The sequence below is a fragment of the Heterodontus francisci genome, chromosome 16 (genome assembly GCF_036365525.1).
Source record: "Heterodontus francisci isolate sHetFra1 chromosome 16, sHetFra1.hap1, whole genome shotgun sequence".
Classification (NCBI taxonomy): Eukaryota; Metazoa; Chordata; class Chondrichthyes; order Heterodontiformes; family Heterodontidae; genus Heterodontus; species Heterodontus francisci.
In genome coordinates, this window is record NC_090386.1 from 95,518,772 (window position 1) to 95,662,950 (window position 144,179).

At 44.8% G+C, this 144,179-nt stretch overlaps 1 protein-coding gene across 1 annotated transcript; it reads right to left on the bottom strand.

Moving 5' to 3' along the window:
* Nucleotides 1-8,393: 8,393 nt before the first annotated feature.
* On the bottom strand, nucleotides 8,394-107,046 carry col9a3 (collagen, type IX, alpha 3). The gene is made up of 17 exons (XM_068048592.1): nucleotides 107,029-107,046; nucleotides 106,859-106,912; nucleotides 99,195-99,248; nucleotides 98,980-99,033; nucleotides 95,765-95,809; nucleotides 78,496-78,549; nucleotides 77,096-77,149; nucleotides 68,548-68,601; nucleotides 66,071-66,142; nucleotides 59,296-59,331; nucleotides 53,519-53,563; nucleotides 50,585-50,617; nucleotides 49,927-50,073; nucleotides 45,630-45,684; nucleotides 31,579-31,761; nucleotides 29,213-29,290; nucleotides 8,394-9,368 (listed from the first exon to the last, which is right to left on the bottom strand). The coding sequence occupies exons 1-17, from the start codon at nucleotides 107,044-107,046 to the stop codon at nucleotides 9,184-9,186; spliced, it is 1,221 nt and encodes a 406-aa protein (XP_067904693.1). The 3' UTR covers nucleotides 8,394-9,183.
* Between the last annotated feature and the right edge of the window lie 37,133 nt (nucleotides 107,047-144,179).

Below are 144,179 nucleotides of genomic sequence, written 5' to 3' on the forward strand. Positions count from 1 at the left end.
CCGGACCTACGGTCCCCCTAGTCATCCTCATATTTCTGACATACGCGTAAAAGGCCTTGGGGTTTTCTTTTATCCTACCCGCCAAGCATTTTTCATGCCCTCTCTTAGCTCTCCTAATCCCTTTCTTCAGATCCTTCCTGGCCATCTTGTATCCCTCCAGAGCTATGCCTGTGCCCTTTTTCCTCAACCTTATATACGCATCCTTCTTCTTCCTAACAAGACTCTCAACCTCTCTTGTCAACCACGGTTCCCTCACATGACCATCCCTTCCCTGTCTGACAGGGACATGCTTATCAATGGCCCCTACTATCTGCTCCTTGAAAAAGTTCCACATTTCGACCGTGCCCTTCCCTGCCAGCATATGCTCCCAACTTATGCTCCTCAGTTCCTGCCTGACAGCATCATATCTACCCTTCCCCCAATTGTAAACCTTGCCCTGTTGCACATACCTATCCCTCTCCATTACCACAGTGAATGCTACAGAATTGTGATCACTATCTCCAAAGTGCTCGCCCACCAACAGCTCTATCACTTGCCCTGGTTCATTACCTAGTACCAAATCCAATATTGCCTCCCCTCTGGTCGGGCAGTCTACATACTGAGTCAGAAAAGCTTCCTGGACATACTGCACAAACACTACCCCATCCAAATTATTCGATCTAAAGAGTTGCCAATCAATATTTGGGAAGTTGAAATCCCCCATAATTACTACCCTGTGACTTCTGCTCCTTTCCAAAATCTGTTTCCCAATCTGCTCTTCCACCTCCCTGCTGCTATTGGGGGGCCGATAGAAAACTCCCATCAAGGTGACTGCTCCTTTCCTGTTCCTGACCTCAACCCACAGTGCCTCAGTCGGCAGATCCTCCTCGAAAATTCTTTCAGCAGTTGTTACACTATTTCTAACTAACAATGCCACCCCCCCCACCTCTTTTACCACCATTCCTAATCTTATGAAAACATCTATAACCAGGTACCTCCAAGAACCATTCCTCCCCCTCACCTATCCACGTTTCAGTGATGGCCACAACATCGTAGTCCCAAGTGCCCATCCACGCCTTCAATTCACTCACCTTATTCCTGATGCTTCTTGCGTTGAAGTATACGCACTTTAACCCTTCTCCGTGCCCATCTGTCCTCTGCGACAGTGCTACCTTCCCCAATACCTCACTACACTCTTTGTCTTTCTGAGTGGACCCACTGGTCCCTGGACTACAAGTCCGGTTCCCATCCCCCTCCCAAACTAGTTTAAACCCTCCCGAACAGTACTAGCAAACCTCCCTCCCAGGATATTGGTGCCCCTCTGGTTCAGATGCAGCCCGTCCTGTTTGAACAGGTCCCATCTTCCCCAGAATACAGTCCAATTATCCAAGAACTGGAAGCCCTCCCTCCTACACCATTCCTGCAGCCACGTGTTCAGCTGTGCTCTCTCCCTATTCCTAGCCTCACTATCACGTGGCGCCGGCAACAAACCAGAGATAACAACTCTGTCCGTCCGAGCTTTCAGCTTCCAGCCTAACTCCCTAAACTCACTTCTAACATCTGTGCCACCCTTCCTTCCTACGTCGTTGGTGCCAATGTGCACCACGACCTCTGGCTGCTCCCCCTCCCCTTTAAGGATCCTGAAGACGCGATCACAAACATCACGGACCCTGGCACCAGGGAGGCAACAAACCATCCGTGCGTCTCGCTTGCTCCCACAGAACCGCCTGTCGGTACTCCTCACCATCGAGTCCCCGATGACTAGTGCTCTCCCGTTCTCCCTCCTTCCCTTCTGAGCCACAGTGCAGGACCCCGTGCCAGAGGCCCGTTCACTGCAGCCTGCCCCCGATAGGCCGCCCCCCCCAACAGTATCTAAAACTGTATACTTGTTGTTGAGGGGAACGACCACAGGAGATCCCTGCACTGACCTCTTCCCACCTCTAACTGTTACCCAGCTGCCTTTGTTTTGTGGAGTAACGACATCCCTGTAGCTTCTATCTATCACCCCCTCAGCTTCCCGAATGATCCTCAGTTCATCCAGCTCCAGCTCCAGTTCCCTAACACGGTCTGATAGGAGCTGGAGACGGATGCACTTCCAGCAGGTAAAGTCGGCAGGGTCCCCGGAGGTTCCCCTCACCTCGAACATACTGCAGGAGGAGCACTGCACTCCCCTGGCTGCCATTTCTTTTACTCAATTACCCCTTAATTAAGTACAAATATAGATATTAACAAAAACAGTGAAATAGCTTACCTGTTCAGTCCTTTTTGGTTAGAGGAGGAGGGTAAAAAGGGTCTTATTATTAGGTTAGAGGAGGAGGATGGGTGGGAGACACTACATGTGTAGTGTCTCGGGTTAACTCTGCTCCGCACCTTTAAAGAAAATACCTACCCAGGAGTCCTTGCTGCCGTCCAGCTTCCGGTTCCTCCCGCGCCAAAAGTAACTTGAACACAAGGAAAACAGTAAGTACAACTTTTAAAACACAGCTCCTGGTGCCTTCACTTACCCACCGAAGAGTCGCTACCTTCTCCTGCTGCTCCGCCGGGAAAGGTCCCACATGGCAGACAGGTTAAAAAAAAAGCCCATGGGATCCAGGAAAATGTAGCCCTTGAGGAATATAAAGAAAGTAGGAAGGAACTTAAGCAGGAGGGCTAAAATAGGTCATGAAAAGTCATTGGCAAACAGGATTAAGGAGAATCCCAAGGCTTTTTATACGTATATAAAGAGCAAGAGGGTAACCAGGGAAAAGGTTGGACCACCCAAGGACAGAGGAGGGAATCTATGTGTGGAGCCAGAGGAAATGGGCGAGGTACTAAATGAGTACTTTGCATCAGTATTCACCAAAGAGAAGGACTTGGTGGATGATGAGTCTAGTGAAGGGAGTGTAGATAGTCTGGGTCATGTCATTATCAAAAAGGAGGAGGTGTTGGGCGCCTTGCAAAGCATTAAGGTAGATAAGTCCCCAGGGCCTGATGGGATCTACCCCAGAATACTGAGGGAGGCAAGGGAAGAAATTGCTGGGGCCTTGACAGAAATCTTTGTATCTTCATTGCCAAAGGTGAGGTCCCAGAGGACTGGAGAATAGCCAATGTTGTTACTTTGTTTAAGAAGGGTAGCAAGGATAATCCAGGAAATTATAGGCCGGTGAGCCTTACGTCAGTGGCAGGGAAATTATTAGAGAGGATTCTTTGGGACAGGATTTACTCCCATTTGGAAACAAACGAACTTATTAGCGAGACGCAGCATGCTTTTGTGAAGGGGAGGTCGTGTCTCACTAACTTGATCGAGTTTTTGAGGAAGTGACGAAGATGATTGATGAAGGAAGGGCAGTGGGTGTTGTCTATATGGGCTTCAGTAAAGCCTTTGACAAGGTCCCTCATGGCAGACTGGTACAAAAGGTGAAGTCACACGGGATCAGAGGTGAGCTGGCAAGATGGATACAGAACTGGCTCAGTCATAGAAGACAGAGGGTAGCAGTGGAAGGGTGCTTTTCTGAATGGAGGGCTGTGACTAGTGGTGTTCCGCAGGGATCAGTGCTGGGACCTTTGCCGTTTGTATTATATATAAATGATTTGGAGGAAAATGTAGCTGGTCTGATTAGTAAGTTTGCGGACGAAACAAAGGTTGGTGGAGTTGCGGATAGTAATGAGGATTGTCAGAGGATACAGCAGGATATAGATCGGTTGGAGACTTGGGCGGAGAAATGGCAGATGGAGTTTAATCCAGACAAATGTGAGGTAATACATTTTGGAAGATCTAATACAGGTGGGAAGTATACAGTAAATGGCAGAACCCTTAGGAGTATTGACAGGCAGAGAGATCTGGGCGTACAGATCCACAGGTCATTGAAAGTGGCAATGCAGGTGGATAAGGTAGTCAAGAAGGCATACGGCATGCTTGCCTTCATTGGTCGGGGCATAGAGTATAAAAATTGGCAAGTCATGCTGCTGCTGTACAGAACCTTAGTTAGGCCACACTTAGAATATTGCATGCACTTCTGGTTGCCACACTACCAGAAGGACGTGGAGGCTTTGGAGAGGGTACAGAAGAGGTTTACCAGGATGTTGCCTGGTCTGGAGGGCATTAGCTATGAGGAGAGGTTGGAAAAACTTGGATTGTTTTCACTGGAACGACGGAGGTGGAGGGGCGACATGATAGAGGTTTACAAAGTTATGAGTGGCGTGGACAGAGTGGATAGTCAGAAGCTTTTTCCCAGGGTGGAAGAGTCAGTTACTAGGGGACATAGGTTTAAGATGTGAGGGGCAAAGTTTAGAGGGGATGTGCGAGGCAAGTTTTTTACACAGAGGGTGGTGAGTGCCTGGAATTTGCTGCCGGGGGAGGTGGTGGAAGCAGGTACGATAGCGACGTTTAAGAGGCATCTTGACAAATACATGAATAGGATGGGAATAGAGGGATATGGTCCCCAGAAGTGCAGAAGGTTTTAGTTTAGACAGGCATGAAGATCAGCGCAGGCTTGGTGGGCCGAATGGCCTGTTCCTGTGCTGTACTGTTCTTTGTTCTTTGTAGCAAGCTGGATACAAAATTGGCTCAGTGGCAGAAAACAAAGGGTAATTGTTGGTGGGTGTTTTGTGACTGGAAAGCTGTTTCCAGTAGCGTTCTGCAGGGCTCAGTACTAGGTCCCCTGCTTTTTGTGGTATATATTAATGATTTGGACATAAATGTAGGAGGCATAATCAAGAAGTTTGCAGATGACATAAAAATTGGCCGTGTGGTTGATAGCGGGGATAGCTGTAGACTGCAGGAAGGTATCAATGGACTGGTCAGGTGGGCAGAACAGTGGCAAATGGAATTCAACTTGGAGAAGTGTGAGGTGATGCATTTGGGGAGGTCAAAAAAGGCAAAGGAATATGCAATTAATAGGAGAATACTGAGAGGTGCAGAGGAAGTGAAGGACCTTGGAGCAAATGTCCACAGATCTCTGAAGGTAGCAGGACAGGTCAATAAGGTGGTTAAGAAGGCATATGGAATCCTTTCCTTTATTAGCTGAGATATAGAATATAGGGGCAGGGAGGTTATGCTGGAACTGTATAAGTCATTGAGTACTATATGCAGTTCTGGTCACCTCATTACAGAAAGGATGTAATTGCACTAGAGAGAGTATAGAGGAGATTTATGAGGATGTTGCCAGGATTGGAAAAATGCAGCTAAGAGGAAAGATTGGATAGGCTGAGGTTGTTCTCCTTGGAACAGAGGAGGCTGAGGGGAGATTTGATTGAGATGTACAAATTGTGAGGGGTCTGGATAGAGTGGATAAGAAGGGCCTATTTACCTTAGCAGAGAGGTCAGTGACTTGGGGGCATAGATTTAAAGTGATTGGTAGAAAGATTAGTGGGGAGATGAGGAAAAATGTTTTCACCCAGAGGGTAGTGGGGGTCTGGAACTCACAGTCTGAAAGGGTAGTCGAGGCAGAAACCCTCAACTCATTGAAAAGGTATCTGGATGTGCACCTCAAGTGCCGTAAGCTGCAGGGCTACGGACCAAATGCTGGAAAGTGGGATTAGGCTGGGTGGCTCGTTTTTTGGCCAGGACAGACATGATGGACCAAGTGGCCTCTTTCTGTGTCGTAAACGTTCTATGATTCTATGAAATTGTGGCAGATCCAAGACCGAATATCAGACAAGCAGTCTGATTGGGTAGAGGCAGTTGGAGGGATTGGGAGTGATGGTGGAGAGGGAGAGCTGGGTGTCATCAGCTTACGTATGCAAGGTGTCCCAATATTTGTAGAGCTTGTTGCCAAGGGATGGCATGAAGATGAGGGGCCAAGAGGAACTCTAGAGCTAACTGCCGGGGCAGGAAGAGAAGCCATTTCTGAAGATGCTTTGACTGTAATTGGATAGTTAAAAGTGGAATTGAGCAGGCGTAGTGCCACTGAGCAAAACTATTGGTGGAGCCAAGACATTAGCATGCAGGGTTATTTGGAGAAGGGTGAGAAGAATTCCAATCCTTTATGACAAGTTTAACCCTCCCAGTCTGCTAATAAGCCAGGCTACCTGCTCAGCCATTAATAGCATCTTGTAGTACTGTGGATCTCCCTGGCTTTGGTCATTGTTGAGTCTGCCTCAACACGGAAAAATGAAATATTGGGGAGCTTGTATCCTGGAATAATCTGTTAAATTTGTGGACTGTTGCAGTTATAGTATGGTTAGTGTAATCTACTCTTTATTCAGTATTGTTGTATTCAATGATCTGATAATTTTTTTAAAATCACAAAATTCTTATTTTCTACAATATTTTCATCACTAACATATTATTGGCTAATTTGTATTTTTAGTAGAAAAAACAACTTTGATAAATGAGTAGACTGTCTTTGTATACGTGCCACATCTGTCTCCAATGTACGTCATTACAGCCTGCTTATGTATGTAGCATTATCCCTATTCTAATCTGGTTTATATCTACTGTATTATTGTAATCTGATTTTTTAGGCATTACTTTTTTTAAAATTCATTCTCCAAATGTGGACATTGTTGACTAGGCAGGCATTTATTACCCTGAGAAGATGCTGATCCAACTGAGTGGTTTGCTAGTCCACGTCAGAGGTTAGTTAAAAGTCATCCACGTCGCTGTGAGACAGGAGTCACCTACATAGGCCCAAACCGGGTAAAGTCAGCAGGTTTCCTTCCCTGAAGTAAACTACTTGGGTTTCATGACAATCTGACAGCTTCTGGATCATTCTTATAGATACCTTAATTCAAATACTCAAATTGCCTTGGTGGGATTTGAATTTACATTCTCTGAATTACTAGTCCAGTAATATAAGCACTTTACTACCATATCCAGTGCCATTTCTGCCTCAGTTGTCTAAATCATGTGGCACATTGGCATTAAAATCCTTTGATGGCAAATTTAACCAAACCTGCCTGGCAGAAATTGGGTTGGTGGGCAGTCAAAATCACCCAAATTACTTAGCTGCCCTCGAGCTGCTTGGATCTCACAGACCACGATTTTTAGTTAGGCTTCTGAATGGACCGCCAAGCTGACCGCCCAAATCCAGCAGGGTCCTTCATTAAATATGCAGATCTGGTGATGATGGTTCATCTGCTGATGTCATCGGACCCCGATTTCAATTTTAACTCTGCTCTGAGTGGGGAAGCCACTGCAACTTTTCAGGCAAGCTGAACCAGGTCCGAACTAGGATTGGGATGTGAGGAGATCCTGAAAGGTAAGTTTTTCATCTTACTTTCGAGGGGCAGGAAAGCTTCTCTGGTTCCCAGAAGGCAAATTTAGACATCCTCTGCCCCCAGACCTCCTCACACAACCATCTCCTCCCCCACCCCACCTCCAGCCAATGGTATGTGAATGAGTCCCAGAAATTAAAATAGCCCAGGCTTAATTTCTGCAATAGTTGGTTGGTTTCTAACAAAAGGTCATCATCATGTTCTGATAAAATGTCATAGACCTAAAATGTTAACTCTGTTTCTGTCTCCACAGATGCTGCCAGACTTGCTGAGTATTTCCAACATTTTCTGTTTTTATTTCAGATTTCCAGCATCTGCAGTATTTTACTTTTGTATTAGTTTCCAACTCACCTTACCACCCAAAGTTAAAATCGGGACCCAAGAATGAGTCTTGAACCTATAACCATCTAAATCAGGAAGAGTTTTTACTAACTCCGCTAAGCCAAGTAATCTGGTTCATGACAAGCACAGAAACTCAAGCTTGGTTTAGACATCACATAGGAGGTTACCATTTTTTCAGCAGACAGATTCCATTTAATTCCATTCCCCAATATGAAATGGCAGAAATATATCCTCCATCGCATGTCACCTTGCTGTCAAAGGTCAGTCCCACGGATGTATATGCAACATGACCACCTTCCTCAAAGTGTGCAGGAGCTGACAAGACCTATACTAACTGCCATACACACTACTGGAGGTCAGTGACCGTTTTTAGCCAGCTCACGGTCTCAGTGTATCTTTTGAACTGTGTTATGCTGGTATTCCTTCAATAATTCACAGAGATTTTCCAGTTATAAATTCACAGCACAGAAGGAAACCATTTGGCCCATCATTCCTGTGCTGGCTCTTTGAAAAAGTTAGCCAATTAGTCCCACTCCCCTGCCCTTTTCCTATAGCCCTGTAAATTTTCCCCTTCAAGCATTTATCCAATTCCCTTTTGAAAGTTACTATTGAATCTGCTTCCACCGTCCTTTCAGGCAGCGCATTCTAGATCATAACTCACTGCGTTTGAAAAAAAATGTTCTCCTCATCTCATCTCTATACATATTACACAAGTTGATATTCTTATTTACATAGCACTGCCTTCTTGTCTGAGCTGGAACTTAGTTCAGATTGGCAATTGCTGGGACTGAGTTAAGTGTTCCTTTTTTCTGAAAAGTGGCTTTATTCATTATCTTACAACAGATGGTGGCAACAGCTTTATTTTACAGACAACAGGCACCCACAAATAATAAATACTATTTTAAGTCAAGGATACTGACTGGTTACAGCACCGTTTATAGTGGATGCAGGAGTTTGACAGGGATTTATTAATTTATGTAAAATGTTACAAAATGGGATGGAATATAGTAACAACAAGGCATAAATTGTTACTTAGAATTCACAAAAACTTGCAATTTCCACACAAAACTTGTTAAACTAGGATAAGCGCACATTCAGGGGGAAAAAAAACACGTGGGCAAAATAGTGTGACTCTCCTTTGCCCATAACTATTAGTTACATAAAAGGTCTGAAATTGGGAGTTGTTATTGGTTCTGAATTTAGGGTACTTTACAAAACATTATGACCGTTAAATTTATATCATATGTACAGTGTAGCCCCTCACAGTTCAGATACTGCAACATCAATAATTACAATAGGGTGTTTCTTATTGAGGTAAGCATTTATAATTGATAGTATTCTTTAAGAGCCAATGAGAAGAAATGGAGTAGCCAAACTAAGGAAATAAGTGTTTAAAAAGTGGAACATTCAAACCAGCCAAGACTAAGTGCAGGTAATCTTTACAGATCTCAAACAGAATTGAAAAATTATGAAGAAACACATGATTTAAAGCGAAGTGTCATTCTTTAGCACCTTCTCATGAACATATTTATAAGACACTTTGGTATCAAGAGCCAAAACATTGATCAATTGTCCTTTTTTGTTGTCTCTTTCTAGTCACTCAATCTCAGGAGGAACTGGGCTGTGCTTCAAGTTATCTTCTATTTGCTTCCATGATCACACCCTTCACGATTTTTTAGGATGTCCTGATTTTACTGCCGCGACAGCTCCCTGGCAAGCAGAGGTGTCACAGATTCCCGGGGTTCCCATAGCGCCATTTCTTCCAGGTCGTCCTGGCTCTCCTGGAGGGCCTGGGTCTCCTTGTGCTCCGTCTCGCCCATTCTTACTAAGTCCCATAGCTCCTGGGGACCCTACAGATAGGAAACAGATAGAAAGTGACAGAGAAAGAGACTGTGGCAATTAAAACCATAAGCTAGGTAATAGAGTAGAGGGACCTTGGTGTTCAGATTTACAAGTCAAGAAGGCAGCAACACAAATAGGTAATAACAACAACATAAAGCACTTTCCAAATAGAAAAACATCCCAAGGCACTTCACATGGACATAAATAAAAATGGACACATATGATAAAAATTTTAGGAGGGGTGACCAAAGGTTTAGTGGCAAAGATTGGTTTCAAGGACTATTTTAAAAGGAGGAAAGGGGGGTAGAGATTTGTGGAAGCTATCCAGAGTGTGGGACCTAGGCAATTCAAAGCTGAGTCATCGTTGATGCATGAGACAAAGGAACAAAGAGTTCTGGCAATAAGGGGAGGTTTATAACGCTGGAGACGAATAAAAAGATGGGGAGGGCTGAGGGCATTAAGGGATTTAAACACAAGGATGTGAATTTTAATTATGAGGTGTTGGGGGACAGGGAGGCAATGTAAGTCACTAACGATTGGGGTGGGGGGCCGCTGTTGGAAAGCTGAGTAGGACTTTGGGATAGGATATGAGCAGCAGAGTTTATGCTGAAGTTTACAGAGGATTGAAGAAGCAAGCCAGGAGAGCATTGGAATAACCACTTTCAGAGGTGGCACTAACATAAGAGTTTCAGCAGCGGATAGACTGAAGCAGGCGATGTGAGAAGTGAAAATGAGCAGTCTATGTCATGAAGCGATTATAGGGTTGCAAACTTAGTCTGGTTCACCCAAGGAGGGGGAATGGAAATGGTGTCAAGGAAATAGAGTTTGTGGCAGGGGCCAAAGAAAATGTTTTCAATCTAACCAACATTTAGCTGGAGGTAATTGTGGCTTACTCAAGACTGCATATTGGTCAAATAGTCTGACGACACACTGTAAAGCCATAAAAAAGGCAAGCAGAGTTCTTTGTTTTTGTAGTTTGGGCTATAGAATATGAAAGCAAGAAATGATGTTCACTTTGTATCTTAATTAGCTTGGAGCTGGAGTAATTTTGGGTACCACATTATAGGAAATTTATAAAATGCAATAGTAAAAAGTGCAGCATAGATTTACTAGGATGTCACTGGGATTGTGAAGTTCGAGCTTTTTCACTAGAGCTGGCCTGATTGAGAAGCTTAATTTTGCAAAGGGCTCTGCCAGGTTATGAGAGACAGTTTCCATTGACGGCAATGAGAAGTCACATAGAAAAATAGGAGCAGGAGTAGGCCATTCAGCCCTTTGAGGCTGCACTGCCATTCAATGTGATCATGGCTGATCATCCAAACTCAGTACCCTGTTCCTGCTTTCTCCCCGTATCCTTTGATCCCTTTAGCCATAAGAACTATATCTAACTCTTTCTTGAATATATTTAATGATTTGGCCTCAACTGCTTTCTGTGGTAGAGAATTCCACAGGTTCACCACTCTCTGGGTGAAGAAATCGCTCATCTCAGTCCTAAATGGGTTACCCCTTATCCTTAGACTGTGACTCCTGGTCCTGAACTCCCCTGCCATTGGGAACATCCTTCCTGCATCTAGTCTGTCCAGTCCTGTTAGAATTTTGTAGGTTTCTATGAGATCCCTTCTCATTCTTCTAAACTCTAGCGAATGCAAGCCTAATCAACCCAATCTCTTCATATGTCAGTCCTGCCATCCCAGGAATCCGTCTGGTGAACCTTCGCTGCACTCCCTCTATAGCAAGAACATCCTTCCTCAGATAAGGAGACCAAACTGCACACAATACTCCAGATGTGGTCTCACCAAGGCCTTGTATAATTCAAGCAAGACATCCTTGCTCCTGTACTCGAATCCTCTCACTATGAAGGCCAACATACCATTTGTCTTCTTAACTGCCTGCTGCACCTGCACGCATACTTTCAGTGACTGGTGCACAAGAACACCCAGTTCCTGCTGCACCTCCCCTTTCCCAATCTATCGGCGTTCAGATAATAATCTGACTTTCTGTTTTTGCCAACAAAGTGGATAACCTCACATTTATCCATATTATACTGCATCTGCCATGTATTTGCCCACTCACTCAACCTGTCCAAATTACACTGGAGCTTCTCTGCATCCTCCTCACAGCTCACACTCCCACCCAGCTTTGTGTCATCTGCAAACTTGGATATATTACATTTAATTCCCTTGTCTATATCATTAATATATATTGTGAATAGCTGGTGTCCTAGCATTGATCCCTGTGGTACCCCACTAGTCAGTGCCTGCCACTCAGAAAAAGACCCGTTTATTCCTACTCTTTGTTTCCATGTCAGTACCTTACCCCCAATCCCATGTGCTTTAATTTTGAATGCTAATCTCTGATGTGGGACCTTATTGAAAGCCTTCTGAAAGTCCAAATACACCACATCCACTGGTTCTCCCTTATCTACTAGTTACGTCCTCAAATAATTCCAGTATATTTGTCAAGCATGATTTCCCTTTCATAAATCCATGTTGACTTTGTCCGATCCTGCCATTGTTTTCCAAGTGCTCTACTATTACATCTTTTATAATGGACTTTAGTATTTTCCCCACAACTGATGTCAGGCTAACCGGTCTATAATTCCCTGTTTTCTCTCCTTTTTTTTAAAATAGTGGGGTTACATTAGCTACCCTCCAATCCTTTGGAGCTATTCCAGAGTCTATAGAATTTTGAAAAATGACCAACAATGCATCTACTATTTCAAGGGCCACTTCCTTAAGTACTCTGGGATGTAGATTATCAAGCCCGGGGAATTTATCACCCTTCAATCCCATCAATTTCCCTAACACCATTTCGCTACTAATACTGATTTCATATAGTTCCTCCTTCTCACTAGACCCGATGTTCCCCAACATTTCTGGGAGGGAATTTGTGTCCTCCTTTGTTAACGCAGAACCAAAGTATGTATTTAATTGGTCTGCCATTTCTTTGTTCCCCATTATAAATTCCCCCATTTCTGACTGTAAGGGACCCACATTTGTCTTCACTAATCTTTTTCTCATCACATATCTATAGAAGCTTTTACAGTCAGTTTTTATGTTCTCTGCAAGCTTACTCTCATACTCTATTTTCCCCTTCTTAATCAATACCTTTGTCCTCCTTTGCTGAATTCTAAACTGCTTCCAATCCTCAGGTTTGCTGCTTGTTCTGGCCATTTTATATTTCTCCTCCTTGGATCTAATACTATCCCTAATTTCTTTTGTAAGCCACTGTTGAACCACCCTTCCTGTTTTATTTTTGTGTCAGACAGCAATGAACAGTTGTAATGCATCCATGCGCTCTTTAAATGCTAGCCATTGCCTATCCAACCCTTTAATTAATGTTCCCCAATCTATCATAGCCAACTCGCGCCTCATACCTTCAGAGTTTCCTTTAGTTTCAGACCTCCGAGCAATAAAGGCCAATATTCCATTTGCCTTCCTAATTACTTGCTGCACCTGCATGCTAACTTTGTGTTTCATGTACAAGAACACCCAGATCCCTCTGTACTGCAGTATTTTGTAGTCTTTCTCCATCTAAATAATAACCTGCCTTTTTATTCTTCTTCCCAAAGTGGATGACCTCACACTTTCCCACATTGAACACCATCTGCCAAGTTTTTGCCCACTCACTTAACCTATCTATATCCCTTTGCAGACTCTTTGTGTCCTCATCACAACATGCCTTCCCACCTATTTTTGTATCGTCAGCAAATTTGGATACACTAAACTCTCTCCCTTCCTCCAAGTCGTTAATACAGATAGTAAATAGTTGAGGGTCGAGGACCGATCCTTGTGGCACCCTACTAGTTACGGCTTTCCAACCTGAAAAAGACCCATTAATCCCGACTCTCTGCCTTCTGTATGTTAGCCAATCCTCAATCCATGCCAACACATTACCCCCAATACCCTGAGCTCTTATTTTGTGCAATAACCTTTTATGTGGCACCTTGTCGAAAGCCTTCTGAAAATCCAAATACACTACATCTACCGGTTCCCCTTTATCCACTCTGCTTGTTATATCCTCAAAGAACTCTTAACAAATTTGTCAAACATGATTTCCCTTTCATAAAACCATGTTGACTCTGTTTGATTGCATTATGTTTTTCTAAATGTCCTGCTATTTCTTCCTTAATAATGGACTCTAGCATTTTCCCAATGACTGATGTTAAGTTAACTGCTCTATAGTTTCCTGCTTTCTGTCTCCTTCCTTTCTTGAATAGGGGTGTCACATTAGTGGTTTTCCAATCCGCTGGTACCCTACCGGAATCCAGTGAGTTTTGGTATATTATGACCAAGGCCTCCACTATCTCTGCAGCCGCTTATTTTAAAACTCTTGGCTGCAAGCCATCAGGTCCTGGCGACTTGTCTGCCTTTAGTTCCATCAGTTTGTCAAGCACCTTTTCCCTCGTGATAGAGATTGTTACAAGTTCCTCCCTCCCATTTACACCTTGCTCATCTATTATTGTTGGGATGTTTATAGTGTCCTCCACTGTGAAGACGATGCAAAATATTGGTTTAAATTATCTGCCATTTCCCTGTTCCCTGTTATTGATTCCCCAGTCTCATCCTCTAAAGGTCCCACATTTACTTCAGCTACTCTCTTCCTTTTTACATACCCGTAGAGGCTCTTACTGTTTGTACATTTCTTGCCAATTTACTCTCAATCAATTTTCTCCCTCTTTATTAGTTTTTTAGTCATCCGCTGCTGGTTTCTAAACAATTCCCAATCGTCTGGCCTACCACTAGCTTTCGCCGCTTTGTACGCCTTTGTTTTTGATTTGATACTCTCCTTAACTTCCTTTGTTATCCACGGGTGGTTCATCGTTCTCATCGAGTCCTTCCTTCTGACCGGAATAAATGTTTGCTGAGTGTTATGAAATATCTGCTTAAAAGTCTGCCACTGCTCATCTACTGACTTTCCCTGTAGTCTATTTTCCCAGCCCACTTTAGACAACTCTTTCTTCATACCTCTGTAATTGCCCTTGTTTAAGTTGAAGACACTGATTTGAGACCCGAGTTGCTAACCCTCAAACTGAATGTGAAATTCTACCATGTTATGATCACTTCACCCTAGAGGATCCTTAACTACGACATCTCTTATTAATCCTACCTCATTACACATTACCAAATCTAAAATAGCCTGTTCCCGGGTAGATTCTGAAACGTATTGTTCCAAGAAACAATCCCTGATACACTCTACAAATTGGTCTTCCATGTTACCCTTGCCAATTCAGCCGCTGAAGCCTGTTTCCTATTCAATTATATCCTGCCACCATCCTGCTAAAATTTAGTCCAGGGCGAGAAGGCCTGTGAATGGTCTTCCCGCCTCATCACCAATTGAGACCCTTAACTGGGTAATTAACCCCCAATTAAGGGCCTCTTCCCACTGCAGCCACAATTAGCCATGTGGTGGGCAGCCCTGTTGCCACACGGGAAGCACGGCACGAAAAACCATGCGGGCTGCTTCCCTGTTCCCGGGGGGTCCCTAGTAGTGCCTAAATGAGGGACCCGCAATGGGAAGGGGGGGGGGGCACTGAGGGCCACCACCTGCCCATGCTGCCAACACCCTTTCCCCCTCCTCCGCAACCCCCACCTCACAAGACCCCTCCCGCCCTGACCTACCGTAGGCCTAGTTCCAGCTCTGCTCCTCGGTGTCTGCTCACTACAACTACAGCAGCAGCCACTGTCTCCGCCGTGGTGCTGCAGCTGCCGAGCTCTGACACAGCTGTCCAAGGGCGAGACTTCTGGCAACTGGGTCCGAAATCCTATGGAAGGCCTGCTGCTGTCCAGTTAAGTAGCTGATTGGTACTAAATCCGGCAGGCCTTCCGGAAAAGAGGACCTGCGGGGATCTCGGTGTCGGTTTCCCCCGACGTCAAGAACCCCGCCAACATAAAATTCCCCCGGTGGTGTCCATAACTGAATGCCTCCAGATGGGGGTCTAACCAGAGCTCTGTATACTTATAACATAACTTCCAAACCTTTGTGTTCCAGCCCGCTTAAGATAAACATTCCATTAGCCTTAATTATTTTCTTTACATGTCCACTAACGTTTGGTGATTTCTGCACCTGTACCCCTACATCTTTGTACTTAACACAAATAAACATATACCATGAACACACACAAAAAACCGTGCTAATACATGTACAAGTACACACACGCACATACACACCAGACAGACACCTGCCACTGAGCTCAACATCCACTCCCTACACCACTGGTTTGCTGTGGCTGCAGCAAGTACAATCAAAAAGAAATTTACCAAGCTTACTTCAACAACAGTCCTAGTCCTGCGTCCTCTTTATCACCAATAAGGACGAGAAACACAATGTCATTGGAATACTATCACCACCAACTTCTCCTCCAGACCTCGCACTCTCCAGATTTGGGTTTGTATTAACAAAATGCGGGAAATCCCTGTCTAACAGCATCAAGGAATCACCATCAATACAAGGTCTACAGTGGTTCAAGTAGACATCCAACCACCACTTTTTCAGGGCAACTAGGGATCACAGAATCACAAAATTGTTATACTGCAGAAGGAGGCCATTTGGCCCATTGTGTCTGCACCCAGCTCCCTGAATGAGCAATTCACTTTTTGTCTACTTTTTTAACCCTCCAGTATTTGGTTCTTGCTTCGGTGCAGTGGAAAGAGCTGGTTGGTGAGTAACTGGTAATAATAAAGTCTATAAAGTTAAGGTATGGCAGGGCAGCTCTGCCGAGTGGAATGTACAGCCTGTGGCATGTGGGAAGTCGTGGATGCACCATGTGTCCTAGACAAACACATCTGCAGGAAGTGTCACCAGCTGCAGGTTTCGGAACTTGAACGGCGGCTGGAGTCACTGTTGTGCATCCGCGAGGCGAAAGACTGCGTGGATAGCATGTTTAGGGAAGTGGTCACACCACAAGTTAGCAGCATGCAGGCAGATAGGGAATGGGTAACCGCCAGGCAGTCTAAGATAACCAGGCAGGAAGTACAGGAGTTCCCTGATATGATCTCACTCGCTAATCGGTTTTCCATTTTGGATACTAGTGAGGGTGATGGTTCCTCAGAAGAGTGCAGTCAGAGCCAAGTTTGTGGCACCACAGGTGGCTCAGCTGCACAGGAGGGGAGGAAGAAGAATGAAAGAACAATAGTGATAGGGGATTCAATAGACAGGGGGTCAGACAGGCGTTTCTGCGACAGTAAACGTGACACCAGGATGATGTGTTGACTCCCTGGTGCCAGGGTCAAGGATGTCACGGAGCGGCTGCAGGACATTCTTCTGGAGGAGAGTGAACAGCCAGAGGTCGTGGTCCATATTGGTACCAATGACATAGGTAAGAAGGGGGATGAGGTCCTGAAAGCAGATTTTAGGGCACTAGGAACAAGATTAAAAAGCAGGACCCCAAAAGCAGTAATCTGAGGATTACTCCCAGTTCCACGTGCAAGGAAGCATAGGAATAGGAGAACTGAGTGATTGAGCACGAGGCTGGAGAACTGGTGTGGGAGGGAGGGCATCAGATTTCTGAGATATTGGGACCGGTTCTGGGGAGGCCGTTCCCCTGCCTTCTCCCCGTAACCCTGCACATTCTTCCTTTTCAGATAACAGTCTAATTCCCTTTTGAATGCTTCAATTGAACCTGCCTCCACCAAACTCTCAGGCAGTGCATTCCAGACCATAACCACTCGCTGCATGAAACATTTTTTCCTCATGTCGCTTTTGCTTCTTTTACAATTACTTTAAATCTGTGCCCTAATTCTCGATGCTTTCATTAATGGGAACAGTTTCTCCCTATATACTCTGTCCAGATCCCTCATGATTTTGAATACCTTTATCAAATCTCCTCTCAGCCTTCTTTTCTCCAAGGAAAACAGTCCTAACTTCTCCAACTGCAGTTGCTCATCCCTGGAACCATTCTCGTGAGTCTTTTCTACACTCTTCTCTAATGCCTTCACATCTTTCCTAAAGTGTGGCACCCAGAACTGGACGCAATACTCCAGCTGAGGCTGAACTAGTGTCTTATACAAGTTCAACATAACCTCTTTTCTCTTGTACTCTATGCCCCTATTAATAAAGCCCAGGATACTGTATGCTTTATTAACCGTGCTCAACTTGTCCTACCATCTTCAATCACTTATGCACATATACACCCAGGTCCCTCTGCTCCTGCACCCCCGTTTAGAATTTTGCCCTAAATTTTATATTGTTTCTCCATGTTCATCCTACCAAAATGAATCACCTCACATTTCTCCACATTGAACTTCATCAGTCACCTGTCAGACCATTCCACCAACTTGTCTTTGTCCTTTTGGAGTTCTACACTATCCTCCTCACAGTTCAAAATGCTTCCAAGTTTTGTATCATCCGCAAACTTTGAAATTGTGCCCTGTACACCAAGGTCGAGGTAAATATATATCAGGAAAAGCAAGGGTCCCAACACTCTCCCCTGGGAAACTCCACTACAAACCTTCCTCCAGCTCAAAAAACATCCATTAAGCACTATTCTCGATTTCCTGTCACTCAGCCAATTTCATATTTATTAACCACTACTCTTTGTTTCTGATCAGAAAGCTAATTCCATATCCATGTTGCTACTGTCCCTTTCATTCCATGAGCTATAACTTTTCTCACAAGTCTGTATTGTGGCACTGTATCAAACGACTTTTGGAAGTCCATGTACAACACATCAACTGCATTGCCCTCATCAATCCTCTCTGTTACCTCTTCAAAAAACTCCAGCAAGTTAGTTAAACATGATTTTCCCTTAAGAAATCCATGCTGGCTTTCTTTAATTAACCCACAGTGTCCATGTGACTATTAATTTTGTCCTGAAATATTCTTTCCCCACCACCAAAGTTAAACAGACTGGCCTGTAGTTGCTGGGCTTATCTTTACAGCCTTTCTTTTAAACAAGAGTGTAACGTTTGCAATTCTCCAGTCCTCTGGCACCACCTCCGAGTCTCAGGAAGACTGAAAAATTATGGTCAGTGCCTCTGCAATTTCCACTCTCACTTCCCTCAGTATCCTTGGATGCATCTCATCTGGTCCTGGTGCCTTATCCATATTAAGTACAGATGGTGTAACGTGTAGAAGAAGTGTGACAATGAAAAAAAATTATGGAAAAAAACAAAGAGTTATAAAAACTGAGTTTGTCTTTTTATAAAATGGACAATGTGCTCCAAATGGCACTGAAGGAAAAGAACTTGGCCTTTGTATATACAAACTGACAGGGACAAAGGAAAGTCTTCAAAGCTTAGCGGTGTCAATTGCACCCATCCTACACACCCATCCTAAAACATTACAAAATTGAATGAGTTCTTCTGAAACAAAGAAGGTGTGAAGTAGCCACGCCCAGGGCCATTGTATGATCACTATGGGGGAGAGACCAAAGCGTCTCCTATCCGGAGGTGAGATGCAACACATCTTTGCCTTAAAAGGCAGCCTAGCGAGAAAGAAAAACAGACAGACACCCAGAAAGCAGCAGCCAAGAAGCATATTTCCAGCAAAACAGAAGGGGCATGCTCTGCTGTAGAATTCTACATGTACATTTTGTACAGCAGTGAACTAGAAGTAATGCACCATCTTCAACTGAACTTTCAACCAAGAGAGAAATTTACAAACAGCTCAGGTCTGCAACCAATGAGAACTTGACTTCCAAGAGAATTCAACAGATTTACCGTGACTATCCCCACCCCCACCTCCCTGAAACCTACCCCCCCCCCCCCCCCCCCCATTTTAGAGTCATAGAGTTATACAGCACAGAAACAGACCCTTCGGTCCACCGTGTCCGTGCTGGCCATCAAGCACCTAACTATTCTAATCCCATTTTCCAGCACTTGGCCCGTAGCCTTGTATGCTATAGTGTTTCAAGTGCTCATCTAAATACTTCTTAAATGTTGTGAGGGTTCCTGCCTCTACCACCTCTTCAGGCAGTGCATTCCAGATTTTCACCCTCTGGCTGAAAAAACGTTTCCTCAAATCCCTTCTAAACCTCCTGCCCCTTACCTTAAATCTATGCCCCCTGGTTATTGACCCCTCTGCTAAGGGAACAAGTTTCTTCCTAGCTAACCTATCAATGCCCCTCAATTTTATAATCGCTTACCCCTTTTTTCCTGCCTATCTGTCTCTTCTTACGTGCATGTGTGCGAGCAAATGTATGAGTGGATGCCAGTACCTCAGCAATTCACATTCTCACTTCTCTCAGTATCCTTGGATGCATCTCATCTGGTCCTGGTGCTTTATCCACTTTAAGTACAAACAGCTGATCTAATACCTCATCCTTATCAATTTTAAACCCCTCTAGTTTCTGAATTATCTCCTCTTTCACCATTGCCTGGGTTGAATCTTCTTCCTTAGTAAAGACAGATGCAAAGTATTCATTTAAAACCTCAACTATGCCCTCTGCCTCCGTGCGCAAATCCTCTTTTTGATCTATAATCAGCCCCACTCCTCCTTTTACCATTTATATGTCCATAGAAAACTTTGGGATTCCCTTTTATGTTAACTGCCAGTCTCTTTTCATACTCTCTCTTTGCTTCTCTTATTTAGTTTTCCACTTCCCCTCTGAACCTTCTATAATTCAGCCTGGTTCTCAATAGCACTTTCTACCTGACATCTGTCATAAGCACAACTTTTCTTCTTTATCTTAATTTCTATCTCTTTTGTCATCCAGGGAGTTCTGGATTTGTTTATCCTTTCCCTTTTGAGGGAATATACCTTGACTGTGCCCAAAATACCTCTTCTTTGAAGGTAGCCCATTGTTCAGCTACCATTTTTCCTGCCAACCTTTGGCTCCAATTTATTCATCCAGATCCAAGATGGGCAATAAGTGAGACCTTAATGACATCACTCACATCGAAAGAACAAATAAAGAATCTGGGCTGGCATGAGGATTGTTGTATCAGGCTATCCTTTGCTAATTATCATCCTCAAGGATTTAATAGCTTCATTTATTGCAGTATTTTGATCATTCCATCCTCAGATAAGTATTTCAATGTATTGATGGTTTCTATCTCTTTCCTGCTTCCCAAAGTTTTTTGATTAACATGACTTTCTCACTTTCAACCTTCCTGGTCCTTATGCCTACAAATCCCCTGCTACTACATCCAAGCGTTTTAAAGGAGATGGCTGCAGATATAGTGGATGCATTGGTTTTGAGCTTCCAGAATTTCCTAGATTTCAGAATAGCCCCTGCAGATTGGAATGTAGCAAATGCAACCCCATTATTCAAGAAAAGAGGGAGAGAGAAAGCAGAGAACCATAGGCCAGTTAGCCTGATATCAGTAATAGGGAAAATCTATTATTAGGGGCTTATGACCATACAAACTAGGAGTCGAAATAGGCCATTCGGCCCCTCCAGCCTGCTCCGCCATTCAATAAGATCATGGCTGATCTGTTTGTGTCTCGAATTCCACACTCCCATCTACCCCTGATAATCTTTGATTCCCTTGCCTAACAAGAATCTATCTATCTCCACCTTAAAAATATTCAATGACTCCGCCTCCACCACCTTCTGAGGCAGAGAGTTCCAAAGTCGCACAACCCTCAGAAAAACTTTCTACTCTGTCCTAAAAGGGCAACCCCTAATTTTAAAACAGTGCCTCCTAGTTCTTGACTCACCCACAAGAGGAAACATCCTTTCCACATCCACCTTGTCAAGACTGTTCAGGATCTTATATACTTCAATCAAGTCTCCCCTCACTCTTCTAAACTCCAGTGAAAACAAGCCCAGTCTGTCCAATCTTTCCTCATAAGACAATCTGCTCATTCCAGGTATCAATCTAGTAAACTTCCTCTGAACCGCCTCCTTCCTTAAATAAGGAGATCAAAACTGCATACAGTATTCGAGATGTGGTCTCACCAATGCCCTGTATAACTGAATCATAACATCCTTACTTTTATTTTCAATTCCTTTTGTAATAAAGGATAGCATTCCATTTGCCTTCTTTATTACTTGCTGTACCTGCATACTCATGCACCAGAACACCTAGATCCCTCTGCACCTTGGAATTCTGCAGTTGTTCTCCGTGTAATTAATATTCTGCTTTTTTATTCTTTCTGCCAAAGTGAACAACATTTTCCCACATTATACTCCATCTGCCAGATTTTTGCCCATTCACTTGTCTATATCGGTCTGGAACCTCCTCATGTCCTCTCCACAACTTACTTTCCTACCTATCTTTATGTCATCTGCAAATTTAGCTACCATGCCATCGCTCCCCTCATCTAAGTCATTGATACAAATTGTAAAAAGTTGAGGCCCCAGCACAGACCCCTGCAGGACTCCACTCGTCACATCCTACCAATCAGAAAAGGATTCATTTATGCATACTCTCTGTTTTCTGCCAGCCAGCCAATCTTCTATCCATGCTAATATGTTACCCCCTACACCATGAGTTCTTACTTTGCGCAATAACCTTTTATGTGGCACCTTATCAAATGCCTTCTGGAAATCCAAGTACAGTATGTCAACTGTCTCCCCTTTATCCACAGCGCATGTTGCTCCTTCAAAGAACTCCAATAAATTGGTTAAACATGATTTCCCTTTCACAAAACCATGCTGACTATTCCTGAATACTTTGAGTTTTTCTAAGTGCCCAGCTATAGCCTCCTTAATGATCGATTCTAGCACCTTCCCCAAGAAAGACATTAAGCTAGCTGGCCTATAGTTACCTGTTTTCTGCCTCCACCACCCCCCCCACCCCACTTCTTGAATAAAGGGGTTATATTTGCTTCTTTCCAGGATCTGGCAAATTTTGAAAAATTAACACCAACACATCTACTACCTCATTAGCCACCTCTTTTAAGACCCTAGGATGGAGTCCATCAGGACCCGGGAACTTGTCAGCCCGCAGCTCCATCAGTTTGCTCAGTACCGCTTCCCTGGTGATTGTAATTTCACCAAGTTCCTCCCTTCCACCTCCTGATTAACAGATATTACTGGAATGTTTTTTGTATCCTTTATAGTGAAGACAGAAGCAAAATATTTGTTCATTTCATCTGCCATTTCTTTATTATCTACTATTAACTCCCCATTCTCACTCTCTAGGAGGACCAACACTCACCTTATTTACTCTTTTCCTTTTTAAATACCTGTAGAAACTCTTGCTATCCGTTTTTACATTTCTATCTAGCTTCTCATACATTAATTTTTTTTCTCCTGATTAACATTTTAGTCATTGTCTGCTCTTGTTTATATTCTGACCAATCTGACCTGCCACTCACCTTTGCACAATTATAAACTTTTTCCTTAAGTTTGATGCTTTCCTTAACTTCTTTAGTTAACCACGGATGGTGGGTCCGCCGCTTAGAATTTTTCTTTATAGTAGGAATATACTTATTCTGAGTATTCTAAAATAGCTCCTTAAATGTCTGCCACTGCTTCTCTATTGATCTATCTCGTAGCCTAGTAACCCAGTTCACTTCAGCTAGCTCAGCTTTCATGCCAACATAATTGCCCTTATTCAAGTTTAAAATACTAGCCTTAGACGCACTCCTCTCTCTTTCAAACTGGATGCAAAATTCAATCATATTGGGGTCGCTGCTACCTAGAAGTGCCTTTATTCTGAGGTCATGAATTAATCCTGTCACATTACAAAATATCAAGTCTAATCTAACTTGCTCTCTGGCTGGTTCCAGAACGTGCTGCTCCAAGAAACTATCTCGAAAGCATTCTGTGAACTCCTCATCCATCTACTATTGCCAATCTGATTTTTCCAGTTTATATGTAGATTAAATTAACCATGATTATTGCTGTCCCTTTATCACAAGCACCCAATATTTCTTCTTGTATACTTCATCCTACATTGTGATTACTGTTCGGGGGCCTGTAGACCACTCCCACTTGTGACTTCTTTCCCCTACTATTCCTCATTTCCACCCAAACCAATTCTACATCCTGATCTCCTGAACCATGTCATCTCTAACTACTGCGCCAATGCCATCCTTGATTAATAGTGCTACCCCTCCATCTTTACCTAGCTTCCTAGTCTTCTTGAATATTATATACCCCTCAATATTGAGGACTCAATCCTTGTCATCTTGCAGCCACGTCTCCGGAATGACTATTAGATCATAATTGTTTACTTCAATATGCGCTATCAGTTTGTCTACTTTGTTATGAATGCTACGTGCATTCAGATACAGAGCCTTTAGTTTTGTCTTTTTGTTATCTTTGTAACATCTAGTCTTGACTGCTGGTGTGTTCTTAGGTTTTTTTCTCTCTGTCCCTTCCTGCCATTCTCTAGCCTTCATTTCCCATATTACTATTCTACTTTCCTGCCTTGACTCTACCCCTTGATTTGCAACATCTACCCAAGCTTGATCTCTCTCCTCCCTTGTTTAGTTTAAGGCCCTATCTACTCCCCTAGTTATATTGTTTGCTAGAACACTGTTCCCAGCATGGTTCGGGTGCAGGCCGTCCCAACGGTACAGCCCCCACTTTCCCCAGTACTGGTGCAAGTGCCCCACGAACCGAAACCCACTTCTCCCACACCAGTCTTTGAGCCACGTATTCATTTCACTAACCTTATATGCCCTCTGCCAATTGGCATGTGGCTCAGGTAATAATACAGAGATTATTACCCATGAGGTCCTGCTCTTCAATTTGGTGCCTAGCTCCTCATACTGTCTAAGCAGAACCTCTTTCCTAGTCCTACCTATGTCATTGGACCACATGGACCACAACAACTGGATCCTCCCCATCCGACTCCAAGTTCCAGTCCAGCCCTGAGCAGATGTCCCGAACCCTGGCACCAGGGAGGCAACACAGCTTTCTGGACTCACACTCTCAGCTGCACAGAATAGTGTCAATCCCCCTCACTATAATATCCCCTACTACCACTGCATTCCTTTTTGCTCCCCCCACTTGAATGGCTTCCTGAACCACAGTGTCATGGCCAGTCTACTCATCTACCTTGCAGACCTCGCTTTCGTCCACACAGGTTCCGAGCACCTCAAACCTGTTTGACAATTGCAAAGTCTGAGGCTCCTCCACTGCTGTCTGCTCGGTCCTTTTACCTGCCTCACTCATGGTCACATCCTCCTGTCCCTCACTGCTGACCAAAACAGATGACCCTGTTCTAAGAGGTGTGACTGTCATGTGGAACAAACTGTCCAGGTATTTCTCCCCCTCTCTTACATTGCGCAATGTTTGCAGTTCAGCTGCCAGATCAATAATCCTGATCCGGAATTCCTCTAGCTGCTTACACTTTCTGCAGACGTGTTTGTCCTGGATCGCCTTGGCATCCAAAAGCTCCCACATACCACAGCTACAACATAACACCTGTCCTGCCATTGTTACTCATGCTATTAGTTAATTTACTTTAATTATTTTCTTAATTAACTTGGTAACAGGGCAATTAGAAAATCATAATAATAGGATTAAGCAGGGTCAACAGCGTTTTATGAAAGAGAAATTGTGTTTGACAATTTTTAAAAATTTGTTTTTGGGATGTGGGTGTCACTGGCTATGCCAGCATTTATTGCCCATCCCTAATTGCCCTTGAGAAGGTGGTGGTGAGCTGCCTTCTTGAACCGCTGCAGTCCATGTGATGTAGGTACACCCACAGTGCTGTTAGGAAGGGAGTTCCAGGATTTTGACCCAGCGAAAGTGATATAGTTCCAAGTCAGGGTGTGTGGCTTGGAGGGGAACTTGCAGGTGGTGGTGTTCCCACATGTGTGCTGCCCTTGTTCTTCTAGGTGGTAGAGTTTGCAGGTTTGGAAGGTGTTGCCGAAGGAGACTTGGTGAGTTGCTGCTGTGCATCTTGTAGATGGTGGTGGAGGGACTGAATGTTTAAGGTGATGAATGGGGTGCCAATCAAGCGGGCTGCTTTGTCCTGGATGGTGGGAGCTGCACTCAACCCGGCAAGTGGATGGTATTTCATCACACCCCTCTCCTGTGCCTTGTAGATGGTGGACAGGCTTTGGGGGAGGGGGGTGGTTAGGAGGTGGGTTACATGCCACAGAATTCCCAGCCTCTGACCTGCTGTTGTAGCCACAGTATTTATATAGTTGGTCCAGGTAAATATCTGGTTAATGGTAACCCCAGGATGTTGATGGTGGGGGATTCAGTGTTGGTAATGTCGTTGAATGTCAATGGGAGAGGGTTAGATTGTCTTGTTGGAGATGGTCATTGCATGGCACTTGTGTGTGTCACGTGAATGACACTTGCCACTTATCAGCCCAAGCCTGAATGTTGTCCAGGTCTTGCTGCATGCAGGCACGGACTGCTTCAGTATCTGAGGAGTTGTGAATGGGCTGAGATGATGGACCTCAGACAACCACAACTGTCTTCCTTTGTGTTAAGTATGACTCCACCAAGTGTAGCGTTTTACCCTGATTCCCATTGACTTCAGTTTTACTAGGACTCCTTGATGCCACACTCGGCCAAATGCTGCCTTGATGGCAAGAACAGTCATTGTCATTTCACCTCTGGAAAATGAGGTGGATATGCTCTGTTCAGCAGGCCAGCAAAAAACATCTCCTGTTTCTCTTGTAGACAGCATTAAATCTGTAATTTTGAAGATGTAATGTCATTCACTAGAACCTTCTGGGTGCACTATAATTAGAGTCTCCTTCAAAATGACTTCGTGATTTGTGATCACTTTCCACTGTAAATTTCTTCAGACTAAAAACAATTACTAAGATTTATTTTCCAATATGAGCAGGCTCTGGGGGTAAAATAGTCTTGTGACAGTAAGTAGAGCAACATGGGTGACAGCAAATTGCAAGCCAGCTTTTACACCCTGCCCAATTTTCTTTCCTACTAATATCCATTCAAAAAACAATGAGGTGGGGTGTAAAATGGGCTGTCGATTTCGCTATCTCCCATTTTCTGCGACTGTCCAATTTCATCCCTTTTACCGTGTTTTCTGTAAAGGATATTGAGGCATTTGGCAGGCTGACCTTTTTTCTTGACGTAATCTCCCAGTCCACCCTCAGGGGCAACACATCTTTACTGATGTCAAAATTTAGTATGATTCAGGAATGTTCGTTTGACTTCAAGACTCTTGTCATGCTGATAGTCCCAAGTAAAGTCTTCTTTCCTTATTAGGTCACAAAAAAGAGCAGTTTTGTCTAATACCATTGGAGCAAACTGATGCAGATTGTCAGTCCAGGAATACTCTGGATGCTTTGTTTATTGGGTGAAGAAATAATCTTAAAACACCACTTTAATTCAAGCAGGATCTGCTTCCATTCCTCCTTCAGTGTCTTTCATGTATCTCATGAGGTCTCTTTAAATTACTCAGGGACTGAAGAGATTCCAAGAGACATGTGCAACAATCTGCATCTTGCAAATGATGTTAAAAAGATAAGACAGCGGACTCCATACTCCATGTGGTACATCTGTACCCTGATTAATAAAACCCCGAGCCCTAAATTTGGCTTTCTTTTGTAAACAACCACAATAATTTCAGCTGATATCTGTCCAATCCACAATCCTGCTAAATTTGTCCTAAAGTTACTTAATTATGCACCCTATTTCTGGATTGTTTGCAAATTTTGATATTATATTCCATACACAAGTGTAATATAGATCTAATGAGAACAGCAATAGTCCTAACATTTACCCCTGGGGGAGGCACCACCGTTTACATATCTCTAGTACAAAGTAGATGCATTAATCACTGCTTTATTTTCTGATACTGTTTAACATAATTAATAATCCATGCTGCCACATTCCCTTTAATACTGTGACCTTAATTTTATCAACAAGCCTCCTTTGAGGCATGTTATCAGGTGCCTTTTGAAAATATTTATACACAAAATCCACTGCATTTCTATTTTCAATACATACCATTATTTCCTCAAAGGTTTGTATTACATTTAACAGATATGACTTTTCAGTGGATGAGGGACTTCAGTTACGTGGATAGTTTGGAGAAGCTAGGGTTGTTCTCCTTAGAGAAACGAAGGTTGAGAGGAAATTTGATAGAGGTGTTCAAAATCATGAGAGGTTTATACAGAGTCGATAAAGAGAATCTTTTCCTACTGGTGGAATGGTTAAGAACCAGAGGACACCGATATACAGTGATTGGCAAAAGAACCAGAGGCAACATGAGGAAAAACTTCTTTACACAGCGAGTGGTTAGGGTCTGGAATGGACTGCCTGACAATGTGGTGGAGGCAGATTCAATTGTGGCTTTCAAAAGGGAATTGGATAATTACCTGAAGAGAAGCTTTGCAGGGTACAGGGAAAGGCAGGGAAGTGGGACAAGCTGAGTTGCTCTCACAGAGAGATGGCACAGACCTGATGGGCCAAATGGTTACAGCACAAAAGGAGGCTGTTCTATGATTTTATGACTTGCCTAGTACATGTCCATGCTGACTCTCCAAAATTTACACGCGTCCTTCCAATGAGTAATTTTATCCCCTATTATGACCTTTGGAAGCTTGCCCATCTCTTCAATTGCTTTGCTTCTGTTTTGTTGAACATAAGCATTAAAGGTTTAGAATTCTGAAGCTCTCTGGTTGAGTCATCAACCGGTCTAAGCTAGGACTTTGACAGTAGCTTTACAGCAGAGCTGAGGTTTGACTTATTTGCTGTTTTTGGGCAGTTTGACATATCATTTGTTGACATATTGGTCTTCTACAGGTCCAGTAAATTCAAGCAAGAGAATGTGACTGTTCTCTGAGCTGCAATTAGCTTCATCGATAGTATGTGGCCATTGTTTGCCTCTCTTACAATTTCTGGACTTGGGCACTAGGTTGTGAAATGCTTTTGTCTTTGGCACACATAACCGTCCAACCCCAAGCAGGACAATTTATTTTTCTTTTCAACACTATGTTTTCCACAGTGTTTACAGTCTGAGGAGCATTTAAACATTTCTTGGACTTCACATCTGGAGCCTCTTCCTCCTTCTATCTCGCTGAACATTGCACTTCATTCTAGGTACTTATTTCCTTCAGCTTCTTTGTCGCCAGAAAGCTTTCAATATCAGTTTAGATTCTGATAAAAGTCTTTGTTTTGTACACCAATAACTATTTAGTTTCAGATTAGATTATTTTAGAGATCTATCATTACACATTCTCACTAAGCACTGCACACCCATTAATTTGACTGTATTGTATTATCACAACCTTAGTCACAATTGTTTAAAAATATAGCATTCATCGAATTAATTAGACATTCCAACACAAAAGTGTTCCATGTAACTTTCAGATGTTTCATTGGTCTATCCAGCATAAAATTGTTCCATCTTGCTAAGGAGGTCACTATCCGTCTAGTCTTAATCTGTCTCAAACCAAAGATTAGCAAGCATTTTCTCTGTCCAAGTAGTGTAGCAGTTCTGACACTTTTCTGTTGCTTTATGAGAAATGATGTAATCTGATTTCCTTAAAGCTTTTCAAGTAGCTGATAAATGATTTTTTTTTTGACAGCTGGTCATTAATGTTTAACAAGTGTTAGAGGATCATTTTTACAGGTGCTTCAACACTGGTTGTTTTATTCTCATTCCTGGCAAAGTGGTTTAGGGAAGTAATTCCAGAGCAAAAGGCACAGCCGCCAATGGTGCAGAGAAGGAAATTAGGGATGCACAAGAGGCCAGTATTGGAGGATCCCAGAGATCTCTGAGGGTTGTAGGGCTGGAGAGGTTAGAGAGATAAGCAGTAGCATTGATCTAAAATTCAGATATAATAAATTGCACATTGCACATCACAGTAAGCACTTGTTTTTTTCAAACTTTTCTAGAGCAGAATGATTTATGTATAAGCATGTTCTTTAATGCAAAATTTAATACAGTTAATGAACAACAAAAATAAATCACAGAGGCTTCACACATAAACTCCAAGTTTGTGTTCCGGGAGGGCAAATCTCCTCAGTGGGAGTACAAATTTGTAAAATTAGAATTCCTAATATTTAGCAGCTTACCTGGAGGCCCTTGAGGTCCGACTAAACCATCGATCGCTTTGCCAATAACACCCTTGTCTCCCTTTACACCACTGTCACCTGGAGTTGAAGCAAGGGAAAGAATTAAGAGTGGGCGCAGCGTTATTCAACTGAGCTGTCATGTGCTGAGTACAATTACTACAGCTTTCAGCAATATGTTCTTCATTTTAATATTAATCTAGAGACACACTACCTTCAATTTATTGTCTTAAGTAATTTAGGTTTATTCAATCTCTCTGCCACCTTTATTTTTAATACACAATGTGGATATCTGAACTAAGCAATGATTTTCAGCCCTGGAATAATCAGCAATTTACTACAAGGCTGTTTTATGCCTACCTGATTTTAAAATAATTATATTTTGCTCATTTCCTACTGCAGTGCAAGAGGCTAAAGTGCTGCTGATTGCAGAATTCTAACTCTGCTCTCAAAACTCATCCAAAGTCAATGACCAGAAGGTGCAATTCCAACCTGGATGTCCCAACCTGTATATATGTTTTCTACTAGACTAAACAGATAGGGCTCTTTTCTCTAGCAAAGAGAAGGCTGAGGGGTGATCTGATAGAGGTCTTTAAAATTATCAAAGGGTTTGATAGGGTAAACATAGAGAAGTTGTTTCCAAAACTAGAGCCCATAACTGTAAGAGTCACCAATAAATCCACTAAAGAATTCAGGAGAAAACATTACTCTGTACTACATGGAGTAGCTGAGGAGAATAGCATAGATGCCTTTAATGGGAAGCTAGGTAAGTACATGAGGCAGAAAGGAATAGAAGAAGGATATGATGATAGGGGGAGATGAAGTAGGGTGGGAGAAGGCCCAGGAGCATAAACACTGGCACAGACCAGTTGGGCCGAATGTTTGCTACCACTGAGCCAAGGCTGACACCTACTATGCTCTGAATAGGTTGTATACAGATCCTTTTTGGGATCAAGAAGGCCTCAAGGCGAGATGCCTGATCAGAAAAGCAATTAAATCAACTCTCTACGGTATTTCAAGTAGTTGATACCCGAGTGAGGTGGTACACAAAGGCATTGTTGACGGGTCATGGCCAACCTGGCTCACTGATGAAACCTGGAATGGTAGACCTGTCACTGGAGGGCTTCTAACTTGGCTCCAGATAACCTTTTAATGTGCAACCCAGTGCTCTTGCTATCCTCTCAAATAGTGAAGAGCTTTTTTGCTCCTGTTTATAAATTCCACAAAAAAAGTGAAAGCAGCAGCTACCGTACTTTGAACAAAAACACCAAAAGCCACCAGAAAACACGAAGCTCAAGGAAAGGGAGAGAAAATAAAACAAGAGAGTTGTTATGATCTGAAAGGGTGGTGGAAGCAGATTCAATAGTAACTTTCAAAATCGATTTGGATAAATACTTGAAGGGAAAAAAATTACAGGCCTATGGGCAAAGGACATAGGAATAGGATTAATTGGATAACTCTACCAAACAGCTAGCACAGGCATGATGGGCCGAATGGCCTCCTTCTGTGCCGTATATGAAAACCTTCATCAGCATTAGCTCAAACAACCAAACTTGGAGGCAGGCTTCATGATGCTTAAAGTTGGATCCAGCAACAGTGCGCCTCTCTTTGAGACACCCGATACGGCCGAACCCTTCTTGATCCCTTTGACTTTTCCTTACCCCTTCACTGACATGAAGTGTGGACACTAAATGCTGGTACATATTATATCATCTCTGATCCAATTGGCCATCAACGCAACCAGTCACGTGGTAGTTGGTTGCTTCTCTAACTTTCAAACTCAATGGGCTTCAATTCTTCACCTCAGAATTTAAACTCTGGGCCTCTGACTGCTGCAAAGCAGCTACCTTGATTGGACTCGATATCCACCTGCGGCAGCAGGTACACTGTAGTAACTCACCCCCATCCTCTGCAACCTTTCTCACCAAGAAAGCCAAAAGCAGCAATGTCATGGGATCACCAGCACCAAGTTCCTCTCTAAGTCACACACCCTCCTGAATTGGACATCTACCATTGTTCCTTTAAATCCCAGAAATTAATATCCTAGAATTCCTAATCCAACACCATTCTGATAGCACCAGCACCACAAGGACTGCCCCAGTTCAAGGAGAAGGTCCACTACTAACCCTCTCAGGGCGACTAGAGATGGGCAATAAACATCAGCCTTGCCAGCGATGCCCACATCCCGCAAACAAATTTAAATTATAACACTGCAACTACAGCACCATAGACTTCTCAACATTAAAAGGAAGTGTTTTAATTTTTTTTAACACATAAAGGTTCAGAGTACTCTCATGAACCCAAGTGGTTGAGTATCAGCTTATGGGTTATCTCCTCTGTCAATTTAAACCCTTCCAACTGGCTCTTACCTCGAGGGCCTGTATCACCAAGGTCTCCCGATGGTCCAACCAATCCTGGTGGGCCTCGTCTGCCCGGGTGGCCAACTCCACCCTTCGGCCCTGATGGGCCTGGAGAACCAGTGGGGCCGCGCCTTCCTATCATTCCAGGGGCCATTGGCCTCCTCAGATTATTTGCTAACAATGCAATTTGATCTGGAAGAAGAAATAAAAAAACAAGAAAATTCAACTTTGTCATTAAGTTTTTTAATGTTTTAAGCAAAATTTCTATTATCATATGATTTCAGCAGTTGGTTCACTTCAGACTCTTCACCTCTGTTACAAGGCAAGAGGAAAGAACTTGGCTGGGGCTGGATTTTATGCAGGTGGCGGGGAACCCCGCCTTGGTTGTTCTGGAGGACACCCAGCCACATTTTACAGTGCTCAGACAAATAACTGCCTGGCACCAGGGTCCCCGGCCCTTTAAGGACAGGGATCCCGCCGCCAAGACCTGCTGGCCAATCAGAGGTCTGACAGCTCAACAATCTCAGCAGTGCAACCAGGAGCGGTGACCACTGCTGGTACTGCAGAAGACCCAGGATCAGCGCTCGAGCCTGACAGCAGACCCCAGCAAGGGGAGGTGGGGGGGGGGGGGTGGTATTGGCACAGGGGCGGCCTTTGCTGTCAGGGCCCCTCCGTGGGCCACAGATTGCCCAAGCAGGAAGGGATTCCCCCCGCCCCCTCATCCCGCAGGGAGGCTGCCCGGGTTAATTTGCCACTTAAGGGCCTCATTTAGCCTCTGGGTGGGAAGGCCGCCATACCACCCTGCCTGTCCCTAGAGGACTGATAAAATTCAATCCATAGAATGCCTTTTACATCTTCAGAATGTCTCAAATGCGTCACAGCCAATGAGTTACTTTGCAGTCTGGTCACTGTTGTGTTATTTTTTCCAAGCAAGCACAGTAATACACAATGTCCCACAAAACAGGAATGAGATGAATGACCATGAATAATCTGTTGTTGATGGTGTTCACTGAGAAATAAATATTGGCCAAGACATCAGGAGAACTGGCATGCTCTTACATAAATAGCATCCACCTGAGAGGAAAGATGGGGCGTCAATTTAACATCACATCAAACAGATGGTTCCTCTGACAATGCAGCACTCCTTCAATACTGCACTGTGATGTGTCAGCCTAAATGATGCGCTTAATTCTTGGAGTGGAGCTTGAACACACAACTTCTTGACTCAGAGGTGAGGGTCTACCCTAAGCCAAGGCTGACACTCAAAATTTATTACCTCACTACTCCAACCTGGGACTTGTCCTGCTGAACAACTCATTACATTCCTGAGTCCACACTAATCTGGTGCTCTGTTTAAATTGGGAATACTGGGTGAAAGATCCAGGCTGGACACCACCAAGGTAGAAAAGAGTAGGAAAGAAGATGAGATCAACCAAGAAACAGAGATTAAATGGCACCAAGCTTAGTGTTTATAGATTGTAGGAAGAATAAGGACCGAGAGAGGCATGGAACCCAGGTTTGAAGTCCTGACAATTGATGCTTTATACTAGGAGATGATGAGTTAATCCTTGATCTCAGCAGGTTGTGTATTCAATGAATAGAATATGTAATGTAGAGAAACAAGAGAGGAAATTTCAGAAGAGGACAGCAGTTTTCAATGACTGAGAGCAACATGAAAGTTTGTGGAGGAGTGAGGCTGGAGGCTAGATGCCCTTTTTCTTAAATCCTATCTCGGAATGTGGGAGAGGTGTTGAAGAGCCATCCCAGATATGGGAGCAGTTTTTAAGTCTTGACTGGACTTGGATTTTTAAAAGTTAAGATGTACTGTGAAGAAGGAAGGATCGGCAAAGCAGATTCCTCTTGGAAGTTTGAGCGATGGGATGTGTCATTTCACTATCGCATGTCAGAGGCCCGATATAACAATGCAACACAAGAATTTAATTTGCTGGTAAGGCTCAGAATTATGTAAATCGGTCATTTAAATTGTATGTTTCTGTAAAATAAGTCCAGCAGAAAATTAAAGATGCATTTTCTTTTTGTTCTAACTTGGAACAAAACTATATACTTTGGGTTTCTCATTGACTTAATTTTGAAGTTTCCCAAGTACTGGGGACTGGTTTTTCAAATTCCTAACGGAAATTTTGGACTATTTCTCAGGAAGAGACATACTCCCATTTTGAAATCTGTCTAAGCAATGTTATATCACTTCTCAAAATAGCAACATCAAGATTTTGAATTTTAAATAATATTTTCTTCACATTTCAACCATAAGTGTGTCCTGGAGACAAACTGGCCATGGGAAATAACAGATTTTCATTTCAATGCTGCCCTATATTCCATGTACAAAATTAAAACTTGCACAGGGTGCACAAAAACGTTATCCACATACTTAACTTCTTTTTGTCCTGATTTTAGTCACACTCAATGTTTCAACATTTACCATTGTAAATTGCTAACATTTTCAATGCAATTTTGCCAAGTTAACACACACAGTGGAGTTGCAAGTGAAGTTACTTTGGCCACTAGGCAACTCTGCGCAGTCAGAATCTGAAGTTCTTACATAGAACTTACGGCACAGAAACAAACCATTTGGCCCAACAGGTTGGGAGTTGGGAGTCTTTATAATCCCAACTCTGTCACCGAATTATATAAAAACCAAAAACATATTAAACAACTGACCAGGGGCAATGTTATAAGAACATAAGAAATAGGAGAGTAGGTCATACGGTCCCTCGAGCCTGCTCCGCCATTCAATAAGATCATGGTTGATCTTCTGCCTCAACTCTACTTTCCTGCCCTATCCTCATATCCCTAGATTTCCTTAGCATCCAAAAATCTATCAGTCTCAGTCTTAAGTATATCCGATAACTAAGCATCCACAGCCCTCTGTAGTAGAGAATTACAAAGATTCTGGATTCTTGGAATCCCTTTAAAACATGTGCCACTCTTCCATGACTCAGTCAATAAAATAGATCTCACTACCATTTCTACTCACAGGTGAAGAGCCAGGAACTGAGTACATAGGAACATAGGAAATAGGAGCAGGAGTAGGCCATCCGGCCCTTCGAGCCTGCTCTACCATTCAACTAGATCATGGCTGATCTTCTACCTCAACGCCATTTCCCGCGCTATCCCCATATCCATGTCTTTAATATCCAGAAATCTATCGATCTCTGTCTTGAACATACTCAATGACTGAGTCTCCACAGCCCTCTGGGGTAGAGAATTCCAAAGATTCACCACCCTCTGTGTAAAGAAATTCCTCCTTATCTCAGTCCTAAACGGTCTGCCCCTTATTCTGAGACTGTGCCCCCTGCATCTAGGCCCCTCAGGCAGGGGAAATATCCTTCCTGCATCAACCCTGTGGAGCCCTGTAAGAATTTTGTATGCTTCAATGAGATCACCTCTTCTAAACTCTGGAGAATACAGGCCAAATCTCCTCAATCTCTTCTCATATGACAATCCCACCATCCCAGGAATCAGTCTGATGAACCTTCGCTGCACTCCCTCAATGGCAAGTATATCCTTCCTTCGGTAAGGAGACCAAAACTGTACACAATACTCCAGGTGCGATCTCACCAAGGCTCTATACAATTGCAGCAAGACTTCTTTACTCCTGTCCTCAAATCCTCTTGAAATAAAGGCCAACATACCATATGCCTTCCTAATTGCTTGCTGTACCTGCATGTTAGCTTTCAGCGACCCATGAACAAGGGCCCCAAGTCCCTTTGGGCATCAACACTTCCCAATCTCTCATCATTTAAGAAATACTCTGCATTTCTGATTTTCCTACCAAAGTGGATAACTTCACATTTTTCCACATTATATTCTGCCATGTTCTTGCCCACTTACTTAGCCTGTCTAAATCCCCTTGAAGCCTCTTTGTATCCTCCTCACAACTCACATTCCCACCTAGTTTTATCTCATCAGCAATCTTAGAAATATTATGATTGGTCCCCACATCCAAATCATTGATATAGATTGTGAATACCTCACTAGTCACAGCCTACCAACCTGAGAATGACCCGTTTATTACTACTCTCTATTTTCTATCCGTTAACCAATTCCCATTGCATGCCAGTATATTACCCCCAATCCCATGTGCTCTAATTTTGGTTACTAACCTCCTGTAAGGGACCTTATTGAAAGCCTTCTGAAAATCCAAATACACCACATCCACTGGTTCTCCTTTATCTATTCTATTAGTTACATCCTCAAAAACACTAACAGGTTTGTCAAACATTGTTTCCCTTTCATAAATCCATGTTGATACTGCTCAATCCTACCATTATTTTCTAAATGTCCAGTTATCAGATACTTTATAATAGATTCTAGTATTTTCCCTTATTACTGATGTAAGGCTAACAGGTCTGCAGTTCCCTGTTTTCTCTCTCCCTCCTTTCTTAAATAGTGGGGTTACATTTGCTACCTTCCAATCTACAGGAACTGGTCCAGAATCTATAGAATTTTGGAAGATGATCACCAATGCATCCACTATCTCTGCAGTCACCTCTTTCAACACTCTGGGATGTAGATCATCAGGCCCAGGGGATTTACCATTTTTCAGTCCCATTAATCTCTCCAGTGCTACTTTTTTAATAATATTATTTTCTTTCAGTTCCTCATTTTCGCTAATCCCTTGTTTTTTTTAGTATTTCTGGGAGTATCCACCACTAATAGCTCACCCATTACTAAAATAGAGAACACCTAAGAAATTAAAAAGTAAGAAATTGCTATATTTCTGCACATCTGTATTCTTTTGGGCCTCCTTATCTCGAGAGACAATGGATACGCGCCTGGAGGTGGTCAGTGGTTTGTGAAGCAGCGCCTGGAGTGGCTATAAAGGCCAATTCTGGAGTAACAGGCTCTTCCACAGGTGCTGCAGAGAAATTTGTTTGTTGGGGCTGTTGCACAGTTGGCTCTCCCCTTGCGCCTCTGTCTTTTTTCCTGCCAACTACTAAGTCTCTTCGACTCGCCACAATTTAGCCCTGTCTTTATGGCTGCCCGCCAGCTCTGGCGAATGCTGGCAACTGACTCCCACGACTTGTGATCAATGTCACACGATTTCATGTCGCGTTTGCAGACGTCTTTATAACGGAGACATGGACGGCCGGTGGGTCTGATACCAGTGGCGAGCTCGCTGTACAATGTGTCTTTGGGGATCCTGCCATCTTCCATGCGGCTCACATGGCCAAGCCATCTCAAGCGCCGCTGACTCAGTAGTGTGTATAAGCTGGGGATGTTGGCCGCTTCAAGGACTTCTGTGTTGGAGATATAGTCCTGCCACCTGATGCCAAGTATTCTCCGAAGGCAGCGAAGATGGAATGAATTGAGACGTCGCTCTTGGCTGGCATACGTTGTCCAGGCCTCGCTGCCGTAGAGCAAGGTACTGAGGACACAGGCCTGATACACTCGGACTTTTGTGTTCCGTGTCAGTGCGCCATTTTCCCACACTCTCTTGGCCAGTCTGAACATAGCAGTGGAAGCCTTACCCATGCGCTTGTTGATTTCTGCATCTAGAGACAGGTTACTGGTGATAGTTGAGCCTAGGTAGGTGAACTCTTGAACCACTTCCAGAGCGTGGTCGCCAATATTGATGGATGGAGCATTTCTGACATCCTGCCCCATGATGTTCGTTTTCTTGAGGCTGATGGTTAGGCCAAATTCATTGCAGGCAGACGCAAACCTGTCGATGAGACTCTGCAGGCATTCTTCAGTGTGAGATGTTAAAGCAGCATCGTCAGCAAAGAGGAGTTCTCTGATGAGGACTTTCCGTACTTTGGACTTCGCTCTTAGACGGGCAAGGTTGAACAACCTGCCCCCTGATCTTGTGTGGAGGAAAATTCCTTCTTCAGAGGATTTGAACGCATGTGAAAGCAGCAGGGAGAAGAAAATCCCAAAAAGTGTGGGTGCGAGAACACAGCCCTGTTTCACACCACTCAGGATAGGAAAGGGCTCTGATGAGGAGCCACCATGTTGAATTGTGCCTTTCATATTGTCATGGAATGAGGTGATGATACTTAGTAGCTTTGGTGGACATCCGATCTTTTCTAGTAGTCTGAAGAGACCACGTCTGCTGACGAGGTCAAAGGCTTTGGTGAGATCAATGAAAGCAATGTAGAGGGGCATCTGCTGTTCACGGCATTTCTCCTGTATCTGACGAAGGGAGAACAGCATGTCAATAGTCGATCTCTCTGCACGAAAGCCACACTGTGCCTCAGGGTAGACGCGCTCGGCCAGCTTCTGGAGCCTGTTCAGAGCGACTCGAGCAAAGACTTTCCCCACTATGCTGAGCAGGGAGATTCCACGGTAGTTGTTGCAGTCACCGCGGTCACCTTTGTTTTTATAGAGGGTGATGATGTTGGCATCGCGCATGTCCTGGGGTACTGCTCCCTCGTCCCAGCACAGGCATAGCAGTTCATGTAGTGCTGAGAGTATAGCAGGCTTGGCACTCTTGATTATTTCAGGGGTAATGCTGTCCTTCCCAGGGGCTTTTCCGCTGGCTAGGGAATCAATGGCATCACTGAGTTCCGATTTGGTTGGCTGTATGTCCAGCTCATCCATGACTGGTAGAGGCTGGGCTGCATTGAGGGCAGTCTCAGTGACAGCATTCTCCCTGGAGTACAGTTCTAGGTAGTGCTCAACCCAGCGGTCCATCTGTTTGCGTTGGTCAGTGATTATGTCCCCCGATTTAGATTTGAGGGGGGTGATCTTCTTGATGGTTGGCCCAAGAGCTCTCTTCATGCCATCATACATTCCTCTGATGTTTCCGGTGTCTGAGGCCAGCTGAATATGACTGCATAGGTGTTGCCAGTAGTCGTTTGCGCAACGCCTAGCTGTTCTTTGTGCAGTACTTCTGGCTGCTTTAAGTGCTGCGGATGTTAAATCGCTGGGGGCTTTCTTGTAGTTCAAAAGTGCAATGCGCTTAGCGGCTATGACAGGTTCCAGCTCTTCATTATGAGATTGAAACCAGTCTGCATTTCTCTTCGCACTTTTGCCGTAGGTGGTCAAAGCTGACTCATAGATGGCGTCTCTGATGTGGGCCCACTTGGTCTCAGCATCCCCTGTGGGAGTGTTTTGAAGGGCTGTTACAAGTGAATTTAGAAATTTTTGTAACAGCTGTGGGTGAGAAATTCTGCTCGTGTTGATGCGCGGGTGGCCCTTCTGCTTGGAATGATGCAACTTCTTTGGTCTGAGTCTAACCTTGCTGCACACCAGGGAGTGGTCGGTGTCGCAGTCCGCACTGTGGAAGCTGCGTGTGATTTGAACACTGTTTAAGGCGGCTCGCCTTGTGACAATGAGGTCTAGCTGGTGCCAACGACGTGATCTTGGGTGCCTCCATGAAACCTGGTGACAGGGTTTAGTGTGAAAGAACGAGTTGGTGATGCAGAGGTTATGATAGGTACACAACTCAAGCAGTCTCTGCCCGTTCTCATTCATCCTTCCAACGCCATAGCGCCCAAGGCAGGAGGGCCATGAGTCATGGTCGGCCCCAACCCTGGCATTAAAGTCCCCCAGCAGGAATAGGTGTTCGGTGTTGGGGATGCTGCTAATGATGTTATGGAGTTGTTCATAGAACTGTATTAAAGCTCTGAAATCTATATGCACTTCCTGTCAACTTTTTCCATAATGAATTCCTATGAGAATGTTTAGAATGGCTTTGTAACTGATCACACTGTCATGACATTCTACTGCAAACGGAGGCATTGCAGTGTCACCACTGGCAGGAAGATGTCATTACAGCATGCTGCGTGAACATAGACAGTTTTCATTAAAAGTGTGGAAATAGGAATTTATGACAAGAATATGCCCTCTAGCCCTGTTTCACCTGACGTCCGCACTATGGCAGCAGAGATAGTGGACGCACTGGTTGCAATCTTCCAAAATTCCCTAGCTTCCAGAACAGTCCCAGTGGATTGGAAGGTAGCAAATGGAATACTGCTACTCAAGAAAGAAAGGAGAGAGAGAAAACAGGAAACTATAGGCCATTCGGTCAGTCGTTAGGAAAATGCTGGAATCCATAATTAAGGAAATGGTAACAGTGCACCTAGAAAATCATAATATGATCAGGCAAGTAACAGTGATGAAGTAACAGTGAGGGTTGATGAGGGTAGTGCGGCTGATGTTGTGTATATAGGCTTTCAAAACCTGTTAGATAAAGCACCACATAACAGACTCATTAGCAAGATTTTGATAGCACTAATAAGGAGAAACTGTTTCCAGTGGGAGAAGGGTTGGTAACAGGAGAACACATTTTAAGATAATTAACAAAAAAACCAGAGACAACATGGGGATAAAGTGTTTCATGTGGGATGTGTTATGATGTGGGATGCACTGCCTGAAAGGCTGGTAGAAAGAGATTCAATAATAACTTTCAAAGGGAATTGGATACATACTTGAAAGGGAAACATTTGCAGGGCCACAGGGAAAGAGCAGAGGAGTGGAATTAATTGGATAGTTCTTTCAAAGAGTCGGCACAGGCATGATGGGCCGAATGGCCTCCTTCTGTGTGGTATCATTTCCTTGAACATGGAAAGGGAAATTGTGTTTGATAAATTTATTAGAGTTCTGTGAGGATGTAACTAGCAGGGTAGATAAAAAGGGAACCAGGGAATGTAATGTATTTGGATTTTCAAAAAGCATTCGATAAAGGTGCCACATAAGAAGCTGTTACACAAAATTAGAACTCGTCGGGGTAGCACAATATATTAGCATGAATAGAGGGTTGGTTAATAGACAGAAAGCAGAGAGTAGGAATAAACAGGTCAATTTCAGGCTGGCAGGTTGTAATTAGTGGAGGGGTGCAAGGATCAGTGCTAGGCCCTCAGCTATTTTCACTCTATATTAATGACAGATGAAGGGACTTAGTGTAATGCATCTAAGTTTGCTTACAAAACTAAGTGGGACTGTAAGCTGTAAGGAGGACAGAAAGAGGCTATGAGGGATATCAACAGGTTAAGTGAGTGGGCAAGAAGGTGGCAGATGGTGTATAATGTGGGGAAATGCAAGGTTTATCACTTTGGTAGAAAGAATAAAAAAAACACAAAAAAATTTTATCTGGTGAGAAACTATTATGTGCTGGTGTTTGGAGGGATTTGGATGTCCTTGTACAAGAAACACAGGAAGTTAATATTCAAGTACAGCAAGCAATTAGGAAGGCAAATTGTATGTTGGCTTTTATTGCAAGCGGTTTGGGTGCAAGAGTAAGGAAATCTTGCTGAAATGGTATAAGACTTTGGTGAGACCACACCTGGAGTACTATGTACAGTTCTGGTCTCCGTAAGGAAGGTGTTGCATCTCTGCCCCTGATCGTACTAAATAACACCCCACTGGGAGTGGTTAGCAAATTCTGCTACCCTGGGTTCACAGTTACAGACAATCTGTCCCTTGATGCAGAGCTTGATAAACACATAGGGAAAGCAGCTACCACCTTTGGCCGACTTGCGAAATGCGTAAGGGATAACACCAGATAAGATGTAACCCATTTGCTATATGAGGCAAGGGAGGAGATAACAGGGGCTCTGGCACAAATTTTCAAATCCTCTGGCCACAGGAGAAGTGTCAGAGGACTGGAGGACAGCAAATGTGGTACCAATATTCAAGAGGGGCAGCAGGGATAAACCAGGTAATTACAGGCCGGTGAGTCCAACATCAGTGGTAGGGAAACTACTGGAAAAAATTCTGAGGGACAGGATTAATCTCCACTTGGAGAGGCAGGGATTAATCAAGGATAGTCAGCATGGCTTTCTCAGGGGGAGATCATGTCTAGCAAACTTGATTGAATTTTGCGAGGAGGTGACTAGATGTGTAGATGAGGGTAAAGCAGTTGGTGTAGTCGACATGGACTTCAGTAAGGCTTTTGATAAGGTCCTGCATGGGAAATTGGTCAAGAAGGTAAGAGCCCATGGGATCCAGGGCAATTTGGCAAATTGGATCCAAAATTGGCTTAGTGGCAGGAGGCAGAGCATGATAGTCGAGGGTTGTTTTTGTGATTGCAAGCCTGTGACCAGTGGTGTACCGCAGGGATCAGTGCTGGGACCCTTGCTAATGTAGTGTACATTAATGATTTAGACGTGAATATAGGAAGTACGATCAGTAAGTTTGCAGATGACACGAAAATTGGTGATGTCGTAAATAGTGAGGAGGAAAGCCTTAGATTACAGGACGATATAGATGGGCTGGTAAAATGGGCAGAGCAGTGGCAAATGGAATTTAATCCTGAGAAGTGTGAGGTGATGCATTTTGGGAGGACTAACAAGGCAAGGGAATATACAATGGATGGTAGGACCCTAGGAAGTACAGAGGGTCAGAGGGACCTTGGTGTACTTATCCATAGATCACTGCCATAGGCAGCAGCACAGGTCGATAAGGTGGTTAGGAAGGCATATGGGATACTTGCCTTTATTAGGCGATGCATAGAATATAAGAGCAGGGAGGTTATGATGGAGCTATATAAAACGCTAGTTAGGCCACAGCTGGAGTACTGTGCACAGTTCTGGTCGCCACACTATAGGACAGATGTGATTGCACTGGAGAGGGTGCAGAGAAGATTCACTGGGCTGGAGCATTTCAGCTCTGAAGAGAGACTGGATAGGCTAGGGTTGTTTTCCTTAGAGCAGAGAAGACGGAGGGGGGACCTGATTGAGGTATACAAAATTATGAGGGGCATAGATAGGGTTGATAGGAAGAAACTTTTTACCTTAGCGAAGGTGTCAATAACCAGGGGGTATAGATTTAAGGTAAGGGACAGAAGGTTTAGAGGGGATTTGAGGAATTTTTTTTTCACTCAGAGGGTGGTTGGAATCTGGAACACACTGCCTGAAAGGGTGGTAGAGGCAGGAACCCTCACAACATTTAAGAAGTATCTAGATGAGCTTTTGAAACACCATAGCATACAAGGCTATGGGCCAAGTGCTGGACAATGGGATTAGAATAGATAGGCGCTTGATGGCCGGCATGGACAGGATGGGCCGAAGGGACCTTTTCTCTGTTGTATAACTCTATGACTCTATGGCCAAGCTGACTGTTAGGACCAAGCTGATGGTTTATACGGCCTGTGTTCTCAGCACCTTGCTGTATGGCTGTGAAACATAGGTGACTTACAGCTACCAGGAAAAGAAGCTGAATAATTTCCATCTTCGCTGTCAGCAGCACATTATAGGTATATCCTGGCAGGACAAAATCACAAATGTGGCAGTCCTCTCAAACAGAGGCAGCTTTGGTGGATCGGAAATGTCCGCAGGATGGAAGACGGTCACATACCCATAGACCTTCTGTATGGTGAGGTCGCCAGGGTCAGATGACAAGTGGAGCGCCCAAAGCTCCGCTTCAAGGATGCTTGCAAGTGTGACATGAAGGCCCTAAATGTCAACTATCACAGCTAGGAGTCACTGGCTGGCAAAAGAGGGAAATGGCGACACATCCTGTGGACTGGTGTGCACTACCACGATGACCAGTTGCTACAGCAACTTGGCAACAGGCACCAACATCGGAAACGACAACACACAGTGTCACTTGGCAGCTTCACTTGCAGCACTTGTGGCAGAACCTGCCTCTCAAGGATTGGCTTTCACAGCCATCAACAAAGGTGCACCAAGAGAAGACACCGACCTAAATGGATTGTTTGCTGTGTATCCATCATCTTTCATAGATGGAAGGATGCCAACCAAGGGAAGGATATACTTGCCTTAAAGAGGATGCAGCAAGAGTTCACTAGATTGATTCCTGGGATGTGAGGGTTGTCCTGTGAGCGGAGAGTGAGTAGAATAACTTATACTCGCTGGAGTTTAGAAGAATGAGAGGTGACAGTGGTGTAGTGGCAATTTCACTGGACTAGTAATAGATGCCCATGCTAATGCATTGGGTACAGGGGTTCAAATCCCATCATGTCAGCTGGGGAAATTTAATTAATTAATAACAATTAATTAATAGAAGTCTGGAATCGAAAGCTACTCTCAGTAATGGTGCCATGAAACTATCATTGATTGTTGGAAAATCCCATCTGGTTCACTAATGTCCTTCAGGGAAGGAAATCTGCTGTCCTTACTTGGTCTGGCCTACATGTGACTTCAGACCCACAGCAATGTGGTTGACACTTAACTGCCCTCTGAAATGGCCAAGCAAGCCACTCAGTTCAAGAGCAATTGGGGATGGGAAACAAATTATGGTCTTGCCAGTGACACCCACATCCCAATAAAGAATTTTTAAAAAACTGAAACATAAGATTCTGAGAGGGCTTGACAAGGTAAATGCTGAGAGGTTGTTTTCTCTGGTTGGAGAGTTTAGAACTAGGGGCATAGTCTCAGGAGAAGAGAATGGCTATTTAGGACTGAGATGAAGAGAATTTTTTGGAATTCTTTACCCCAGAGATCTGTGGATGCTCAGTTATTAAATATATTCAAGAGTGAGATTGATAGATTTTCGGATTCTAAGGGAATCGACGGATATGGGGATTGGGCAGGAAGGTGGAGTTGAGGTTGAAGTTCAGCCGTGCTCTTATTCAATGGTGGAACAAGCTCAAAGGGCTGAATGGCCTAATTCAACTCCTATTTCTTATACATACTCGATATCTGAGCCTTCGCACCCTCTGGGGCAGAGAATTCCAAAGATTCACCACCCTCTGAGAGAAGAAATTCCTCCTCATCTCAGTCGTAAATGGCCTGCCCCATATTCTGAGACTGTGTCCCCTGGTTCAAGACACCCCCAGCCAGGGAAAACATTCTTCCTGCATCTACCCTGTCAGGCTCTGTAAGAATTTTGTATGTTTGAATGAGATCACCTCTCATTCTTCTAAATTCCAGAGAATAAAGGCCCAGTCTATTTAATCTTTCCTCATAGGACAATCCCGCCATTCCAGCAATCAGTTTGGTGAACCTTTGTGTTCAGAATAAGGGGCAGGCCATTTAAGACTGAGATGACGAGGAATTTCATTACTCAGATGGTGGTGAATCTTTGGAATTCTCTACCCCAGAGGGCAGCGGAAGCTCAATGAGCGTGTTCAAGACAGAAATCGATAGATTTCTGGATACTAATGATATCAAGGGATATGGGGATAGTGGGGAAAAATGGCATAGAGGTAGATGATCAGCCGTGATCTGTTTGAATGATGGAACAGACTCGACAGGCCAAATGGCCTACTCCTGCTCCTATTTCCTATGTTCCTATGTTGTTCCCTCTAAGGCAAGTATATCTTTCCTTAGGTAAGGAGACCAGAACTGCACACAATACTCCAGATGTGGGCTCACCAATGCTCTATATAATTGCAGTAAGATATCTTTACTCCTATACTCAAATCATCTTGTAATAAAGGCCAACATACCATTTGCCTTCTTAATTGCTTGCTGTACCTGCACGTTAGCTTTCAGTGACTCATGAACAAGGACACCCAAGTCCCTTTGAAATTCAACACTTCCCAGCCTCTCACCATTTACGAAATACTCTGTATTCCTGTTTTTCCGACCAAAGTGGATAAACTCACATTGCTCCACATTGAATTCCATCTCGACACCCAACCTGTAACACCATGGGAAAGTGACTAGTCATAAAGACAATTCTGAGTGAAATTGATCTCTGGACTACTAGCGGAGATCAATTTCACCCCAGTTATATTATATTAAGTGTGCCTATGCAATTATCCATCAAAGGATTAAGATGATTGCTAAACAGCTTATAACGATAACTACTTTATATGTTACATATGACAATGAATGCACAGTACAGAAACAGGCCATTCAATTGGTTCGTGACGGCATTTATTCCCTTTTCGAACCCCCTTCCAGCTTATTACATCTCATCCTATCAGCAGAACATCTATTCCTTTCTCCCACACATGTTTATCTATGCTATTCACCTCAACCACTCCCTGTGGTAGAGAGTTTCACATTCCAGCCAGTCTCTAGGGAAAGAGGTTTCTCCCACCTGAGGTAACAGATTACCCCTCTGTATGTGAATTTATATCCTTTTTGCAGTCTTCAGTTGACACAGCTGTCAGTGAAACATTAATTAATGCATAGTAACTGAATAAAGGATGATGAATATACACTGTGCTAGCTTAAACTTACCATTGATCAGGTTGTGACAGAGTTCCCGGATTCGCTGCTCACTTGCTAGTTTACCCTGTCAGTGAGTGAGAAAAAAGTGTAGCATTTAATCAGTTAACATAAAAATGGGTATCTGGAATAGATATCGCACGGGGCTACAGTAAAGGAGGAAGCGTATAAACAACCAATGTAGAGTGGGATATATAGAGATATGAACATCTGGTAAGAAATAATGAAAAAGTCGTTCAACAATACCGACATCCATATTAATCTCCTTGCATATGAAAAATTTATTCTGTGTGATACACAGGGTTTAGATCAGGCCATTAGAATTCTGCACGCCCAAGCTAAACATGCAGGATGTATTGTCAGGTTAATACAATTTTAAAAAGAGTAAGACTTGCATTTATATAGTGCCTTTCACAACACGAGGACATCCCAAGTGCTTAACAGTCAATGACATACTTTTGAAGTGCAGTCCCTGTTGTAAGGTAGGAAATGCAGCAGCTAATTTGTAGACAACAAGATCCCACAAACAGCAACATGATAATGACCAGATAATCTGTTTTTGTGATACTGGTTGAGGGATAAATATTGGGCAGGACACTAGGGAGAACTTCCCTGTTCTTCTTTGAAATAGTGTCATGGGATCTTTTACATTCACCTTAAAGGGCAGACGGGGCCTCGGTTCAACGTCTCATCTGAAAGACGGCATCTCCAACAGTGCAGCACTCCCTCAGAACTGCTTCGGAGTGTCAGCCTTGATTTTTGTGCTTAAGAAGCATCGAAGGATCTGTGTAAAGAATTATGGCCTAGTTTGGAGGCAATGCGTCTGAGTTAGCTTGCTATTAACCTGGAAAGAGTGTGAATATTTCAGACCATGCTAAATCATCTTAGTTTAATGAGACTGTCTATATTCAGCTGGAATGCAGAATCCATGGTGCACCATTGGCATCTCTTGAGGTAGAAGCATTTGAAGCTGTAATTATGGGTGACGTTAATCTACATACAGATTGGGCAAACCAAATTAGCAATACTACTGTAGAGGAGGAATTCCAGGAGTGTGTACGTGATTTTTTTTGGACCAAAACGTTGAAGAACCAACAAGAGAACAGGCCATCCTAGACTGGGTATTGTGTAATGAGAAAGGATTAATTAACAATCTTGTTGTGTGGGGTCCCTTGGGGAAGAACGACCATAACATGATAGAATTCTTCATTAAGATGGAGTGTGAGAGAGTTGATTCCGAGACTAGAGTCCTGAATCTAAATAAAGGAAATTATGAAGGTATGAGGCGCGAGTTGGCTATGATAAAGGGTTGACAGTGGATAGGCAATGGCTAGCATTTAAAGAGCGCATGGATGAATTACAACAATTGTTCATTCCTGTCTGGCACAAAAATAAAACAGGAAGAGTGGCTCAACCATGGCTTATTAGATCCAACGAGAAGTATAAAATGGCCAGAACAAGCAGAAAACCGGAGGATTGGGAGCAGTTTAGAATTCAGCAAAGGAGGACAAAGGAATTGATTAATAAGGAGAAAATAGAGTATGAGAGTAAGCTTGCAGAGAACATAAAAACTGACTTCAAAAGCTTCTATAGATATGTGAAGGGAAAAAGATTAGTGAAGACAAATGTGGGTCCCTTGCAGTCAGAAACTGGGGAATTTATAATGGGAAACAAAGAAATGGCAGACCAATTAAATACGTACTTTGGTTCTGTCTTCACAAAGGAGGACCACAAATTACCTCCCAGAAATGTTAGGGAACATAGGGTCTAGTGAGAAGGAGGAACTGAAGGAAATCAGTATTAGTAGGGAAATGGTGTTAGGGAAATTGATGGGATTGAAGGGCGATAAATTCCCCGGGCCTGATAATCTACATCCCAGAGTACTTAAGGAAGTGGCCCTAGAAATAGTAGATGCATTGCTGGTCATTTTTCAAAATTCTATAGACTCTGGAATAGCTCCAATGGATTGGAGGGCAGCTAATGTAACCCCACTATTTAAAAAAGGAGGTAGAGAGAAAAGAGGGAATTATAGACCGGTTAGCCTGACATCAGTAGTGGGGAAAATGCTGGAGTCCATTATAAAACATGTAATGGCACAGCACTTGGAAAACAATGACAGGATCGGACAAAGTCAACATGGATTTATGAAAGGGAAATCATGCTTGACAAATCTACTGGAATCTTTTGAGGATGTAACTAGTAGAATAGATAAGGGAGAACCAGTGGATGTGGTCTATTTGGACTTTCAGAAGGCTTTCGATAAGATCCCACATAAGAGATTAGTGTGCAAAATTAAAGCACATGAGATTGGGGGTAAGGTACTGACGTGGATAGAGAACTGGTTGGCAGACAGGAAACAAAGAGTAGGAATAAACGGGTCTTTATCCGAGTGGCAGGCACTGACTAGTGGGGTACTGCAGGGATCAGTGCTAGGACACCAGCTATTCACAATATAAATGATATAGATGAGGGAATTACATGTAATATATCCAAGTTTGCAGATGACACAAAGCTGGGTGGGAGTGTGAGCTGTGAGGAGCATGCAGAGAAGCTCCAGTGTGATTTGGACAGGTTGAGTGAGTGGGCAAATACATGGCAGATGCAGTATAATATGGATAAATGTGAGGTTATCCACTTTGGTGGCAAAAACAGAAAGTCAGATTATTATCTGAACGGCGATAGATTGGGAAAGGGGAGGTGCAGCAGGAACTGGGTGTTCTTGTGCACCAGTCACTGAAAGTATGCGTGCAGGTGCAGCAGGCAGTTAAGAAGACAAATGGTATGTTGGCCTTCATAGTGAGAGGATTCGAGTACAGGAGCAAGGATGTCTTGCTTGAATTATACAAGGCATTGGTGAGACCACATCTGGAGTATTGTGTGCAGTTTTGGTCTCCTTATCTGAGGAAGGATATTCTTGCTATGGAGGGAGTGCAGTGAAGTTTCACCAGACTGATTCCTGGGATGGCAGAACTGACGTATGGAGAGAGATTGGGTCGATTAGGCTTGTATTCGCTAGAGTTTAGAAGAATGAGAAGGGATCTCATAGAAACCTACAAAATTCTAACAGGACTAGACGGACTAGATGCAGGAAGGATGTTCCCGATGGCGGGAGAGTCCAGGACCAGGGGTCACAATCTAAGGATAAGGGGCAAGCCATTTAGGATTGATATGAGGAGAGATTTATTCACCCAGAGAGTGGTGAACCTGTGGAATTCTCTACCACAGAAAGCAGTTCAGGCCAAATCATTAAATATATTCAAGAAAGAGTTAGATATAGTTCTTAGGGCTAAAGGGATCAAGGGATACGGGGAGAAAGCGGGAACTGGGTACTGAGTTTGGATGATCAGCCATGATCGTATTGAATGGCGGTGCAGGCTCGAAGGGGCGAATGGCCTACTCCTGTTCCTATTTTTCTATGTTTCTAAACACAAGAATCACAAGGCAATAATATCAGAATTGATGGGTTTAGAACAACTCATCTGATGTTGCTTACAAACTGTTCCTCGAGATATTCCTCCAAGATAACTGGCAAATAAACCAGCGGCGGCGGAAATGAAGAAAAAGATTTTTACATAAGGAGTTATTGTGATCTGGAATGCGATGCCTGAAAGGGCAGTGGAAGCTGATTCAATAGTAACTTTTAAAAGGGAATTGGATAAATACTCGAAAACGCCTTTAATGTAGAAAATGTCCCAAGTCACATCATAGGAGCGTTATCAAAAACAACTGGCACTGAGCCACATAAGGAGATATTAGAAAAGGTGAAAAGAGATAGGTTTTAAAGAGCAAATTGAAGGAGGAGAGGCAGAGAATCAAAGAGGCGAAGAGGATCTAAGAAGCTGATGGCAGAGCCGTCAATGGTGGAGCGATTAAAATCGGGGATGCGCAAGAGGCCAGAACTGGAGAAGCGCAGAGATCCCAGGCAGTTATAAAGCAAGAAGAGAATTTGAAAACAAGGATGACAATTTTAGAATAAAGGCAAAAAGGAGGAATTTGCAAGGCTACAAGAAAAGAGAAGGAAGAGTGAGACTAATTGAATAGCTCTTTCAAAGGACTGGTACAATCACGATGGGCTGAATGGCCTCCTTCCATACTGTATGATTTTATGGAATTAGCAGCTTCCATGCATAAGGGCTCTGCACTCATAAGATCTGTCTCATGCCAGACAAGTGTGAGTGCTGGAAATTATTGGGAAACCTACTGTATGAAATGGCTCAGCTTCATTATCCACTACATTAAGAGCGCAACAAAATATTCAAGTAAAACACTCCCTCCCCTGTCCCACAGTATTTTTGAACAAGTTACTCACAGGAGGACCTGTTTTTCCAGTGATTCCAGGGACTCCGCTCTCTCCTGCCAAACCCATCGGCCCAAGAGGACCAGGAACACCATCTGTTCCAGGAACGCCAGCTGGACCAGGGTTACCTTTGGGTCCCACCTCACCGCGAGGTCCCGACTGCAAAAATCAGAAAGGCAAAACAGAATTAATGAAAGATCATCCAGCACTCCGCCACATTTGGTTAAAGGTCACAAATTGAGGTAGTTTGAATAGCTTCAGCCACAAACAGAATTATTTTATAGGATATATAATAAAGACTTCAACAAATGCAAAGGTAACAGATTTATTCTTTCCTACTCCTGTCTCTCTCGCTCTCTCTTCTTCCCTGAATGCACCGGCTTTTCACAGAGTCTGCCACTAGGCCACTGACTGCCATGGATTTTACAACTGCCAGCTGCCTGATCCTTGCCCATCCATTGCAACTCAAGATCAGTTCAATGCAACTTTCAGGTGAGCCTGTAAATGTACGAGGTGGATCTCATTTGGAAAATAACATTCTTTGGGATACCATACCTGAGTCATTTGAGACATATGTGTTGAGTGTAGCAATGACTGACAGGAGAAAGGTGACTTTGGACCTATGGTTCCCCAAGCTCCCAATCAATGGTATTTCTGCAATGACACTTACCTCTCCCTTCTGCCCCTGTGGACCTGGCTGACCCTAAAGGGGAGAAAACAAAGGTGGTTAAAGATTCATGCAAGGCAAGTCTTACAACAGTGTAGCCTCAGACTCATAGTGCCCACCCCTGCAATCTTCTTTGAGTTCAGTAATGCAGGCAGCTCTGACTGTCCGAGGATGAAGAGGTAGCAGGTACCGTGTTTCCACACCAGCTGAATGTTGAGGCCACTGTATCTCTAATGCTACATGTAGGCATGAGGCTGGTACCCAAAAGAACCTCACATTCCATCCATGAACTAAAGAGAATCTCACCACACAATAGAACCTCACAGTACTTTCATTCTCCTACCAATTGCTAACTTACCCCAGAGGGAGTACAACGAAGGTTCACTAGACTGGTTCCTGGGTTGAGGGGATTGTCCCATGAGGAGAGACTGAGAGACGAGGCCTATGTGCCCTGCAGTTTAGAAGAATGAGAGGTGACCTCATTGAAACATATAACATTCTTAAGGGGCTTGACAGGGTAGATGCTGAGAAAATGCTTCCCCTGACTGGGGAATCCAGAACATGGAGTCAGAATAAGGGATCAGCCATTTATGACTGAGAAATGTCTTCATTCAAAGGGTTGGTAATCTTTGGAACTCTCTATCCCAAAGAGATGTGGATGCATAGTTGTTCAGTATATTCATGACAGAGGTTGACAAACCTATGGGTACTAAGGGAATTAAGAGATATGGGAATAGTGAGAGAAGGTGGAGTTGAGGTAGAAGATCAGCCATGATCTTGTTGAATGGCAGAACAGGTTCGAAGGGCCAAATGGCCTCCTCCAGCTCCTATTTCTTATGTTCTTATGTCCCTAATTGTCTATGGGTAGCGGGGAGGGGGGTGGGGGGCGGTGAGGGAATTGTATGGCTGGCAAGTTCCCTGTGTATGCTGCTGATAATTATGTCCACATAATAATGAAGTACAAGCACAAGAGATGCCCAGAAATATATCGGTAATTGCTGATCATGCAGGTAAGAGCGCTGACTCTCTCCGGCCACCCCTTTACTGATTGTGCAAGGCATACCAAGTCCTCACCGATGTGGTAGAGTCTATAGCCGGGCTATCTGAAGACTTATTTCTTTTGGTGTTGGATGTCTGCATATGACACAAATCTACCTTTCCCCATCTCCTCAAGCACAGCCTCCCAATGCACTGTTTGTCAGACCCTCTGACCTGGAGGTGGTAGTAGGTTTAGTAAAGGAGCCAGCAGCACAACCTGACCTCCCAACCTTCACTCATTCTCCAGGGAAGAGGGAGATTTCCATGATGGCACAATCCAGTTCTCACTAAGGTTCCTGAAAAGCCAACAGATGAAAACCATACTGCCCAAAAACCCTTCCTAAATTAGGCTGTTCTGGCCCATTCAGTGCAGCTTTAAGGCAAGACTGCACTTTCTTCATACTGTCCATTTTGACCAGGGTCTGTCTGGTGTTGTTTGCACTGATGTCCATGATACTGCCCGCAGGACCTCATTATCATATTACAACCATAAACACATCATATTATAACAGCTCATCATATCATATTACATATTACAACAGCTCATTATCTTATCACAATCAGCACCTCATTATATTACAACAGCTTTTTTTATTATTTCCAAAATATACTTTATTCATAAAAATCTGCAAAAATTACATTGCCAAACAGTTTCCTTCTATACTATCATGAGTTTCTTCACAACCCTTCCATTTCACTATTGTCATGCCAATTACAGTTTTACATTTACAGCAAATGAAAATATCAACGATACAGTTCGAGGGGTTTCCCATGGATCCAGCCCCTCAGTTCAGCTTGGTGGGGGTCCTTACACTGTGGTCTTTCCCCATTGAGCCTTTGCTGCGGCTGCCCCAAGCTTTAGTGCGTCCCTCAGCACGTAGTCCTGGACCTTGGAATGTGCCAGTCTGCAACATTCGGTGGTGGACAACTGTTTGCGCTGGAAGACCAGCAAGTTTCGGGCAGACCAAAGGGCGTCTGTCACCGAATTGATAGTCCTCCAGCAGCAGTTGATGTTTGTCTCGGTGTGCGTCCCTGGGAACAGCCCATAGAGCACAGACTCCAGTGTTACAGAGCTGCTTGGGATGAACCTCCACAAAAACCACTGCATCTCTTTCCACACCTGCTTTGCAAAGACACATTCCAGGAGGAGGTGAGCGACCATCTCTTCCCCACCACAGCCAACGCGGGGGCACTGTGCGGAGGGGGCGAGACTTCGGGTGTGCATGAAGGATCTGACGGGAAGGGCCCTTCTCACCACCAGCCAAGCTACGTCTTGGTGCTTGTTTAAAAGTTCTGGTGATGAGGCATTCCACCAAATGACTTTGACGGTCTGCTCGGGGAACCATCCGACAGCATCCACCGTCCATTACAACAGCTCATCATATCACAACCAGTACCTCATTATCACATTACAACAGCTCATCATATCAACCCAGCTTATATTATAGTGAGCACCTCATTATCATATTATGACCAGCATCTCATTAACATAATATAAGCAGTAGCTCATTATCATATCACAATCAGCATCTTATCATAATACAACCAGCATATCATAATATTACAGCCAACAGCTCATTATCATAGTACAAGTATTTCATTGTCATATTACAACCAGCAGCTCATTATCATATTGCAATCAACATCTCGTTATATTGAAAGCAGCAGTTTATATAACAGCCAACAGCTCATTATCATATTATAATCTGCATTTCATTAAGACTGGACAGGCAGATGAATATACAAGACTTCTGGGTGATTGATATGACTGGCGATTGTTATTGTTGCTTTATTGATGAATATGTCACGTGCCGTCGGTTGTGATCAATAGCTGTGAGTAACAGTAATTGCCAGATCAGTGTTTGGGTAATACTAAGCTCTTGGTAATCTTTGACTCACCATATCTCCTTTGTCTCCTGGTAGCCCATCAGCCCCTGCCAGCCCCTATAAAAGAGTAAATATATTAGGAGTTAACATGGAACTTAGCATAAAGTCTGTTCCATTCTCAGTGTGCAAGAAGAGGCAGATAAGGGATTGTTAAAAACAAAAATAAACTCTGATTTCTGGAAATCTAATAGAAAGTGATGAAAATGTGCAATAGGTCAGACAACTTATATAAAAGGGGGGTGAAGACAGGTCAACATTTTGGGTCCTGATTGACGTGCAGGGCATTTTCCTCGTTTGATTCCGAAAGGGCTGTAAATGTTAGCCTTTACCACTGATGGAACAGATTCCCTTCCCTTCCTGTCCTGTTGAAATGGGCAGGATCTGCTCCTCTAGCAGACTATCAATGCCATGGTGAAAACCATCCCCATTTAGAGAGGAGGGCATGGCATTGCCACAGGTCACTCACTAACTGACTAAACATCACGGATTGCAAACATTCAGTAATTACAGGGTCCGTGTGAATCTTTTCCCAGAATCTCATAGCAGGACTTTCAGAAAGGGATATTGCCCCAAAAACGTTTGTGAATATGACACTCATGCAGGTTTAAGAAGCAACCCCGGTATTTGCCACTCGGCACAATGGGAACGGGAGAGGCCATTCAGCCCCTCAAGGCTGCTATGCCATTCAATTAGGTCATGGCTGACCTATAGCTTATTTTAACGATAGACATGAAGATTAACAAAAATTATTATATGAACTTTCCTGACTGATTCTCTAATTTGGTTGTAATCCCATTGTTAATCTTAGTGGGAATTTAACTCTAACCTGAGAATCAAACTTTAAATTTAGTCCAGGTCATTGTTACATAAATATGTGCTAAGTTAGTGAAGTCTTGGGCTTACAAACATAGGTACAGGAGGTTATTCAGCCCCTCAAACCTGTTCTGCCATTCAATTAAATCGTAGCTGACCGATATCTTGACTGCACCTTGGTTCCGTACCCTTACCGAACAAAAATCTACTAATTTAAGTTTTGAAATTTTTCAAATGACCCCAAGTCTCAACAGCTTTTTGGGGGAAGAGAGTTCAGATTTCCACTCCCCTTTGTGTGAAGAAGTGCTTCCTGACATCACCCTGAAAAGGCCTAGCTCTAATTTTATGGTTATGCCCCCAAAGACTATCCCTCAGGACGGGGACAGTCTGGATGTTATCTTGGTTTTTCCCTCACTCATTTCTTGATTTTCCCACAAGATGGATATTGGATTTTCCGACATTAGAAGAAGAATTTTTATGCACCATCTGCATTTCTCATTTTTCTTCTAGTTCTTACTGTCACTTACTCCCAGACCAGTGATGTTTCATTAATTTGAGCAAGCAAGTTGGTCTCTTTAACCTTTTACCAGGTTTTTGCCTGGCCCATCAACATCACCGCCAATCCCTAACACTCCCTCCCCACTAGCCTTGCTGACTATCTGGCCAGCCTTTGACCCCATCCCCACTGGCTTTGCTGCCAGTCTTGGTACTGCCAGTGTTGCCAAATTTATTGAGGGTAACTTTCACCTTTTCCCCTGGGCATTGATCTGATGAGTGGATCACCCACATGTTGCAGAAAACGTAAGGTTTTCAACCCATTGATGCCAATGGGAATTGTGCAGTTTCTATAATGAATGGCCAATCTGTAATGCCAGATTCAGAACCTACCTGTGAGTTGAAAATCTACCTCAATAAATCTGGGAATTCACGGGTCGACACCAGAAAAAAAAAACACAAATGCTGCCAGATTGTCGAAAATGAAACATCTAAATCAGGGAAGGGAAGCTGCCATAATAAAAACAGAAAGTGCTGGAAATACTCGATGACCTTTTATCATCTGTTCTGATGAAAGATCAGACCTGAAACATTAACTCTGTTTCTCTCTCCACAGATGCTGCCAGACCTGCTGACTATTTCCAGCACTTTCTGTTTTTATTTCAGATTTCCAGCATCTGCAGTATTTTGCTTTTATTTAAGGGAAGCTGTTGCCCTCACCCTGTCTGGGCCAATGCATGACTCCAGCCCCAACACAAAATTGTTGACTCTTAATGTTGTGCAGCGGCCTAGCAAGCCACTCAGTTATTACAAACAATCAAAATTGTTCAGGGCACCTAGGGCTGGGTGACAACAGGCTTCAACAGTTCAAGAAAAAGGCTTACCATAGCCCAAATGTCTTAAGGGGCATTAGGAAACAGGCAATAAATGCTGGACTTGCCAGCAATGCCCAAATAAATAATAAAAATGACCATGCAGAATGTAACACATATGTAACATCCCTGTTCAAGAAAGGAGATAAATAGAAAACAGGAAACTATCGGCCAGGTTAGCTCAACATCGGTCATTGGGAAAATGCTGGAATCCATCATTAAGGAAGTAGTAGCAGAACATTTAGAAAATTATAATAAAACCTTGTTGACTTTGCTTGATTGTATGAAAGGGAAATCGTGTTTGACAAAAGTATTAGAGTTCTTTGAGGATGCAACGAGCAGGGTGGATAAAGGAGAACCGGTAAATGTAGTGTATTTGGATTTCTAAAAGGCATTCGATAAGGATTTTTAAAAATTCATTCATGGGATGTGGGCATCGCTGGCTAGGCCAGCATTTATTGCCTATCCCTAATTGCCCTTGAGAAGGTGGTGGTGAGCTGCCTTCTTGAACTGCTGCAGTCCATGTGGGGTAGGTACACCCACAGTGCTGTTAGGAAGGGAGTTCCAGGATTTTGACCTAGCAACTGTGAAGGAACGGCGATATAATTCCAAGTCAGGATGGTGTGTGGCTTGCAGGGGAAGTTGCAGGTGGTGGTGTTCCCATGCATTTGCTGCCCTTGTCCTTCTAGGTGGTAGAGGTTGCGGGTTTGGAAAGTGCTGTCTAAGGAGCCTTGGTGGGTTGCTGCAATGCATCTTGTGGATGGTACACACTGCTGCTACTATGCGTCGGTGGTGGAGGGAGTGAATGTTTGTAGATGGGGTGCCAATCAAGCGGGCTGCTTTGTCTTGGATGGTGTCGAGCTTCTTGAGTTTTGTTGGAGCTGCACCCATCCAAGCAAGTGTGGATATTCCATCACACTCCTGACTTGTGCCTTGTAGATGGTAGACAGGCTTTGGGGAGTCAGGAGGTTAGTTACTCGCCGCAGGATTTCTAGCCTCTGACCTGCTCTTGTAGACACAGTATTTATATGGCTACTCCAGTTCAGTTTCAGTGCCACTTAAAAGGTTACTGCACAAGTTAAGAGCTCATGGTGTTGGTGGTAATATAGGAGCATGGATAAAGGATTGGCTAACTAACCAAAAACAGTGTGTCAGGATAAATGGGTCATTTTCAGGATGGCAAACTGTAACTAGTGGAGTGCCACAGGGATCAGTGCTGTGACCTCAACTATTTACTATTTATATTAATGACTTGGGTGAAGGGATCGAGTGTATTGTAGCCAATTTGCTGATGATAAAAAGATAGGTGGGAAAGCAAGTTGCGAGGAGGATACAAGAGAGCCTGCAAAGGAATATAGATAGATTGAGTGGGCGAAAATTTGGCAGATGGGGTACAATGTGGGAAAATGTGAGGTTATCCACTTTGCTAGTAAGAATTGAAAAGCAAAATATTATTTAAATGGACAGAGACTGCAGAATGCTGCAGTACAGAGGGATCTGGGTGTCTTCGTACATGAATCACAAAACTTTAGCATGCATGTACAGAAAGCAAATAAGAACACAAATGGAATTTTGGCCTATATTGCAAGGGGAATAGAGTTTTAAAGTAGGGAAGTCTTGCTACAACTATACAGGCATTGGTGAGACTGCACCTACAGTACTGTGTACAGATTTTGTCTCCATATTTAAGGAGGGATATACTTGCATTGGGAGCATTTCAGAGAAGGTTCACTCGATTGATTCCTGGGATGAAGGGGTTGTCTTATGAAGAAAGGTTGAGCAGGTTGGGCCTATAGTCATTGGAGTTTAGAAGAATGAGGGGTGATCTTATTAAAACATATAAGATTCTGAGGCGGCTTAACAGGGGAATTGCTGAGAGGATGTTTCCCGTCGTGGTGGAGTCTAGAACTAGGGGGCACAGTTTCAAAATAAGGGGCCTCCCATTTAAGACGGAGATGCAGAGTTTCTTCTCTCAGGGAATCATTAATCTTTGGAATTCTCTTCCCCAGTGAGCAGCAGAGGCTGGGTCATTGAATATATTCAAGGCTGAGTTAGACAGATTTTTGATCTACAAGGGAGTCAAAGTTTATGGCGCACAGGCAGGAAAGTGGAGTTAAGGCCATGATCAGATCAGCCATGATCTTATTGAATGGTGAAGCAGGCTCGAGGGGCTGAATGGCCTCCTCCTGTTCCTATATCTTACATTCTGGAATGGCGCATTCCACTTGCTGCTTCAATCTGCACAGCCAAAACCAAACAAAAAATATTGTTTGGCCCCAGATGCAAGTTAAGACCTTGGGACCCAGAAAAGAGTAAATCAAAAACTTATTTCTATTTACAGTTGTGAGGTCAGTTAGAGAGTATTACAATTGGATAAGTACTAGCAGAGATCACAAGAGATTTGTCTAACAGGGGAATTGGAAACAGCTACTAAATTCATTACCTCCAACTGGAAAGTTAAACAAACAAAAAACAAATTGGGGACTCCTCTCTGGTTAAATAGAAAAGATGTGAAATGGAGCTTGCATATCAGTTCACAGTGGAACATAAAAAACAGGAGGAGGCCATTTAGCCGCTCGAACCTGTTCTGCCATTCAATGAGATCATGGCTGATCTGTGACCTAACTCCATATGCACACCTTTGCTCCATATCGCTCAATGTCTTTGGTTTACAAAAATCTATCAATCTCGGATTTAAACCTAATAATTGGCACAGCATCATTGCTGTTTGTGCAAGAGTCTCCCAGGCTCCTAGCACCCTTTGCATGTAGAAGTGTTTCCTAATCTCACTCCCGTAAGGTCTGACTCTAACTTTTAGTCTATGTCCCCTAGTCCTAGACTCCCCAACCAGTGGAAATAGTTACTCTCTATCTACCCTATCAGTTTCCCTCAATATCTTGAAAACTTCGATCCAATCACTCCATAACCTTCTAAGTTGCAGGAAATACAACCTGCAAGTTTGTGTGATCTGTCCTCGCAATTTAACCCTTGGAGTCCAGGTATCATTCTGGTAAATCTACTGGAATTGTACAAATAAAGTCACATTAGCTCAGTCTAACAGGGAACGGAGATACATGTTCGAAAAACCTTAGCATATCACCAAGACACTCTTAGATAACGTTTGGAAGGTTGGTCCAAATGCAGAGAGTATGTTCTCACAGCGAGTCCAAACATCAAAGACTTCCCTTACATAGAGCATTCTGAGATTGAGGCCCTGCTCCTAGAGTTGCCAACCGTCCAGGATTGTCCTGGAGTCTCCAGGAATGGAAGATTTATCTCCAGGGTACTGCCAGGAGCAACCCAGCAGAAAAAAAATCACATAAAAAAAATTCTTTCAACACTGGCTTATTAGTTTTATAACTGAAAAGGCTGTTTGACAGACAGTCAAGAATGATCCAATTGGCTGTGGGAAGGCGGGGCACTACGAGGATGGACATGTTGGGTGACCAATGGCAGGAGTGTGGGGTGGGGCAGTTGGGGTGAGAACATAATATGTTAAATCCTCCAGAAATGTATCCAGTCAGACTTGGCAACAATACTTGCAACCAGGGGCTCAATAGTTGAAAAGAATCTCAGCAGGAACTTCAGTGGAAGGAATAATTTTCTTACCTGGTTACCTTTGGGACCAGATGCTCCAACAGGACCCTGAGGAAGGCAAAAAAAACACCAAATAATTAGCTGGCTGTGAAGAAAAAATTCTTCAACTCTGAGGAAACAGAGAGAAGGCATCACTCACCCAATCCTACAATCACCACTGAAGGTTAGAAAACTGAGTCAGCATGCGACAGATGTTGACCAACACACTCAGAACAACATTTTTCTGCTGGGCTGCTCCCAGTAGTATTGTGGAGATAAATTTTCCCAGTTATTCACCTGTCCCTATACCCTCAGGCCCAGTGTTCAGAAAGAACCTTCTTTTATACAACCCGGCAGTACAGTAGGAGGATATTCACCTCACTTGATTTGCACTGGCTCTTTGAAAAAGCTATCCAATTAGTCCCACTCCCCCTACAAGAAATTCTCCTCATCATTTCTCTGATACTTTTGACAATTATCTTAAATTCGTGTCCTCTGGTTAACCGACCCTCCTGCCAGTAGAAACAGTTTCTCCTTATTTACTCTATCAAAACTCTTCATAATTTTGAACACCCTGATTAAATCTTCTCTTAACTTTCTCTGGAGAGCAATCGCAGCTTCTCCACTCTCCATATAACTGAAGTCCTTCAATCCAGTAAATCTCCTCTGCACCCTCTCCAAGGCTTCAACATCCTGATGTCACATTTGCCTTCAAATGTATCTCTGTACCACAAAACAATATTTGTAGAGACACACACATCTTGCTTCAATTGTTATACTTCAAGAAGTCTCACACACACAGCCGTGCACATACACACAAAAAGAATGTATTACACATGCACCTCATTAGTTCAAAAGCCATGTTAATGAAACAGCAACAAATCATGATTGATCTACCTTTTCAAAACAAAAAACCTACGAAACATAAGGGCTGAATTTTCACCATGGAGGCGGGAATCAGGAGCTGGATTTGTTTTTGGGTCAGAAACCCCCTTCAGTGGGAAACTGATTAAAGTTCAGATTTTCACTGGGTTGAGCCCTTAATTGATATGGAGACGGGTTTCCCGTCCACTTAGAGTCAATGGGGGAGGGAGCGGAGGTGGGTCAGATGAAATGTGGGACTGATTTAGCCTCCCCACGGCAGCCATCACTGAGGCTGCTGGTTGTCCTGATGGAGAGATCTGCAGTTTGTGTCAAAGCCATCCACTGCCCAGAGGGAAGTGAGATGCCACAGGGGAGCTGGAGGCCTGGAACCCGGGGCAGGGCGGCCCCTCGTTTCATCGATGCAAACCTGGATCTAATGCGTGAGGGAGAGGAGAGAGGTCCTCTTTCCAGAGGGTGGCAGGAGGAGGCCAACTCCTCATGCAGCAGGGGCACCTTTCTGTTCAGCGTCATCTCCCTCTAACTCCTCCTCTCCCACCTGCTGCCCCAATGAGCTGTCTCCTTCCTGGTTCTTACTGTCCTCAAAGTCCACACCTCTCTGGAAGGCCATGTTATGGAGAGCGCAGCAGACCACCACAATGAGAGAGACCATTGCAGGAAGGTATTGGAGGAAACTGCCCAACTGATCCAGGCACCAGAATTGTACCTTGATGGCCTGCTCAATGGTTGTCCTAGTCAGCAGGTGGCTTTAGTTGTGCCTCTATCTGGGGCTCCTGTAGAGGAGAGATTATCCATGTCTTCAAGGGATATCCCTTGTCCCTAGGATCCAACCACTCACTTTGGGGGTTGGAGTGAAGATCTGCGGCTGACTGGACTGCTGGAGGATGAAGGAGTTATAGCAGTTGCCAGGAAAGTGAGTGCACACATGGAGGAAACTCTTGTTGTGGTCACAGACCAGCTGAACTTTGAGGGAGTGGAAACCCTGTCTGTTGATGAATCTGACTGGTCGGTCACTGGGTGCCTTGAAGCCCACATCGATGATGCCCTGCACCTGGGGGAATCCAGCAATGGCAAGGAAACCCACTCCCCTCTGTCCCCACGAGGCCGCTTCTGTTGTGAAATGAATGTGCTGTCCAGCTCCGGCAAATATCAGTGAGCTGTGAGATGCAGTGGGGTGCAGCAACTTGCAATATGTTACCAAGATCTGCAAAAGATCCTTAGAAGGAGCCAGAAGCGAATAAATTCAAGGCCACAGTGACTTGATGACTACTGGCAGGGTATGACGACCAGTGCTGCGAGGTGTGCGGTCCTCGGCGACGAGGTCACAGATGTTTGTGACCATCTACCTGGAGAGTCACAATCTCCTGCAGCACTGGGTCTTGGTCATCTCCAGGTAGCTCCAACTTCAGTGGTAGATCCTGTGTTGAGGGTATGGCCTCCGTTACCTTCCTGCCCCTCTTTCCTCTCCCATATCCCCCTGTTGCCTGGAGCTCCACCTTTTCTGTGGAGGATGTTGTCGCTTTCTGTCACTGGGCCCAAAATCTGACAGTCTTACCCCTATTGCCAATTGCAGCCATCCTTCTGGGCAGGTGGCCGCCCAATTATCATTGGCAGCCTTGCCCCCTGCTCTTCTGCCCCCACGATGCCAGGGAGTGATGATTCCGTTCAATGCCCAAGTGCTGAGTGCCCGCTCTCCCCACCAATGTGCTGCATCAGGAACACCTCCTTATCAAAGGACAAGTCCTCCCCTGCCTTGCTGACACTCTTATTGGGCCATGACTGGCTCCCCACTCTGTACCTGTCTCCTTCCAGCAGATCTGTAACAGACAGCATGTGTAACCTGTGTGTCCCCTACAAAATTCCACCCTTCAACGTAAACAAGTTCTCATGAGCATAAAAACTACTTTCATTGGCCTCAATAAAGGAGGGGAGTGGGATTTCTGTCCCACCTTCCCACCACCCTGCTGAACGTTGCTGGTGCCATGAACAGCATCCCGAAACTGACTCACCAGCCAGTGCTGGTATTTTTGGGGCTCTCCCACCTCCGTTTCTGCCCTCGGTGGGCGGGTGGGTGGGTGCACGAAAATTCAGCCCCTTGTCTTTCCCCGCTACCCTCAGCAACATCAATTATCCTCTAACTTAGCCCAGTTCCCCTGCACAGGGGGCAGGTGAGCCGCAGCCTTAAAGGGACAGGCAAGCAATGCAGTTCCACCTTGGTCACAACATTCTCCAACTGCCAGACTAACCATGAGCAGCAACAGGGGACATCAGCTCATCCTCATAGAATGAGTATGGTGGATGCAATCGTCTTCTGACAAAGATGCAGGTAACTTTGAGGCAGCAAAAAAAAAAAGGACATCTAACCAGAGTCTGTGAAAAGAATTGGGGTTGAAAATTTCCTACAGTGTTCCAGTAAAACAACATTGAGTTCAATTATTTCAGGTAATAAGCTCTGCCCCCATTTTTTTCCCGTTCTCATATGTTTCTGCTTGTTCCCCCCCCCCACCCCCCACCCCATTTCTTTCTTAATTTCTTTACTTTGTGTTCGGACGGCTATCCTGCCACTTACACCTCATCCAGACCCATCTTTGTTTCTTTACTTGGCTTTGTACCATGAAACTTTTTGTCATTTAATCTCTCCTGTCTTCCATCCGATCACAGACCTTCCCTTTTGTTCTTCTTCCCACCCTCCCCCTTTCACTTGCTCAAAACCTATTACATTTCTAACCTTTCCCAGTTCTGATGAAGGCCATCGACCTGAAACGTTAACTCTGTTTCTCTCTCCACTGACGCTGTCTGACCTGCTGAGTATTTCTAGCATTTTCTCTTTTTGTTTCAGATTTCCAGCATCTGTACTATTTTGCTTTTGAAAATTAGGTACTTAACCAAAAGTGCAAGAATGAAAAAAACCATACTGTCCATCCAGTCAGTCTTCTGTTGTCTTCGCAGATGCAACTGTTAATATGTTTCTCTTCAAGGGGACAGATGTAGTTTAATTTCTGACCTTATTGAGATACTGTGTTGGCTTTTACAGTGGGCGGGGGGACTGGTCCACTGGCCGAAAGCTCGGTGGCGATCACCCCTCTGCCGGGCCTGGGGATCCAGACCAGATTTTACAGTCCCCAGGCTGTTAACTGGTCTTGGGCGGGACTTCCACCTCCTTGAGGCAGGAAGACCCGCCTAATGGAGCTGTTGGCCAGTGGGCCAGCAGCTCTTAGTCCCAGCAGCACCACCAGAAGCAGTGGCCACTGCTGGGACTACACCCAGCTTCAGGATGAAGGTGACACACGGTAAAGGCCTGTTACCTGACCCGGATCCGACGGGTCCCGAGGACATGTGTCGGGTTCGGGCTCAGGTCGGGTCAGGCTGGACACACACGGTAAGTGCTCTGCCGGTTAAGTACTGAAATTATAAAAACTTACCTGAGCTGGGAGTCCGGGACGAAACTGAGTCTGCGCAGCGGGCGAGTGACGTCACTATGATGTCATCACGCATGCGCTGCAGCTTCGTGGAGCCACCCAAGATTAAGGTAAGTAAAGGGATGGCTAGCTCGGGTCAGGTCGGGTTGGGGTCGGGTCGAAATTGGAGGGACTCGGGCTGGGTCGGGCTTGAGTCCACTGTGGATCAGTCGGGTTTGGATCGGTTTCTTTTTCCTGACCTGGGCGGGTCTTTAACGGACGGCACCAGAAAAGGGGTAAGTTTTTGGGGTCTCCGGGGGCAATCCGTTGAGCCCTGGTGAGGCAAGAGGGGTTGACTGGGGGGGGGGGGGGGGATGGCGGGTGGCGGGGGCTGTTGGGCGTTGGAGGCGGTTGGGCTTCGGGGGCAGCCTTTGTGGGGCACAAGGTGCCCGATCAGGAGGGTCCACCCCTCCCAGCCCGCTAGAAGGCCATCTAGTTTTATCAGGCGGGTTTTCTGAGGCCTCAGCTGCCCACCAGCCAAATGTAAAATCCCGGTGGCGGCGGGAAGAGGCTCTTAAATGAGAGCTAATTGGCCACTTAAGGGCCTCGATTGTCCTGGGACAGGCGGGCCGTTTCTCGCCATCGCCGTCACACATAAATTGGCACTGGAGGCGAGAGCAGGTCAGGAAGAGCCCTCCCAGCCTTCCACTCCATTTTACGCCCCCTCCCCACCCCCACCACCAGCCCGCTCTTTTTGGGGGGGCGGGGGGGGCGTAAAATTCCGGCCACTATGTTAAATTGAACACAACGGATCCATGCTTATTGCTGCTCAGTTCCTTACAGTTTTATTCTGAGAGAGGCCAGGCACAAGCCTACTATCAACGAGGTGCTTCCAAGAATAAGAACAGGAAATAAAAGCTGGGAGACACACAGCTGCAGCCCAGAACTTCCCTTATATCTGGGAACCTTGTAACAGCCAAACAAACTGTTTGCAATGTTTGGACAGAGGGTTTGCAATGGTTGGAACAGGAGCTTATGCAGTGAAGAGCTGAGCCGTATAAATCAGCTTCAGTCTGTACTGTTATGTAACCTTAGGTGTTGCCGATTCCCCTGCGCTAGGATTGCAGGAGCATGGATAGCTGAACGACAGGAAGGCATTGGCTCTGATGCCCTCCGCAGTACAATAGCCCATTGACATTCACTTTAAGGTTCAGAGATGAATGGCCATTTGGATGAGGCACACTGAACACATGCACCTATGGACTCATACCTTGAGCAACAGTCATTGTGTTTAGGAAAGAAGGGGAGAGAGAGAGCAAAAACTGGCAGAGGAAAGCAAACTGTAAAAACATTAATAAAAGTTTTCTTTTCCAGTTGCAGTACTGGGGAAACAAAGGTGTGTCTATGCTCAGAGGCTGAACACGGTTACCCAGAAACAGCACACAGCCAGACTTCAAACCTCCCTTTGAGGACCAGATCAGGAAACGGAAAGGCTGCCTGAACACAGAGGGTAATCGTAGAAATTCATAACCCAGAGCCGTAAACCAAACAGAGTCTGACCAGGAGACAGGGAGCTGCAGAAACATATTTGGAAGCCAGTTATAAAGGACCAGAGGGTAACTTGGCCAAGCTAAGGACAAGCAGAATAGAGCTGGATAAAACTTGAGAGGTTATCAGAAACTGCTTCTGAACATAACTATGTGAGGCAGAGAACAAGGGGCAGGAGCTATAATAAAAACAAGAAATGCTGGAACCACTCAGCGGGTCTGGCAGCATCTGTGGAAAGAGAAGCAGAGTTAATGTTTCGGAACTGTTCCGAAGTTCCGATGAAGGGTCACTGACCCGAAACGTTAACTCTGCTTCTCTTACCACAGATGCTGCCAGACCTGCTGAGTGGTTCCAGCATTTCTTGTTTTTATTTCAGATTTCCAGCATCCGCAGTATTTTGCTTTTATTTAAGGGGCAGGAGCTATATCGGTTTAGCGTTTAAATGTCCAGTAGCAATTTTGAACTTAGTGAAAGTACAGGCTGTAGTAGAGGTTGCTAACCCTCCAGGATTGCCCTGGCGTCTCCAGGAATTAAAGGTTAATCTCCAGGTCACTGCTGCGAACAATCCCAAAACATCCCATTGGGTAATGGTGTGGGAAGGCGGGGTGTCGTGAGGTTGGACATGTCAGCTGACCAATGGCAGGAGTGTGAGGGTGGGGCAGTTGGCAGGAGGGTATCATGGTGAAACCTCCAGGATTATGTCCAATCAGATTTGGAAACCCTAGGCTGTAGTGATTGTATTGAAGGCTCAGCTAATTGGATAGTTCTTTCAAAGTGACAGCACAGGCATGATGGGTCAAATGGCCTCCTTCTGTACTGCAAGAGTATATGAATGGTCAAGGCTGAAGTTGAACAAAATCTAGGAGTCTTAGTTCACTCAACGTGGCCAATCACTGTATAGGGTCACTGCAGAGCTCAATGGTTCAGTAATAGGCAGCAATCTAATGATTTCTCCACTGAATAATAACAAGAACACTCACCCTCTCCCCAAAATCCCCACGGATTCCCGTAGGTCCTGGGACACCTGGCTCACCGCTCTCACCTTTCCGACCCTGTAGAAAAAAAATCACTTCCATTAACAAGGTGATTTATCTGTGTGTGGAGAGGGGAGGATAGTCAAGAGGGAAGTGGGACGGGGAGAAGACAAGAATGGGAGGAAGGTGAGAGAAGGTGAGGAGGGAGAGAGAGTTGAGGAGAATGAGAAGAGGTGAAGGAAGGGGGAAGTAGAAGGAGAATTAGGAGGAGAGGGAGAAAAAGGGGAGCCAGGATGAAGGGGAGAAGAGGAGGAAGGAAAAGGAGAGGGTAAGAGGTGGAGTGAAAAGTAAAGGACGACTGAGGGTAATGGGTGAAGTGTAATGGGAAGAAAGGGAGGGGGGGGAAGAGGAGAAAGGGGGACAGAAGACAAGGAAGAGGGTGTGGAAAGGGTGGCAATAAAGCAGGAGAAAGGCCAGAGAATAAGGGAAAGGAAAAGAGTAAGAGATGTAGAAGGAAAAGCTGATGGAGGAGAAAGATGAGGGTGAGAGGAGAGTGAAAGAAGCAGGGAAAAGGTGTAGGATGGGAAAGAGAGATGATTAGGAAGACAGAGCTGGAGATGGAAGGAGGGAGGGGGAGTGAAAGGAAGTTGGTGGACGGCAGAGATGGATGTGGGGAAGGGGAGAGGAGGTAAAGAAGTTGAGATGGAGAGGTGGAGTGAGGAGAATTGAAATGGAGGGGGAAGGGTAGGAAAGAAGAAAGAAAGATGGGGAAAGGAGCGTGATACAGAGGATAAGAGGTGGGGAAGAGGAGGGGGAAAAGAATGAGGAATGAATGAGGGATGAAATTTCAAGGCACTTGGAAAGACAATTTTCAACAACTTCAAAAATTGTTTTAAAGAGAATATTTTCCTTTAATCTCAATAAATGAGTTACAATTACACTTAAATAAGGACAGACATGTTATCATTGTGAGGATTCATACATTTTGTCAAATCTCTCAAATTTCTTATGGGATAGCAATTAAGGAAACAGGCATTTTCAAAAATAATAAACCATAAAAATAAAAGATGATAAACCACTGGAAAAGCAATAAGCTGTGAGCTCTTTGGGACAAGGAGCTCTGATAGGAGGGATTAATGGAAAAGAAGCCATCACCATAGGAACAGGCGCCATTTTCCTGGCAAGGAGCGCCCCCTGTCGGTACACCACGGCAATGCAGCTTCCTGGGGAGGAGCGCCCCCTGTCTGTACACCACCGCAATGCCGATACCTGGGGAGGAGCGCCCCCTGTCTGTACACCACGGCAATGCCCCTTCCTGGGGAGGAGCGTCCCCCTGTCTGTACACCATGGCAATGCAGCTTCCTAGGGAGGAGCGCCCCCTGTCTGTACACCACGGCAATGCAGCTTCCTAGGGAGGAGCGCCCCCTGTCTACACCACGGCAATGCAGCTTCCTGGGGAGGAGCGCCCCCTGTCTGTACACCACGGCAATGCAGCTTCCTAGGGAGGAGCGCTCCCTGTCTACACCACGGCAATGCAGCTTCCTGGGGAGGAGCACCCCCTGTCTGTACACCACGGCAATGCAGCTTCTTAGGGAGGAGCGCCCCCTGTCTGTACACCACGGCAATGCAGCTTCCTGGGGAGGAGCGCCCCCTGTCCGTACACCACGGCAATGCAGCTTCCTGGGGAGGAGCTCCCCCTGTCTTTACACCACTGCAATGCAGCTTCCTGGGGAGGAGCGCCCCCTGTCTGTACACCACTGCAATGCAGCTTCCTAGGGAGGAGCGCGCCCTGTCTGTACACCACTGCAATGCAGCTTCCTAGGGAGGAGCGCCCCCTGTCTGTACACCACTGCAATGCAGCTTCCTAGGGAGGAGCGCCCCCCCCCTCCCGTCTGTACACCACGGCAATGCCCCTTCCTGGGGAGGAGCTCCCCCTGTCTTTACACCACTGCAATGCAGCTTCCTGGGGAGGAGCGCCCGCTGTCTGTACACCACGGCAATGCAGCTTCCTGGGGAGGAGCTCCCCCTGTCTTTACACCACGGCAATGCAGCTTCCTGGGGAGCAGCGTCCCCTGTCTGTACATCATGGCAATGCAGCTTCCTGGCACTGCCCTGTTGGAGCGGAAGTACTGAAGGAGTGCTGTACAGGGGGGCAGTACTGAAGGAGTGCTGTACTGTTGGAGATGCTGGTTTTCCAATGAGACGTTAAACATGAGGATGTAAAAGATCCCACAGGCACTATTTCAAAGTAAAGCAGGAGCATACTCCCTGATGTCCTGAGCAATATTTACCTTCAACATCACGAATAATTGGTCATTTATCACATGGCTGTTTGTGGGAGCTTACTGTGCGCAGATTGGCTGCCACGTTTCCTACATTACAATAGCGACGACACTCAAAAATAATTCATTGGCAGTGCAGGGATTTGGTTTTTGTCCTGAATATAAATGCAAATTTATGCATTTGAGAAGATTGCTCCTTACCTGGAAACCTCTGCGACCCTGAATTCCACGTTCCCCAACTGGTCCCATTTCCCCCTGCACAAATCAGGAAAGAAAAGAAACATAAATCTGACAGCAGCATTGGTAGGCAAAGAACAGAGGATACAGAAATAAGGGCGGCACAGTGGCGCAGTGGTTAGCACCGCAGCCTCACAGCTCCAGGGACCCGGGTTCGTATTCGGGTACTGCCTGTGTGGAGTTTGCAAGTTCTCCCTGTGTCTGCGTGGGTTTTCTCCGGGTGCTCCGGTTTCCTCCCACAAGCCAAAAGACTTGCAGGTTGATAGGTAAATTGGCCATTATAAATTGTCACTAGTATAGGTAGGTGGTAGGGAAATATAGGGACAGGTGGGGATGTGTGGTAGGAACATGGGATTAGTGTAGGATTAGTATAAATGGGTGGTTGATGTTCGGCACAGACTCGGTGGGCCGAAGGGCCTGTTTCAGTGCTGTAACTCTAATCTAATCTAAATACAGGTACATACACAGGTAAACACTCAGATACACACACACGTATATGCACATGACCACTCACAGTTACCAGCTGAGAAACGCTGACAGGTAGATAGACTCGAAAGCTGTCCGCTGTGGCTCAGTTGGTTCCCACTTTCACCTCAGTCACAAAATTCTGCGTTCACGTCCAACTCCAGGGCATAGCACAACAATCTAGGCCAACACTCTTAAGCAGTACTGAGGGAGTGCTGCACTGTCGGAGGGTCAGTACTGAGGGAGTGCTGCACTGTCGGAGGTGCTGTCTTTCTGATGAGACGTTAAACTAAAGCCCCATCTGCTCTCTCAGATAGATGTGAAAGATCCTGTGGCTTGATTTTGAATAAGGGTGCCCTGACAAATATTTATCCTTCAATCAACATCACAAAAACACGGCGTTATCATATTGCCGTTTGTGGGAGCTTGCCGTGCGCAAATTGGCTTCTATGTTTCCTACATAACAACAGTGACTACACTTCAAACGTACTTCATTGGCTGTAAAACGCTTTGGGATGACAGGTGAAAGGCTCTATATAAAGGCAAGTCTTTTTATTTTCAGGTAAACTCACATGTACATGCACAGGTATACTCAGAAACCTGTACAATCATCCTGTGGGGGAGGAGATTTGCCGTCAAATACAGAAGTCCTTTATGCTCACATGTACGCAGCTAATATACCAACAAACATACTGCCTTCTTTGAATATGTCGACTCATTGGGGCGATCACATTCAATGTCTGCCATCACTCTCGGTGCAAATGCCCAGAGCTATTGGGGAGAAATTGAGCAATGGCTCTCTGACTGGTTTTACATATCTGGCCGGCTAAAGTATCACAATTCAAATCAGAAAATACCAAAATATCACCTCCTCATGGTAAACAGTCACATTATCATCGCCAGTGTTGCTGTGCAGCATGGTAAGAATATGATACAATTTTTCATCTCATTATAAACAGAAACTGCCTGAGGACACAATATGAAGGTAAAACAAGAAACAAGTCATTAGGTGATTGTTTCCACCTTAATTCTGTTAATATCCTTGTTTGGAGGAGGGGCTTCATCTGGGAAACTCCCTCCTGTTAAGCAGTGTAACCAAACCACGGGAGCTATCGTGGAGTTGTGTCTGAGGAATCACGGATGTTCTGTAACAGAAACATAGAAAATAGGAGGAGTAGGCCATTCGGCCCTTTGAGCCTGCTCTGCCATTCATTATGATCATGGCTGACCATCCAACTCAGTAACCTGTTCCTGTATATGTGTGTGGACATCCTCCAGCGTTACAATTCTCCGAGATCGCAGCTTTCTGCCAATTCTGGCCTATTGAGCATCTCCAACTTCCATCAGTCCATCATTGACAGCCCTGCCTTCAGCTGCCAAGACCCTGAGCTCTGGAATTCCCTCCCTAAATCACTCCACCTCCCAGTCCTCCTTTAAGATACCCCTTAAAACCTACATGGAGTCGTAGAGAGATACAGCACTGAAACAGGTCCTTCGGCCCATCAAGTCTATGCCAACCAACAACCACCCATTTATACTAATCCTACATTAATCCCATATTCCCTACCACATCCCCACCTTCCCCTACCACCTACCTACACTAGGGGCAATTTACAATGGCCAATTTATCTATCAAACTGCAAGTCTTTGGCTGTGGGAGGAAACCGGAGCACCCGGCGAAAACCCACGCAGTCACAGGGAGAACTTGCAAACTCCGCACAGGCAGTACCCAGAATTGAACCCGGGTCACTGGAGCTGTGAGGCTGCGGTGCTAACCACTGCGCCACTGTGCCGCTCAATCTTTGGCCAAGATTTTGGTCACCTGACCGAATATCTCCTTATGTGGCTCGGTGTCAAATTTTGTTTGATAACACTCCTATGGAACGACTTGAGACAGCTAACGACTTGCTATACTAAAGGTGCTGTATAAATGTAACTGGTTTTTGTTCTTCAGAATCAGCCTGCCATAAAGATCAGCACTGTAGTTTGCATGAAGTCCAACTGAGTTTCTGGGATTTGCCCTAGCACTGCTCATTCTGTAAGGAACTTTCATCTGCTCCACCTCTCAAGATGGTTTCCATTCCATTCCGGCAGGATCCCAAGCACTGAATGGAGTCAGTGTCATTCACTGCTCACTGCCACCCTTGTACTCTGGCAAGAAACCAACCCCCACATTGGAACTGTTCAAGTATAGTCCCTGTATATTCCAGGGAACCACTGAGTCTTCTGTACACAAGACAAACAATGAGCCTTTGAGAGAGCGAGTGAGCGAATCAGACAGAAGGGTCAGCCTTCTAAGAGCTTGGATTAACCAAAAACCCTTCCTGCAAAGTGCAGTAAAATTTATTTGAGACGTGACTGCTGGTTTCTATGTGGAGTCCATTCACTACAATAAGCTGGGATAGCAGTCTGAGCTCATTCCCACGAAAGAGAATATGGAGAGAGAGTGAGAGAAAAATGATTATAGGAAAGATGGAAAGGGAAAATATTGCAATCTGGAATGCACTGCCTGAAAGGTTGATGAAAGCAGATTCAATGTTGACCATTAAAGGAGAATTGGATACAATATTTTTTATTCATTCTTGGGATGTGGGTGTCACTGGTTAGGGCAGCATTTATTGCTCATCCCTAATTGTCCTTGAGAAGGTGGTGGTGAGCTGCCTTCTTAAACCGCTGCAGTCCATGTGAGGTAGGTACACCCACAGTGCTGTTAGGAAGGGAGTTCCAGGATTTTGACCCAGCGACAGTGAAGGAACGGCGATATAGTTCCAAGTCAGGATGGTGTGTGACTTGGACGGGAACTTGCAGGTGGTGGTGTTCCCATGCATTTGCTGCCCTTGTCCTTCTAGTTGGTAGAGGTCGCGGATTTGGAAGGTGCTGTCTAAGGAGCCTTGGTGAGTTGCTGCAGTGCATCTTGTAGATGGTACACACTGCTGCCACTGTGCGTCGGTGGTGGAGGGAGTGAATGTTTGTGGATGGGGTGCCAATGAAGTAGGCTGCTTTGTCCTGGATGATGTCAAGCTTCTTGAGTGTTGTTGGAGCTGCACCCATCCAGGCAAGTGGAGAGTATTCCATCACACTCCTGACATGTGCCTTGTAGATGGTGGACAGGCTTTGGGGAGTCAGGTGGTGAGTTACTCACCGCAGGATTCCTAGCTTCTGACCTGCTCTTGTGGCCATGTTATTTATATGGCTACTCCAGTTCAGTTTCAGGTCAATGGTAACCCCCAGGATGTTGATAGTGGGGGATTCAGCGATTGTACTGTCAAGGGGAGATGGTTAGATTCTCTCTTTTCAGTTAGACATACAGCACTGAAACAGGCTTTTTGGCCCACCGAGTCTGTGCCGACCAACAACCACCCATTTATACTAATCCTACATTAATCCCATAGTCCCTACCACATCCCCACCATTCTCCTACCACCTATTTACCTATCAACCTGTAAGTCTTTGGCTGTGGGAGGAAACCGGAGCACCCGGCGAAAACCCACGCGGTCACAGGGACAACTTGCAAACTCCGCACAGGCAGTACCCAGAATTGATCCCGGGTCCCTGGAGCTGTGAGGCTGCGGTGCTAACCACTGCGCCACTGTGCCACCCGCCACTGTGCCGCCCACTGTGCTCTTGTTGGAGATGGTCATTGCCTGGCACTTGTATGGCGCGAATGTTACTTGCCACTTATCAGCCCAAGCCTGGATATTGTCCAGGTCTTGCTGCATTTCTACACGGACTGCTTCAGTGGCTGAGGGGTCGCGAATGGTGCTGAACATTGTGCAATCATCAGTGAACATCCCCACTTCTGACCTTATGATTGAAGGAAGGTCATTGATGTAACAGCTAACGATGGTTGGGCTTAGGACACTACCCTGAGGGACTGCTGCTGTGATGTCCTGGAGCTGAGATGATTGACCTCCAACAACCACAACCATCTTCCTTTGTGCTAGGCACGACTCCAACCAGCAGAGCGTTTTCCCCCATTTACCATTGACCTCAGTTTTGCTAGGGCTCCTTGATGCCATACTCGGTCAAATGCTGCCTTGATGTCAAGGGCAGTCACTCTCACCTCACCTCTTGTGTTCAGCTCTTTTGTCCATGCTTGAACCAAGGCTGTAATGAGGTCAGGAGCTGAGTGGCCCTGGCAAAACCCAAACTGAGCATCACTAAGCAGGTTATTGCTAAGCAAGTGCTGCTTGATGGCACTGTCGAAGACACCTTCCATCACTTTACTGAAGATAGAGAGTAGACTGATGGGTGATAATTGGCCGGGTTGGACCTGTCCTGCTTTTTGTGTACAGGACAAAGCTGGGCTATTTTCCACATTGCCGGGTAGATGCCAGTGTTGTAGCTGTACTGGAACAGCTTGGCTAGGGGTGCGGCAAGTTCTGCAGCACAGGTCTTCAGTACTATTGCCGGAAAATTGTCAGGACCCATAGCCTTTGCAGTATCCAGTGCCTTCAGTTGTTTATTGATATCGTGCAAAGTGAATCGAATTGGCTGAAGACTGGCATCTGTGATGCTGGGGACTTCAAGAGGAGGCCGAGATGGATCATCCACTCGGCACTTCTGACTGAAGATTGTTGCAAATGCTTCAGCCTTAACTTTCGCACTGATGTGCTGGGCTCCCCCATCATTGAGGATGGGGATATTTGTGGAGTCACCTCCTCTCGGTTAGTTGTTTAATTGTCCACCACCATTCACGACTGGATGTGGCAGGACTGATCTGATCTCTTTGTTATGGGATCGCTTAGCTCTGTCTATCGCATGCTGCTTACGCAGTTTGGCATGCAAATAGTCCTGTGTTGTAGCTTCACCAGGTTGACACCTCATTTTGAGGTATGCCTGGTGCTGTTCCTGGCATGCCCTCCTGCACTCTTCATTGAACCAGGGTTGGTCCCCTGGCTTGATAGTAATGTAGAGTGAGGGATAGGCCGGGCCATGAGGTTACAGATTGTGGTTGCCCAGTTTTGCATTGCTAGATCTGTTCGAAATCTATCCCATTTAGCACGGTGGTAATGCCACACAACATGATGGAGGGTATCCTCAATGTGAAGACGGGACTTTGTCTCCACAAGGACTGTGCGGTGGTCACTCTTACCAATACTGTCATGGACAGATGCATCTGCGGCAGGCAGATTGGCGAGGACGAGGTCAAGTATATTTTTGCCTCTTGTTGATTCCCTCACACCTGCCGCAGACCCAATCTAGCAGCTATGTCCTTTAGGACTTGGCCAGCTCGGTCAGTAGTGGCGCTACCGAGCCACTCTTGGTGATGGATATTGAAGTCCCCCACCCAGCGTACATTCTGCACCCTTGCCACCCTCAGTGCTTCCTCCATGGGTATTCAACATGGAGGAGTACTGATTCATCAGCTGAGAGAGGGCGATAGGTGGTAATCAGCAAGAGGTTTCCATGCCCATGTTTGATGCCATGAAACGTCATTGGGTCCGGAGTCAATGTTGAGGTTGAAATGGAAAAAATTGCAGGGAAATGGGGAATGAGCATGGCAGTGAGACTAATTGGATAAATCTTTCAAAGAGGCAACATGGCATATTAGATTGAATAGCCTCCTCCTGAGCTGTAATATTTTATGGGAGAAAAGATGGGAAGGTGAGAAGATAAAGACTGGAGAAACAGAGGATGGGGGAAAGCGGAATCAAACACGGGAGGGAATGAAGGATGAAGAGAAAAGAGGATGGGAGAGAGGTAGGGAGAGGCAGTTGAGGATAGTATGTGGGTTAGGGAGAGAGAGAAGAGAAACTGAGAGGAGGGGGAGAAGCAATGGCAGATAGTGTGAGTGGGAAAGAGGGGGTTGGATAAGCGGTGAGGAGATTGAGAAAGGGAGAATGAGGGAAAGAGATGTGGGCAAGAGAGGAGGAAGAACAAAAGAGAACGTAGGAGAGAGGACTTAAAAGGAAGAAGAGTCAGAAGAGAATGAGAAAAGGGGGAATGGAGGGAAGGAAGAGAAGGTGAACAAGTATGAGTGGGGGAAGGAGGGAGGGAGAGGCGGAGAAAGAGGGAAGAAGAGTCAATGGGATAAGAGTGAGGAGAATGGATAGAAAGGAGGAGAGATTGAAGAGAGAGAGGAGAGAGTAGGGAGAGATTGAGAGAAAGAGGGGAGAGAAAGAGGAGTAGCTTGGGGGAGGGGAGGGAGAGAGGGAGAAAGGGAGAGGGAAAGAGAGAGGGAGAAGGAGAGGGAGAATTAGGTGAGAAAGAAAGGAGGAAAGTGAGAGAAAACGGGGTAGAGAAAGAAAGAGGATGGTTTAAGGTAGGGGAAGTGCGCTGAGAGAAGAGTGAGGGAGAGGGACTCAGAGGATGAAGGGGAAGAGAGGGAGGAGAACATGAGAAAGATTAAAGAGTGGGAGAGAAGAACACAGGAGGTAGAAGAAAAGAGAAAGGGAGGGAGGGAGGAATGGGAGGAGGCCATGGAGGAGACAGATGAACGAAACGAAAGGATGGAGGAGAGATAGCAGCGATAGGGGAAAGCCAGGTGGTATGAGGGAAAGAAGAGAGAGATTGATGATTGGAGGGGAAGCGACAGAGGGAGTGAGATGGAGGGATTAGACAGGAGGAAAGGAGAGGGACGGATAAAAGAAAGGGAAGGAGTAAGTGGGAGAAGAGGGACAGGCATTCATCATCAAACACAGAAAAATATTTCAATCCCAGTCAGACTCAACGGCAAGACGGCAGACGGCAGTGACCTGATTCTACTGATCATTAGCAGATCAGTGGCCTGTCAATGCTGAATCCATGTGTATTGTGTGAAATGGCTCCAACCTTGGGGACATCTACTAATTAACATCTGTCACCTGCGGCTCAGTGGGTAACGCCCTCACCTCTGAATCAGAAGGCTGTGGGTTCACATCCCACTCAGAGACTTCAGTTCAAAATGTCAGCTGATGCTCCCTTTGCAGTATTGAGGGAGTGCTGCACTGTTGGAGGCACTGTCTTGTGGATGAGGTTTTAAACTGACTCCTTGTCTGCTCTCTCAGGTGGAGGGAGAAGTTCCCATGAAGAAGCACAGGGGAGTTATAGCTGGTGTCATGGCCAATATTTATTCCTTAATCAATATTACCAAGACAACATCTGGTTATTATCACATTTGCTGTGTGCAAATTGGCTGCCGTATTTCCTGTATTACAGCAGTGGCTACACTTCAAAAGTGTTTAATTGACTGTAAGGGGGTACGGTAGCCTAGTAATTATGTTACTGGACTAGTAATCCAGAGGCCTGGACTAACGATCTGGAGCCATGAGTTCAAATCCCATCACAGCCATCTTTTGTTCATTGACTTGTCCCATTAATATCTCTATTTGCCTTGCACCATCATCCCTTTTTAATAATTTAATCACTCCTGCCTTCCACCCTATAACAGACCTTCCCTCTTGTTCTTTCCTCACCCCCCCTACCCCCAACCCCCACCCCCCCCCCCCCCCCCCCACTTTCCCTGCCTCTGTACTTGCTTAAAACCTGTTACATCTCTCAATTTTTCCAGTTTTGATGGAAGGTCATCTTCCTGAAACGTTAACTCTGTTTCTTTCTCCACAGACGCTGCCTGAGCTGCTGAGTATTTCTAGCACTTTCTGTTAGAATTTCAGATTTCCAGCATCTGTGGCATTTTGCATTAGTTCCTCTCAAACTGTCCAGTGGGTGGGAAACCCATCACCACATCTGCCTCCAGATCCTGGAGATGTGCCAATGATATTATGACAGGATATTAAGATGGGAAGCCAAGAACACCTTGTGACTCATTATCACTGATGCACTGGGTGCATGTCCACTGTCGGCACAGACACAGCTTTATCAATTGGGGGAAAACTCAGAAATTCTGGGGTGTAAAAGGGAGCGGATAGTAAGTGTACAGAGACTCCAATGCCAACTCAGGGAGGAAAGGTCAGGAAAACAAGCCTCTGGATATCTTCAAGGGCAATTGGTCAATTATTGTGTGAGAAACACATCAATGATCATAACTGCCAGGGCACCGTGCAAATGGCAAAATGGATGGATGGTCTCTTTCAGCCCTAAGATTTTCCATTTTACTGTCACTTACATCAACTCCTCTTGGTCCACGTTCTCCCATCACTCCAGAGTCTCCCATAGGTCCCTGTGAAATGAATATCAAACAATTAGAACATTTAACACAGTGATAAATGATACAGGCAAACCCGGCAGTGAATCAGTACAGGTAGACGGTGCAGTGAATCAATAGAGGTAGACTGTGAAGTGAATCAGTACAGGTAACCCAGGCAGTGAATCAGTACAGGCAAACCCGGCAATGAATCAGTACAGGCAAACCCAGGCTGTGAAACAGTACAGGCAAACCCAGCAGTGAAACAGTACAGGCAAACCCCAGCAGTGAAACAGTACAGGCAAACCCCAGCTGTGAAACAGTACAGGCAAACCCCAGCTGTGAAACAGTACAGGCAAACCCCAGCTGTGAAACAGTACAGGCAAACCCCAGCAGTGAAACAGTACAGGCAAACCCCAGCTGTGAAACAGTACAGGCAAACCCCAGCTGTGAAACAGTACAGGCAAACCCCAGCTGTGAAACAGTACAGGCAAACCCCAGCTGTGAAACAGTACAGGCAAACCCCAGCTGTGAAACAGTACAGGCAAACCCCAGCTGTGAAACAGTACAGGCAAACCCCAGCTGTGAAACAGTACAGGCAAACCCCGGCTGTGAAGCAGTACAGGCAAACCCCGGCTGTGAAGCAGTACAGGCAAACCCCGGCTGTGAAGCAGTACAGGCAAACCCCGGCTGTGAAGCAGTACAGGCAAACCCCGGCTGTGAAGCAGTACAGGCAAACCCCGGCTGTGAAACACTACAGGCAAACCCCGGCTGTGAAACACTACAGGCAAACCCCGGCTGTGAAACACTACAGGCAAACCCCGGCTGTGAAACACTACAGGCAAACCCCGGCTGTGAAACACTACAGGCAAATCCGGCTGTGAAACACTACAGGCAAATCCGGCTGTGAAACACTACAGGCAAATCCGGCTGTGAAACACTACAGGCAAATCCGGCTGTGAAACACTACAGGCAAATCCGGCTGTGAAACACTACAGGCAAATCCGGCTGTGAAACACTACAGGCAAATCCGGCTGTGAAACACTACAGGCAAATCCGGCTGTGAAACACTACAGGCAAATCCGGCTGTGAAACACTACAGGCAAATCCGGCTGTGAAACACTACAGGCAAATCCGGCTGTGAAACACTACAGGCAAATCCGGCTGTGAAACACTACAGGCAAATCCGGCTGTGAAACACTACAGGCAAATCCGGCTGTGAAACACTACAGGTGTACCCAGAATATCTTAGTCAGTTGTGCAATGTTGTGATGTGCACTGCCAATCTTGTGTTATGGGAGGAATCACTAACAAAATCATCTGAGTTCTGAGTGCTGGAGAGCAAAGTTTAACAAGAGAACCTAGAGTTTGGAGGGACTCACCGCACTCCCGGGTGGTCCCCGGGGTCCTGGACCTCCCATTGGTCCTTGGCTTCCCTGCAAGGAAAGTAAACAGCATTACTACACAATGCAACCCCAGAGAAACACAGGATTCCATAAAAACATTCAGCCTACATCCTCCATCAGAGAGCGGGTGATGTGCTGCACACCCATCATTTCCTGATTTCACTCACAAGATTCAACTGTCAGGAGAGGATCGAGCAGGCTGGGGCTCATTTTTTAGAAATCAGAAGGCTGAGAGGTGATCTGGCAGAGATCTTTACAACGATGAAGGGGTTCAATAGGGTAGGCATAGAGAAGAAGTTTCCAGTTGCGAGAGAGACCAGAACTAGGGGCATAAATATAAAGATAGTCACTAATAAATCCAACAGGGAATTCAGGAGAAATTTCTTTATCCAAAGAGGTTGTTACAGTGATTGGCACAGAGTTTGCACAACAGAGTGCATCATAAACAAGGTATAAAAGTTGGGAATCTGGTGAGAATGGGAATTCAGTGCAGAGGGAGATGAAGCTGCTGCTTTTTACCACTAATACTTGTAGTGGTTTGAGCTTGAGGCACTAAATATTTAAAATTTATGTTGAATGTTTTAGTGCTTAGTGCAAGTTAGCGTGTAGAAAACAACCAGCTGATATAAGTAATCTAGATATGAGAGAGCAGGTTGTGTATCTGGACTGCAGTCTGTGGGTGTAGGAGGACAGTGAGTCTGTCCCGAGTGAACACACCTGCTGTGGATATCTCCATCTCCAATCTCTCCAGCTCACAGTCATTGAGAAACAATGAAAAGATGAAAGATTCTGATGAAAGGTCACTCACCTGAAACGTTAACTCTGTTTCTCTCTCCACAGATACTGCCTGCCCTGCTGAGTATTTCCAGAATTTTCTGTTTTTATTTCCTATGTTTATATTTGGGTCTAATTGGTGTTCAGTTTTCAGAGAGGGAGATCCTGTTGGATCAGATGCCTGCTACCGTAAAAGAATTTCTGGCAAACAGTCATTTCCTTCAGCCTTCATGGAACAAATGAGACATTCCATGCTGACACAAAGAACAGAAGACTCAATGATTGCCAGATTTTGAAATTGTCCAGATACCAGATGCAGTACAATGGAAAGATTAAAGACAGGCAAAGCGAGGATGAAAACACCTTTAGCACATCTGGCTATGACAGCAGAAGACAGAGATGGAACAGCAGTAATAATAGGTGAATACATCCCAGGAATGCCCAAGGAAGAGTTAATAGGAGCTTCAGGTGTGACTCAAAGATCAGATAGATCCAAGGATACAGAAGGAAGTAAGGGTGGAAATTGCAGAAGAACAGGCCATAATCTTCCAAATCTCCTTAGATACAGGGTGGTGCCAGAGGACTGGAGAATTGCACAGTGAGAGCAGCAACGACCGAGAACACAGCGAGAGCAGCAACGACCCGAGAACACAGCGAGAGCAGCAACGACCCGAGAACACAGCGAGAGCAGCAACGACCCGAGAACACAGCGAGAGCAGCAACGACCGAGAACACAGCGAGAGCAGCAACGACCGAGAACACAGCGAGAGCAGCAACGACCGAGAACACAGCGAGAGCAGCAACGATCGAGAACACAGCGAGAGCAGCAACGACCCGAGAACACAGCGAGAGCAGCAACGACCGAGAACACAGCGAGAGCAGCAACACCCGAGAACACAGCGAGAGCAGCAACGACTGAGAACACAGCGAGAGCAGCAACGACTGAGAACACAGCGAGAGCAGCAACGATCGAGAACACAGGGAGAGCACCAACGACTGAGAACACAGGGAGAGCATCAACGACTGAGAACACAGGGAGAGCATCAACGACTCGAGAACACAGGGAGAGCAGCAACGACCCGAGAACACAGCGAGAGCAGCAACGACCGAGAACACAGCGAGAGCAGCAACGACCCGAGAACACAGCGAGAGCAGCAACGACCCGAGAACACAGCGAGAGCAGCAACGACCCGAGAACACAGGGAGAGCAGCAACGACCGAGAACACAGCGAGAGCATCAACGACCCGAGAACACAGCGAGAGCATCAAAGACCCGAGAACACAGCGAGAGCAGCAACGACTGAGAACACAGGGAGAGCAGCAACGACCCGAGAACACAGCGAGAGCAGCAACGACCCGAGAACACAGGGAGAGCAGCAACGACCGAGAACACAGCGAGAGCAGCAACGACCCGAGAACACAGTGGGGATAAATCGCAAAGTAACACAAAGAACACGAGGCATGAGTAAACTGGTAAATTTTAATTTTAGTTTAATTTAAATTCATCAACTATAAAGTAAGACCAGATCAATATATTAATATAAAAACTAAAGCCGATTTAATAATATTAGCGTTCAGTTAATCAGATCTGGAGGATAAAGTTTAAAATTTTTTCCAGTAACACGAAGCTTGGAATTGTTGCGAACTGTGAGGAGGATAGTGATAAACTTCAAGAGGACATAGACAGTCTGGTGGAATGGGCGGATGCGTGGCAGATGAAATTTAAATGTAGAGAAGTGGTATGAAGAATGAGGAGAGGCAATATAAAATAAAGGATGCAATTCTAAAAGGGGATGCAGGAGCAGAGGGACCTGGGGGTATATGTGCACAAATCATTGAAGGTGGCAGGGCAGGTTGAGAAAGTGGTGAATAAGGCAAATGGGATCCTGGGCTTTATAACTAGAGGCATAAAGTACAAAAGCAAGGAAATTATAGTTCGGTCTCAACTGGAGTATTGTATCCAATTCTGGGCACAACTCTTTAGGAAGCTTGTGAAGGCATTACAGAGGATGCAGAAAAAATTTACGAAAATGGTTCCAGGGATGAGGGGCTTCAGTGACGTGAATAGATTGGAGAAGCCAAGAAGGTTGAGAGGAGATTTGATAAGAGGTGTTCAAACTCGTGAGGGGTCTGGACAGAGTAGATAGGGAGAAACTGTTCCCTTTGGCGAAAGGGTCAAGAACCAGAGGACACTGATTTAAGGTGATTGGCAAAAGAACCAAAAATGACATGAAGAGAAACATTTTTACACAGCAAGTGCCTGAGAGTGTGGTGGAGGCAGATTCAATCAATTCAAAGTTTAAATTAAACAACAATGGATCGCAACACTTAAGGGGTCTGAATTTTTCAATAAATTAAAGTCTGAGATATTTAGATAGTCGGAGTTAAGTAAAAACATTTAAGGTAACCTTCCTATAAAATAAAGTGATGTCAGCACAAGGGAAGCAGCTGATTGGTGAGTAGCCGGTGAGTCTTTATTTATTCAAGTCTTAAGTTTATTTCTGTTAAGCCAGTTAATAGTCTAACAAATAGAGACATGGCAGGGCATCTCGGTCCCGTGGAATGCACATGTGGGAACTTCTCGTGTCCTAGATAACTAAATGTTCAACTATATATCAGTGAGAGAAGTTCGAGCTCCAGGTTTTGGAGCTCGAGCAGCAGCTGCCATTACTGCTGAGAGTTTCGTGGATAGCACGTTTCTGGATGTGATGCTTAAGAGAGGGAATGGGAAAATGCCAAGCAGTCAAGGAGGACGAGGCAGGCAGTGTAGGAGTCTGCTGAGTGCATCTCGCTCTCCAACCAGTATTCAGTTCTGAATGGTGAGAGTGATGGTTTCTCAGGGGAGTACAGCCACAGCCAAGTCCATGGCACCATAGCTGGCTCCGTTGTACAGGGAGGTAGGAGGAAGAATGAGATAGCAATAGCGATAGGGGATTATATAGTTAGGGGAACTGGCAGGCGTTCCTGTGGTCATAGACGCGAATCCACGATGGTACGTTGTCTCCCTGATACCAGGGTCAAGGATCTCATTGAGTGGCTGCAGAGCACTTTGATGGGGGAAGGTGAACAGCCAGCGGTCATGGTCCATATCAGTACCAACGATATAGGTAGAAAGAGGAATAAGATCTTGCAGGCAGCTTTTAGGGAGCTAGGAAGAAAACTAGCAAGCAAGACCTCAAAGGTAGAAATCTCCAGATTATTCCCAGTGCCACATACTAGTGAATATAGAAATAGGAGGATAGAGCAGATGAATGTGTGGCTGGAGAGATGGTGAAGGAGGGAGGGCTATAGATTCTTGGGACATTGGGAATGGTTCTGGGTGGGTTGGGGGAGGGTAAACGGGTTACACCTCAAGAGGACCAATGTCCTTGTGAGGCAGTTTGCTATTGGGGAGGGTTTAAACTAACTTGGCAGGAGGATGAGAACCAAGGTGTAACATTAGGAAGGGAAAATAAAGGTGCATAAGGGATTGGGAGAGACAGATAGCACTAGAGTACGAAATAGTAAGGCATTAGGTGGGGTCAGAGTAAGAGGGAATGCAATAAAATCTAAATTAGCTTTACAGTGCATGTAGGTGAATAGGCACAGTGTTGTAAATAAGCTTGACCCACTGCAGGTAATATGATGTTGTAATGGTAATAATGGAGGCCTGGCTCAAAGAAATGCCAGGACTGGGTATTAAATATTGCTGGATACGAGGTCCTCCGGAAAGATTGGAAAGGAAGAAAGGAGGAGGGCTAACAGTATCGATTAAGAAGAATATTACAGTACTGGAGAGAGAGGATCTCCTAGAGAGGTCAAGGACAGAACCTAATTGGTTAGAGCTAAGAAATAATAGAGGTATCATTGCACTACTGAGGGTATTCTATAGGCCACCAACTAGTGGGAAAGATATAGAGGAACAAATTTGCAAGGCAATTGCACAGCGATGCAAAAGCTATAGAGTAGTTATAATGGGGAACTTCAATTATCCTGGTATAGTCTGGGATAGTAATAGTGTGTAAAGGGCAGAGAGGAGGAAGAGTTTATGAAGTGCATTCAGGAGAATTTTGGGTGCATGTTCCTGGCCAAACGAAAGAGCTATTGCTGAATCTAGTTCTGGGGAATGAGGTGGGACAAGTGTTAGTAGAGGAATCTTTAGGGGACAGTGATCATGGTATCATAAGTTTTAGATTAGCTGTGGAAAAGGACAAGAGTAAAAATAATTAATTGGGGGAAGGGCCAATTTCAGTGGGGTGAGAATGGTTCTGGCCAGGTAAACTGGAATCAAAGATTGGGAGGCAAAACTGTAACAGAACAATGGGCTGCCTTTAAGGAAGAGATGATTCAGGTACAGTTGAGGCACATTCCCATGAGGGGGAAACGTAGGGTAAATCAAGCCAGAGCTCCCTGGATGAGGAAAGAGATCGAGCGTAATATGAAGCTGAAAAAGGGTGCAAATGACAGATGCCAGGTTAATAGTACAACTGAGAACCAGGCTGAATATAGAAAGTTCAGAGGGGAAGTGAAAAAAACTAAGAGAAGTAAGGAGAGAGTATGAGAAGACACTGGCAGCTAACATAAAAGGGAATCCAAAAGTCTTCTATTGGCATATAAATAGTAAAAGGGTAGTAAAAGGAGGGGTGGAGCTGATTAGGGCCCAAGAAGGGGATTTATGCATGGAGGCAGGGGGCATGGCTGAGGTACTCAATGAGTACTTTGCATCAGTCTTTACCAAGGAAGAAGATGCTGCCAAAGTCATAGTGAAAGAGGAGGTAGTTGAGATACTGGATGGGCTAAAAATTGATAAGAAGGGTACATAAGGTTGATAAGTCACCAGGACCAGATGAGATGCATCTGAGAATACTGATGGACGTAAGGGTGGAAATTGCAGAAGCACTGGCCATAGTCTTCCAATCCTCCTTAGATACAAGGGTGGTGCCAGAGGACTGGAAAATTGCAAACATTACACCCTTGTTCAAAAAGAATGTAAGGTTAATCCCAGCAACTACAGGCAACCTTGGTGGCAGGAGAGCTTTTAGAAATGATAATCTGCGACAAAACTAACAGTCACTTGGACAAACGTGAACTAACTAAGGAAAGTCAGCACAGATTTATTAAAAGCAAATCATGTGTAACTGATTTGATTGAGTTTTTTGATGTGGTAACAGCGAGGGTTGATGAGTGTAATGCAGTTGATGTGGTGTAAATGGACTTTCCAAAAGCATAAAGGGGGCAGTAGCATCATGGATACAAAGTTGGCCGAGTGACAGGAAACAGAGAATAGTGGTGATTGGTTGTTTTCAGACTGGAGGACAGTATATAGTGGGGTTCCCCGGGGATTGTCATTAGGACCATTGCTTTTCTTGATCTATATTAATGACCTTGACTTGGGTATGCAGGGCACAATTTCAAAGTTTGCTGCTGACACAAAACTTGGAACTATTGTGAACTGAGAGGAGGATAGTGATAAATTTCAAGAGGACACAGGCTGGTGGAATGGGCAGATAAATGGCAGATGAAATTTAATGCAGAAAAGTGTGAAGTGATAAATTTTGGAAGGAAGAATGAGGAGAGGCAATATAAAATAAAGGGTACAATTCTAAAAGAGGTGTTGGAACAGAGGGATCTGCAGGTACCTGTGCACAAATCGTTGAAGGTAGCATGGCAGGTTGAGAAAGTGGGATTAGGGATCCTGGGCTTTATAAATAGAGGCATAGAGCACAAAAGCAAGGAAGCTATAGTGAATCTTTATAAAACACTAGTTCAGCCTGGAGTATTGTGTCAAATTCTGGACACCACACTTTAGGAAGGATATGAAAGCATTGGAGAGGGTGCAGAAAGGATTCATAAGAATGATTCCAAGGAGGCGGAATATAAGAACATAAGAAATAGGAGCAAGAGTAGGCCATTCAGCCCCTTGAGCCTGCTCCACCATTCAATAATGGCTGATCTCATTGTGGCCTTAACTCCACTTTTCTGCCTGCCCCCTATAACCCTGGACTCCCTTAAAAATCTGTCTAACTCAGCCTTGAATATATTCAATAACCCAGCCTCCATTTCTCTCTAGGGAAGAGAATTCAAAAGATTAATGACCCTGAGAAGAAATTCCTCCACATTTCTGTCTTAAAAGGGAGACCTCTTAACTTGAAACTGTGCGCTGTAGATTCTCCCACGGGGGGAGAGGGGGGGGAACATCCTCCCAGCATCTACCCTGTCAAGCCTCCTCAGAATCTTATATGTTTCAATAAGATCACCTCTCATTCTTCTAAACTCCAATGAATATAGGTCCAACCTGCTCAACCTTTCCTCATAAGACAATCCCTTCATCTCAGGAATCAGCCGTGAACCTTCTCTGAACTGCTCCCAGTGCAAGTATATTCTTCCTTAAGTAAGGAGACAAAAACTGTACACAGTACTCGAGGTGCAGTCTCACTAATCCCTGTACAGTTCTAGCAAGACTTCCCTACTTTTATACTCCATCCCCATTGCAATAAAGGCCAACATCCCATTTGCCTTCCCAATTACTTGTTGTACCTGCATACTAATTTTTTGTGATTCATGTACAAGGACATCTACATTCCTCTGTACCACAGCATTCTGCAGTCTCCCTCCATGTAAATAATGTCCTTCTTTTCTGTTCTTCCTGCCAATGTGGACAACTTCATATTTTTCCACATTATATTCCATCTGTCAAATTTTTGCCCACTCACTTAATCTATCTATATTTCTGTGTGGACACTTTGTGTCCTCCTTACAACTTTCTTCCCTATCCAGCTTTGTATCATCTGCAAATTTGGCTGCAATACACTCAGTTCCTTCATCCAAGTCATTAATATAGATTGTAAATAGTTGAGGCCCCAGCACTGATCCCTGTGGCACTCCACTAGTTACAGTTTGCCAATGTGAAAATGACCCATTTATCTCGACTCTGTTTCCTGTTAGTTCGCCAATCCTCTATCCACGCTAATATATTACCCCAACACATCTTGTAGAATAACCTTTTATGTGGCACCTTATCGAATGCCTTTTAGAAATCCAAATACTCTACATCTACTGGTTAGGCATTTAGAGTGTGATGCAGAAGGGTGCCAACAGCGTGGGTTCAATGCCCGTACCAGCTGTGGTAGTTCATGGAGGCCTACCTCTTGTCTTGTCCCACACTTGCAGAGTGGTCACCCTCAAGCGATAAATTACCAACAGTCTCTCTCTAATGGGGAGAGATGCCTGTGGTCCTTTGGGGCTACGGCTAGATCAACACCAACAACATTTACTGTTCCCCCTTTATCCACCCTGCTTGTTGCATCCTCAAAGAACTCTAATAAACTCGTCAAGCACGATTTCCCTTTCATAAAACCATGTTGACTCTGCCTGATTACATTATGATTTTCTAAATGTCTTGCTATTACTTCCTCAATAATGGATTCTAGCATTTTCCCAATGACAGATGTTAGGCTAACTGGCCTATAGTTTCCAGCTCTCTGTTGTCACCACCACCAGCCGCATCCCCCCCCCCTCCCCACCCTTTCTTGAATAGATGTGTTAGATTTGCAGTTTTCCAATCTGCTGGGACTTTTCCAGACTCTAGGGAATTTCGGAAGATTACAACCAATGCATTCACTATCCCTGCAGCCACTTCTTTTAAGACCCTAGGATGCAGGCCATCAGGTCCAGGGGTCTTGTCAGCCTTTAGTCTTATTAATTTTCCCAGTACTTTTTCTCTATTGATAATGATTATTTTAAGTTCCTCCCTCCCTTTTGCCTCTGGATTTTCCACTATTCTGGGGATGCTTTTAATGTCTTCTACTGTGAAGACAGATACAAAATACTTGATCAAAGTCTCTCCCAGTTCCTTGTTTCCCATCATTAATTTCTCAGTCTTATCCTCTAAGGGACCAACATTTACTTGAGCTACTCTCTTCCTTTTTATATATTTGTAGAAGCTTTCACTGTTTTTATATTTTTTGCTAGTTTACTCTCGTACTCTTCACTTTTTTTTTTTAAGACAGCCTCTGCTGGTTTCTAAAATTTTCCCTATCTTCTGGCCTATCACTAATCCTCACAGCATTGTATGCCTTTTCTTTCAATTTGATACCACCCTTAACTTCAGTTAGATGAACATATTGGAGAAGCTGGGGCTGTTCTCCTTAGAGAAGGGTGAGAGGAGATTTGATAGAGGTGTTCAAAATTATGAGGGGTCTGGACAAAGTAGATAGAGAGAAACTGTTCCCATTGCCGGAAAGGTCAAAAACCAGAGGACATTGATTTAAGGTGAATGGCAAAAAAAGCAAAAGCAACATGAGGAAAAACGTTTTATGCAGCAAGTTAGGATCTGGAATGCACTGCCTGAGAGTGAGGTGGAGGCAGATTCAACTGGTGCTTTCGAAAGGGAATTGGATAATTATCTGAAGAGAAAAGCTTTGCAGGGTGATGGGGAAAGGGTGGGGGAGTGGGACTAGCTGAGCTGCTCTTGCAGAGAGCTGGCACGTCCATGAAGGGCTGAATGGCCTCCTTCTGTATTGTAACTATTCTATGATCTATGATAAGATGCAGATGTCGTTGATGAATAGTATACGAGGCTGATAGAAGAGATTAGTGAGATGTGTGAAATCTGTAAAAAGTATTGTAAGGCTTCCATTGGCATGTGACGTCAATGAGGTAGTCTCCACGGAATTAAAGGTATGGGACAAAAACAAATACTTTCATTCTATATTTTATAGGCCCGGTGACTAGATTTAGTCTTTATACAATAATACATAGTTAGAGACAAAAATGTTATTATAGATAAAATGCTGGAGAAACGGATAGGGACCGGACTTGGGGCACCAGAACTTTCTGACTGATAATGGAGGAGATCTTGCCAATGGCAAGGTCAGAGATGTGTGTGAAAACATGAACATTATGGTCATATAAACCGCAACCGAAAGTCCTTTCAGAAATGGGCTCTGTGAAAGGAATCACACGGTGATCAACAAAATGCTGCATAAAATCTTAGCTGATTAACCAAACTGCAAGTTGATAACCACCCTGGCATAGGTGGTTCCTGCAAAGAGTCCACTCCAGATGGTTAGAGGGTATAGTCCAATCAATTTGTCTATGGGCAAAATTCCAAACAGTCTTCTGTGCAATATCCTGCTCGAGAAGGCTCTATAATTCGTTGCATTTTTACTACACATTTCAATGTTTTTCAAGCAGGGAGACGGGTTTTCATCAAGGCTGAGGTCTCGGAGAAAATTCAAAGAACACTGAGGCATTGTATAAGACCATTCAGGACAGAATTTAATTCAGGAGATTTGGTGTATTATTAAAGAGTGAGTCATAGGGAATGGAAAGGCTCGGGTAAGGCAATAGGTCATGATGGTAAGACAGTACTAATCAAATGTGGCAATTAAACTGTTAGGGTACATTGGTCATGATTAATTGGGATTAATTACAAAATCTCAGACTCTGAGCAGCTGATAGAAGGCACCTTGTTCCTCAAATGCTCATGTGTTTTGTGATGAAGATCCCGAGGAACAGAATCTGATAGATCAAGGGCTGGATAGTGGTAATGAGAGTGCTCATGCTACACAGGACAGAGCTATCACATACAAAACCAATTACCCAGTGTTCATGGGTGACATAGGACTGAATTTCCCTGGCCCATTGGTGTTGGGCTAGGAGGTGGGAGGACTGGCAATGTAGCAAGGGAAGGCGTCAGGAGGGGAGCCTGATGTCCTTGCACCACCATGGCATTTTGTCAGTGGTGGAATCTTAAGGCCACTTCCCACCCCCGCAGGCATTTTGCCGGGTGGGGTGAGCCCACCTCCACCTGGAGGGACCACCAGGTAAATCCAGGTAACCACCCAGCGCCTTCCAGGGGTGGGTGTCCTCCTTGATGGGCACTCCACAGTCCATGGAGGGGCTCCCTGGCAGCAATGATCAACCCTACTGCAACGCCACTGCCGCTGCACCACAAAACCACCTCCACCCCGATTGCTGAGGGCCTGCCTGCCTGGTCCTGGCTTCCCCTAACCTAACTCACCTCTCTTGGTGGGTGCCCAGCCATTGAGTCACCCTCTCCCTGGTAATGCAGCCTCAGCACTGACCACCACTGGTAGCGACACTGCTGAGCTGCCGGACCTCTGATAAGGCTGGCAGCTTTTGGGGGGTGTGGGCTGCCATCTCAATTGGACAGAAGCCCCAGCTGTGGCCTCTTAATTGGCTGACGTCAGCAATATGCTGCCCCAGGGTCCTGCCACCCACCGGAGTGGGGCCAGTTCCCGATATCGGCCCCAGTGATGGGACTTCACCATCATCGAGAAAGTTCAGCCCATACATTCCTGAGTAGTCAAACAAATGAAGGACTGCAACAATTATGGGACATGCAGGAAAATCTACTGGCAAGTTTAAATATTGGTTGAATGTTCAGGCTGATGGCCAAGAAGCCAGAGCCATGGACTGGCAGAAAGGGATTAAAATGTGGAGAGTAAGGAAGCTCAGGGCAAGTACTGATAGTGAGTCCAGAAGTAACTCTTTCATCAGAAAATGATCACGTACTAGAGAAAGACCCTCCGATGGTGCGAGAGGGAGATCTCAGAGTCCTGACAGACATAAAATTGCAAGTACAGGCTGTATCTTGAACAGATTACACAATGATATAAAGACCACAGAATAACAGAATTAGAAGCAGAAGTCCTCATGATCGTGAAGTTTTGCTGACTGCCAATAAACTTGAGGATAAACTAATAAGAGAGGCAAAGCAAAAGGAATTAGATAGTTGGAGAGAGTTTGGAGTTTATTCGGAGGTACCAGATAAGGGACAACCAGCCTTGTCACACAGGTGGATTTGTACTGAAATAGTCCTTGCAGATGGGATTTATAAGTCTAAAGCGAGGCTAGTTGCTAGGGGCTTTGAAGAGCGACTGGGTGATACAGATGTTAGTCTGGATTCTCCTACAACTGGAAAAGTAATCTTCATCTTTTTAGCTCTTTTGGCCACATATTCATGGGAGAGTTGATTAATTGACATAAAAGTCGCATTTCTGCAGGGTGATACTTTTCAGATGGAAGTTTTCCTGAAACTGCCCAAAGAGGTAGCAGATGCTGAAGGAAACTATGGAAACTAAACAAATGCATCTACAGCCTGAATGATGCTTCCAGGGTGTGGTATATTTTGGTGAGAAATGTTTTGCTAGAAATAGTTTGTATTCAATTAAAGGCAGATCCCTCAGTGTTTTATCGGTATCATAAGAGGGGAACTTTCAGACATCTTCATGGTGCATGTTGATGATTTCTTATAGGATGGTACTGCAGAATTTGCAAAATCTGTTATTAAGATTAGAGTAGAATTTAAAATTGGGAGTCAAGCTTATGGAGCTTTTAAATACACTGGTTTAGATATTAAGCAGAGTAGATCGGGAATAACTTTAAATCAACAGTCCTATTTAGAGAGTGTTACTTCCATCCTGGTTAATCATGCTAGGTCATCACAGAAAGATGATACTATATCTAAAACAATTACAAAGCATCACTGGTCAGTTGAACTGCTTGTGCACTCAGACTAAACCAGATGCTAGTTTTGATGCGTGGAGTTAAGTACTATGATGAAACACAGTAAAGTAGAAAACATTTTAAGAGCAAATAAAGCATTAAAAAATTAAATCTGGATAAATGCGTACTTAAGTTCCCATCCTTAGGTGACCCAAAGAACATGAAACTAATAATGTTTAGCTATGCACCCATCCTCTTTATGTATATTTAAATGCAGCTGGTTTCATAACATTTCTGAAGGGCAAAAATAGGAAATGTTGTCCTTTAGCTTGGGAAGCTAAGAAAATAAAAAAGGTTGTTAAAAGTACTTTAGCTGCGGAAACATTGGCTCTTGCAGAGGCAATGGACATGGGGTTCTATTTGTCAAATATTTTTAAGTGTACAATGGGTATACTGAAGATAGTATACCCATTGATTTTTATGGAAATAATCATTCTTTGTGGAATAATGTACACGCTACGAAAAATGTGAGTGAGAAAAAGTTATGGATTGACCTTGCTAGTTTGAAACACATGCTGTAGAGAAAGGAAATCTCTAAAATTAAATGGGTGGATACAAGTCATGAACTGTCGTTTATGCATACATTTCTTTTCGTAAAACAAAGCAATTCTTAGGGTCCCTAGAGGAGGTGAGTCTCAGAATGTAATGCTTTGTATAAAATATAGAGGTCGTTGATTTAATTTGCTCTGAAATTTTGATTGTACATATAAACTCTAATTTTTATGTAAAGAGAAAGAAGGGAATCTGCTAACTGTATATTAATTGTGTTTAATTATATGCAGGTGGTGGGTATTAGCTGGGGATTTGCTTGTGCCCCAATTAATAGGAACAGACTAAAACTGTGGTTGTAGGGTTAGGAGGTGCATGGTTGTAATGTGCATCTCTGTAAATAAATGCTTATAAGAGTGTGAAAGATTGGCTCCAGTTCTATCATTCACCATCTGGCTTTCTGGATTATAGGAACTAGGAACTAAATTAAAGAACAAGACTGCAAGGGTTTTTATCTCTGGATTGTTATCCGAGTCATGTGAAAATTGACATAGGGATAAGCAGATTAGGGAGGTGAATATGTGGCTGAAGGTATGGTGTGGGAAAGAGGGGATCCATTTCAAGGGAAACTGGCACCAATATTGGGACAGGAAGGAACCATACTATTGACACAGGGGTCACCTGAACTGGAATGGGACCAGGGTCCTAGTGGAAAGAATAAATAGGGAAGTCACAAGAACTTCAAACAAGTAAATGGCGGTGGGGATGGGGATGAGGGGGTGGGGGGGGGGTGGTTCAGGTTGAAAAGGAATTAGAAGTAATAGTTCAAAAACAAACAAAAGGGAAAAATGTAGAGTAACAGTCAGAAACTGTGCTTTAGGCAATACAAGTAAAGGGAAACTAAAAGATGTAAAGTTATTACACCTGGAGAGAAAAATAAGAAGTATGTGAGTAAAACATTAGTGCTGAAGGAGTTGTGTGGTCCAAATAAGCATTTTTTGTACAAACACAAAGACTGTAAGAAACAAATTGAACGAATTGCAGGCACTAATTCAACTTGGAGGGTATGACATGGTAGCCATGAACGGGACAAGGCTGCGAGACAGTCAGGACTGGGAACTAAATATACCAGGTTATAAGATCTACAGGGAAAATGGTAGAAGGTGAGGAGTAGCCTTAGTGATTAAGGATGAAATCACTTCAATGATAAAAGAGAACGCAATGAGAGGTAAGCAGATGGTGGGACTTTATGTGTAGAATTAAGAAATAGAAGAGGATTTAAGACTGTCATGGGGATTGTGTATAGATGCCCTGGTAGCAGCTGTGAAGTGGCAGATTGTATAACTGCAGAGATTAGACAAGCATGTAGAAAAGGCAGAGTGGTTTTAAAGGGGTATTTTAACTTGCATATAGATTGGGACAAGCAGACTACCACATGTCAGAAAAAGTGGTCAATTTCTCAAGTGTGTCTGGAATAGTTTTCTGCAACAACATATTCTAGACCCAACAAGGGGGCAGACCATATTAGATTTAATGATGCGCAATGAGCCAGATTTAGTTAACGGCCTAACAGTGTGTGAACAATTATCTAATAGCAAACATAATATGATTGAGTTCAAGGTAATGTTTGAAAGGGAGAAACGTGAAACAGCTACTAAGATTCTAGATTTAGGTAAGGCTGCCTTCAATGCAATGAGACAGAGCCTGTCCACAGAAAACTGGGCAAGTCTGCTAATAGGTAAAATGACAAAAGATCAGTGGAAGGTATTCAAAAACATTTTTAATATGATACTGAACCAGTTTATACCCTTAAGGGGCAAAATTCTACCTGCCAAAAAAAAAAACAGCCATGGAGGGGTAAAGAGGTAAGAGAGAACATAAAACTAAAAGAAAACGCATACAAAAATGCAAAAAGTCAACAGATCCTGGCGAATGGGAAAGATACAAAGTACAGCAAAGGGTCATAAAGCAGATAGTAAAAGCTACAAATAGGGAATATGTAAAGAAACTTGCAACGAATATCAAAATCAACATGAAAATATTTACAATAACATTAGGAAAAAGGTGGTCAGAAGCAACGTGGGCTCCTTGAAAGTAATAATGGTAATACTGTCAATGAAAATAAGGGAATGGCAGACATGCTGAATAATTACTTTGCTTCAGTATTTACAGTGGAGGAAGAGGTCACCATGCTGGAAATCCCAGGGAAACTATGATTGAATCAGGGACAGAGACTCAACAAAATTAATGTAAACAGGATACGAGAATGGAGAAATTAATGGTATTAAAGAGTGACAAATCCCCAGGACCAGATGGTTTCCATCCCAGGGTTTTAAAAGTAGGTGGAAACATTGCAGATGCTGTAATCATAATCTTCCATAGTTCTCTCAATTCAGGAACCATTCCTTTAGATTGAAACATTGCGCATGTCACTCTGCTATTTAACAAAGGTGACAGAGGGGAACCAGAGAATTATAGACTAGTTAAGCTAACATCTGTTGTTGGGAAATTACTAGAGTCTATAATTAAGGATAGGGTGACTCTCAACTTTCAGCTGATGAGAGAGTACCAGCATGGATTTGTAAAGGTAGGTCATGCCTGATAAATCTGATTGAATGTTTTGAAGAGGTGACTATAGTGGACAGGGGAATGTCTATAGATGTTGTTTATAGGGACTTCCAGAAGGCATTTCATAAAGTCCCTCAGAAGAGACTGTAGCTAAAGTTAAAGCTCATGGAATTGAAGGCAAATTATTGACCTGGTTAAGAGGTTGGCTGAGGATAGGAGGCTGAGAGCAGGGATAATGGGCAGGTACTCTAATTGGCAGGATGTGACCAGTGGTGTCTTGCAAGGATCTGTGTTGGGGACTCAACTATTCACTGTACTTATTAATGACTTAGATGATGGGATAGAAAGTCACAAAACCAAATTAGCCAATGACAAAGACAGGCGGCACTGTAAACAGTGTAGACAGAGGCAGAAAATTACAAAGAGATATTGATAGGTTAAGTGAATGGGCAAAACTGTGGCAAATGGATTTCAATGGAGCAAATGTGAAGTCATCCTCTTTCACCCAAAAAGGATAGAACAGGATACTTTCTAAATGGAGAAAAGTTAGAAACAGTGGCGGTCCAAAGAGAGTTGGGGATCCAGGCACATAAATCATTACAATGTCATGAACATGTACAGAAAATAATCAGAAAGAATGATGTAATGCTGATCTTTATATCTAGAGGAATAAAATTCATTTGAAAAATGAAAATTGGATGATTTCTATCATATGCGATCAATCCACTGTCCCAGTTTAATGCCCAGATGACAAGTTGAAAATTTAGCCCACATTTTGGGCTGGATTTTGCACTGGAGGCGGGGCTCCCAGTGCTAGGCTGAAAAGGCAGGGGAGGGGAACACCGCCTCTGCATTTTCTTGGCCACCCCAGAGTGATCCTCTGGTCTTTTTGTGTCAAAGTTTTGGGAGGCAGGATCCCCGTCCCTTTAAAGACTTTAAAGGGACAGGGATCCCGCCTCCAAGAGCTGCCAGCCAATCAGAGAGCTGGCAGCTCAGCTGTATCAGCAGTGCCAGCAGTGGCCACTGCCAGTACTGCAGAGGCCTGGGATCCAGGCCCAGCGCTGGAACCTTGGAACAGACGTAGGTGAGGTGGGGTTGCCAGTCTGGAAGGCCCTGGTGAGGATGGGCTGGGGGGTGGTCTTGTGGTCCAGGGGGAGCAGGGGTGGGGGTGGGGGTGGGGGGTAAATCAGTGAATTGGTTCCGTGGGGGTCCTCCATGGGCCACAATTTGCCCACAGAGGAGGGTCCCCCCTCCCCAAGCCCACAGGGAGGGCAGCTCATTTTACAAAGCACCCTCCCCGCGCAGCGGAGGTACCCCATCACTGGTAAGCTTCCAGCAGCAGTGGGAAGAGGCCTCTTAAGGGCCTCAATTGGCCCTGGGCAGGAACTCCACCATCGACCTATCCCACCACTGGGAAGATCGCTGGGTGATGGGGAGGCGAAGGGCCCTACGCCCCACCGCCACCTCCCGCCACCTGTCGCGATACTTCGTAGCCGCACCACCACCCCCCCCAAACCCCATTTCTGATCCCAGCTTTGGGGGGGGGGGTTGGGGGGGCCCATAAAATCCAGCCCTTGATTTTAAGCATATTACTTAGTGACTGGCACATTGCATAGTGTGAATTACATGATTTTTTTGCCTGCACTGCATGGGATATGTGATTGCTCCATGGGACAGGTGACAGTGCTGTACTGGAAGGCCAGCTGTGGTACTGCATGGTACGGCATGATTGGCCATTTCTGGCTTCATACCTTCTCACCTTCACATTTATGCTGCTCAATACTAAAATCTCAGCTAATTTCATTGGATAACATTATCCTATTAGTGAGGGGTCTGTTTCAGCCCCTGTGGGACTGCTGTGGTGCTGCATGGGACGTGTGATCACACTCTATGAGATGCTTACCTGTTCACCATTGGCTCCTGTAGGTCCTGGCTTTCCAGCTAATCCCTAAAATAGAATATGGGGGGGAAAGCAATTCATTAAATTAAATATATTCAGCAGCAGTTGATGACATTCTGACAACAATCTGTACCAACAAGTTCAAAAAAAAGAATACAGAGGTTGTAAAAATCAAACAGTCCTGACCTTGTGTTCACTGTTATCAGATACTTCATCATTAAGTTGGACATCCCGATTTGCTTTGCTTGATTACATTTTGCCCAATTCTACTGGTGTTACCAACCTTATAGTTACATATTTTAATCCAAGACTATTGATGCATTTTTCTTAGGACTGGCGCACAATACTCTCCTAACTCAACAGTCCCACTCAAAGAGTTTAAAGGTCTCCGAGTTTGTATTTGGGATTGGACTGCTACATCCTTCCAGGAGGGGACATTTCCCAAAGGTTGAGGTGTTTGCAAAGTCAGACCAACTCCTCAGCACATGTAACTCATAGTGCACTGGATCCTGGCAACAGTCAATTGAACGAGTGGTTCCAAATAAACAACAAAAGATCCTTAAGAACTTTCACAAGTTCACTGAATTACCTTTAAGGGTTGAGTTTAAAGGTCTCCGAATTTGTCTTCAAGGTTCCTCTGTGGTTGGTGCCTTGCCCGGGTCATTTGAGTAAGGAGCAGGTGAAGCAGTGTCTGGTACTTTGTACAGAAGACCGTGGAGGGAACAGTTGCAATGGCATGAATGGCCATTTCAGGTTTCGTACTCTCCCACCTTCACATTTATGCTGCTCAATATTAAAAACTCAGCTAATTTCACTAGTTAACATGATCCTATTAGTGAGGAGTCTGTTTCAGCCCCCATGCGACTTTTTTGCAAACTACGGACTTGTTTGATTTTGCTGAGGCACACATATTCAACTCTTAGAAATGCCTTAAGGTGACAAACGCCCTGCGTTTTACTATCACAATCACTTTCTTATCATCGACAGATGACTAACTCTCTTTATTGAAGCATTAATCCTTGTCCAATTCGCTACCTGATCAATTTCTAACTGTCGTTAATGGATCAACTCCTAGCAGTCTTGGAGTGTTGGTGATCAGTTCTTGATCTAAAACCTGTTGATAAGGTGTTTAGTCTCAGGTTCTACTCTGGCAGTAGATAAGCAAATGATTTCAGTGCAGACGAATATGTTGAAAGGGTTTTAGATGACGAGGGGTGGTAGGAGGCTTGTGTAGAGCATAAACACCAGAATGGACCAGTTGGACCGAATGGACTCTTTCTGTCCTGTATATACTTTGTGAGACTTTTTGATTGGCTAATGTTTAAATAAAAATTGGCAGGAACTCTGGAGATAATCAGCAATGTGTTGACAGTGTGATTTCTGACTGAGATCTGGGAATGGGGGCCAGGGTGGGAGTGGTGGGAGGGGGTTCTCTTCACAGCAGAGTTCCGTCCTCTGCTGCACCCCACTGGACCCACCCCAACCCCAACACTGTCGTGACACCAGAAGAGGTGGCAAAGAGACATTATAAGGGCCAGAAGTGCAACAAAAACTCTCCCGGACAACTTTCCAAATGCCAGCCTTGGGAAGTGGGGTGGATAAAAGAGAGGGTAATCCACTGGGTACCCCAGCTGCCATTGGCAGATGGGAATGAAATAGGTGGCAGCAACTGTCCCAGCAGGGGCAGGAGATCCAGATTAGGCTGAAATTCCTGTTTGGAGACTGGAATTCAGGTGATGCAGGAACTTCCAGTTAGGGTAGGAATTTCCGGTTGGGAAAGAATTCCGGGTTGGGGGCATGAGCTCCCAGTTGGGGCGATGAAGCAGCAGTTCTCAATTTTAGATTAGATTGTGGCAGTGAATATTACCCCCTCTCCCTTCAATTAGCTGTACACCAAATGTAGAGAAAAGCAACAAAATTACTCAGATCACATGAGGTCACAAAGATCATCTGCCTATGTTAAATTTACTCAACTTAAATATATTCAAATGATTGACTTTCCAGTCACATATCAAACCTTCTGCATCAATAATGAGCAGCGGGATCTTTGAAGAACTTTTTGGAATCTAGCTAATTAATTAGTGGATGTGCTCAGTATATTACAGAACTCTTCCTTATACAGTAATCTGTCACATCTCTCCAGAGAGAGACAGGGATCTACTTCAGAAGGACATGATTCCCAGTCTCTAGTGATTCAGCTGATCTGAGCCAGGTCACAGACCTGAAACGTTAACTCTGTTTCTCTCTCCACAGATGCTGCCAGACCTGCTGAGTATTTCCAGCACTTTCAGTATGTCGTGGGTTACAGGAGGAAGAACCAGGCACAGTTCCTGTTCCTCATCGCCATTCCTGTTGGGAAGTCTGTCTCTATGTGGGGCTGATTGATGACAGGATTGGGCTCTCCTGTGATTTCCTCCATGTTAAACTCCAGAATTGGCCTTTATAGCCACTCCAGGCGCTGCTTCACAAACCACTGACCACCTCCAGGCGCGTATCCATTGTCTCTCGAGATAAGGAGGCCCAAAAGAAAAAGAAAAGAAAATAGTTAAGTGTCCAGCCCCACAAAGGAAGGTGTGGTACCGGATACTTAGCCGTGGGACTGGACCCAGCAAAGAGTCCGTGCTCCAGGGAAAGGAGAGGAGGGGGGAAATTACAGACGAAAATGAGTATGTTTTAGGGTGATGTGACAAGCGGGTTAATTTTAAACCTCTGTTAACCATGTGCTGTAACTGGGCGATCATCCTTATTTCTGTCAATCATGTCCTCTAATCCCTCGCTAATTCTTGGCTCTGTTAACAGTGTTCTCTAACTGCTCGTTCTGTTCCACTTTGTGCATGGTGTACCTTCTACAAGATGCACGACAGCAACTCGCCAAGGCTCCTTTGACAGCACCTTCCAAACCTGCAACCTCCACCACCTAGAAGAGCAAGGGCAGCAGACACATAGGAACACCACCACCTGCAAGTTCCCCTCCAAGCCACACACTCGAAATACATCCCCGTTCCTTCACTGTCGCTGGGTCAAAATCCTGGAACTCCCTCCCTGACAGCACTGTGGGTGTACCTACCCCACATGGACTGCAGCGGTTCAAGAAGGCAGCTCACCACCACCTTCTCAAGAACAATTAGGGTTGAGCAATAAATAATGGTATTGCCAGCAATGCCCATATTCCGTGAATGGATAAAAAAAAACTTTGCCATCATTAGCACAGCACTCACCGGCTGCCCAACTGGACCCTTCTCTCCAGGGACCCCATGACGCCCAGGGTCACCCTGAAATAAAAGAAACATATTTCACCATCACTGAGGAAAAGAAACACAACTCAACAAACTCCCTCCAACCTTCTTGTTGCATTTTGAATTACGTTGTTGCGTCTAATTTTCATTTAACAGTGAGGATTTTAATTTTTGAAGACTGAAAAGTGTCTAATCACCTTTTCACCGTTGATTCCTGGATTTCCGTCTCGCCCATCACGGCCTGGAATTCCCTGAAACATTTCAGAAAATTCTTGAAACTTCCAGCACCACTCGACTCAAGAAGATTACATCTGATTTTCAATAAGTGAGGCCTTAGAGACTCAAATTAAGGAATGCAAAGGAAGGCCTCAATGACTGAATACCCTGGCGGGGGGCTAACGTTACATACACCACCGTGTGGCCTTTTGTTGACATTGAAAGAGTACATGGTGGTACATGTAACATTAAGTTCAGACTGTCCAATCACTGAGAAAGGGGAACCACATTATCCCACCAATTCACTTGTAATCAGAGGTGAATTAAAATAGTGACCATATTTAAATGTGAGTTTTAATTTATAATCGTAACAAGTGGAGTGAGATTCTGTAGCAATAGGGAGCCGGGAGCTTGTAATTGACCAGTACTTCCTGAAATTAACACACAGGTTGTTTTTTCATGTGCTGTAATATATTTTTCTTTGTCACTTTCAATGCATTAAAGCAAACAATTATATTCTACCTCAATGCTAGACCATAACCAAGGGTCACTGTTTAAATCCTTGGATTGGTTCATCCAAATCTTTGATTTTTCCACTTGTGAGTGAGTCCACAACTAGGGGCCATAAATATAAGATACTGACAAATCTAGCCAGGAATTCAGGAGAAACTTCTTTACCCAGAGCGTGCTGAGAATGTGGAACTCACTATCACAGGAAGTGGTTGTGATGAACAGTGGGGAGGTGGTGGCGTAGTGGTATTGTCACTGGACTAGTAACCCAGAGCCCAGGCTAATGCTCTGGGGACATGGGTTTGAATCCCACCACGGCAGATGGTGAAATTTGAATTCAATGAATAAATCTAGAATTAAAAGCTAGTCTAATGGTGACAATGAAAACATTGTTGATTGTTGTAAAAATCCATCTGGTTCCCTAATGCCCTTTCAGAAAGGAAATCTGCCATCCTTATCTACATGTGATTCCAGCCTCACAAGCCACTCAGTTGTTTTAACCCACTCGAAAAGGGTAAGAAAAGGAATGAAACCGGAAGGACCACCTGGCATCGAATTAGGCACTGGAAACGGCAAACCCTGCAAAGTCCCCGTTACTAACTTACTTACTTTGGCTTGTGCCAAAGTTGGGAGAGCTGTCCCACAGATGAGTCAACAACAGCCTGATATAGTCATACTCACGGAATCACACCTTACAGACAATGTCCCAGACACTGCCATCACCATCACCGGGTATGTCCTGTCCCACCGGCAGGACAGACCCACAAGAGGTGGCGGCACTGTGGTATACAGTCGGAAGGGAGTTGCCCTGGGAGTCTTCAACATTAAGTCTGGACCCCATGAAGTCTCATGGCATCAGGTCAAACATGTGCAAGGACACCTCATGCTGATTACCACCTACCGCCCTCCCTTAGCTGATGAGTCAGTACTCCTCTATGTTGAACAGCACTTGGAGGAAGCACTAAGGGTGGCAAGGGCACCGAATGTACTCTGGGTGGGGGACTTCAATGTCCATCACCAACAGTGGCTCAGTAGCACCACTACTGACCAAGGACATAGCTGCTAGACTGGGTCTGCAGCAGGTGGTGAGGGAACCAACAAGATGGAAAAACCTACTTGACCTCGTCCTCACCAATCTACCTGTCGCAGATGCTTTGGTCCAAGACAGTATTGGTAGGAGTGGCCACCGCACAGTCCTTGTGGAGATCAAGTCCCGTCTTCACATTGAGGGTACCTGTGTTGTGTGGCACTACTACCGTGCTAAATAGGATAGATTTCAAACTGATTAGCAATGCAAAACTGGGCATCCATGAGGCGCTGTGGGCCATCAGCAGCAGCAGAATTGTATTCAACCACAATCTGTAACCTCATGGCCCGGCATATCTCCCAGTCTACCATTACCATCAAGCCAGGAGACCAACCCTAGTTCAATGAAGAGTGCAGGAGGGCACTTCAGGAGCAGCACCAGGCATACCTCAAAATGAGGTGTCAGCCTGGTGAAGCTACAACACAGGACTACTTGCATGCCAAACTGCAAAAACAGCATGTGATAGACAGAGCTAAGTGATCCCATAACCAACAGATCAGATCTAAGCTCTGCAGTCCTGCCACATCCAGTTGTCAATGGTGGTGGACAATTAAACAACTAACTGGAGGAGGTGGCTGCACAAATATCCCCATCCTCAATGATTGGGGGCCCAGCACATCAGTGCGAAAGATAAGGCTGAAGCATTTGCATCTACCTTCAGCCAGAAGTGCCAAGTTGATGATCCATCTCAGCCTCCTCCCGAAGTCCCCAGCATCACAGATGCCAGACTTCAGCCAAATCGATTAACTCCGCATGATATCAAGAAACAGCTGAAGACACTGGATACTGCAAAAGCTAAGGGCCCTGACAACATTCCAGCAATAGTACTGAAGACCTGTGCTCCAGAACTAGCTGCGCCCCTAGCCAAGCTGTTCTGGTACAGCTACAACACTGGCATCTACCCTGCAATGTGGAAAATTGCCCAAGTACGTCCTGCACACAAAAAGCAGGACAAATCCTATCGGTCTAGAATTAGAATTAGAATTAGAACATTACAGCGCAGTACAGGCCCTTCGGCCCTCGATGTTGCGCCGACCTGTGAAACCATCTGACCTACACTATTCCATTTTCATCCATATGTCTATCCAATGACCACTTAAATGCCCTTAAAGTTGGCGAATCTACTACTGCTGCAGGCAGGGCGTTCCACGCCCTTACTACTCTCTGAGTAAAGAAACTACCTCTCACATCTGTCCTATATCTATCACCCCTCAACTTGAAGCTATGTCCCCTCGTGTTTGCCATCACCATCCGAGGAAAAAGACGCTCACTATCCACCCTATCTAACCCTCTGATTATCTTATATGTCTCTATTAAGTCACCTCTCCTCCTCCTTCTCTCCAACGAAAACAACCTCAAGTCCCTCAGCCTTTCCTCGTAAGACCTTCCCTCCATACCAGGCAACATCCTAGTAAATCTCCTCTGCACCCTCTCCATAGCTTCCACATCCTTCCTATAATGCGGTGACCAGAACTGCACGCAATACTCCAGGTGCGGTCTCACCAGAGTTTTGTACAGCTACAGCATGACCTCGTGGCTCCGAAACTCGATTCCCCTACTAATAAAAGCTAACACACCATATGCCTTCTTAACAGCCCTATTAACCTGGGTAGCAACCTTCAGGGATTTATGCACCTGGACACCAAGATCTCTCTGTTCATCTACACTACCAAGAATCTTCCCATTAGCCCAGTACTCTGCATTCCTGTTACTCCTTCCAAAGTGAATCACCTCACACTTTTCCGCATTAAACTCCATTTGCCATCTCTCAGCCCAGCTCTGCAGCCTATCTATGTCCCTCTGTACCCTACAACATCCTTCGGCACTATCCACAACTCCACCGACCTTAGTGTCATCCGCAAATTTACTAACCCACCCTTCTACACCCTCTTCCAGGTCATTTATAAAAATGACAAACAGCAGTGGCCCCAAAACAGATCCTTGCGGTACACCACTAGTAACTAAACTCCAGGATGAACATTTGCCATCAACCACCACCCTCTGTCTTCTTTCAGCTAGCCAATTTCTGATCCAAAGCTCTAAATCACCTTCAACCCCATACTTCCGTATTTTCTGCAATAGCCTACCGTGGGGAACCTTATCAAACACCTTACTGAAATCCAAATACACCACATCCACTGCTTTACCCTCATCCACCTGTTTGGTCACCTTCTCGAAAAACTCAATAAGGTTTGTGAGGCACGACCTACCTGTCACAAAACCGTGCTGACTATCTCTAATGAACTTATTCTTTTCAAGATGATTATAAATCCTGTCTCTTATAACCTTTTCCAACATTTTACCCACAACCGAAGTAAGGCTCACAGGTCTATAATTACCAGGGCTGTCTCTACTCCCCTTCTTGAACAAGGGGACAACATTTGCTATCCTCCAGTCTTCCGGCACTATTCCTGTCGACAATGACGACATAAAGATCAAGGACAAAGGCTCTGCAATCTCCTCCCTAGCTTCCCAGAGAATCCTAGGATAAATCCCATCTGGCCCAGGGGACTTATCTATTTTCACACTTTCCAAAATTGATAACACCTCCTCCTTGTGAACCTCAATCCCATCTAGCCTAGTAGCCTGAATCTCAGTATTCTCAACAACATTTTCTTTCTCTACTGTAAATACTGACGCAAAATATTCATTTAACACTTCCCCTATCTCCTCTGATTCCACACACAACTTCCCACTACTATCCTTGATTGGCCCTAATCTAACTCTAGTCATTCTTTTATTCCAGATATACCTATTGAAAGCCTTAGGGTTTTCCCTGATCCTATCCACCAATGACTTCTCGTGTCCTCTCCTTGCTCTTCTTAGCTCTCCCTTTAGATCCTTCCTGGCTAGCTTGTAGCTCTCAAGCGCCCTAACTGAGCCTTCACGTCTCATCCTAACATAAGCCTTCTTCTTCCTCTTGACAAGCGCTTCAACTTCTTTAGTAAACCACGGCTCCCTCGCTCGACAACTTCCTCCCTGCCTCACAGGTACATACTTATCAAGGACACACAGTAGCTGCTCCTTGAATAAGCTCCACATTTCGATTGTTCCCATCCCCTGCAGTTTCCTTCCCCATCCTACGCATCCTAAATCTTGCCTAATCGCATCATAATTTCCTTTCCCCCAGCTATAATTCTTGCCCTGCGGTATATACCTGTCCCTGCCCATCGCTAAGGTAAACCTAAGCGAATTGTGATCACTATCACCAAAGTGCTCACCTACATCTAAATCTAACACCTGGCCGGGTTCATTTCCCAGTACCAAATCCAATGTGGCATCGCCCCTGGTTGGCCTGTCTACATACTGTGTCAGAAAACCCTCCTGCACACACTGGACAAAAACTGACCCATCTAAAGTACTCGAACTATAGTATTTCCAGTCGATATTTGGAAAGTTAAAGTCCCCCATAACAACTACCCTGTTACTCTCGCCCCTGTCGAGAATCATCTTCGCTATCCTTTCCTCTACATCTCTGGAACTATTCGGAGGTCTATAAAAGACTCCCAACAGGGTAACCTCACCTCTCCTGTTTCTAACCTCGGCCCATACTACCTCAGTAGACGAGTCCTCAAACGTCCTTTCTGTCGCTGTAATACTCTCCTTGATTAACAATGCCACACCCCCCCCTCTTTTACCATCTTCTCTGTTCTTACTGAAACATCTAAATCCCGGAATCTGCAACATCCATTCCTGCCCCTGCTCTACCCATGTCTCCGAAATGGCCACTACATCGAGATCCCAGGTACCAACCCATGCTGCAAGCTCACCCACCTTATTCCGGATGCTCCTGGCGTTGAAGTAGACACACTTTAAACCAGGTTCTTGCTTGCCAGTGCCCTCTTGCGTCCTTGTAACCATCTCCCTGACCTCACTACTCTCAACATCCTGTACACTGGCACTACAATTTAGGTTCCCTATTCTCTTCTCTCAATTATCAGTAAAGTGATGGAAGGTGTCATCAACAGTGCTATCAAGACACTTGCTCAGCAATAACCTGCTCACTGACACTCAGCTTGGGTTCCGCCAGGGTCACTCAGCTCCTGACCTCATTACAGCCTTGGTCCAAACATGGACAAAAGAGCTGAACTCAAGAGAGTGTGAGAGTGACTGCCCTTGACATCAAGGCAGCATTTGACTGAGTATGGCATCAAGGAGCCCTAGCAAAACTGAGGTCAATGGGAATTGGAGGGAAGACTCTCCGCTGGTTGGAGTCATACCTAGCCCAAAGGAAGATGGTTGTGGTTGTTGGAAAGCAATCATCTCAGTCCCAGGAGATCACTGCAGGAGTTCCTCAGGGTACTGTCCTAGGCCCAACCACCTTCAGCTGCTTCAGCAAGGACCTTCCTTCAAACATAAAATCAGAAGGGGGGATGTTCGCTGATGATTGCACAATGTTCAGCACCATTCGTGACTCCTCAGATAATGAAGTAGCCTGTGTCCAGATGCAACATGACCTGGACAACGTCCAGGCTTGGGCTGATAAGTGGCAAGTTACATTTCGCACCACACAAGTGCCAGGCAATGACCATCTCAAATAAGACAGAATCTAACCATCATCCCTTAATGTTCAATGGCATTACCATCGCTGAATCCCCCACTATCAACATCCTGCGGGTTACCATTAACCAGAAACTGAACTGGAACAGCCACATGAATACTGTGGCTACAAGAGCAGGTCAAAGGCTAGAAATTCTGCGGCGAGTAATTCACATCCTGACTCCCCAAAGCCTGTCCGCCATCTACAAGGCATAAGTCAGGAGTGTGATGGAATACTCTCCACTTGCCTGGATGGGTGCAGCTCCAACAACACTCAAGAAGCTCGACACCATCCAGGACAAAGCAGCCCGCTTGACTGGCATCCCATCCACCACCTTCAACATTCACTCCCTTCACCATCGACGCACAGTGGCAGCAGTGTGTACCATCTACAAGATGCACTGCAGCAACTCACCAAGGCTCCTTCCAAACACCTTCCAAACCCATGACCTCTACCACCTAGAATGACAAGGGCAGCACATAATTGGGAACACCACCACCTGCACGTTACCCTCCAAGCCACACACCATCCTGACTTGGAACTAAATCGCTGTTCCTTCACTGTTACTGGGTTAAAATCCTACAACTCCCTTCGTATCCGCACTGTGGGTGTACCTACACCCTAAGGACGGCAGCAGTTCAAGAAGGCAGCTCACCACCACCTTCTCAAGGGCAATTAGGCATGGGTAATAAATGCTGGCTTAGCCAGCGATGCCCACGTCCCACGAACGAATAAAAAAAAATGTACAGGGGAAGCTGGATAAACGCATGAAAGAGAAAGGAAAAGGAGGTTATGTCAATAGTGAGAGATGAAGAGGGGTGGGAGGTGGCTCATATGGAGTATAAACCTGCTGGGCCGAATGGCCTGGTTCTGTGCTGTAAATACCACGTAATAGTTTTTAATCTCTGCCTCGGCATCCTATCCCACACCAAATTCCATTCTCCCATCACACTTGCATTTGCTGTCTTACACTGGCTCCCGGGTCAAATCTTCCACTCATTCCCCTATTGCCCATGCAAACATTTCCTTACTTATTGTGTTTGCAACATTTCAGGAATGGTCTGTCCAAGTCTTTTCTCTCACCAGATGCTGACTGACCTGTTTTGTATTACCAGCATTTTCTGCTGGTACTGATACTCAAAATATATTCATTTATCAAGCAAAGGGAGACTAATAGCATCCGAAGAGGGGATTTTAACCCATTCTGTTAATGGGGGTCCTATAGCATCTGTCCTCAGGCTCAACCCAGGTTACCCTTCACCCCCACCTGGCTCCTCTCTGGCAGTCCCCTCAGCCCACCAGGCATCACATTTCCCAGCCCCTCCCCGCTTCCCCAGCTATACCTGGAGATTAAATCCACCTCTGCGAGTTCAGAATGGAAAATCAGTTTGTGTTTAACGTATTTGAAACATGGAACCTTGAAGCAGATCCTAGTGCCTGGTGAATGTGTAAGAGAAACAAATTCAATCACTGAGCATTCGGGTAATTTGCCAGAGTGAGACACTTACCAGCTCGCCCTTGTGTCCTGAAACTCCGGGCAGGCCCCTGGGACCAATCTTCCCCTATAACAAGAGCAGAGAGTCAATAACAAACCTAAGCACAGGGTCAGCATTACAATCAGAAATGATAATTATCACAAAGAGGAAAGAAGAGGGATCACAGCCCTCCAAAAACTCACCTGGGCCCGGTGAATCATTGCTGAATTCTAAGGATAATCCAACACCTTCAAACCAGGGCTAATCAGCTAACACCCTGGAATCAACAATTAAACTAAGTATCTCATGAAACTCCTTCACTAAGACCCCTTCACAGAGCTAACTTGATGAGGAATCTAGGGTTGCCAACCTTCCAGGATTTCCCTGGATCTCCAGCAATTTAAGATTAATCTCCTGGACACTGCTACAAGCAAACCCAGGGGTAAAAACCTTCAGCAGCACTTCTGCTTATTTGTCACAAAAATATTGGGACACGGGGGAAGAAAAGGGCTGTTTTGACTGAGTGTCAAGAATCACCCAATTAGGTAATGAAGAGGCTATTGTCCTTCCTATTGGCTATTGGAAGGCTGGTCACCATGAGGATGGACGTGTCGGGCACTGGGGGTGTGCAATAGGAGACAGCTCATGTGATGAGACCTCCATGAATCAACCCTAGCAGAATCTAATGCTATATTTGTGTTGGAGAATTATACCAGAATCCTTTGCTTAAGCTACTGTTGTGTATATCACTGAGGAACTCCTTCCCCCTCAGTCTCCTCTCTCTTCCTCCTGCAATCTACAGAATCTTACAAGGGCAGCACAGTGGTTAGCACCGCAGCCTCACAGCTCCAGCGACCTGGGTTCGGTTCTGGGTACTGTCTGTGTGGAGTTTGCAAGTTCTCCCTGTGACCGCGTGGGCTTCTGTCGGGTGCTGCGGTTTCCTCCCACAGCCAAAGACTTGCAGGTTGATAGGTAAATTGGCCATTGTAAATTGCCCCTAGTGTAGGTTGGTGGTAGGGGAATGGTGGGAATGTGGTAGGGAATATGGGATTAATGTAGGATTGGTATAAATGGGTGGTTGTAGGTTGGCACAGAGTTTTTTTTTATTTATTTAGAGATACAGCACTGAAACAGGCCCTTCGTCCCACCGAGTCTGTGCCGACCAACAACCAACCATTTATACTAACCCTACAGTAATCCCATATTCCCTATCACCTATCGCCGAAGGGCCTGTTTCAGTGCTGTATCTCTCCAAAGCATGACTGTCGTCACCTAATGGCCATTTGCTGCTATATCTCTCCGTCTCTCTTCATTTGATTCTGCCGTGACGCTGCTGCACCTAGGCTTCTCATTACAAACAAAAAAAAATTACTTCATAGGATTTTACAGCACAGAAGGAGGCCATTCAGCCCATCATGCCTGTGCTAGCTCTTTGAAAGGAGCTATCCAATTAGTTCCACTCCTTCCTGTCTTTTTCCTCCATACCCCATGCAAACATTTTCTTCCTAATTCTGTTTGTAACTTTTGAGGATGATCCCTATCCAGGTAGCTGATGATCAGTCATTCCTCTCTCCAACACTAAGCGGATCAGTGACTGTCATCCAATGGTGCATATGACTGCCATTGGTAGAACTGCAGCCTTGGTTAGTTAGCCACAATACCTCAACTGTCCAACTCACTCACAACCCGGAAATAATACCCCTCAAATGGGGCAAAGGTTCAAATATTTTTCTTCACATCCATCCTATATATCTGTACAAATGTAATATCTTCCACTGCATTATATTCATTCTCCCTGTTGTTCACCCTACCCCGCCATGTAGCTCATATGTCAGCCATGGCTCAGCTCTTGCCTCTGAGTCAGAAGGTTGTGGGTTCATTCCCACTCTAGAACACAAACTCTAGGCTAACAGTCCAGTGCAACACTGAGGGAGTGCTACACTGTCAGAGATGAGGTCGTTTGGATGCGATGTTAACCTGAGGCCCTGTCTGCCCTCTCAAGTGGATGTAAAAGATCCCATGGCACTATCTCAAAGAAGAGCAATATTTATCCCATAACCAATATCACTAAAAACAGATTACCTGGATATTCTCATATTGCTTTTGTGGGAGCTTGCTGTGCGCAAACTGGGTGCCATGTTTCCTACATTATAACCATGACTACACTTTAAATAGTATTTCATAGGCTGTAAAGACCTGTCTTTAAAGGGTGTCCTGAGGTTATGAAAGATGATAAATAAATGCAAGTCTTTTTTTCTTTGATTCACTGCCTATAACAAGACACCAGTCTCTGATATTATTTATCCCCTTCTTATTTTGTTAATAAACACATCTATACTTAGAGTTCAAAGAACTGCAACGAAATAAAGAAGGATCACAACAGAAATAATCTTTGAAAATATCTGATGATCACTTACTGGGTCACCCTTTGGTCCTTGGAATCCAAAGTGGCCTTTTGAACCTTGATCTCCCTGTAATCAACCCCAAACATTTCAATAAGCAACAGAGAATAAAACAATCAGTTCCAAGGACTCTCACTGTACGCTATTCACTGCATTGTGCAGTTTAGTTTGACAAAAAAATCTGGAATTGAAAGCTAGTCTCAGTAATGGTGTCGTGAAACTATCATTAATTGATTGCTGTAAAAACCCATCTAGTTCATTAATGTCCTTTAGGGAAGGAAATCTGCTGTCCTTACTCGGTCTGGCCTACATGTGACTCCAGACCCACAGCAATGTGGTTGACTCTTAAATGCCCCCTGAAATGGCCTAGCAAGTCACTCAGTTGTCAAGGGCAATTAGGGATGGGCAACAAATGCTGGCTTTGCCAGTAATACCCACATCCTATGAAAGAATAATTTTTAAAAAACACTCAACATTTCTTTAAAAAGCCAACATCTCCTCTTTGAATATTTATGACTGATTTTATCCCCGATATTGACCTGGCTGGGTTTTCCAAGCAGAGTTTCGAATGGGAAACTTAGAAGCATGGGTTTTTCAAAATATTACTTCTCATAAGACCACAACCCACCCATTTTTGTGGGTTAAAATTATCCCCTTTGATTTGGGGTATTTATTGGAAGTAAATAGCAGGCCTAAAGTGCTCACTGCGGGAAGCACACCTATTCATAGTAGATTTATTTGGAGAGCACTGCTCTGTTGTATAAAGAAATTAATGAATAAAATAGCTGTAAATCAAAAATAAAAACTGGACATACTGTGATTACACAGCTGGTGTGTTGAAGACGACAGGATAAGTTACTATTGAGAGTATACCTTCCATCGCTACTGAAAACCAAGAAGGTAAGCAAGCAGCTAAGTAAGTTTGGGATTTAAAAAAAAAAGAGAATGAATGGATAGAATAAATAGTCCAGTCCCCGAGGTGGATCTCATTGGATACTGGGTTAAGCTGTAATTGGTACCAGTGGGAGGTATGGGAATCAGACCAGTGTCAAGGTGCTGTAATCAATCCATTTAGTAGTCAATCTAAGGATGCCAATGTTGGATAAGATGGTTGTCTTCATAAATGATTTGCATATAGCAATACATCCATGTCAATGAAGCTAAGTAAGAGGTGGGTATATCAAGTTCGTCTTTGTGAACTACTCATTGCATCCAGAGTTGGTCCTGTGCACATGTAGCAGTGCGTTTATCGATAACTTAGACCAAAGGTGCAGCTGAAATGAAGCTTGGTCTCATGGCGCTTGTCAAGGAGACCAGGGAAGTCACTTAAAGCTTTCACGCACTTGGCTGCTTCATCCCTAAACATTAATGCAGATTGTTAGATCTGAGCATAGGTCCACAGGATTGCAAACATTAGTGAGTCACTTATCTGAAGTGTGTTGCTATTCAGAAAGATCACAGGGAATTTTAAATCAACCCTCCCCATCCACCATCTCTCAATTCATTCTTTGAATCAGAAATATGGCCAACATCTAATCTGTGTACAAGACCATAAGGAAATACGGACAGGGACCTTACAACAATACCATAGAAGCCCCTCAACCACGCTGCACTCCAATCTCTCAAAATTGTTTCAATAGTTCTTAATCTAAAGGGATGTTACAGAATTAAGTTCATCGTTGGTTAAGAATCGGATATATAACAGTGACTTAATACTCACAACTTTCCCTGGAGGCCCAGGAGGACCAACCAGTCCACGGAATCCTGTGGGACCCTACAATAGAACAGGACAATCAGCACAAATAAAGGAAAAAACCATCCATTAATAAAACGGAGCAGAATAGTCATGCGAGAAACACAGCAATAGTGTTGGCTGTTGATATTTGCTCACTGGCTGTGATCAGCAGACCAGGAAACACTCAGTGTCCTTGGCGCTGTTACTCTGGCTCGTGTGTGTGGATTTCCAAAAAGGTGCCATGACATGTTTACAACCAGAACCACCATTGGTGGCTGTGCCTTCAGCTGCCTGGGCCCCAAACTCTTGAATTCCCTCCCTAAACCTCTGCACCCCTCTACCTCTCCCCGTTTCTTTAAGATGCTCCGTAAAACCCATCTCTTGGACCAAATGTTTGGTCACCTGTCCAAATATCTCATGCTTTAGCTCAGTGTCAATTCTTTGCTTGATTTATGCTCCTGTGATGCACCGTGAGACATTGTGCTAGGTTAAAGGTGCTATATAATTGCAGGTTGTTGTATGAATGGTGCAGTGCTGATAAAGTTAACAGCTTTACGAAAGTGAGACACCAGCGTAAAAAAAAGCCCAGTCGTTCACTTACTCTGTTACCAGAAGGACCAGGTTTGCCAAGAAGGCCCCTCAAACCTCGAGGACCCTGCGGAATGAATAGAATAGTCTGATTTAACACCCACTCCTCACAATCCAACACGAAATATTCCAGCATTTTAGCAGCATCACAATACTGTGTCCCAAGACAGTCGTTTTAACAATGTGAACCTTTTTCAGGATTATGCTATTCCTTTCTGGAATACTTATATTTTCTCCCTATTTGTCCCATTTTAACCTGTTCAAACCATTGATATTGACTCATGGGTAGTTATCCTGCCTCCGAGTCAGAAGGCGAAGGTGCGAACCCGACCCCACACAGCCCCAGTGAGTGGAAACCAGAATCAGCTCTCTAAATACTGGGCTGACATCCCAACAGGGGACTGATTGCCCAGAGAGAATGACCACTGGCTCAGGGGTAGTCTTGCTGCTGGAGTCGGAGGAGTTTGATACAAACTTCGCTCCATACGGCCTTGGAGATTGCAGCAATGGCTCTGCACAATGGGTTCATATCCAGTTGGGGAGGACTCATGTCCGATGGGTGTGTGTGACCCTTTATGCCATTGTGATGTGTGGCCTACAGCCAAAGGCACTTCAAAGTGTGCGGATGATAAGAAACTTGGAAGCATTGTGAACTGTAAGGAGGATAGTGTAGAACTTTAAAAGGACATAGGCAAGTTGGTGGAATGAGCAGACAGGTGGCAGATGAAATTCAATGCAGAGAAGTGTGAAGTGTTTCATTTTGATAGGAAGAACATGGAGAGACAATATAAAATAAAGATTACAATTCTAAAGGGGATGCAGGAGCAGAGGGACCTGGGTGTATAGGTTGTGACGAAAACCACACCTGCCAAAATGAGACATATTAATTTTGTCATATGGAACATTATTTTTGAACTTTTACTGGACTTGAAATAACTTGTTTAAAAAGACCACAACAGTGGCTGAAAACATGGCTGCACATTTGCTTTCTAAAGGACAGTGGATAAAAACATGGCTGCACATTTGCATTCTAAAGGATAGCGGATGAAAACATGGCTGCACATTTGTATCTAAAAGACAGTTGCCTGGAAAAGACAATGGGAGTGCCTCCCTGATTCAATTAGCCAGATGGATTTTGATCAAGAGAACTTGAATGTGTAAAAGCCAGCATTCCACCCCCACCCCTCCCCCACCCACCTCCCCCACCCCTACCCCCACCTCCCCACCAACAGTGTCTAGTAAGCTTGGGGAAAATCCACAAACCTCGCTGGAGAGGTTGTTCCCAATAAGGAGACAGTCACATGACTAGCCTGCTGGCAACCGGGGGGATTTCTGAATTGTGCCACACAGAAAGGAACAGACTGCAATTTGAAGACCAATACGAAGGAAGGCCTCTCCCTGCCTCTGTCTCTCACGCAAAGTTCCAGGGACCCATGGAAGTAACGCAAGCCTCAAGATAGACCAGCGAAACAAGTTTGAAAGTGTGCACTGGGCCCAATGAGAACTGCAAGACTTAACTTTAATCAAAGACTTTACATCAAACCCAAAGCCAGTTACTGAACTCCAGCTATTGCTTCAAACCCTTTCCCCTTTAATTCTTTCTCTTCCTCGGTCTCTATTTGCATGTGTTTATCACATTTGCATGTCTTTATCACGTATGCATGTCTTTATCACGTATGCATGTCTTTATCACGTATGCATGTGTTTATCACGTATGCATGCTAGCGTGGTCGCGTCATGTATTTTTAGTAGTTTTAACTGAATTAGAGTTTTTAGGTTATGGCCGGCATGACGCGACGGGCTGAATGGCCTCTTTCTGTGCTGTAATGTTTCTATGGTTCTGAGGTTAATATATACCTTTCTTGTTTAAATCTGAGAAAATCTGTCTGGTTGGTTTTTTTGCCAGTACAATTAGAGAGCAGTGAACAAGGACTGACTGAGGGGGAAGCTAAAACACAGTGTTTTAAAAATTAAACCCTGTTACAGCCAAACCAGGAAAAGGCTGAGAGGGAACCCTTAGACCCCTTTCTCACCTGGTCGTAACAATGTGCATAAATCATTGAAGGTGGCAGGACAGGTCAATAAAGCATACAGTATCCAGGGCTTTATTAATAGGGGCATAGAGTCTAACAGCAAGGAGGTTATGTTGAACTTGTATAAGATACTAGCTCAGTATCAGTTGGAGTATTGCAATCAGTTCTGGGCGCCGCACTTTAGGAAAGATGTGAAGGCATTGGAGAGAGTGCAGAAAAGATTCACGACAATGGTTCCAGGGATGAGGAACTTCAGTTATGAAGATAGATTGGAGAAGTTAGGCCTGATTTCCTTGAAGAGAAGGCCAAGAGGTGATTTGATCGAAGTATTCAAAATCATGAGGGTTCTGGACAGAGTAGATAGAGAGAAACTGTTCCCACTTGTGAAAAGATCAGGAATGAGAGGGCACAGATTTAAAGTAATTGGTAAAAGAAGCAAAAAAGTGACATGAGGAAAATCTTTTCACACAGCGAGTGGTTAAGGTCTGGAATGCGCTACCTGAGAGTGTGGTGGATGCAGGTTCAATTGAAGCATTCAAAAGGGAATTAGACAGTGATATGAAAACAAAGAATGTGCAGGTTTACGGGGAGAAGGCGGGGGAATGGCACTAAGTCAATTGCTCATTTGGAAAGCTGGTGCAGACACGATGGGCTGAATGGCCTCCTTCTGTGCTGTAATGATTCTTTGACGCTGCTGGGACAGCTGTGGTCCAGTGGCTAGCACTCTTGCATCTGAGTCAGCAGGTTGTGGATTCAAGCCCACTCTAGTGGCTTGAACGCACACAATCCAGGCTGATACTCCCAGTGCCAGAATGAGGGAATGCTGCACTATCAAAGGTGCTGTCCTTTGGAGGAGACATTAAACCACGGGCCATCTACCTTCCACCACCAAATCACGTTTGACAAATTTATGAGTTTTGAGGATGTAACTAGTAGGGTCAATAAAGGGAAACCAGTAGATGCAGTATATCTGGATTTCCAAAAGGCATTCGATAAGGTGCCAGACAAAAGGTTAATAGGCAAGATAAGGGCTCTTGGAGTTGGGGTAATGTACTAGCATGAATGGAGGATTGGTTAACAGACAGGAAGAAGACAGTAGGGATAAATGGGGCATTTTCAAGTTGGCAGGCTCCTTGAGTGAGTGTGCAAAGATCAGTGCTGGGGCCTCAGCTATTTACTATCTATATTCATGACTTAGATGAAGAGACCAAGAGTAATGTATCTCAATTGTATCACGATACAAAGTTAGATGGGAATGCAAGCAGCAAGGACACAAAGAGGCTGTAAAGAGATATAGGCAGGTTAAGTCAGTGGGTGACAAGGTGGCAGATGGAGTATAATGCGGGGAAGTGTGAGATTATTCACTTTGGTAGCAAGAACAGAAAACAGAATATTTTTAAAAGGCATGAAACTTTTAACGGTTGATGTTCAGAGGGACTTGGGCGGACTTGTGAAAGGATCACAGAAAGTAAGCTTGCAGGTACTGCAAGCAATTAGGAATACAAATGGCATGTTGGCCTTTATTTCAAGGGAATTGGAGTACAAGAATAAGGGAGTCTTGCTATAATTGTATGGTGCTTTGGTGAGACCATACCTGGAGTACTGTGGTCTCCATATCTAAGGAAGGATATACTTGCCTTGGAGGCAGTACAGTGAAGTTTCAGTAGATTGATTCCTGGGATTAGAGGGTTGTCCTATGATGAGAGACTGAGTAAATTGGGCCTATACTCTCTGTAGTTTAGAAGAATGAGAGGTGATCTCAAAGAAACACACAAGATTCTGAGGGGGGTTGACACTAAGAGGTTGTTTTCCCTGGCTGGAGAATCTACAACATGGGGGCAGAGTCTCAGGATAAGGCGTCAATCGTTTAGCGACTGAAATGAGGAGAAATTTCTTCACTCAGAAGGTTGCGAATCTTTGGAATTGTCTAATCCAGAAGGTTGTGGATGCTCCATTGTTGAGTATATTTAAGAATGACATCGATAGGTTTTGGATCTCTCAGGGAATCAAGGGATATGGAGAGCAGGCGGGAAATTGGACTTGAGATAGAAGATCAGCCATGATTGTATTTAATGGTGGAGCAGGCTCAAGGTGCCGAATGACCTACTCCTATGATGTTTTCATGTTCTCTCAGGTGGTAAAAGATCCCATGGCCACTATTTTGAAGAAGAGCAGGGAAGTTCCCTCCGGTGTCCTGGCCAATATTTAACTCTTAACCATCATCACTAAAACAGATTATCTGGTCTTTATCACGCTCCTGTTTGTGGGAAACTGCTGTGTGAAAATTGACTGCCATGTTTCCTAAATTATTATTCTGACATAAGTGGCAAGTAATATTCCCACCACACAAGTACCAGGCAATGACCCACTCCAACAAGAGATAAAACTAACCAACTCCCCTTGAAGTTCAACAGCATTACCATCGCTGAATCCCCCACCGTCAACATCCTGGGGGTTACCATTGACCAGAAACTGAACAGGAGCAGAGTCATAAATACTATGGCTACAAGAGCAGGTCAGAGGCTGTGAGTTCTGTGGTGAGTAACTCACCTCCTGACTCCCCAAAGCCTGTCCACCATCTACAAGGAGCATGATGGAATACTCTCCAATGGCCTGGATGAGTGCAGCTCCAACAACACTCAAGGAGCTCGACCCCATACAGGACAAAGCAGCCCACTTGATTGGCACCCCATCCACCACCTTAAATATTCATTCTCTCCACCACTGGCGTACAGTGGCAGCAGTGTGTACCATCTATAAGATGTGCTGCAGCAACTTGCCAAGCCTCCTTCTACAGCACCTTCCAAACCCGCAACATCTACAACCTAGAATGACAAGGGCAGCAGATGCATGGGAACACCACCACCTGCAAGTTCCCCTCCAAGCCGCACACCATCCTGACTTGGAACTATATCGCCATTCTTTCAATATCACTGGGACAAAATCCTGGAACTCCCTCCCTAACAGCGCTGTTGTTGTGCCTACACCCCACAGACTGCAGCAGTTCTAGAAGGCAGCTCACTACCACCTTCCCAAGAGCAATTCGGGATGAGCAACAACAATTGCTGGCCAGCAATGCCCACATCCCAGGAATGAATATAAAAAAAAGAAGTGTCTACACAAGAACTTAATTGGTTGAAAAGCACTTTGGGATATCCCAAGGTCATGAAAGGTGCTATATAAATGGGGAAGATGAACTGAATGTTTCTTTCTGGGCTGTGGTGCAGATCAGCTTTAACTAGTTTGGACATGACCAGAAACAGCAACATGATGGGAGCCAGGAAACTGCATCAGGAAAGGACATGCCCCAAAACCACACCGACACAGGAAAAGAGTCAACTATCATTCACTGCAATCAGCATTATACGATAAGCCTACACCCAGTGATATCCCTTTGTCCTTCAATCAACTGTACAACCCTCTATATTGCTGAAGGGATATTTTGCTGAGTGATTCTATGCTTCTCAGGTGCAGTGAAGAGAAAATAGGGACAGTGTCTCCATGTATAAGATGCTGCTGCTGGATTTTCCTTTTAGGCATTAGTGGGCTTCTGCCTGCAGCTCGCTGACCTACAAGGGCTCCTTACATTCAAATCCCACCATGACCTCACCTCCTCCCTATCTCTGTATCCCATTCCAGCCCTACTACCCTCTGAGATCTCTGCGCTTCTCAAATTCTGGCCTCTTGTCCAACCCCGATTTGCTTTGCTCCACCATCAGCAGCCATGCCTTCAGCTGCCTGGGCCCCAAGCTCTGGAATTCCCTCCCTAAATCTCTCCAGTTCTCTACCTCTCTTCGCTGCTTTAAAACATTCCTTCAAACCCTACATCTTTGATTAAGCTTTTGGTCACCTGACATACTATCTCCTTATGCAGCTCGATGTCAAGTTTTGACTGATATTGCTCCTGTGACATGCCCCAAGAGATTTTTACAATGCTAATAACACTATATAAATGCAAGTTGTTGTTGTAGACACCAGCTCAGCATGAGAACACAGGCTGGGGCCAGAAGGAGAACCCCCCACTGTCCTGCCTCACTTTCCTGTGTGTGTGTCTGTGGAGAAATATCACAAGGTAACTGGCTGTGGGGCTTGTGACTCACTGAGCAGGCCAAAGCAACTCTAGGGGTTCCAAGGAGCAAACCCCCAAAAGATCAAAGGAAGGCAGTGGGCATTTTCCCGCAGTACAATCATCAGGCCTTAGAATCTACAGGCCGAAGGTCAGGAATTCTCAAGTTTAGCCTGGGCCATGAAAATTAAGAAGCCCACTATCCAGCAAATCCTGGATAGGAGATGAAAATCCGTCCCATATCTTTCGTTGCTCTGCAGCATCTCTGCACAGTGTTGTGTTTGGTTGGGTTGTTATCAATATAATAAATGCTCTCCAACCCTACAGTCCCCCATCCGCCCTTGCCCCTCCATCCTGAGTTGCCCCTACCTGCAATCCGATAGGCCCAGGAATGCCCGAAACACCTGGATGTCCGGAAATGCCCTGAAATTCCAAACAATCAATCGTTAGAATGCGTGAAAATCACAAGGAACAAACACTGCACGCAATAAATAAAAAACTTCCAGCGTGACAATTATCTTCAGGATCCTCCTTTCCATCCTTCAGATCTGCTGCTCCCTCTGATTTAAACTGCCAGTGATTTACCTTAGCACCTCTTTTGCCAGGTTCTCCAAGCTCTCCCTTATGTCCTGTGTGACCCTGGAAGAAAAGAGAGAAATGATAATCAGTGTTCAAGCACCACCAACACTAGAGATAAACCCACCCACTTTCCTGTGGCCATTACCCTCCACCCATTCTGCCCAAAGATGACGATTCTCACGAGGGATGCCATCCCATGGGCGCACTGGCACCTCACCAACTCACTGAAACAGTAGACAGGGGCCTCAACTATTCCTTTTGGTCGCAATTCTGCATTCTAAACACTCTCTGAGTAAAAATGTTATTCTTGAATTCCTTATTGGATTTATTGCTGACTATCATATTTATGGCTCCTCGGTCTGGTCTCCCCTGCCACAAACGATCTCTTTGTTTTCTTCCTTGAATTCTCATTTGGTTGAAATGAATACGCTCACTTATTACCTGAACTCATTCTTTCACAGGACTACAATTCCTTATCTCAGCTTTCCCTTACTCCTGCATGTATAGACTTTCCAAACCTCTAGCACGACTTCTGGATTTACATCATCTTCTACAATATTTTGCTCAGATTTGATGATGTCCTGCACTGTGAGTCTTGCCACTAACTCAGGTTTCACCATTTAGACTAAACCAACCCTGTCACACATGACCTTTGTATCAATCTATGCTTGGGTGATGACAGATCTGACCCATGACATAAGAATATAAGCAATAGTAGCAGCAATAGATCATATATATTGAGCTTGCTCCGCTATTCAATAAGATCATAGCTTATCACCTACTACAACTCCACTTTCCCACCTATCCCCATATCCTTGATTCTCGTAGTGTGCAAAAATCTATCAATCTCTATCTTGAATATACTCAACCGACTGAAGTGGAGAATTCCAAAGATTTACAACCCTCTGAGTGAAGAAATTTCTCCTCATCTCAGTCCTAAATGGCCGACCCCTTCTCCTGAGACTGTGACCCCTAATTCTAAACTCTCCAGCCAGAGGAAACAGCCTCTCAGCATCTACCCTATCAAACCCTCGAAGAATTTTATATGTTTCAATGAGATTACCGCTCATTCTTCCAAACTGAAGAATATATAGACCCATTCTACTCAACCCTGGCATTTGCAGTGTAGAGTTCTTTGTTTTCATTGGTTCATCCTCAGTCATTTCCTCTAGTACTTTAATTGGGGAGAAGGGTGGGGCTTCATTTATAGTTTGAATCAGAGGTTCTGTCCATCAGAATATAACTGAGTACCTGAAATGAGGTGGATTAACTGCAGAGCCACCCTCTCTCCTTCCTGAGCCATTACAGTTCTAGGTTTCCAACTAGGTTTTTCTCCCGATTCCCAATCAATGTCCCAGTAAGGATCAGTGGATAGTTAACAGGTGGTGCACTGGGAAACCACAAATAATATTTTCCCCTCCCTATCCCTTTGGAGAGGCTTTCATTAAATTAGTTAAACACAAAAACAATATACACAGCACACACCCCACAGCCACACACATATATACTTATGCATGTATACACACTCACACATGTACAGTATTTACTAATAACAATTATCAGCCAGATTCAGTTCATTAAATTCTAACTGATCCATGAGCAGGCCTATATTTAGCTCCCAGTTATCCCATCAGAATAAACTTTTCAAACTTTAGGTAGCTTGGCCTCAACTATGGAATTTGATGGCAGCATTATCATGTGACTTCAGCTGTGTATACAGAACTCTTTGCTAAAGCATCTGTACCGATCTAAACCAAATACATTGAGCACATGATCATACCTTGAATCCAGGCATGCCAGGAGGGCCAGCAGGACCAGGAGGGCAGACAGCTGGGCACTAGAGAAAATCAAGCAAAAAGAAGACATTACTAATCAATATCAGTTAATATCAGCTGTCATCAATATCAATTATATATCAATCATCAATCAATATCAGATCAATCAATATCAGCTATCAATCAATATAAATCAATATCAGATCAATCAATATCAGCTATCAATCTCTATCAAGGCTCCTTAGACAGCACCTTCCAAACCCGCGACCTCTACCAACTAGAAGGACAAGGGCAGCAAATGCATGGGAACACCACCACCTGCAAGTTCCCCTCCAAGTCACACACCATCCTGACTTGGAACTATATCACCGTTCCTTCACTGTCACTGGGTCAAAATCCTGGAACTCCCTTCCTAACAGCACTGTGAGTGTACCTACCTCCCATGGACTGCAGTGGTTCAAGAAGGCAGCTCACCACCACCTTCTCAAGGGCAATTAGGGATGGGCGATAAATGCTGGTCTGGCCAGTGACGCCCACATCCCATGAATGAATTTTTTTTTAATCAATTAGCAATCACTATCAATTAATATCAATGACTAATAAATATCATTGATCAATATTGACGCTCAATATCAATTGTCAATCGATATCCATTGCCAATAAATATCAGTAATCCATAGCCTACGGTATTATTTTGTACAAAAATATTGAATGCTTTCAAAAATGAGGATTACACATTGTCCTTGTGCAACTGGAAGTTGGGTTTGAATCAGCCCAAGCTGATAGGATGATCCTCTCCTCATTCTTCTGGCTTTAAGTGTCCGACATGAAATGATTTCGACAATCTCAGTACATTTGCATCATAATGTAGAAGCCAAGATCTTTTAGCTTATTCTTTTTTCTTCTTTGGCCTCCGTGTCTTGAGAGACAATGGGTAAGCGCCTGGAGGTGGTCAGTGGTTTGTGAAGCAGCGCCTGGAGTGGCTAGAAAGGCCAATTCTGGAGTGACAGACTCTTCCACAGGTGCTGCAGATAAAATTGTTTGTCTGGGGTGTTACGCAGTTGGCTCTCCCCTTGCGCTTCTGTCTTTTTTCCTGCCAACTGCTAAGTCTCTTCGACTCGCCCCTCTTTAGCCCGGTCTTTATGGCTGCCCGCCAGCTCTGGCGTTCACTGGCAACTGACTCCCGCGACTTGTGGTCAATGTCACAGGACTTCATGTCACATTTGCAGATGTCTTTAAAGCGGAGACATGGACGGCCGGTGGGTCTGATACCAGTGACGAGCTCGCTGTACAATGTGTCCTTGGGGATCCTTCCATCTTCCATGCGGCTCACTTGGCCAAGTTATCTCAAGCACAGCTGACTCAGTAGGGTCTATAAGCTGGGGATGTTGGCCGCCTTGAGGACTTCTGTGTTGGAGATACGGTCCTGCCACCTGATGCCAAGAATTCTCCGGAGGCAGCGAAGACGGAATGAGTTGAGACGTCGCTCTTGGCTGACATACATTGTCCAGGCCTCGCTGCTGTAGAGCAAGGTACTGAGGACACAGGCTTGATACACTCGGACTTTTGTGTTCCGTGTCAGTGTGCCATTTTCCCACACTCTCTTGGCCAGTCTGGACATAGCAGTGGAAGCCTTTCCCATGCGCTTGTTGATTTCTGCATCGAGAGACAGGTTACTGGTGATAGTTGAGCCTAGGTAGGTGAACTCTTGAACCACTTCCAGAGTGTGGTCGCCGATATTGATGGATGGAGCATTTCTGACGTCCTGTCCCATGATGTTCATTTTCTTGAGGCTGATGGTTAGGCCAAATTCGTTGCAGGCAGCCGCAATCCTGTCGATGAGTCTCTGCAGACACTCTTCAGTGTGGGATGTTAATGCAGCATCGTCAGCAAAGAGGAGTTCCCTGATGAGGACCTTCTGTACTTTGGTCTTTGCTCTTAGACGGGCAAGATTGAACAACCTGCCATCTGATCGTGTGTGGAGGAAAATTCCTTCTTCTGAAGACTTGAACGCATGTGAGAGCAGCAGGGAGAAGAAAATCCCAAACAGTGTAGGTGCGAGAACACAGCCCTGTTTCACGCCACCCAGGATAGAAAAGGGGTCTGATGAGGCACTGCTATGCTGAATCGTGCCTTTCATATTGTCATGGAATGAGGTGATGATACTTAGTAGCTTTGGTGGACATCAATGCAGCCCAGTCTCTGCCAGTCATGGATGAGCTTGCCGAACAGCCACAAAATCGGAACTCAGTGATGCCATTGATTCTGTAGCCAGTGGAAAAGCTCCTGGAAAGGACGGCATTACCCCTGAAATAATCAAGAGTGCCAAGCCTGCTGTACTCTCAGCACTCCATGAACTGCTTTGCCTGTGCTGGGATGAGGGAGCAGTACCACAGGACATGCACGATGCCAATATCATCACCCTCTATAAGAACAAGGGTGACCGCGGTGACTGCAACAACTACCGTGGAATCTCCCTGCTCAGCATATTGGGGAAAGTCTTCGCTCGAGTAATTTTAAACAAACTCCAAAAGCTGGCTGAGCGTGTCTACCCTGAGGCACAGTGCGGCTTTCGAGCAGAGAGATCCATCATTGACATGCTGTTCTCCCTTCGCCAGCTACAGGAGAAATGCTGAGAACAACAGATGCCCCTCTACATTGCTTTCATAGATCTCACCAAAGCCTTCAGACTACTAGAAAAGATCAGATGTCCACCAAAGCTTTCTCAACACTAGTCATGGAGTTTGCCTATTGCTTCTTCTTTTGTTTAACACTTTACAATTGTCTGCATTTAATGTCATTGCTATTGTTCTTGTCAATTTACAATATTTTCTCCAACTCATTCTGTAATCTCTGAGCTGCCTCCTCTAATTTCCACTGACCCTCCTAGTTTGGTGTCATTTGCAAACTTGGCCACTTTGCAACAAATTTCTGAATCCATGTCACTGCTGTAAATTAGAAAGAGTAGCAGTCCCACCAATGAACCCTCAGGTCCCGAGCTCAGTACTCATCCGACTCTGACATACTACTCTAATGATTGTGTCTACCTTTTCACCCAGTTTCTAATCCATTCCCAGGGTTTATCACAAATTCCCCACAGCTTTGAACTTAATGGATAACCTTTTATGTAGAATTTTATCAAAGGCCTTTTGGAAGTTAATGGGGAGTTGATGGGAAAGAGCAGGGGCAGCAGGACTAATTGGAAAGCACTTTCACTGGTATTCAGTTGACTAAAGCACACGTGTCACTTGCTCAAAGAAATTGTGGAGGTTGATTAAAGAATCCATATTGATTGGATTAGTGTGTAGATGATCCTCAGGCCTCTTCCTAAGAATCAATTCCATTACTTTGTACAGAATTGAAATAACATTCATGAATCTGAGCTGAAAACAAAAAATGCTGAAAAAACTCAACAGGATTGGCAGAATCTCTGGTGAGAGAAGCAGAGTTCAGGGGTTGGATTTTATGTGCCCTCTGAGGTGAGGTTGGAGGCAGGGAGAGTTCATAGAATCGCAACGGGTGGCAGGAGCAGAGGACCCATCGCCAAGTGATTTTGCCAGGGGTGGGATAGGCCAAACAGAGGCCAATTGAGGCCTTTAAGCGCCTATTAATGGTCACTTAAGGGCCCTTTCCCACTGCCGCTGGGATCTAACCTTGTTAAACGAGGTGCCCTCCCTGCGGGGTTTGGTGACGGGGTTGGGGGGGGGGGGTCCCTCCTTAGTGGGAAATCTGTGGCCCATGGAGGACCCTCGCCAGCAAAACTTACAACTTCATGGCTCCCCTCGCTGTGGAGGGCCATCTTTAAGGGGACCGGGATCCTGGAGCAGGACCCTTAGTCTTCAAAACACTGGAGGATTGGTCCGGGGGGCTGAGGCGGGTTTCCCCCGGCCTTTTTGGCCTGGCGTCGGGAGCCCCGACTCCTCCACAAAATCCAGCCCAACATCTCAGGTCTGTGACCTTTCATCAGAACACATTGACCTGAAACGCTAACTCTGTTTCTCTTGCAAAAGAAGCTGCCAGTCCTGCTAAGTATTTCCAGCATTTTCTGTTTTTATTTCAGATTTCCTGCATCCGCAGTATTTTGCTTTTATAGCCTCCCCCATTTTAGAATGTCATCACCAACATTAGCCAGTTTCTGATTTGCTGGTAACTACCCAGTGCCCACTGATTCCCTCATAATGTTTACCAACGCCTCACAAATCTCCTCTCGTAGCTCTCTCAACACTCGGATTGCACCAGTGATTTATTGGTCTTCAGCCTATTCAGTGTCACGGTTTCACCTCTTACCCAGTGTCACGGTTTCAGCGTACACGCGTGTGTGTGTTTGATGTTCCATGAAACATTAAAACAACTGCCAAGAAGAATGCAAAGTATCTTCTTCATTTGTCAATGAGTGAGTCCACAGCTACATGTTGATCTCTGATGGCCTCTCGGAATGCAGGTGTGGCTACCTGTCTATAACAACAACAACTTATATTTATATAGCACCTTTGACATAATAAAATGTCCCAAGGCGCTTCACAGGAGCATTATAAAACGAAGTATGACACTTAGCCACATAAGGTCGTCTGACTTAATATAATAATAATATATAATAATATAATATATAACGTAATGTAATATTGAGTGGGGGAATGGGACTGACTGGATTGCTCCGTGGAGAGCTGGCATGGACTTGATGGGCTGAATGGCCTCTGTCTGTGCTGTATATGGTTCTATGACCAAAACCTTGGTCAAAGAGGTAGGTTTTAAGGAGTATCTCAAAGGAAAGTGAGGTGGAGAGGCAGAGAGGTTTAGGGAGGGAATTCCAAAGCTTGTTGCCCAGACAACTGAAGGCATGGCCACCAATGGTGGAGCGATTAAAATCAGGGATGCTCATGCGGTCAGAATTAGTGGAATGCAGATATCTTGGAGAGTTGTGGGGCTAGAGGAGATTACAGAGATAGGGAAAGGCGAGGCCATGGAGGGATTTGAACACATGGATGAGAATTTTAAAATCAAGATGTTGCTTGACCGGGAGCCAGAGTCTAGAGTTACCTTCTGATGAAAGGTCAACGACCTGAAACATTAACTCTGTTTCTCTCTCCACAGATACTACCAGACCTGCTGAGTATTTCCAGCACTTTCTGTTTTTATTCTACAGTTACCTTCTCGTGTGTGTAATCTACTGAACCCAGTCTCAGTCAGTGGCACACTTGCCTTTGAAAGTTGTGGATTCAAGTCCCACTCCAAAGACTTGAGCACATAGTCTGAGCTGACTCTCCCAGTGCAGTACTAAGGTAGTGCTGCACTGTCAGAGGAGCTGTCTTTCAGATGAAACATTCAACCGAGACCAGTCTGGCCACTCAAGAGGATGTAAGCGATTCCATTGCACCATTCAAAGCAGAGCAGGGTATTTCTCCAAGCATCTTGACCAACATTTGTCCCTCAACCCATGCCAGTAAAAACAGATTATCAGGTCAATTATCTCCATTTCCTATAACATTGACTGCACTTTGAAAGTATTTTTCTGGCTGTGAAGCATTTTGGGACATCTTGAAGATGTGTAAGGCACTATATAAATGCAAGTTCTTATCTTTCCAATTCTAAACACTACCTCCTCAGCAGTTTGTTTTAATCTTATGGCATTTAACCAGCAGAATACATTTAGACATGATTACCAGCCACACTCACAACACAAAAAGGTGCTGAGAAACTTACAGAAAAGTCACCACTTCCTTCTCCTGTGAAAAGTCCTGGGAGACCCTGAAAGATGAAGAATAAATATCTTTGGGGATAAATTGTGGCTTAATTGCATAAAATAAGATTAGTTGCTGAATGTAACAGGGAGTTGACGTTGGTCTTCACCAGTGATTGGAAATGAGTCATAGCAAAGTGCAACATTCTTTAAAATGTGACCAATCTTCTTTCCCATTGGCTTCAGTTGGGGAGGTTCCTGGTAAAGACTGGTTTCACCCCCCGATACCAGTAAGGGTCACTGAAGATCGATTAGGAGCAGGAGTCTTGGCTGATGGAGTGTCCCAGCAGTAAGACCAGCTCTGACCCTCCAATTGCAACCCTGGTTGAGGGGCAGGAATCTGGTGGAGTAGGGCTCCCACTCTCTGTAGAACCCACCTGATCTTCATTCTGCTAATCTGGGGGAGATGGCGGTGTAGTGGTAATGTCACTGAGCTAATAATCCAGAGGCCCAGACTAATTCCCTGGGGACACAGGTTCAAAAACTCCCCACGGCAGCTGGTGGAATTTAAATTCAATTAATTAATAAAAATCTGGAATTGAAAGCTAGTCTCAGTAATGGTGCCATGAAACTATTATCGATTGTCGTAGGAACCCACCTGGTTCATTAATGTCCTTTAGGGAAGAAAATCTGCCGTCCTTACCTGGTCTGGCCTACATGTGACTCCAGACTCACAGCAATGTGCTGAATCTTAACTGCCCTGTGAAATGGCCGGGCAAACCACTCAGTTGTTCAAGGGCTATTAGGGATGGGCAACAAATGTGGCCTTGCCGTGACACCCACATCCCATGAAAGAATATTTAAAAATTCCACCTTAATCCCTGCTGGTAAATCTTCCCTCACAAAATGAGATGATGGAGACGTTCAAACCTCTTTGTGCTGGTACCATTACCTCTGCACCTGACCCAAACAAAACATTTGGTGTGCTGAATTGGTGTCACACATACCATGGGTCCAGGAGGGCCAGGGGGTCCCGGAAGTCCAGGCAGACCGTCTTCACCCTGAGAAATACAGAAAAAATTAACATGGACTGAAAGGGTGCAGGATTTAACATTGCATGCCATTATCGTAGCCTGACGTGTTGTGTTGGGAGTGAGCAGTGTCATTCTATGACCACCCATGTCCTCATGAACTAGCCCTCTGTGCAGGTCCAAGGGGAGCCGCTCCACTCACTCCCAGTGGAGAGTAGAACAAGCAATCGCAGCATCATACCCTGGGTGTGGGGTTGCTGTCACTACAGCTCCTGCCAGTTGGTTCCTCAGTGGGAATGGAAAAGCCTAAGGCAAGGGCTGAGTATTGCACATTAAACAGCCAAGTGCCAGCATCAGCCATGGCTCAGTCGGTCTCGCTCTCACCTCTGTGCCAAGAGGTTGTAGGTTTACGTTCCACTCCAGAGAGTTGACGCAAAATCGAGGCCAAAGCTTCCAGTGGCAGTACTGAGGGAGTGCTGCACTGTCAGAGATGCTGTCTTGCAGATAAGACATTAAATTCCACCTTAACCCCTGCTGGTAAATCTTCCCTCACAAAATGAGATGATGGAGACGTTCAAACCTCTTTGAGGCCGTCTGTCCTTTTGGGTCGATGTAAGATTTTGTGGCACTATTTTGAAGAAGAGCAGGGCAGTTCTCCCCAGTGTCCTGGCCAATATTTATCCCTCAATCAACATCACTAAAAAAAAACTGGTCGTTATCACATTGCTGCTTGTGGAGTCTTGCTGTGCACAGGTTGGCTGCCATGTTTTTTCTATAGGGAGCTCTGTGGGGCATTCTGAGGTTTTGAACGGCACTATAAAACTGCAAGTACTTTCTTCTTGGGATGTTTCATTCTGCTATATAAATGCAAGTTGTTGCTGTTTCTAAACCAATTCTGAGCATTTCCTACACAGATGCATCTTTCTCTGCTCCTGTAAGAAGGGGAAGTTTTCCGCAGACAGGAGTTACAATTGAGAGGCTCTCCTTCCCATTCTGAAAATGTGCTGCAGTAATTTTAATGATTTTGACTCAGTCAGTGTCTCATTGATATTCGCTAATTGGAGATCCCATTATTTGGCATTTGACTGAATTGGCCGGATTGGCCAGATTGGCTGGTGTGGTGACCCTGCCCGGTGAAATTGAACAGACCCCCAGCTCCAGCGGTAAGTAAAATGAAACTTATCCTTCTGAGGCCCAGAGGACTCACCATCCACAGACTGAATCACAGCGTCAGGATTTTAGCAAGGGCACATCATTACAATGAAGGATTCAGGGAGAAGGCTCATGGGACCATCACCACCTGCAAGTTCCCCTCCAAGCCACACATCATCCTGACTTGGAACTACATCGCCGTTCCTCCACTGTCACTGGATCAAAATCCTGGAACTCCCTTCCTAACAGCACTGTGGGTGTACCTACACCCCAAGGACTGCAGCGGTTTAAGAAGGCAGCTCACCACCACCTTTTCAAGGGATGGGTAATAAATGCTGGCCTAGCCAGCGATGCCTGCATCCTGAGAATGAACAATAAATGCTCGTTACAATGCCGACACTTAAAATGTAATTCCACTGAATTAAGTAACTGGTCACAAGTTCTGGGTGTAACAGACCTTTAAACAACCGGAGAAGGAATCTTCTAGTGAACACAATGGTGTGTGGAACTGCCATAATACATTGTCTATGATATTGTTAACTTACCGTCTGTCCTTGAGGGCCCTGGGCACCGGGGAGTCCAATGTCTCCTTGAGGTCCCTGGTGGGAGTGGGGGGTGGGGTTTAATGAAAATAACTCAGGTGAGACCACATTCAGGTGCATGAACGAAAATGTTCAACACAATTATTTTCCAGAGCCAGACAAATTCATTTCACTCTAGGATGTCTTTCAATGATCCTGTTCTAAGTCAGCTCAGCTCAACATTAAACAGAGCTACTGAGAAAAGAAACTCTCATGCTGGCAAAACCAGCCACTTTGAGTAAAATCTGCACTCCTATCCAAAGCACTGGATGTAAATCCATCCTTTCAACTACTCATAGATGAGTCCGATCCTGGCCTGGTACTTGGTCCCATGTTTTTAACTCATTGTGAAGGTTCCCAGTGCTGCCTCCTCAGTTAGAAGCTGTGTTTAATACAAACAGGGGTTCACCAGACTCAACTACTCTTCTGGCCAACCTTCTACCTTCCACCGTCCATTAACTTGAGCTTATCTAAAACCCTGCGTAACTCGCACAACGTTCCTTTCAGCCATCACCCCCTGTACTTGCTGACCTACATTGGCTCCCAGTCTGGCAATTCCTTCATTTTAAAATTCTCATCCTTGTGTTCAAATTCCTCCATTGCCTCCCCCCTCCCTACCTCTGTAACCTCCTACAACTCCCTGCAATCTCTGCACTCCTCCAGTTCTGGCCTCTTGAGCATCTCCGATTTTACATCACTCCACCATTCAGCTGCCCTGGCCCTAAGCTCTGGAATTCCCTCCCTAAACCTTTCTGCCTCGCTACCTCTCCTTCCTCCTTTAAGACACTCCTTAAAACCTAGCTTTTTGACCAAGGGTCTTGGTTACCTATTATTATATCTCCTTATGTGGCTCGGTGTCACATTTCGACTGATTTATTCTCCTGTGAAGCACTTTGGGATATTTTACTACTTTAAAGATGCTATGTAAATGTGAGCTATTGTTGTTGTTGAGTGGTGCGATGTCATTGGTCAGCAGTGGAGTGAAAATTGGAAGCAGTTTTGTGCACAAAGCATAGTGGAAATTCAGTACTCTCCCCACCAAAAAGGCTGTGGATGCAGGGTGTCAACTGAAAATTTCAGGACTGAGATTGGTAGATTTTTGTTGGATGAGGATATCAATGGATATGGGGCAAAGGCGGGTAAATGGAGTTGAGATACTGGTAGAACAGGCTCAAGGGGCTGAATGGCCTCCTCCTGCTCCAGTCTTCCTATACTTGCAGCTGATGACTGCAATGTGATATTTGGGAGTTAGGTGATTACTTTTATTTGAAATTTTAATTTAATAAACACATTATCTGGTAAAAAAAAATCAAATGACAGCACAGTAAATGTATTTACTGTTTGCTAATCATTGACTTTAGGAGTGTTCTTTTGCAGGTACTGGAATCCCGCCTGAACAGGATAGTAATCCTGAACTGATTTCTTTGCTCTCTCAAACCTTCAGAGTAACAATAATTAAACTTGTTTTATTTTGGAATTCAAATCATGTTGCAGGGTCTCCATTTCTGTTTCCTTTCACTCACCTTCAGTGATGGACATCAGAGCAGTCCCATCAGTGTGACAGCATCAAAGCAAAGCAATAGTGTCCGTAAAGTAGTAAAAAAAAGTTCCAACAGAGGAAATTGTTTCTCTGTATCTACCCTATCGAATTCCTTTATTTATTTTAAACATCTCGATCTGATCCCCCCTCAGTCATTTAAATTCAAGAGAATACATAGAATTGTATTGCATTTACAGCACAGAAACTTCAGCCCAACTGCTCTATGCTGGTGTTAATGCCCCATACAAGCCTCCCCCACCCTCCTTCATTTAACCTATCAGAATATCCTTCTATTAATTTCTCCCTCAAGTATTTATCTATCTTCACCTTAAATGTATCTACACTATTCTCCTCAACTACTCCCTGTAAGTTCCACATTCTCACCACTCTCTCGGTACAGAAGTTTCTCCTGAATTCCCTGTTGGAGTTATTTCTGACTATCTTAGCTATCTAGTTACAGGCCCTAGTTCTGGGCTACCCCACAAGTGCAAATATCTTCTTTATGCCTACCTTATCAAACACTTTCATCATTTTAAAGGCCTCTATCAGGTCACCTCTCAGCTGTCTGTTTTCTAGCAAAATGAGCCCAAACTGTTCAACTTTTTCTGATAAGTATAACTTCTCAGTTCTGGTATCATCCTTGTAAATCTTCTTTGCAACTTTTCCCAAGTCTCAATATCCTTGTTGTCTGATGACGCTGTGCTAGTTGCTTCCACGGAAACACAGCTACAAAGACTCACGGACTGTGTCTCCCATGCCTGTAACGATATCCTTGACGATAAGCATCAAGAAAACCGTGGTCATGGGACAAGGTGTTGCATCTCTGCCCCTGATCACACTAAATAACATCCCACTGGAAGTAGTTAGTAAATTCTGCTACCTTGGATCCACGGTGACAGACAATCTGTCCCTTGATGCAGAGCTTGATACATGCATAGGGAAAGCAGCTATGACCTTTGGACGACTTACAAAAAGCGCATGGGATAACACCAAACTGACCCTTAGGACCAAGCTGATGGTTTATGAGGCCTGTGTTCTCAGCCCCTTGCTGTATGGCTGTGAAACATGGGTGACTTACAGCTACAAGGGAAAAGAAGCTCAATAATTTCCATCTTCACTGTTTGCGGTGCATTATGGGTCTATCCTGGCAGGACAAAATCACAAATGTGGCAGTCCTCTCAAAGGCAGAGCTCCCAAGTGTGTTGGCCCTAATCAAACAGAAGCGGCTTCGGTGGATCGGACATGTCTGCAGGATGGAAGACGGTCACATACCCAAGGACCTTCTGTATGGTGAGGTAGCCGGGGTCAGACGACCAGTGGGGCGTCCAAAGCTCTGCTTCAAGGATGCTTGCTAGCGCGACGTGAAGACCCTAAATGTCGACTGTTGCACCTGGGAGTCACTGACTGGTGAAATAGGGAAATGGTGACACATCCTGTGGGCTGGTGTGCACTACCACGATGACCAGTGGCTACAGCAGCTTGGCAACAGGCGCCAACCTCAAAAGCAACAATTCACAGGGTCACTTGGCAGCTTCACGTGCAGCACTTGTGGCAAAACCTGCCTTTGAAGGATTGGCCTTCACAGACATCAACAAAGGTGCACCAAGAAAAGACACCAGACCTAAATGGATTGTTTGCTGCATGTTCATCATCTTTCGCAGATGGAAGGATGCCAATGAAAATGTTGACCAGAACTGTGCACAATGCTGTGTATGGAATACAGGTTTATACAACCTGTCCCTGTATATTACAGCTTCAACATTTTTAATACATACTAGTTTGGAATTTTTGAAAGATATTAAAATAGTGACATTGGGAAGAAGTTGGATCCTAAAAGATGGAGAGATTCACGTTCCTGAGGCCACCAACTCAAGCAGTGAGACAGGGTTAAATAAGTCAAATGCAATCATGAGATTCCTAGTAACAATGAGTAAACTGCTCTGAGTAATCACAATCCTATTTTTGTTGGAATGAAGACACTTCCTGAATTTGGACAACATGGTGTTCCATGGGCTTGTTCTGAAGGTCACTAAGCTGGCATGGGAACATAGGAACAGGAGGAAACCTTCAGTCCCTTGAGCCTATTCTGTCATTCAATAAGATCATGGTTGTTCTGTATCTTAACTCCATCTTCCCTCAATGATTCCATATCCCTTAACATCTTTGGCTAATGAAAATCTATCAATCTCAGTATTGAAATTTTCAGTTGACCCCCAACTTCAATTACTTTTTAGGACATGAGTTCCCGATTTTCACTACCCTTTGTGTGCAGGGAGTAGGCTACCGTGAGATTTTGAGAGCGCTTGTTTGCTCCCTATTTTGACAAGGGGTGTAAACCGGATTAAAACGAATCTGTTAAAATGTCAGATGCAATGTGTTTTCTTTCAATGACATCTGTGCAGTGCAAGGCTGCTCCCAACAGCAAAAGTCAACAAATTCAACTTTAACCGTTGAACATTTGGGAGGAGGCTCCTACCCTTTTGAGGCCCTGAATTTGTTTTCCTGAATTTGGTGGGTTAACTATGGACACCAAACTAGGATCCTGACATTGCTCTTGGACCTTAGCACTGCTGGCCACTAGGGAAGGGAGTTAGCGTCCTGTGGGTAGGTGCTTGGAGGGACAGAGGGATGGGGTGAGTGTGATGCCAAGGTAGGACGAGGCGGAACCAGGACCCTACAGCAGGCCTCAGTATCTTTGTGTAACCAGGTGGGGCACCCCTACTCCTTCAGGACACTCCAAAGGTTTCCTGACCTTTTCTGATTGCAAAACATTGAGAAAAAGTTGATAAAGTTGTTAAAAGCTTATTGGATCCTTGGCTTTATAGAGGCAGAGAGTACAAAAGCAAAGAAATTTTGCTAAACCGTCATAAATGACGTGTTAGGCTCCATCTGGAGTATTGTTTCCAGTTCTGGGCACTACACTTTACAAAGAGTGACAAGGCTTTGGAGAGGGTGCAGAGGAGATTTCAGGGATAAGGGTCTACAGATATATGGAGAGACAGGAGAAAATGGGATTGTTCTCCTCAGAGCATGGAGGGTTTAGGAGCCTTTTGACAGAGGTGTTAAAAATTATGAAGGGTTTTGATAGCGTAAATTAGGATAAACTGTTCCCACTGGCAGGAGAGTTGGTAACCAGAGGGACACAGATTTAAGGTGATTGGCAAAAAAACCAGAGAGGAGATGAGGAATCATTTTGTTACATAGTCATTTGTTGTGATCGGGAACACGCTGCCTGAAAGGGCGGTGGAAGCTGATTAATAATAAACGTTCAAAAGGGAATTGGATAAATACTTGAAAAGGAAATATTTGCAGAGCTATAGGGAAAGAACAGGGGGATTGGGACTAATTGGATAACTCTTTGAAAGTACCAGCACAGACATGATGGGCTGAATGGCCTCTGCCGTGCACACATGGGTGGAGGGTGCAGGTTGTAAGCAGCATCATTGAGACGCTGATTCACAGGGGCAAGGAGGATGACCATGAGTTTCAGGCAGCGTTTGAACCGCCCACATTAGGTCCTTGTGAAGGTCGCAGTGGACCGATCCTCGGGGAGGGAGTGGGGTGTTGACGGAATAGTAAGGCTCCCGATTACATTAAACACCCTCACCAGCCCCCTTAGCCTCAACATTTCCCCAGTGAAAACCAGCGCCGACAAGTCAAACTTATTTTTTTAAAGTCTGCTCACAATTACATCCTACTGGGCAGAATAAATGTTTAAAATGTAATCAGCAAAGACACATCACCAATCCGCTTACATAGGACCAGTGACAAAGAGTTTCCATGGTATTTGTCGGGTTAAACAAAATTATAAAAACACCCAGAATGATAATGTTCTTGAAACACACTACAGGTTCACCACAAATGTCACATGATAAAGATTCAGCATTCAGCGTTGGCAACACTCTGTGACTGTCAGCTCTGTTTTATCTTCTTGCTCTCTTATGTTCTCAAGTTGTCTCTCTCATCACCACTGAGCACAAACTAGCGGCAGCTCCATCTCCTGGACAGGGATACTTCCTGACTAACTGGGAATGGAATGTTCCAGACGCTTGAGAACTTCTGCAGAGTAACAGTATTTGCATTTAAGGGGGAAGCTGGCTAAACACACGAGGAAGAAAGGAATAGAAGGATATGCTGATAGGGTGAGGTGAAGAGGGATGGGAGGAGACTGATGTGGGGCATAAACACCAGCACAGCCGAATGGTCTCTTTCTGTGCTGTAAATACTATGTAATTCTATGTAATACAGACCCAGTTACCCTGTGGACCTTCCACAATGGTGAAAGGACACAACTAACTCCCTCTATGTAGCGTGATATCCGGCAGCTGTTAATCCTGCAATCGCCTTACAATGAGATTTGCAGTCAATGAAGAAGTGCCTTACCGCAGCGCCAACCTTCCCCGGTTCCTGTGAATCAAGGAAGAAAAACACAACAATGAGCATCATTATGATGATACAGTGACTGGAACGATCTCCAGCTCTTTGCAAATGTTCCCAATCCAGCCTGTTCCATGTTGGTGCTCACACACAATGGGCTGGATTTTGTTGAGCTCCCACCATTGGGCTCTGTGGCGGTGGGGGGTGGGAGGGTGCCCGGAAGATCGGAGTGACAGCGGCCCACCACGAAGCCCGAAGCCGGGAATACCGGGCCTGATCTTACCGGCGGCGGGGAAGCTCCGTGGCGGCACATCCTGCGGCGGGACCCGGATTTCAATATTCAAATCAGCTATTTAAATATATTTAAATGGAAGCTGGAACGATCTTACTGGCAGTTCCAGATTCTCTGAGCGACTTGCAGCACTCCCGCGTCTTCACTTACCCGTCCAGCACTGGCGCCAGCGAGGTGGGGAAGGGGGTACACTGCATTTATAGTGAAGTGAGAGGGGGAGAAAGGGGTCAACTCTGCACTTAGTGCATTTGGGGTGGAAAAGGGGTAATTAGGGCTTTTCTGGTGGAGTGGTACACTTTATTTATTATTGCAGCTGAGGGGGGTGACGGGGTCAACTTTTATCTGTCAATGCAAGCCTGGCAGCCCTTTAAAAATAGTTCCACGCCTGTGCAGAAACAGGTGATGCCATTCATGGTGTCTTTGAGGTCACCCCTGCCATATAATTTGGGGGGGGGGGTGGCTTCCCTGCATATTATAATGAGCTGCTGCGGGTTACATCGTGATGTAACACAGCCTGCATATGCATTGCAGTAACAGATTACCTTGCTGTAACACACACTTGCTCTAAAGGAAAATGATGAATTATACATCAGAGAGCCAATCCACTATCATCCATTTGCTACTCAAATCAGAAAGCCATAATCAGACCCACAGTGCTCACTGTACAGCTTTCTGCCTGGTTCAGTTCTACATATTCCCTGTAATGATCTCCCGCCTCAAGTCCCCTTTCCTAAAGGCACTGATTCCTTCTGGGGAACACTCTTACTGACCAGCAACCTCCTTGTGTCTTACCTTATCCTTCACGCAAGAGCCTAGATGGTGAATGTTGGCAAATTGGTCAACTGTAGCAGGCTTCACAACCATGTCAGATCCTCACCCGACATTTCTACATCTCATTTTCCAGCAAAGATCCACGAAGGTTGAACAGAAGCAGGAACCCAGGCTAAATTTTCTCCTTCCTACAGAAAAGGTTCTAAGATAGATTCTATCTCCCTTATTACCAGCCAGATCATTGGGGATCTCATCCAGGATCCTGTCAATCTGTTTGGCTCAGCACCAGCCCACATTTAGTAACCGTCCCACCAATGAACTCTTCAGATTGTGTCAGCTGTCACACTCTTGCCTCTGATTCTAGAAGGTCACGGGTTCAAGTCACTCTAAAGAATTGAGTGCCTAATCTAGGCTGACACTGACTGCAGTACGGAGAGAGTGCTGCACTGTCAGAGGAGCTGTCTTTCTATGATATGTTAAACTGAGGCCCCTTCTGCCCTCTCAGGTGAATATAAAAGTTCCCATGGCCACGATATTGAAGCAGAGCAGGAGTTCTTATTGGTGCCCTGGGGCAATGTTTATCCCATAACCAACATCACTAAAACAGATTATCTGGCCATTATCACATTGCTATTTGCGGATCTTACTGTGCACAATTTGGCGGTTGTGTTTCCTAAATCACAACAGCGACTACACTTCAAAAGTACTTAATTAGCTGTAAAGCACTTTCGGGTGTCCTCGGGTCCTGACAGGCACTATATAAATGCAAGTCCTTCCTTTGAATTTCTTTTCTGTAAACGCGTCATTTTCAGCATTAGTTCTTTGACTAAGAACTCCAAGGCAGTTATAAGACCTAGATTTTATAGTGTGGGCAGGTATGGATGATGTTAGCAGTTCATGCAGATTATTGTTCAAGCATGCAGTAAAAGTGTGGGTATCTGACAGATCAATCTGTGAGTGCTTAAACCTTCTGAAAGAGAGGCAGGAGATAATGAGATCGTTGTGTATTGCTAGAAGGTTAAGGGTCATACACATGGGACTCTGACGTTGTTTTGATTCACCTTTAAGTTTCAGTATGTTTTTGGTCAGATGGTTCATCGCTAATACCCAACTCATGATTTATACAAATTCAAGTTGCTAACACACCATAATTGGAAGTTACATGCTGCAAAAAATCCGTATGCAGAAGGTGCAGTGTAATTTGCTTCTTAATAACATGTTTACTCACTGTTAGTCTGGACACTCCAGGTGGTCCTGGTGGTCCAGGGTCCCCCTGTGAAGAAAAGAAAATATCTTCACTATACTATAGTCAACAACAGAACACAACAGACTGATACAGGGTTCTGACTCAATCAAGTGCCACCTTGCTCAGGTGTTACTACTTTCACGTCTGGGTCAGAGGTCAGGGGCCCCATTCAACAGACCTGATCCCATAATCCACGTTGACACTCCCAGTGCAAGACTGAGGAAGGTGCCATCTTTTGGACGAGATGTTAAACCAAGGGCACCTCTGCCCTCTCACATGGATAGACAGCATCCAATAAAACTATTCAAGATGGTTGGGGAGTTCTCCCATTGTCACAGCCAATAGCTGACCCAGACTCAATACCTCCAATAACATATTAACTGGCCATTTAACACATTTTCTGCCTGTGGGAGCTTGCTGTGTGCAAATTGGCTGCCACGTTTCCTACAATAACAATAGTGACTACACTTCAAAATTACTTAATTGGCTGTAAAGTGCTTTGGGACATCCTGAGGATGTCCAAGGCACTATATAAATGCAACTTCTTTCTTTCAAACAATATATTCTCAGTAAAGCAGCATCATTTTGCACTGTACAGCGAGGTAACAAAGAGACAATTGCTATAAGACTCTGAGTGGTGAAGTTGGAAGTGAAAAAGGCCATTTAGCCCATCAAACTAACTCCTTTCACAGGCCAGGTACAATCATGGAAATCTCAACCATTTAATTATTTAAGGTGTAAGCCACATCTCTTTGGATAGCCATCTCGTCTTTGAGTTAAAAGTTTGTGGATTCAAGTCCCACTGCAGAGACTTGAGCACAAAATCCAGGCTGACACTCCAAATGCAGTACTGAGGGAGTGCTGCAGTGTCAGAGGGTCAGTACTGAGGGAATGCTGCAGTGTCAGAGGGTCAGAACTGAAGGAGTGCTGCACTGTCAGAGGGTCAGTACTGAGGGAGTGCTGCACTGTCAAAGGGTCAGTGCTGAGGGAGTGCTGAAGTGTCAGAGGGTCAGTACTGAGGGAGAGCTGCAAAGTCGGAGGGTCAGTACTGAGGGAGAGCTGCAATGTCGGAGGGTCAGTACTGAGGGAGAGCTGCAATGTCGGAAGGTCAGTACTGAGGGAATGCTGCAGTGTCAGAGGGTCAGGACTGAGGGAGAGCTGCATTGTCGGAGGGTCAGGACTGAGGAAGCCCTGCAGTGACGGAGGGTCAGTACTGAGGGAGTGCTGCACTGTTGAAGGGTCAGTACTGAGGGAGTGCTGCATTGCTGGAGGGGCGGTACTTGAGGGAGTGCTGCACTGTTGGAGGGTCAGCACTGAGGGAGTGCTGCACTGTTGGAGGGTCAGTACTGAGGGAGTGCTGCACTGTTGGAGGGTCAGCACTGAGGGAGTGCTGCACTGTTGGAGATGCCGTTTTTTGGATGAGACATTACACCAAGGGCCTGTCTGCCCTCTGGTAGAGGTAATAATCCCATGGTCACCATTTGAAGAAGAGCAGGAGAGTTCTCCCCAGTGCACTGGCCAATATTTAAAGTCCTCAACCAACATCACCTAAAAGAGATGCTGTATAATGGCAAATTCTTCTCCCCTTTTTTAATCACGGGGGTGAAAATTATGTACAGAATTCTCCTGATCCCCAAAGGATAGTTAAGTGAGACTCCAGGATATTTGTCCATTCTCATATTTACCATTAATGAGTCCTGGCCAGTTACTCTCTGTAAGTAATATTTTCACAGTTCCTCCAGCACAGGCACCAACTGGATTTCTAGAAGCTTCCAACCTCAATGAAATGTTTGCCTGAACAATCAATCAGTTGGACAAATAAGTGTCCATATTTCCACCTGAATATCCGCTGCTGGTTTCTTGACGTTCCGGTGAGACGCAGATGGCTTTCTTTCCATTTCATTTGTTTTTTTCAGGAAATACGTGCGTTGCCCATTTTGCCCTCATCTGCAATTATTCGGTGCACTTACATACTTTGTCAAACTCGTTCTGTAATCTCTATATTATTGCTTCTGATTCCACCCTCTTTTCTAATATTGCCTCATGTGCAAATGTGTTACAACCCCAAAAATGCAATAATAGGACCATGTGTTAATTCCTAATGATGCAGCAATAGGGCCATGGGAACATAAGAAATAGGAGGTGGAGGAGGCCATCTGGCCCTTCGAGTCTGCTCCGCCATTCAACAGGATCATGGTTGATCTTTCACTTCAACTCCACCTTCCCACACTATCCCCATTGGTAAGAATATAAGAAATTACCATGTACAAGTGAATATAGAAATAGGAGGATAGAGCAAAGAACAAAGAACAAAAAACAAAGAAAATTACAGCACAGGAACAGGACCTTCGGCCCTCCAAGCCTGCGCCGATCCAGATCCTCTATCTAAACATGTCGCCTATTTTCTAAGGGTCTGTATCTCTTTGCTTCCTGCCCATTCATGTATCTGTCCAGATACATCTTAAAAGACGCTATCGTGCCCGCGTCTACCACCTCCGCTGGCAACGCGTTCCAGGCACCCACCACCCTCTGCGTAAAGAACTTTCCACGCATATCCCCCCTAAACTTTTCCCTTCTCACTTTGAACTCGTGACCCCTAGTAATTGAATCCCCCACTCTGGGAAAAAGTTTCTTGCTATCCACCCTGTCTATACCACTCATGATTTTGTACACCTCAATCAGGTCCCCCCTCAACCTCCGTCTTTCTAATGAAAATAATCCTAATCTGCTCAACCTCTCTTCATAGCTAGCACCCTCCATACCAGGCAACATCCTGGTGAACCTCCTCTGCACCCTCTCCAAAGCATCTACATCCTTTTGGTAATGTGGCGACCAGAACTGCACGCAGTATTCCAAATGTGGCCGAACCAAAGTCTTATACAACTGTAACATGACCTGCCAACTCTTGTACTCAATACCCCGTCCGATGAAGGAAAGCATGCCGTATGTCTTCTTGACCACTCTATTGACCTGCGTTACCACCTTCAGGGAACAATGGACCTGAACACCCAAATCTCTCTGTACATCAATTTTCCCCAGGACTTTTCCATTTACTGTATAGTTCACTCTTGAATTGGATCTTCCAAAATGCATCACCTCGCATTTGCCCTGATTGAACTCCATCTGCCATTTCTCTGCCCAACTCTCCAATCTATCTATATTCTGCTGTATTCTCTGACAGTCCCCTTCACTATCTGCTACTCCACCAATCTTAGTGTCGTCTGCAAACTTGCTAATCAGACCACCTATACTTTCCTCCAAATCATTTATGTATATCACAAACAACAGTGGTCCCAGCACGGATCCCTGTGGAACACCACTGGTCACACGTCTCCATTTTGAGAAACTCCCTTCCACTGCTACTCTCTGTCTCCTGTTGCCCAGCCAGTTCTTCCCATGCGCCTTCACTTTCTCCATCAGCCTACCATGGGGAACCTTATCAAACGCCTTACTGAAGTCCATGTATATGACATCGACAGCCCTTCCCTCATCAATCAACTTTGTCACTTCCTCAAAGAATTCTATTAAGTTGGTAAGACATGACCTTCCCTGCACAAAACCATGTTGCCTATCACTGATAAGCCCATTTTCTTCCAAATGGGAATAGATCCTATCCCTCAGTATCTTCTCCATCAGCTTCCCTACCACTGACGTCAGGCTCACCGGTCTATAATTACCTGGATTATCCCTGCTACCCTTCTTAAACAAGGGGACAACATTAGCAATTCTCCAGTCCTCCGGGACCTCACCCGTGTTTAAGGATGCTGCAAAGATATCTGTTAAGGCCCCAGCTATTTCCTCTCTCGCTTCCCTCAGTAACCTGGGATAGATCCCATCCGGACCTGGGGACTTGTCCACCTTAATGCCTTTTAGAATACCCAACACTTCCTCCCTCCTTATGCCGACTTGACCTAGAGTAATCAAACATCTGTCCCTAACCTCAACATCCGTCATGTCCCTCTCCTCGGTGAATACCGATGCAAAGTACTCGTTTAGAATCTCACCCATTTTCTCTGACTCCACGTATAACTTTCCTCCTTTGTCCTTGAGTGGGCCAATCCTTTCTCTAGTTACCCTCTTGCTCCTTATATATGAATAAAAGGCTTTGGGATTTTCCTTAACCCTGTTTGCTAAAGATATTTCATGACCCCTTTTAGCCCTCTTAATTCCTCGTTTCAGATTGGTCCGACATTCCCGATATTCTTCCAAAGCTTCGTCTTTCTTCAGCCTCCTAGACCTTATGTATGCTTCCTTTTTCCTCTTAGCTAGTCTCACAATTTCACCTGTCATCCATGGTTCCCTAATCTTGCCATTTCTATCCCTCATTTTTACAGGAACATGTCTCTCCTGCACGCTAATCAACCTCTCTTTAAAAGCCTCCCACATATCAAATGTGGATTTACCTTCAAACAGCTGCTCCCAATCTACATTCCCCAGCTCCTGCCGAATTTTGTAATAGTTGGCCTTCCCCCAATTTAGCACTCTTCCTTTGGGACCACTCTCGTCTTTGTCCATGAGTATTCTAAAACTTACGGAATTGTGATCACTATTCCCAAAGTAGTCCCCTACTGAAACTTCAACCACCTGGCCGGGCTCATTCCCCAACACCAGGTCCAGTATGGCCCCTTCCCGAGTTGGACTATTTACATACTGCTCTAGAAAACCCTCCTGGATGCTCCTTACAAATTCTGCTCCATCTAGACCTCTAACACTAAGTGAATCCCAGTCAATGTTGGGAAAATTAAAATCGCCTATCACCACCACCCTGTTGCTCCTACCTCTTTCCATAATCTGTTTACATATTTGTACCTCTGATGAATGCGTGGCTGGAAGGATGGTGCAGGAGGGAGGTCTTTAGATTCCTGGCACACTGGGACCAATTCCAGAGGAGATGGGACCTGTACAGGCTGGACAGGTTGCACCTGAACAGAGCTGGGACCAATTTCCTTGCAGGGTGATTTGCTAGTGCTACTGGGGAGGTTTTAAATTAACTTGACAGAGGCATGTGAAACAGGAGATAATACTGGAGAGAAACACTAAGCTGGACAGAGAATTGGGAGAGACAGACTGTGCTGGATTGGAAATAGTAAAGTATTAGGTGGGGTCGGAGTAAGAGGGAACGTAATAAAGTCTAAATTAGGTTTACTATGTATGTATACGAATGCACGGAATGTGGCCAATAAGGTTGGTGAGCTGCAGGCACAGATAGACACATGGAAGTATGGTGTTGTGACAATAACAGAGACCTGGATCAAAGAAAGGCAGGACTGGTTGCTAAATATTCCTGAATACAAGGTGTTCAGGAAAGATAGGAAAGGGGGAGGGGTGGCAGTTTTGATTAAGATGAACATTGCAGTGCTGGAGAGAGAGAGGATGTCCCAGAGAGCTCAAGGACAGAATCTATTTGGCTGTTGCTGAGGAACAAAAAAGGTGCAATTACATTGCTCAGTGATGTCTATAGGCCACCAACTAGTGGGAAATGTGTAGAGGAACAAATTTGCAAGGAAATTACAGAGAGGTACAGGAATTATAGAGTGGTTATAATGGGGCACTTTAATGATTATATTGGAGATACAGGACTGAAACAGGCCCTTCAGCCCACCGAGTCTGTGCTGACCAACAACCACCCATTTATACTAACCATACAGTAATCCCCATATTCCCTACACTAGGGGCAATTTACAATTATCTATCACTGCAAGTCTTTGGCTGTGGGAGGAAACCGGAGCACCCGGCGAAAACTCACACAGTCACGGGAGAACTTGCAAACTCCGCACAGGCAGTACCCAGAATCGAACCCGCGTCCCTGGAGCTGTGAGGCTGTGGTGCTAACCACTGCGCCACTGAATAGCTGAATGTAGACTGGGATAGTAGTAGTGTAAAGGGCAGAGAGGCGCAAAAGTTCCTAGAGTGTGTTCAGGAAAATTTTCTACAGCAGTGTGCGGCTAGTCCAATGAGAAAGGAGGCACTGCTCGACCTGGTTCTTGGGAATGAGGTGGGCCAAGGGGATCAAGTATCAGTAGAAGAGCATTTCGAGGACAGTGATCATTGTATTATAAGGTTTAGGCTGACTATAGAAAAGGACAAAGAGCAATCCAGAGTAAGAATAATTAACTGGGAAAAATCGAACTTCAATGGGGTAAGAATGGAGCTGGCCCAGATAAATTGGATTTCAAAGGCTGACAGGCAAAACAGTAACTGAACAATGGGCTATCTTTAAAGAAGAGATAGTTCAGGCACAGTCAAGGTATGTTCCCACAAAAGTGAAAGGTAGGGTAAACAAATCCGGTTCTCCCTGGATGACGAAAGAGATAGAGATTAAGATAATAAAGAAAAAAGTGTGCTTATGACAGATGCCAGTTTGATAAATACAACTGAGAGCCAGGCTGGCTGTGGCTCAGTTGGTAGCACTTCCCCCCGCTGGGTCATACGGTTGTGGGTTCAAATCCCACTCTAGAAACCTAAGCAAAATGTAGGTTCTAGATTGATACTCCAGTATGAGCAGAGAGAGTGTTGCATTGTTGGAGGTGTCATCTTTCTTGGTGGGCTGAAGGGCCTGTTTCAGTGCTGTATCTCACTATGACTCTATGAATATAGAAGGTTCAGAGGGGAAGTGGAGAAGCAAAGAGAGAGTATGAAAAAAGACTGGCAGCTAACATTAAAGGGAATATGAAAGTCTTCTCTAGGCATATTAACAGGACATGGGTGGTAAAAGGAGGAGTGAGGCTGATTAGGGACAAAAAAGGGATTTCCACATGGAAGCAGGGGGTATGGCTGAGGTATTAAATGAATACTTTGCATCCAAGGAAGAAGATGCTGTGCAGGTCATGGTGAAAGAGGAAGTAATTAAGACACTAAAAGGGTTTAAAGTTGATAAGGAGGAAGTATTGGATGGGGGAGTTGTACTTAAAGTTGATAAGTCACCAGGACCTGATGAGATTTTTTAATATTTGTTTTCATGGGATGTGGGCGTCGCTGACAAGGCCAGCATTTATTGTCCATCCCTAATTGCCCTCGAGAAGGTGGTGGTGAGCTGCCTTCTTGAACCGCTGCAGTCCATGTGGGGTAGGTACACCAACAGTGCGGTTAGGAAGGGAGTTCCAGGATTTTGATCCAGTGACAGTGAAGGAATGGCGATATAGTTCCAAGTCAGGATGGTGTGTGACTTGGAGAGGAACTTGCAGGTAGTGATGTTCCCATGAATTAGCTGCCCTTGTCCTTCTAGGTGGAAGAGGTCACATGTTTGGAAGGTGCTGTCGAAGGAGGCTTGGTGAGTTGCTGCAGTGCATCTTGTATATAGTACACACTACTGCCACTGTGCGTCAGTGGTGGTGGGAGGGATAGTTTAAGGTGATGGATGAGGATGATGGCAAGCAACCGGAAGCTCAGGGTCTTGCTTGCCATTTCAACACTCCCCCCTGCTCTCATGCTCACATCTCTGTCCTGGGATTGCCTGCAGTGTTCCAGTGAACATCAACGCAAGCTCGAGGAACAGCATCTCATCTATCG

Coding starts and splice junctions, on each gene's coding strand:
- col9a3 (XM_068048592.1), bottom strand. Junction 77,150..78,495: donor GGGGACCACCCGGGAGTGCG/GTGAGTCCCTCC, acceptor TTCATTTCACAG/GGACCTATGGGAGACTCTGG. Junction 45,685..49,926: donor CTGGAAAAACAGGTCCTCCT/GTGAGTAACTTG, acceptor ACTCACTGACAG/GGTAAACTAGCAAGTGAGCA.